This window comes from Helicoverpa zea, chromosome 29 (genome assembly GCF_022581195.2).
Source record: "Helicoverpa zea isolate HzStark_Cry1AcR chromosome 29, ilHelZeax1.1, whole genome shotgun sequence".
In the NCBI taxonomy this organism is placed as follows: domain Eukaryota; kingdom Metazoa; phylum Arthropoda; class Insecta; order Lepidoptera; family Noctuidae; genus Helicoverpa; species Helicoverpa zea.
In genome coordinates this window covers 2,086,146-2,188,079 of record NC_061480.1, presented here as the reverse complement: position 1 = coordinate 2,188,079, position 101,934 = coordinate 2,086,146, and the positions used below count along the sequence as shown (strand labels likewise).

At 39.2% G+C, this 101,934-nt stretch overlaps 4 protein-coding genes and 1 long non-coding RNA gene across 8 annotated transcripts; 2 read left to right on the top strand and 3 right to left on the bottom strand.

The window, feature by feature from the left end:
• Nucleotides 1-2,434: 2,434 nt before the first annotated feature.
• Nucleotides 2,435-34,565, bottom strand: LOC124644028 (eukaryotic translation initiation factor 4 gamma 3-like). 2 transcript variants are annotated; one of them, XM_047183203.1, is made up of 21 exons: nucleotides 34,410-34,565; nucleotides 32,677-32,919; nucleotides 31,945-32,245; nucleotides 31,004-31,137; nucleotides 30,001-30,151; nucleotides 29,459-29,631; nucleotides 27,082-27,285; nucleotides 26,358-26,504; nucleotides 24,145-24,229; nucleotides 23,188-23,410; nucleotides 22,432-22,558; nucleotides 20,621-20,794; nucleotides 17,111-17,267; nucleotides 11,984-12,058; nucleotides 11,273-11,507; nucleotides 9,897-10,083; nucleotides 9,063-9,239; nucleotides 8,020-8,181; nucleotides 5,758-5,986; nucleotides 4,504-4,605; nucleotides 2,435-3,913 (listed from the first exon to the last, which is right to left on the bottom strand). In XM_047183203.1, the coding sequence occupies exons 2-21, from the start codon at nucleotides 32,704-32,706 to the stop codon at nucleotides 3,834-3,836; spliced, it is 3,153 nt and encodes a 1,050-aa protein (XP_047039159.1). In that variant the 5' UTR covers nucleotides 32,707-32,919; nucleotides 34,410-34,565; the 3' UTR covers nucleotides 2,435-3,833. The 2 variants fall into 2 exon arrangements, with proteins under 2 accessions (XP_047039159.1, XP_047039160.1); XM_047183204.1 differs by having other exon boundaries at nucleotides 31,945-32,232.
• A 4,806-nt stretch (nucleotides 34,566-39,371) lies between these two features.
• LOC124644168 (major facilitator superfamily domain-containing protein 6) lies at nucleotides 39,372-62,206 on the bottom strand. Its single transcript, XM_047183421.1, has 10 exons — nucleotides 61,812-62,206; nucleotides 49,123-49,268; nucleotides 48,162-48,768; nucleotides 47,621-47,802; nucleotides 46,260-46,396; nucleotides 45,522-45,637; nucleotides 44,935-45,053; nucleotides 43,894-44,020; nucleotides 43,139-43,282; nucleotides 39,372-41,140 (listed from the first exon to the last, which is right to left on the bottom strand). The coding sequence occupies exons 1-10, from the start codon at nucleotides 61,873-61,875 to the stop codon at nucleotides 41,019-41,021; spliced, it is 1,764 nt and encodes a 587-aa protein (XP_047039377.1). The 5' UTR covers nucleotides 61,876-62,206; the 3' UTR covers nucleotides 39,372-41,018.
• Nucleotides 62,207-63,433: 1,227 nt separating this feature from the next.
• Nucleotides 63,434-81,637, top strand: LOC124643903 (zinc finger protein 260-like). The gene is made up of 12 exons (XM_047183029.1): nucleotides 63,434-63,451; nucleotides 64,912-65,023; nucleotides 66,206-66,325; nucleotides 66,820-67,018; nucleotides 67,770-67,882; nucleotides 68,417-68,544; nucleotides 69,911-70,046; nucleotides 71,038-71,171; nucleotides 78,566-78,698; nucleotides 79,183-79,296; nucleotides 80,828-80,958; nucleotides 81,400-81,637. The coding sequence occupies exons 1-12, from the start codon at nucleotides 63,434-63,436 to the stop codon at nucleotides 81,466-81,468; spliced, it is 1,407 nt and encodes a 468-aa protein (XP_047038985.1). The 3' UTR covers nucleotides 81,469-81,637.
• A 937-nt stretch (nucleotides 81,638-82,574) lies between these two features.
• Nucleotides 82,575-94,232, bottom strand: LOC124643973 (E3 ubiquitin-protein ligase RLIM-like). Of its 3 annotated transcripts, none has more exons than XM_047183116.1 (6): nucleotides 93,929-94,232; nucleotides 91,390-91,803; nucleotides 90,942-90,983; nucleotides 88,257-88,436; nucleotides 84,985-85,605; nucleotides 82,575-84,254 (listed from the first exon to the last, which is right to left on the bottom strand). In XM_047183116.1, the coding sequence occupies exons 1-4, from the start codon at nucleotides 94,114-94,116 to the stop codon at nucleotides 88,268-88,270; spliced, it is 813 nt and encodes a 270-aa protein (XP_047039072.1). In that variant the 5' UTR covers nucleotides 94,117-94,232; the 3' UTR covers nucleotides 82,575-84,254; nucleotides 84,985-85,605; nucleotides 88,257-88,267. The 3 variants fall into 3 exon arrangements, 2 of the variants coding, with proteins under 2 accessions (XP_047039072.1, XP_047039074.1); XM_047183118.1 differs by lacking the exon at nucleotides 93,929-94,232 and adding an exon at nucleotides 93,677-93,815; XR_006985992.1 differs by lacking the exons at nucleotides 82,575-84,254; nucleotides 90,942-90,983; nucleotides 91,390-91,803 and having other exon boundaries at nucleotides 85,024-85,605; nucleotides 93,929-94,219.
• A 452-nt stretch (nucleotides 94,233-94,684) lies between these two features.
• LOC124643975 lies at nucleotides 94,685-101,630 on the top strand. Its single transcript, XR_006985993.1, has 3 exons — nucleotides 94,685-94,954; nucleotides 98,207-98,361; nucleotides 99,843-101,630. It is a non-coding gene; the product is annotated as an uncharacterized LOC124643975 (long non-coding RNA).
• The last annotated feature ends 304 nt before the right edge of the window (nucleotides 101,631-101,934 follow it).

The window sequence follows — 101,934 nt, the reverse complement described above, 5'->3', positions numbered from 1 at the left end:
CCCTCGCCGCTGCTAACCCACAGCGGGAGGGGTCATTGGACACCCACAACGAATAAAATGCATTTTTGTTTCTAGTCACTTAATCCTCTTACTCCACGAGTAAAGGAATCAAGGTAAAAAACTTCTTCAAATCGTATTTCTGGTCGTCAGGTCAAGCAGCAAGCAGTAAGTCTAGTATCAGAGCAGAAGTTTTAAGTCTCATAAAAGCGCGGAATAAACCAAAAATTAAAAGACTGCGAATAATTAAGCGACTTTGCTCCATACAATTTTGTTGCACTAATATGCAAATATCCTTTTTCCTAAATGTCTCACGGGGTAATGCCCATAGTAAAAGTTACTCCTAATTGCAAGGGCTATCATTTGATACCAGTTTCATGCCTGGCCGCCGATAGCCCAGAAACGCCCATTGTCCTTTATCTATATTTATATAATATATCTTCGAATGGTACAAAGGTTTGTAGTTAGTCAAAGTAAAGTAAAAATCTGAAAACGGCCAAGTGTGAATCACTTTCGAAAATAACGAATGTGTAACTTTGATCCACGAACATAATATATGATAACATGTCATGTCAGTCAGTTGGTAAATCTAGTCCATTTAGTTAATCTAGTTCATTTCTTTGTAAGAAACATAGTGCATATTAAAAAATCTAAAAAATAGTATAAATGAGACATTTCTTTAACTAACTTCATCATAAGAAAAAAATAAAATAAACAACCTTACAAAAATAAATGAAATCCCACCCAAAACAAAAATGTGAAAGACTGCCAAGTTCGATAATATGGGAATGCTTCGCCTATAAAAGAAGTGAGATCTGAATAAGTACCAAGTTCCATACACATACCTCAGTTAAAAATAGTTACTTTTTAATGATGATTACTTGGCAAGTTTTAATAGAAAATTAAATACTTGATTCATTGCGTTTAGTAGGTTTATAACAAGGTGTATGAAAACTTGCCAAGTAACATCATTAAAAAGTAACTATTTTTAACTGAGGTATGTGTATGGAACTTGGTACTTATTCAGATCTCACTTCTTTTATAGGCGAAGCATTCCCGTATTATCGAACTTGGCAGTCTTTCACATTTTTGTTTTGGGTGGGATATTATTTACACTGCCGGTTTCAATTACATCTGTTGAAAGGTCATTTTCAAAATTAAAAATGATTAAAAACGATTTAAGACCAACCATTAGCGTAGCGTGGAGGGGAGGGCAAGGGGGGCAAATGCCCCGGACGGCACTATTTAGGGGGCGGCAAAATTAAACCATAATTACGTAATAAAAATATTTTTACTAAAAATAGATGAGTAGATTAGCAGCAAAATTTCAGAAAAGCCGCCCTCGACTCCTATTAATTTTGACTGGTTCACCCTTTGCATCCTCAAAAAATTTCGCGCTCGTAGCGCTCGCGGTTCCATGTCAGATATCACAATTTATCTTTGTTTAATTGCTGAGGCATTCAATTCCGAAAAATATTTTTTCACGCAAGTCCGTTAATAGCTTTTTGTTCACTTTGGCTTTGTATGATATGTTTAGTTTATGAAAACTCTAAGGAAAAAATCGCGCTCGCTTCGCTCGCGGCTTCATATACATTTGCACTTCATTTCTGTGCATATCTTACTTTTTGACTTTGCTTTGTTAATATACAGTGGTTTTTATTTGTTTTGTGTCCTTAGACTAAAAAATTGTTGCGCTCGCTTCGCTCGCGCTTCCTTACATATAAGCTGTCTCTAATGCGTAAACTTTTTCAACGCGAAACCCACCAAAAGCCATAAATAACATATTTACAGAAATTTAGCATTGTTATAGATATTTAAGTTCGTTAGTTTAAGTTGCCCATAATCTGTTCTAAGCACTTTGATATACATATGTTGGTACCTACCTATTAGTCACAATCTTTTAATACATAGGGGCCACTTGTGTAATGATTGCACTGCATTGATGCCCTAAGCAATTGCTTAGTTTGCTTATGGGCTAACCCAGGACTTCTCGGGTTACTCTAAGTCTTAGAGCATTTCAAGTAAATAAAAAGTTATGTGTAATGTATGTTATGTATTGCAATATTTATGTACCTATCCAAAAGTAGGTGGGTTTTCTGCAATCAGAGCGGTGCATGTACATATTTTTTTCTGTTGGACAAGTAAAATGGAAATGAATGGGCGGGGTTTCCGGACCCCTGGACCTCCCCCCTCTTATATTTTTTGTCAAACCCAGTACAATATGTAGTCGTAGGGCGGCATAATCAGATTAATCAGTTTTGCACGCGGGCGAACAAACAGCTAGCGGCGGGCCTGCCTCAACCCAGTTACCCGAACAACCCAATACCCCTTGGTAAGACTGGTTGTCAGACTTACTGGCTTCTGACTACCCGTAACGACTACCAAAGAATTTGCATTGCATATTAACGCCAGGAGGGAGGAACAAAGAAAAACTAAATTTTAACGAAAATATGGTTTATTTTATTTCCTTCACATATTTACATTTCTTTATACACCTAACTAATCTTATATTACAGCTTAAGACTAATAAAACGCATCAAAAAGCGCAAAAGTACTTCCCGTACCGGACAAAATATAATCTAAGATTTTTTCATGTCTGTTAGGTGCATAATAAAAGAAATATTACCTCGAGCCTGTTGAAAGATCATTAAGTAAATTAAAACTTACAAAAATATACATTAAAATCTTTTATCAAATTTAACTTGGGCCAAAAAAACGAAAAGTGGATAATTAAACCGAGCGACAACGCGAATAAAAATTTGTAGAAGGCTTAACGAAGCAATTTCATAAGTATTTTTACTTGTTATATAACATACAAAATAAGGTTATTTAACTGGTAACAGTAAACTATGTTAATAAAGATCAATCATTCTATTATTTTCCGTCATTGATTAAGTATTCCCTTTTTTTTCCGACGTCAAAAATCATCAAGTGACCCCTCCCGCTGTGGGTTAGCAGCGATGAGGGAGTGTCAGACTCTTACTGACTAAAAACCGTCGTGTTCCGTCATAGGCCTTTTATGTACCAGGGCCGCGGTATCTCTTTCGAACAACCCTTGAGTTTGAATAAACATAGTAAATGAAAAAAAAGTAATTAGTCCGCCTTTTAGATAAACCTAAAATAATGGACACGATTTTAATCTTTTCTCTCACAAACAAATAACAACGAAGATAGAACGTGATTGAATTTTGTGTTAGTCACTTCCAAGTACCAATTCTACATACACGTTACGTTTCGAGCCCCGACTCCCAATCTTCAATGCCTTATATCTTAGTGAATTTTTAATATAAAATAAAAAAATGCGTGTCCAATATTTTTTTAAACGGACTTTAAGCCAAAAGTGGCTATTTTATTAACTAAAGCAATAGTAATATATGTTTTAAGTAAATAATTGAACCCATAATCCATATAATGACAGGTAAGTTATCTTATAAACAGGAGTACATTTCTAAAGAGTGACTTTAATATACTCCATTAGAATAATCACTAAACTAAAGATAAACAAATCTTGATAAACCATTTTATTTCAAAACTCAGTTTAAAAATAAAATTGTATGTACATCCAATAAAAAACAATAACTTAATCAATTAAAATCTATACAAGTATATAAAAAGAAAATCATGTTAGTTACACTACTTATAACTCAAAAATGGCTGGACCGATTAAGCTGAATATTAGTTGTGACGTAGCTTAGAAGTTAGAGAAGTACATAGGATAGTTTTTGTCACCATCCGACTACGGGAAGCAGTAATATCGAGACACGGGTGAAACCGTGAGCGGAAGCTAGTATTATTATATAAAAAAATGGTTTATTTAGTATATATTGCTGGGGTTTTCAGTCATCGCCGCTCGAGTCTTCGCTGTCGGCTTCCTCGATGTTCGTGAAGAAGGATGTCAAAGCCTTTAGCATCACACCTGGAACACAATACGATATTAACGTCTCTACAATCCACGGAGGAAGGAAAGATAAGATAAAAAGTCATTTATGCAAAGTAAGTTGAAATTCAGCACTTTTTGAAGGTCAAATTTACAAAAGACAACCCCAAAACGCCCGCCCTTCACCACTTCCTGAGAAGGAGAATTGGCGCAACAAATTCCCCAGCAACATAAAAATAGCGGAGATGACATAAGAAAGGTAGGTCAGGCGCCTTCTAGCTCAAGCAACGCACGGTAGTGATCAGTTACTAGAACTAACGAGACGTTCGGGTTCCTTTTCAAATCAGAACCAATCTGTCAAAGATTGGTAATTTTATTTTGAAAATAATGGGTTTCTATAGAAGGGTGGAGCTCGTAGGAGCTAGTAACGATCCTCGACCCTCGTCCCCGCATGTTGTCGCGCTACTTTCTTAGGAGATTTTGCGTTATGATATCTCTGCTAGTCATTTTGTTCTCCATTTTACAACCATGAAAGGATGGGAATTATAAAGTATTCATGTGTTTCCTAAGGAAATTAAAATATTTATATAGGTCTTAGATGTCTTATTTAAATAAATAAAATGAAATACCTTTTCCTTCCGGTTCCTTCTCCGACTCTTCCCATGCGATAAACCCGTCTAATGATATAATATATTGTTCGTGAAGATATTGGAATATCTCTAATGTTAATCCTGAAACAAATAATAAATATTAGTACAGTATACTTGAGAGATTGGTTCGTTTCTATCTTTGTATATACTTTCCAAGTATATCTTGGACACCAATGACTGTGTTTCGGATGGCACGTTAAACTGTAGGTCCCGGCTGTCATTTGAACATCTTTGGCAGTCATTACGGTTAGTCAGAAGCCAGTAAGTCTGACACCAGTCTAACCAAGGGGTATCGGGTTTCCCGGGTAACTGGGTTGAGGAAGTCAGACAGGCAGTCGCTCCTTGTAAAACACTGGTACGCAGCTGAATACAGATAGCCTGGAAGCTGACCCCAACTTAGTTGGAAAAAGGCACGGGAAGTGATGACAGTACTATACTTTAGTAACATTTATGTACAATTTTTACCCAAAATTGACGTACCACAAAATTCAATCGTGTCGTATCTTCATTGCTATTCGTTTGTCAGAGAAAATTAAAAATAAGTGTCCATTATAATATGACCCTATTATAATATGGATTTTGAGTTTGAGTTCAGAAATAACTATTATTTTAAAGATAAAGATGAAAAGTCATTTATTCAAAGTAGGCTGAAAATCAGCACTTTTTGGTGAAGGTCAAATTTAGACCCCAAAAACCACTTCCTATATGTTTTTACTGGAACCAACTCCCCAGCAACACATGTCTGTTTGTATGATTAAAGAACCGTTAATTTACAAAATATTATATACAAAATTACAAAATATTATATACAAAATTACAAAATATTATACAGGAATGAATTTTAAGCAGTGCGCAAAAAAAAACTGGTGGTCCAGAATCGTTAACAGAACATATCTGCATCATCAGTAAAAAAAAATTTTTCATTCTTTTATCCGCCCTAAAATCAGCAAAATATGGATACCAACTATTCTTACGCGCGCCGAGCGGAGCTCCGTCAGTAAACCGGTTTCGCGTTGCCGCCGTGCATACTACGACGACTGTGACCGTACTGTCGGTTACAAAATAAACATCTTTCGATATCAATAACTTTTCTTTTTTGTACTAAAACACTAAAAAATAAAAATATACGTATCTATAAAACTTATTTAACTATAAGTTGACAAAGTTTGCGCACTGGATAAAATTCATTCCTGTATACAAAATTATAAAATATGTTTTATTGTTTTAACATACCTTGAGGATGTTCCAACCTATGTATCAGATGTTGTATACCGAACAGACAGCTAGCTTCCCTCGCCTGCTTGCTTTCACCAAACTCGTTGATAAGGCTCGCATACTTAGTCATGCGCTCCTGGTTAAACTGTGGGCCTTCGCCCTCGGGCCCGAAGAGGGCATACTCGCATATAGCTTGAATCAGGGCTCGGATAAACCAGTCCTCGTTGGCTGTGTTGCCGAATTTATCCTAGAAAAAAATAATAGTTAAAAACTTAAAACATGCTGGTCGTGTATTGTCATCAGAACTCAGAGCGTGTGCAACATTTCATCCTAATCGAAGACCGTAGTAAGGCAAATTAAGATTCCAAGATTTTCTTACGTACATAGTTACAAGTAGTGGTGTTCAAAGTTGCTATGCGGCAATAACTTGCTATATGCGAAATGCTATACATTTTTATCATGCTATTTTACTTGCTATATTTATAGCATGCATTGACATATACTCTAGCGATAGACAAGAACATCCATACAAATAATTTACCCGCTATGTCGTCTGTTGACATTTCGTTGACGTATTGTGACATGTAGTCATCCTTATTGATGTTAATTGCAGAAGTGTCGCTCGTATTTTGCCTACATTTTTCATTACTCAAAAAGTTTATATCTAAGTGAATTCAAAATCATGTAATATATCAAAAAGTTTATTTATATCTAATTGAATGCAAAATCATGTAATATATTAAAACCAGGAACTTATTTTTAGGGTTTTTAATATTAATTACGATGTTTTTTTTCTTAAGAGGGCTATCACAAATTTTCGCGAATTTAATTATTTTTTCTTGAAAGTAAGAACATACCATGACAAAGTGAAGTCTGTTTTCATTGATATTTTACCTACTGCTAGTTTTATGGCACATCTGTTTCTGCACGATTTTCTTAATCCATAATTCAAGATGGCGGGCGGGAACAAATTGATGCATATTTGTAAAATTGAATTGTAAATGAAAAGTATGATATACAAGCGTTGTAATAGCATGAACAGCGTGTAATTTTACTAACTTGACTCTCGAATAGTTTATATGTGTAAGTTTATACCTTGATATGTATTTTCTATTTTATAATTGTAGTTTCATAGACATCCATCTGACGCAGGTGTCAAAATCGCTCTGATTTGCCATTTTGGGCACTGCATAGTCTGCAGTGCAGTTCAGTGTGGTAAGCTTTTTGTTCGGAACGTTCTATCTAGTACGTAGTACATATATATCGATGATAGCATGCTATTTTATGCGTAGGTTCACTAGGTCAAAAAAAGCAAGCGCAGTGACTGTTTGCTGTAGTTACTTGCTAAGTTGCTATACAAGAAATTAAGAATATTACATCGCGTTTATGAATTCTTACGATAAAACGGAACAGTAAAAAACCAATGAACTTTCCTTCATACTTTTCAGTAGTTTTCAGGCTTAGGACTGTCTATAATTGATTTTACGCTATAAATTAATAATTTGTAAATATACATTTCAGACTTAAGTGTTTTTATGAAATAAACTGGGTATGTTATGAAAAGCGTATTTAAAAGTTCATTGATTGTATGTACAAAAATCAACTATTTAGCGCGAGCAACCGATAGCAAACGCAAGCATGCGACGACTGGCCGCCCCGCCGTGTCTGCTACTCTGCTAGTCTGCTCTTGCTGCGATTGCGATTCATGCATGATGCGAGTTGCGACGCGCGACGGACAGAGACAGAACGCGTGTGATATTTTACTTGTAAAGAGTTTTTTGTCTATTCTGACAGAAAATTTATGTAATGAAGGTTTTTCTTTTTTTTTTAATTCTTTTCCTAGCTGATGCCTACAAGATAGATGGCACATTATTACAAGGAACAGAGCTACATATCTTAGTAAAGTCATATAATTTTGAAGTTGTATTGTCATCAACAATTAATTAAAGAGAAAATAAGGACTCAAAGTAGGTCCAGTAACGTAGTAGGTATAACGCCATTAAGCGAATTCTTGAAAACTTAAAAAAAAAACCTCAAATTGTTACCGTCGTACCACCTTTTAAACATCTGTTGAAGACTTGTCTAAAAAAATCAGACTATGACGTTGAAATAAGGTCCGTTTTGCAGCCACATTTTTTTTAGAAAACTGTTCAACAGATGTTTAAATTTTTGTAGTAAGGCCATTAATGTCTATTTAGCTTATTTAAAAACAGAATTTGGTATTTTTTTTTATTATTTTGAGATTATTGTGAATTAGATACAGAAATATGTATAGCTTACCTGAATCCATCCTTTGATACACGGGCAGTCCTCATCAGATTTCATCAATTGAATGAGTTTGCTCTGAGTTTCGGCTGGGGATAAGATTTCCTTCGTGTCTTCGCTAACCTTGGAGTCTCCTTCCAAGAATTGGAACTTATTGTCTTCAAACCATGTCGACACCTGAAGTTAAAAATCCAGATAAATATCCTAACTAATATCCTACTAATATTATAAACGCGAAAGTTTGTATGTATGGATGTATGGATGTTTGTTACTCTTTCACGCAAAAACTACTGAATGGATTTTAATGAAACTTTACAATAATATAGCTTATACATCAGAATAAGACATAGGCTACAATTTGAAAACATATTGTTCGAAATACTAAACCTGCGCAGACGAAGTCGCGGGCACCAGCTAGTTATAAATATGTGAAAGTGACTGTTCCGGCTTCGACGTAACAGCGGGCCCGGGGGGGCCAACATCACCGCTGTGTCTGTCTGTTACGCTTTCACGTCTAAACCACTGAACTGATTTTAATAAAATTTGGTACAGAGATAGAGTCGACCTTGAGAAAGAACATAGGATAGTTTTTATCCCGGACTTTTTAAGAAATTCTCTTGGAAATGCGATTTAACCGAACTCTACGCGGACGAAGCCGCGGGCGGACGCTAACGTTAATATGTGTACTTTACATTCAAATATTATATAATTATAAATACATATTATATTATAACATCCAGAACCACGGCCAACACAAATAATGCTCAACACACAAATGTTGACCGTGCTGGGATCAAACCCGGTACTATCAGTTTGGCTGTCCGGCAAGGTGACTATTGCGAGAACGAGGTCGTCATCATAAATTATTATAATATTGAAAGTTACTTCTAAAATCCGAATAAAAGCTCGTAAACTACTGAACTGATTTAAAAAATTCTTTCACTGTTGTAAACCTACACTCTTCCCGAGTAACATAGGCTATATTTTATCCCGGTACGAGCAGTAGTTCCCACGGGACACGGGTGAAAGATTAGAGAAGAATATTTGAAGACACTTACAAGGTTTTCATCCATCCATTGCTTAACTTGGAGACCAGATTCTTGCCATTTACTGGTGACGAACGAAGGTCCCATACTTTCCTTCAAATCCCTTACAATGGCTTTCAAAAACAGATGTCCGTGGTTTGCTGAAATTATGCTTTCAGAGACCTTGAATAGCTGGCCAAATGTGATATGCTGGAAATAAATAATTTTATTAATATTATATTAAACTGTCTCAATCTTTCAAATGTCTTCAATAGATTTTCAATCTTATCACAATAGTGGAAGGTTAATGTTTGATTGATAAATTTTGACAGATTCGGGTAGGTTGACTTGACTGTAAATATTATTATTTTGCCTGGCCTTTTCCCAACCATTGTGGGGTAGGCTTCCAGTCTAACCGGATGCAGCTGAGTACCAGTGTGCCACAAGGAGCGACTGCCTATCTGACCTCCTCAACCCAGTTACCCGAGCAACCCACCTAATGCCCATAGAAAATACTGGTTGTCAGATTTTCTGGCTTCTGGCTGCTCTTAACGACTGCCAAAGATGTTCAAATGACAGGCAGAGCTCAGATAGGGCGATCGGTACTCAGCTACATCCAGTTAGTATGGCAGCCGACCCCAACATAGTTGGGGAATGGCATTGCAGATGATGATAGATTTATCACTATTTTTTTTTCCTATTTTATAATTACTGTTTAGTTTATTTAAGTTTTAATAGAATGCAACGATTGTAAATGATGTGGTCGCCTGTAATTGGGAGCGTACACTTGACCTAAACTAGGAAATGATATAACTTATGAAATTGTGTTGACTTCTGTTGGCAATCCTAAATAAATAAATCACTTACCTTATTTTCAATATGCGGTGCAATAATTTTTCCCAAATTATCGTATAACATAGGTATATCAATATACAGGTCTGGGGCGAATTCTAACACATCTTTGATGCCTGACACGAAATTGTCGGCAGATATTGTGTTCGATGTCACTAAGTTGAGTAGTGCCTTTGAGATGAGGCCGATTTCTTTAGCTGGTCTGAAATAAAGAAATAAGAAATAATGGCGTCCAAGGCCGATTTCGGCCACGGCGGCTGTTCTCATTTAAGGAGATCAGCCAGCTGCGCGGGACATATTATAGTGCACAAGCATTTGCTTGGACACAGGTGCACTCACTATTCCTTCACTCTCATAGCGCGATGGGACGGCAATCCGACACGACCGGAAAGAGATCAGGCGCAGGACCGACATTTACGTGCTCTCCGATGCACGGGTGTATCAATCACCAGCTTCCAGGCTCCGGGCTGCTTTGTGAAAGTCTTCTAAAACCCACAAAGCGATTTCGGCCCGACTCGGGAATCGAACCCGAGACCTCGTGCTTAGCAGCCGCACTTGCGACAGCTAGACCAACGAGGCAGCTAGCTAGAGCTAGCTAGCTGCCTCGTTGCTAGAGCTAGAGGCAGCAAATAGTAGGTACTAGCTGTTCCACGCGGTTTCACCCGCGTCCCGAGGGATTTAGGTACTTCATGTATTTTATTCTGTCTTGGTATATGGTGAGTAGTTTACATTGTCATCCCGTCATTGGTATAATATTCTAATTCGGGGGATTTATGCTGTCCTGGTACTCTACTTTTATAGTTCGGCTGCATTTTGTATGTCGGTTTCTAACTAATCCCACGAGTCCCGGGGAAACTTTTTTCCGTATCACTATACAATTTTTTTATTCCGTATACACGATAAAATGCTCGCTAGCAATAAAAAACATGAAGTAAATCTCTAGTATTACATATTAGTTAGTATAGATAAGTATACTCACCAAGTACCAGGACAGTAAAACTTAGATGAGCATACCAGGACAGCATAAAATACATAACGTAAATCCCTCGGAACGCGAGTAAAACCGCGTGAAACAGCTACAATATTATTACTGACTGTAGTTATTTTTATATGTCTCTACCAGACCTCGGGACTATAGAGTCCCGGATTTTTGGGAGGCGAACGTGGGGCCGAGGCCAACACGCTGAAGCCCTTTTGAGACAACTCTAATGAAATGGTGACACAAAACCGACGATTATCCCTGTATACACTATAGAAACGTACCCAAGGACAATCCCCGGTTCTGTGCTAAACTATTGTTAACTATGGATGAAAACTACTTGGGCTTATGTGATGGGATGCTAGTGGACTAGGAATGGGGAAACTACGTTACAGTTATTATTATTACTCACTTCTCCACAGCAATATTAAGTATCTCCCCGACCACAGCAGCATGATACTTCACGGGATACAATTCCTTCACATCGGCAGCCATCTCTTCATGGTCCGAGTTGATGATGCACTGGTCCAGCATGGACTTGACTGCCTTGCTCTTGTCTTCGGGGAGAGGTTCCTGGGTGATGGGGGCTGGAGCTGGTGGGGCAGCTCGGGTGGTTGAGTTCGAACGGCTGTTGCTTTCTGTTGTGTCTGGGTAGATAGATAGATATTCTATTAGGTATTTTTTTTACAAAAGTAAGTAATTTTTTAGTAAAGTACATAATAGGCAGTCTTATCGCTTATTCAAACTCCAAATACTTTAATCAAACTTGACTGCAAAACAGCACTTTTCGAAATTTTCGAAATTAACAAAAGACATCCCCCAAAACGCCCGCCTTTCACCACTTCCTATATGTTATTGCTGTTAAGAAGTGGCGCAACAAACTCCCCAGCAACACATGTCTGTCTGTAGGTAAGAAGAAGCTTTCGATATTATTTTTATAAATATATATGACGACTACAAGATTCTACTTATGATTACAAACAACTTTCCTAAAAAATATATTTTTTTCAATTCACAGAAAAAGCTGTCTAAAAATTCGGGTCTGCTAATTTGTACACTTAATTCTATGTAGGATAAAAATTTATAAGTAGTAATTGAGTCGAATATTAATTTGTGAACTTACTCATGTCTCTGGAGTTGAATGTAGACCTTTCTATCGACGCTCCCTTAGAATACTTAGGTGTCAAGTCCTTGTTTTCTGAAAGCCAAAAATACAATATTTCGAAAATTGTTATTGTAAGAAATATTGACAACAGTTTTATAAGAACCCAAGACCGCGGCTGTTCTCATATAAAGAGATCAGCCAGCTGCGCAGGACATATTATAGAGTACGAGCTGTATTTGCCAACATTAACAGCATTTCGACACCTTCATTACAAATTACAATTTGACAAAATGCTGACAATGTACTTACACAATCATCATTTGCCTAGGCTTTTCCATATTGGAGTTTGCGAAGCAGTGTTTATTTGCCGCATCCAGTTAGACTAGAAGCCGACCCCAACATAGTTGGGAAAAGACTAGGCAGATGATACTGAAAGACTGTCATTTATAGGACTGCATATTATCACTACATTTTTTTTTCTTATTCTTTATTGCACACTAAACAGTAAATACATACGGGATACAGACAGTTATGTACAACGGCGAGCTTAACCCAGAATTGGGTTCTCTTACAGCCAACCTTAAAGCGATAGAGATATTCGATAGAGGTAGGGTCAATTATATGTGCACAACAAATATGAAATACTAAACAAATATTAAATAACAATAAACTAAACATATGTATGTAGTAGAGCTACACAGTATATAAACATAATACATATAGAATATAATATATATGTAATATAATATAATATATATATATATATAAGAATAGAAATATCATCTTGATAAATAGTATTCCTTTACTCGTCTCTTAAATGCATCCAACGATTGGCTTTCGCGTATCGAGTGTGGAAGGGAATTCCACAGTCTCACAGCACGAACAGTGAACGATCCATCATAGCGGCTCGTAGTGTGGGAAGGGACACGAAGAAGGAGAGATGAGGAAGTGCGACAAGGTTTGCCTCTCGGAACAAGAAACTCAAAACGTTCCCGAAGATAACTTGGTGAGAAGGGATTATAGAGAAGAGAGAAAAGAAAAGAAAGTATGTGAGCATCTCGACGCCGCCGAATAGGCAGCCACTTCAGCCGACTCCGAAACTCCGACACGTGGTCGTACTTTCTGAGCCCGAAAATGAAGCGAATGCACAGATTCTGCAGACGTTCAAGCTTATCTAGAAGTTCCTCAGTCGCATCAAGGAAACAGACATCAGCATAATCTAAAAGAGGGAGAAGAAGCGACTGAGCAAGAGTAATTTTTGTTGGAAAAGGCAGGAACTTCTGGAGACGTTTGAGAGACTGAAACGTGCAAAATACTCTCCTGCTTACTTCTGCAATGTGCTTACCCCACGACAGATTGCAGTCCATTAGTACACCCAAGTTTCTGACTTGCGAAGAGTATGGTATCGTGACATTGTCGTACAAGAGTGACGGGGGAGAATGCAGCCTATTAAGAAAATATCTGCCACCAATAATGATGGCTTGAGATTTGGACGGGTTGACCAAAAGACCAAAGCTTTTAGCCCATTGACTTATGTTGACAAGATCATTATTGATGGCATCAATTGTCCTAGGAAGCTCCTCGAGATGACAATGTTGATAAAGCTGCAAATCGTCTGCATAGAGATGGTAATGTGAAGTAAGTGTCTTTGTGATGGCGTTAATAAAAACGGAGAAAAGTAGAGGAGAGAGAACGCCGCCTTGAGGAACACCCGCAGCAAGATCACACCACTCAGAGGAACCCTCGTCAGAGCGAACCGACTGCGAGCGACCTCGAAGATAGGAGCTGAACCACGCAGTTACAGACGGAGATATATTAAGAGAGGAGAGGATACCTAGGAGGATGTCAAAATCAACTGAGTTAAAAGCACTACTGAAATCTAGCAATACCAAAACTGTTAAGCGCCTGTTCTCCATAGCCAGCCGGATATCATCTGTGATTTTCACCAATGCAGATACCGTGCTATGGCCAGGACGGAAACCAGATTGGTACGGACTCAGCAGGCTATTAGAGGAAAGAAAGCGAGACAGTTGATTATTGACAACACTCTCAAGGACTTTGGAGAGGATTGGAAGAATGGATATTGGACGGAACTGGGAAACTGTGGAGGGATTGGGTATCTTGGGCAAAGGCAATACATGGGCTCGTTTCCATGCTGTGGGAAAGGAACTGGTAAATAAGGAGTAGTTAACAAGATGTAAAATTACAGGAATTAGTACATCAAGGATAGGAAGAAGCATTTGAAGATGAAGTCCATCATCTCCTACTGCCTTTGAGGAAATGGATAAAATGGAACGCTTTATATCTCCCTCGGTAGCTGGATGGAAGGAAAACGAAGTACAATTTGGCAAAGAAATGTTCGACAGATAATTGAGAGTGTACGATTTAACGTTGTCATCCAGCGTCACTGGTGACTTCGAAAAATGTGCGTTGATCGTATTAAGATCTATATCGGAGGCGCTATCATTAGCAGCCTTGCCGATTCCAAAAGACTTGAGGAATTGCCATACTTGTGCAGTGTTAAAGTTTTTAATGGAATTGTGAATATGGCGTCTCTTTGCATCTCTGCACAGACGACTGCAGCGATTCCGCAATCTCTTGTACGAAGTCCAGTTCTCCTCGCTGGGATCTCTTCTGAAACGACGCTTTGCCCTATCCCTCTTCGCCATCATCTGCTTAATATTTTCCGACAACCACGGGGCCGGAAGATGTCTCACTCTAACCTTTTTGAGAGGTGCATGTTTGTCGAAGAGATTCAACACTAAATTATTAAATGTAGAGACCATTGTGTCAACATCATTGCAGTCATAAACAGGAGACCAGTCAATAATGCCCGCATCTTCTCTCAAACGATCCATATCAATGTTCTTGAAACTGCGAAGGAAAAGAAATTTGGCTTTACATTTAGGTGGACGGATCTTATAAGATAAAAATAGAAGGTCATGATAAGAGAAAGAGGCAGGGAGTTGCCCATGAGTGGCTACTTTGCTAGGGTCGGATACTAGTATGAGATCTAGAAGAGAAGGATTGCAATGAGGGGCATGATGTGTAGCGTTAAGCTAAAGGATATGCATATTGACAGAAGAGACAAGAGAGCGGAGTTTACGGCTGCGCACATCATCCTTAAGCAAGCAAGTGTTGAAGTCTCCGAGGATAATAGTGTGCTCATATAAAGGTGTGAGATGTTCAAGCTTTGCCTCAAATGATGTGTAATAATCAATTGTACACATTGGATTATAGAACACCCCCAGCAATAGTTTGTTGTAATTAAAAGTAATTTCAATAAATAAATGTTCAGCAGATTTGGAATAATCACTCGGAGACTTATCAACAATTTTATATGGCATGTCACCACGGAGATAAATGGCTACCCCTCCGCCTCCCTTGCCAGTTCTATCATTACGCACCAGCTTGTAGCCGGGCAAGGAGTATTGAGTGGAAGGGAGTGCTGGTTTGAGAAATGATTCTGAGACAAGGATGGCATGGACAAGGCTGGAGTCAAAAGAGGTTAACAGGTCCGCATGATGAGCAGGAATGCTTTGGGCATTTATGTGGACCATATTAAAAAACTTACTATATGGTGAAAAGGTAGTAAAGAGCTGATCGCGAAGATGTACCGTGTCACTGAATGCACTAGCGAAACTCTCATCAGATGCACAAGACGACGAGCAAGAAATAAAACTATCATCACAATGATCAAACATGATATATAAATATATAAGAAAATATATAAATATTTGTATAAAAATATATAACAAACAAATAAGATACTAAAATATTCAATAACAGTTACCTGCTATCTCAAAATCTCGATGCACTCGCCAGTTAACTTAAAAGATCAAAAGACACAATCACATATCTACTTAATAAAATGTTTCCGAACGAGTCTCAAGTACAGGTTATGAAGTTATGTCAAAGTCAAACTAACACAACAATAACAAAATAACTGAGTGACCGACTTAGAAATAAAAAGAAAAAAGAAAACACATTACTAATTATTTTGCGTGCCGCTTCGGTTTCATCCCCGATGGAGTTTTGCCGGTTGTTGATCGTGTGCTCGGAACTGGTTCACTAGCCACGGTAGCAGTCGGAAATTGTACCACCAGTTGCTGCAATTCCGCCAAGCATTCAATCTTCCGCCGCGATTTATTTGGAAGCAGAATCACAATCTTGCCCTCCGATGTCCAGCACTCCTTAACCCCAAAATGCTTTCGAGCAGCAACGAACGTATCGTGTCTGGCTTTGGTTAGGAACTCTGAGACAACCAGCCCGGAGCCCTTCAGTGCTGTCTTGCTCCGCCACACTTCGCTGCGCAGGCTGTAGCTCTGGAACCGGATCAACAGAGGCCTTGTCTTGCCACCATCTGCTCCCAAACGATGACACGACGTAATATCCGAAGAAGAAACAGTGCCCAGCTTCATTTTATCAGTTAAAACTGTGACAGCCCTGGACACAGTATCCTCGTCCTTCTGCTCCGGAAGACCATGCAGAAGAAGAACCTGCCTTCGAGAAGCCATCTCATGTCGATCGAAGCCCAGTGTCAACAATTCAACCTGCATTTTAAGGGCACTCATCGTCTTCCAGACGAGACACTTAAACTCTGTGTAATCACGGGACAGGCTGGCAATACTCTTATGTGAGGCTTCAGTGCTGCCAACGTTCTTCAGCTCTTCCTCATAAGTCGCCATTCTCGCAGTGAAAGTGTTGGACAGTTCTTCCATGCAGCTTGTCAGTTTGGTGTAAAGGTCCATGTTGAAGTGAAGAGAAGTAGATGTGATTTTGAAATTCAATGTAGAACTGAGTGCATCTAAGGCTTGTGCAGTGTTTTAGTGCATTTGCACAATAAAATAACTGTTTTATATATTATTAAATAAAATAATACTGAGGAGCTATTTTTTGTTGTGCTGCTTATCTAACTACCCACACAAAAAAAAAAAAAAAAAAAAAACACATACATTGTATAAAACAAAGTCCCTATATCTCTATGTACGCTTAATTAATCTTCAAAACTTCGCAACCGATTTTGGCACACTGTCAGAGAGGCAGTAGCCCCTTGTAAACACTGGTACTCAGCTACATCCTGTTAGACTGGAAGCCGACCCCAACATAGTTGGGAAAGGCTCGGGGGATGATGATGTAACTGACCTCTAAGAGTAGCGGGATCAGCCTGCACGTTCTCCAGCACGCTGTACATGTTCTTGCTGATGCTGATCATGGAGTTGCTGCTGGGAGACGCACTCTTGGCGCCGGACCCGAAGTTCCACGCCGACATGTGGGGGGCTAGCTTTATGTTGGTTAAGTTCTGAAAGCAAAGACAAATATTGTTATTTCAAATCTTATTAAAAATCACAGAAGTTGCACAGATCTCATGGAGAAGAGACTGCAAGAAACTCCAATAAAACATTGATAGTGATGATATGAATGATAGAAAATATATACAATGTATAGTCGTTTTCAATACCTTTTAAAATGTTTTTTTTACATATCTGTCTAGCCTTTTCGCAACTATGTTGAGGTCAGCTTCTAGTCTACGTGCAGCTGAGTACTAGTGTTTTACAACGAGCGACTGCAAATCTGACTCCCTCAACCCAGTTACCCGGGCAACCCAATATCCCTTGGTAAGACTGGTTGTCAGACTTATTGGCTTCTGACTATCCGTAACAACTGCCAAGAATGTCAAATGATAGTAGTAGGTAACTGGGTTAAGGAGATCAGATAGGCAGTCGCTCCATGTGGCACACTGGTACTCAGCTGCATGCACTTACACTGCCGACCCCAACATAGTTGGGAAAAGACTAGGCAGATAATAACATACCTTTTGGCCAACAGCCTTCAGTTTATTAGTATCCACTGGATAGTTGGTAGTTCTGGGTGACTTCCACGCGGTGTCGTTGAAGGGAATATTAGGGTTCTTCCTTCGACTGTCACCAGGCTTGACATTATAGCATTGATATACAAAAACCCAAGATGCACAGTCTCGAATAAAACTAACGCTCTAAAGTGTCCCCGAACACTAATTCTGTCTCTTTCTATAGGGTTTTGGTATTGCAAGTTCAACTTTACGTGAATCGCTTAAAGTCGTTATTACAACGCACTGTAGTTAAAGCAATAAAATTTTACGACCGAAGTGGTCGGCTAGGACAAAGAAAATGAGCGCACAATTTTGTTGCACTCATTTTTGAGACGTTGAGTGTGCATCTTGGATTTTCTTTATATCAATGCATTGTTATTGTTACTGATACAGCCTTCTTATCGTCCCACTGCTGGGCTGCGGCCTCCTCTCACACGGAGAAGGATTGAGCATTAACCACGCTTGCTCAATGCGGGTTGCTGATTTCAGACTTTATAGTCCAGGTTTCCTCAAGATGTTTTCCTTCACCTTTTTATCAGCCATTGGTGTCCAAGATATACTTATCAATTCATTACAGTATATATTTTTACAGTAGATAGATAGATAGATATACTTTATTAGGTACACCAATTTTACAATTTTGATCTAAATCTAGTTAAGGTAGGTGACATAATGGGCGGTCTTATCGCTAAGAGCGATCTCTTCCAGACAACCTTAGGATGGATTGAGACGAGAAGGAAAAGATTATACGGTAGGCAGTTAGGCTAAGTGTACACTTGCTCCTGCAATTTGCGCACCTAAATATTATTACCATAAATACTTAAATTATTAACTAAATATATATACATACATATATGTTTATATATATATAAAATAATAACAATAAATACATATATACCTTTAAATAATGTCAATGCTAGATATATATACTTTTTATAAATATTATTCTACCGTTAGGAGGAAAGGTAGTGGCTTTTTAACATTCTCTTGAAAACGGCTAATGATTGAGCCTGTCTTATCGTAACGGGCAATGCGTTCCATAGCCGAACAGCCAGAACAGTAAAAGATTTGTCGAAGAAGCTAGTGGAATGCATCGCCATCTCCAGCCTCAAATTTTCTGATGACCTTAGATATTTTGTATGTGTGTCATAAAGGAACTTGAAACGTTCTTTAAGATAAGGGGGGTTAGTGGGATTAAACAAAATGTTGTATAGCAAAGACAGGATATGAGTATTCCGGCGAAGACGTATAGGAAGCCATTTGAGCTTTGAACGAAATTCAGAAATATGATCATATTTGCGCAGGCCAAATATGAATCTAATACAAACATTTTGAAGTCGCTCAAGTTTATCTAATTGTGCCTCTGTAAGATCCGGATAGCTGACATCTGCATAATCAAGGATGGGAAGCAGGAGGGATTGTGCGAGCGCAGTTTTGGTGGCAGTCGGGAGAAAGTTCCTCAGTCGTCTCAGGGACCGGACAGATGCAAACACCTTGCGACTAACCTCTTGTAGTTGAGGGCCCCAGGAAAGGTGTTTGTCAATAAGTACACCTAGGTTTTTGACTGTGTCCTTGACTGGAATGGTAGTGCCATTGAAATTGATGTGCGGGAGTTGTGACCAGCTAACTTTTTGTACCAACCTAGAACTGCCAATTACAATGGCTTGGGTTTTTGAAGGATTAACCTTAAGACCGTAAGCCTCACTCCAATCAGATATTACAGCCAAGTCACTATTGATGATGGCGATTGCATCTGCCAGATCCACTAAGGCGGCTTTCCTATAAATTTGTAGGTCATCAGCATAAGGGTGGTAGAGAGACTGAAGATTATTGGAAATTGAATTTATAAATATCGCGAAAAGTAAAGGAGATAAAACGCCACCCTGTGGCACGCCAACAGAAGTATAGCACCATGAAGAGCATTTGTCTTCTATGCATATACGTTGACGGCGTCCAGACAGGTAACTACGAAACCAGTCAATCACCGTTGGAGATATGTTAAGTGAGCCAAGTATGCCAAGCAGGATGTCAAAGTCGACGGTGTTAAATGCATTACTGAAATCTAGCAAGCAAAGGACCGTCAAATCTCCCGTATCCATGCTGCAGCGTATATCCTCAGTAATATTGACTAAGGCTGTAGTGGTGCTGTGACCAGGTCGGAAACTGGATTGGAACGGGTTCAGAAGACTGTTCTTGCAAAGAAAAGCATTAAGCTGATCATGTACAAGACGTTCTAGGACTTTAGAAAGGAAAGGTAAGATGGAAATGGGACGATATTCAGAGAAAGAGGTAGGATTGGATGTTTTGGGTAACGGGATGACTTTTGCATCTTTCCAGATGGATGGGAAAATACCATAGGACACAGAGTAATTAAGGATATGGGATAGGACTGGTAGGATTTCGTCAAGGATAGGAAGTATCATTTTCCGACTGACACAATCATCACCAACAGCGTTAGAGGAGATGGATAATATACTCTTCTTAACATCACAATCAGAGAATTGACTAAAAACAAATGCAGGATAGTCTGGAGTTGGTAATTTTGAAAGATAATCTAATGTGCGTGCTTTTTCGGTCCCACTACACGGAGACGACGATGTGAAGTGTTGATTAAGTAAATCAATATCTAAGTCTTTGGAAATTGTATCACGGCGTGATTTTCCAACTCCCATGGATTTTAGGAATTTCCAGACTTTTGCTGGATCTCCGTTTTCAACTGAATGATGTATATGTTGGCGTTGTGCATCTCTACACACCTTGTTGCAACGATTACGTACCGGAGTAGTTATGAAAGTTACACATACCTTTTGCCCAACAGCTTTAAGTTTATTAGTATCGACAGGGTAGTTGGTAGTCCTGGGTGACTTCCACGCGTTGTCGTTGAATGGGGCGTTAGGGTTCTTCCTGCGGCTGTCGGAGCGCTTGCCGCGGCCGCCGTCGTCGCGACGGAACCCGCCGCCGGGACTCGCGTTCATTAACTGGAAATGTGGGAATTAGTTTATTTAGATAAGACAGTAGACAGAATTTATATAGTTCGGCCATTCAGAGAATGCGTTCCTGACACGTCGCGATTGAACTGACGACGTAACTACATTCATTGATTATTGATATAATAATGTTGTTTTAATGCTCCTCAATTGTTAAAACGGTAAACAACCAGCAAAAATATTTTTATCGTAACTGCAACGCCATTGCAAAGTTACGTCGTCAGTTCAATCGCGACGTGTCAGGAACGCATTCTCTGAATGGCCGAACTATAATAACTTGTACTATATTAGACCAGGGTCGACATTTTCTTATATTTTGAAGAAAAAAAAAACATTACAGTGAAACCCATTACAAAAGGTATGGGTACCCAATATAATAAAAATGAAAGGAAAAATAAATAAATTATTATAGTATGAGGAGGGATGAATCTTTAAGAGTAAAAAAAGGTTTTTCATGATTTCCGGCTAAACTACACGTCCTATGGAAAAAAAATCGCAAAGATGTAGGTAATAAAAAGATCTACAACTTTTGTATTTTAAATTTTTGTCATATAACCTCAAAATTTTGGTGAAAAATTGAAATTACTAAGTTATTGGTTTTTTATTTTTATCTTTTTCAAGAAAAAAAAAACTTTGAAATTTGGCAAACACTTCAAATATACTCAAAATCAAAAGTCGTATATTCAAACTTGGCTGCAAAAAAGCACTTTTTGAACGTTTAAAACTTAAAAAAGACAGCCCCCAAAACACCCTTCACCACTTCCTATGTGTTTTTGCTGGGAAGAAGTGGCGCAACAAACTCCCCAGCAAAATATCATAAGAACAAACTAAGTTAACATATTACATTTAAATACCATATTGCAGTGGTTCTTAACCGGTGGTCCGCGGACCACTGGTGGTCCCTGGAGGCATTGCAAGTGGTCCGCGAAGCTTATCTTCGTGACGTTGCTATACGTTATCTAACTTAATTTTTATCGACTTATCTATGCGAGCGGGGGTTTTCGTATGGACGTATATCGGGTGTGTTGTACCTAGTCCCCCCATTCATGAAAATGTATGTTTGAGCTACATTTTACGTAATTTTGGTTTTGAGTCTTAAAAAATAATTAAAATATCGCGCTCGCCTCGCTCACGTATTCAGAAACTGTATGCCCTTATTGTTGCATTTGTCAACAAACAAAAAGTTAAGTACGTTTGGGCTAAATTTTACGTAATATTTGGTTGAAGTCCGATAAAAATTTCGCGCTCGCTTCGCTCGCGTATTCAGAAGCTATATGCCCTTATTTTTGCAATTGTCAATAAACAAAAAGTTAAGCACGTTTGGGCTAAATTTTACGTAATATTTGGTTGAAGTCCGTTGAAAATTTCGCGCTCGTTTCGCTCGCGCATTTGGAAACTACATAGGCAAGTTTTTCTTCATTTGCATTTGCTTACACAACTGCCGACATGCGTTTAGCTTTGACTAGAAGTGACCCAAAAATTCACTTTTTTATATAAATAATAAAGAAATGAGTGCTAATTTAGGTAAACCGATGAGGTGGTCCCCGGCAAGACAAACTTTAGTTAAAGTGGTCCCTCATGTCAAAAAGGTTAAGAACCACTGCCATATTGTATTATCATGAATTTACCTCTATATGCCGCTGCTGCTGTTCGGCCTCTTTCTGTATCTGATCCATGGTCTTCGGCTGCGAGTCGATCACGCTCTTCGCCACCCAGCGACGTTTCCTCAGCTCAATCACATCTTGTATCATAAACCTGGGTGGGAAAAATAACATTTATTACACATAGATCTATGTAAAAAGGAAAATGTATTTATAAAAAGTGATGTCCTCCTAGCCAGTTGTCGGTCACGGCGGCTGTTCTCATATAAGGAGATCAGCCAGCTGCGCAGGACATATTACAGTGCACGAGCATTTGCTTGGACACAGGTGCACTCACTATTCCTTCACTCTCATAGCGCGATTTGACGACAAGCCGACACCACCGGAGATCATTCCAGGTTGCTTTATAAATGTTTCTAAAACCCACTAAGCTATTTAAGCTCGACACGGGAACCGAACCCGAGACCTCAGTAATAGTAGTCGCGCTTGTGAAAGCTAGACCAACGAGGCAATAAATCAAAGTATTAAGAATCTCCCTATCCCTTGGTCACACTCATCATCCTGGAAGCCTTTTTCCCGGATGTAGCTGAGTACCAGTCCCTTGGTCACATTATCACGCGTAAATGGCTGGACCGATTAAGCTAAATTTAGAGGAGAGGTAGCTTGGACCCGGGAGGACATAGGATAGTTTTTGTCACCATCCGGCTACGGGAAGCAGTTATAAGCGGGTGGAACCGCGGGCGGAAGCTAGTTGATAAAAAATAAAAATAAAGAAAAACTTACCTCACCCTGCTGCTAATCTTATTACTCTTTTTATCAACAATTTCCTGCATTTTCTTAAACACATTGTCGAGTTGTCCCTTCACTTCATTCTCAACTTGTTCTCCGATGGTGGTGAGCAGTTTACAAAGACATTCCAGTTTCTCTTCCTCGACCTTATCTATGAGGTACTTCATACAATAGAGCATGATTTTGGATGTCAACATTTTTAGTTTGTAGAGTTCACCTGGAACAAATTAAATAGCAATGTTATTTTGTAGTAAATATGAATATTAATTTTGAGTTTTAGATTAAAAAAAAAAAATATGTTGGCTGAAGAAACTGATTTACTGAAACGGGCGATGCATGAGTAGCTCGACTATTTAATTTTATAATTAAGTTAACAAGAAAATTTACTAATCTATACTAATATTATAAAGCTGAAGAGTTTGTTTGTTTGTTTGAACGCGCTAATCTCAGGAACTACTGGTCCGATTTGAAAATTTCTTTCAGTGTTAGATAGCCCATTTATCGAGGAAGGCTATAGGCTACTTTTTATCCCGGTACGGGAAGTAGTTCCCACGGGATGCGGGTGAAACCGCTGGCAGAAGCTAGTTCAAAAGAAAGTTATGCAAAATCATCATGTCACACTCCTAGATCTAAGGGAGTTAACTCAAAAATCTAGTTTTTTGAGTTATGCGTACCATCAAATTCCTTAAACGAATACTCATCAACCAAAAACAGTGTAAAAAGTGATTTTTTGAGATCACCCTCTTTAGATCTGGGTGTGCGATTTATACAAATTCGCAGCTATCCAGTACGCACACAGACTAAAACAAAAATATGCTTTCGCTACTTTCGCGAATGCATAAAAAACAGACGACTTGAGAACTTATCCTTTTTTGAAAGTAGGTAAAAAAAAATACAATCAATCAAATTAAGAAAAAAATCTATTGATAAAAAGTAAGAAGGTGAACTTACCAATGAATCTGACATTGCCGACAGATCTCATCCTCACTCGCCTGTTCTCTTCATCGATCATCAGAGCTAGCTCCTTCTTCTTGGCCTGCAAACATTTATAAATAATATAATGATATTGTGATCATCATAATAAATAACGATTCAATTTAATCTGTATAAAATTGTAACTTATGTATATATAAAATTTTGTCTAATTCGTAATTTTGTACCAGAGATAAATGAATTTGTATTTATTTTATAAATATATGCTAATATAACAAGGAGTAATCATTGTTTTCTTTGTTTAATTCGACCCCAAGACTCTAAAACTAGTTTGAAAAATTCTGTTGGGGCGCTACACTCTTCCCGAGTAACATAGGCTATATTTTATCCCGGTACGGGCAGTAGTTCCCACGGGACGCGGGTGAAACCGCGGGAAAGAGTGAAGCTTTCCAACATTAAAAGACTTTTTCAATCTTCGAGGACAAACAAACAAATGTTTCTTTATATTATAGAAGTATAGACTAGTCAAAGTCAAATCATTTATTTCATTTAGGCCTTTACAAGCACTTATGAACGTAAAAAATTATAAATAGGTTTGATTCTAGTTGCCCATTCCAAAAGTAGCTTCCTTTGGAGAAGAACGGGCAAGAAACTCCATGCTGCCAACTGCTATGATTAAGGCGAGGAATTGGTCAACAATAATTCCATAACCGGCACGCGCATCTAAGGCGCCAAAAGGGGTCGGAGCGTCTGAGCGGGGCGAGGATAACAATACGCGCGCTAGCTTATAACTAAAAGTCGTAAGCGACAAAATGGTTTTGTAATTTTATTATTTAGAAATGATAATTTGATGAAAAATCCTTCTACAATTTTAAAGAGTATGTACATACTCAACTACTAAAAAAGTTAAGAGGCTTAAATCGGTCCCGTATGCCCATAATATGTGAATCTCTTTTTAAAAAGAGGTATGTTTGATATATTTTTCTCTGTTATGAAAGTTACCTAATCATGTTTCTACGTCTAACAAAATAAGGTTTATATCATGAACTTTCAGGTAACCAAGTTGTATTTTGATCCGTTTTGTATTTACTGAGAAAAATTGAAATCCTTGGCGCCAAAAATTCCAATTCGTCCTCTTAACGACTAGTAGGAACAACTTCGCGCATCTGAATATACAGGGTTATTGGTAACACACTAGCAACCTTGCAGGACTGTATTATTAACATCATAAACTACAACTTTTGTTCTATGACTTTTTATAAAACATAATACATTTGCCAAAAACAAGCCTACAAGATTTCATTGTTCTATCTAACACTTTTCAACTCTATTTTGTTGTCGAGATGAAATTTGCACGCCTCCACCATTTCTTCATCAACTAAGGGCCCGATCGAGACCAGTCGGGCGATTAGTCGACCTTAGAGTGTGTGAACGAGTCGAGATTATCACACATTACAATAAATTCGTTTGGTGGAGGGTTTGCATTTTTAGAAAGAATGCAAGATCTTTACGTACCCACGCCTCCCGCGCACTATTCTCGTAATTACCTAGTAATACTTTTGAATTGGTAACTCGCTACGCTACGATTTCCCGCCTTTTTACGAAAAGGTCAAATAAAAAAAAAAACAAAATATCTTCTTCACGTACTGTGTGCTGTGTGTGGACGACCACTATCCCTGATGGCATGCCGGAATTGCCCGTAATCTCGTAACCGCTGTGTGGCGGCTAGCATCTGTCTAGGTGTAGGGATGTTTGGGAATCGTATGGCGTATTGGCGACAGGCTTCCGAAACATTGCCATCACACCTAGCAAGCATTCGCACCATTTCCGTGTATTCGACATTTGAATATCGTTACGCCCCATACTGTAAAGATAATTACGTTCGCACTACCGAATTTCGCTGCAAGAACACGTATGACGCTCGTAAATAGGTCAAGTTCAAACGCTCCCCCCCGCCCCAGCCCCGCTCCCCTCCGCTGTCTTTTGTACTACTGTTTACCTAACTAGCGCTTTCTTTTGCTTCGCATAGACTTCGTAAATTTTAGAGCGTACACTTGAAATATTTTAATTTTTGTGTGAAAATTTTGATGAACTAAAATCTGAGAATTATTAAAAGTCGTAGAACAAAAGTTTAAGTTTATGATATTAGTGATATGGTCCTGAGAGGTTGTTAGTGTGTTACCTATAACCCTGTATATATATATTATATAGTTTAAACCATATTAACTTACAGGATCAGTACAAGCCGCTAGTTCACTTTCTAATTTTGCGATCTGCTCATCCACTTCGTGGGTCTCAAATTGTTTTTGACACTTAGTTATGATGAGAGCGCGGAAATTGACACACTGGTCTGGTGTACTCGGGTTATCCGCAGGCACCTGTAAAAAAACAATATTTTTAAAGTCATTTATTCAAAATAGGCAAAAAATCTGCACATTTTGAAGGTCAAATTTACAAAAGACAACCCCCAAAACGCCCGCCCTTCACCCTTTCTATGTGTTATTGCTGGGAAGAAGAAGTGGCGCAACGAACTCCCCAGCAACACATATCTATTAAAAGGTTAGAAGAACCTTTCAATACTATGAATATATACTAAATCAGAACATATCTGATTTAGTAAAAAGTCGTAGTCACCTAGTGGGTAAAGAACCAACCTCTCAAGTATAGGTAGTTAACTAGAAAATCTTACAACCAGTCTCACCAAGGGGTATCCAGGAACTGGATTGAGGAGGTCAGATAGGCAGTCGCTCCATGTAACACACTGGTATCTGGTTAGACTGGAAGCCAACCCCTAAATAGTTGGGAAAATACGCTGGAACGATTTTAGCGCGGATAAAACGTTTTTTTTAACTACTACTGCAGATATTTTCTCTTAATGATTCAGAACCACACATATTTTTTAGGACACTGATAGATATAAAAATAGTATTGGTCATAATAATACCACAGACTCACCTTCAACACTGACAACTTATTACACATAGCGGCATAAGCCTCAGAGAAGTTAGGCTCATCTATAGCCTTCTCGAACACCAGATCTATGACTCCTTCTAGCCGCTTCTGATTATTGATCTCCAAGGTTTTCACTCGCTCTAGAAGAGTGTCAAACTTCTGCGGAGTCAACTTGTTCAGTATGCCTCGGAATTTCTTGTAGAGCTCCTGTAATATTAAATTGTGGATATTAGAATATGAAAAAGAGTTATTTGGATACTGAGGTAGATTGCGGAGATACCATAAGAAAGATAGGTCAGGCGCCTTATTGCGGGCTGCGGGATTGTTCGCGCAAGTTACCGCGGCGCTGGTACATGGCGGGCTTAAGAAGGAACATGGCGGGTTTAGTCAGTACGAGTCTGACACTCCCTCACGCTACACCCACAGTGGGGGTCATAAAAAGTCTGTCAAAGATTGGTGTTGTCAAAGTGGTTCTAATGAAGGCGTATAGGGGTGGAGCTTGTAACGTTACTCGTCCAGGAAATTTGCGTTACGAAATCTCCGCTAGTCATTTTGTTCTCCATGGTAAATTCCGTTACATGGTATGGTTATGTCATGTAATGAAGAGTGATGACACATATGCAACAAACTGTGCTAAGTATGAATGTGGAAGAGGAAGACCTAAGAAAAGATGGATCGATTGCCTGAAAGACGACACGAATAAGAAGGAAGTGAGTGTGTGACAGGGAGGAATGGAAGCGGAAGACATAATGAGCCGACCACAAATAAATAAAATTGAGAACAGGGAAGGAGGAAGGGTAAATTCCGTTGCACTATGGAGGTAAAATATGAAAGAAAGAAAGAAAATACATTTATTCATGTGCGTGTGACACATGGACAACAAATGAATATATATGTTATGGACCATGTGATTAATTCGGGCATTATTAATAATGCCCGAGCATTATGAATAATGTCTAGCTTTATCGGGCCAAGTGATTAATAACTATCTTAACTTCATTATTTATCACATTGCACGGGCATTATTATATTGCTACATGACAGTTGGGCAATTTGATAATAAAGCAAAAAATTGAAGTTAGTGACGAAAACGTATCCCACGTAACGGTTGCCCGGGTAACTGGGTTGAGGAGGTCAGATAGGGCAGTCGCTCCTTGTAAAGCACTGGTACTCAGTTACATCCGGTTAGACTGGAAGCCGACCCCAACATAGTTTGGGAAAAAGGCTCGGAGGATGATGTGACGAAAACGTATCGCTGCAAAACCGACTCCACGTAGTCTTGTCTGTCCTACCCCTAGAGTGCAATTCAAAACCGCGTAAGTGTGGAGGGGCGAGGCGGCCTGCGAGCTGAGGCGCAGGTAGTTTTAACGCTCGCCGACGCGGCTGAGGCTGGCCGGCTGAGCCGGCCAGCAAGCTGAAGCTGCGGCGGTGAGCGTGAAAACCATCTGCGACGATAAGCTCGCATGGGACCGCCGGAGCCCCGCAGCACCGGAGCCGTGACAGAAGCCATGCTTGCTGCATGTTGCTTGCTTACATTTTAAACGTACTGAGTTAAAAAATTAGAAGCTAAATAAATAAATTTTATGATGTCATTTAATAGTATTTTAGAAGTTTACTGTTAGAACGCATGCTACAAATTTAGATGCTAAAAAATAACCATCATGCGGAGTTGTATTTAGAGCGGTTTACTTAGAAGATAACGAGTGGCTGAGATAGTATTATTTAGATGCTCGTTAATTGTGGCTGACTTAGTAATTTAGAAGGCAACATACATTATTCGGGGCGAATAATTATATTAAAAAGGAGCCTGTTTAATAAGCACCCTTTAAATATGACTTTCCTTAACTTTTAAATGCAAAAACTAGTGGATTTTTAAGGCAGAAGTCCTTCATAATTAATCCAAATCATGAGGCTGATTATTTAAGTGGTTTAATATTTAATTTATTTTAAATTAAATGGCAATAACAAGAAAAAAATGAATATAAATATGTTATTACTTTGCTTGTATTACTTTGCCCAAAAGGTCACGGGCAATATGTATAGTGCCCGGTCAATTTGATTATTTGAATAATTATTATCAAATTGCGCTCTCATATTGGGCATTTTTCATAATGACCGGGCATTATGTATACTGCTCAATTTATCACTTGGTCCATAACATATACATAAATTTGACATAAGATTAAAATAAAGAAGAAAAAAAAAACGATGTATATAAAATTAGATATAAAAATATAACAAAAAGCGAAGTACATAAAATCAGACTTAAAATAAAAACGAAGTACAAAAAGAGACACAACACGAGAAGAAGGTACACAAAGGGAAATATGTGTCACACCCACGTGAAACGGCCCTCGCTCAGCCTATCATCATATCTTACCTGAGTCCTAGCCTCTTCCTCATCAGCAGTCTCCTTGCGGAACCTGGTGGGTTTCCATGCGGAGTCCACCTCGTTCAGCTTGACTTCCTCTCTTAATGATAGGGAGACGCGAATCACTGGCTTGTGAGGACTGCTGACGCTTTGGCTTGGACCTAACTTGACGCTGCCTCGGCCTGAGTAGAGAAAAAAATACAATTATTTATAATTCTATAATGTCTGGTCGTCCTCCTAGCGTATTATCGCAGACGACCCTTACATGAGAACAGCCGTCGTCTGCGATAATACGCTAGGACTATATGTACAGGTAGTTTCCTATGACACAAATTCATTACTTTTATTGAACTGTTAAGACGCTCTATGCAGTATGTATGAAATGCAAGCTATGACGTCTTTGATTTTTCATGTCACACTGTATATTTAGCTTATATTCCGTCAAAACGATAAATGAAAGTGACATTATTTTTAAATGATTTATTTATTTATTTTATTTTTGACCTAGTCAACTACCCATAATCATTAAAATATAGAATGCTGAATATTACCAGTAGGTGCTTTTCTCGAATCCTTCTTAGCATCTCGAGGAGTGTTACCCCTGGAGCCCATACCAGGGCTCTTGGCAAACGAAGGGAACAGGGAATCATTGATCGGTCTCGAAATGGGCGTGAACGGCTGCGGGTCCTGCATAGGCGTGGTCTGAAAAATAAGTAAAGAACATTAAAACCTGTCATCATCATCAAAGTCGTTCCCCCATAGATTGGGGATTGTGACCATCATTTTAATATCGGGATAATTTCCTGCAGGTGCTCCTATCAGCAGCAGTGTATAGCTTCGTGCAGATGGAGTTGCAGATGAGATTGGGTTTGGTCACACCACCTTGCAGGAACACGGCCCCTTCGTCTTTTCCCCTCAACTTTACCCATTAGAATGTGTTTTTCCAGGGACTCTGGACCACTACGTGCTATATGCCCAAGGAATTTTAGCATGCGGGATCGTCAGATATCGTACAGACGCAAAGTGATTTTAAACCTGTTGTCTAGAACTAAAAACACTGATACACAGCTGCATCCGATTAGACTGGAAGCCGACCCCAACATAGGTGAAAAAGGCTCCGGTTATGATGAAGACATGGGGCCTAGTAGGTAAAGAAGCAACCTCTCAAATATGAGCATGTTCGATTCCAGGTCAGGCAAGTACCAATGCAACTTTACTAAGTTTGTATGTACTTTCTAAGTAAATATTGTACACTAATGACTGTGTTTCAGAGGGCACGATAAACTGTAGGCTGTCATTGAACATATGGGGCAGTCATTACAGACAGTCAGAATCCAGTAAGTGTGACAACCAGTCTCACCAAGTATGGGGTTGCTAATTACAGGGTTGAGGAGGTCAGAAAGGCAATCGCTCCTTGTGACACACTGGTACTCAGATGCATCCGGTTAGACTGGAAGCCGACCCCAACATAGTTGGGAAAAGGCTCAGCAGAGATGATGACTTTGATGCATACAGGATATCAAAAAACATAATTAAATAGAATTGTATAATTACCCTGATAAGATGGCAGTTTTCCAAAGTAGAAATATTGCTGGGCTTGTTCTTAGAAAGTGGATCATCCTTTATTTGCTTGAGTAAACTAATATCATAGTACTTCTTGCCTCCAGTATTGAGTGGTGACCATTGATCTGAAAATTATAGTTAATTTTAGTATACATAGATATAGTGAAAATAGCGATTTTCTGACGTCAATATCTCAAGACCTACAATAGGTATATTAATGAAATTTTGTATTTTAGATAAGGGGTCTCAACAGATACTAGAAATTTGATATGCGTAAATAAAATAGATTTTGAATTCGAAATTGGCCCGAAATGGTTCGTGTAATACAACCCACGGCCGGTGTGTGGCTTTTTTTTGCTCGAACTTGGCGGACACACTGCCGTGTGTCTAAATTAGGTAGATAATGGTTCTTTATAATGGAGGAAGGAAAGATAGCGGAGATGCCATAAGGCAGGTAGGTCAAGCGCCTTCTTGTAGCTCAAGGAACGTACGGTGAGCGTGATCAGTTACTAGTACTAACGAGACGTTCGAATCCTGGTCAAATCAAAGGCATATCAAAGATTGGCCTTGATTGATTGGTGATTTTATTTTGAAAATAATGGGCGGGTACTATAGGTGTGTGTAAGCGGAGCTAGTAACGTTCCTCGTCCCCCTCGCCCCGCATGTTGTCGCGCTACTTTCTTAGGAGATTTTGCGTTATGACATCTCCAATAGTCATTTCGTTCTCCATGGGTTAAGTTAATGACTAATATAACTGTACTCTGTGAATAATACTTTATTTTTACTTATTGTAATATTTTCATTATTATTGTACTAGATGTGTACACCTATAATAGGCACAGCAAACTAGAATGTTATAACAACTTATGTTTCTCACATATTTTTTGTTTGAGCTGCTGTTGGTATGCCAATAAATAAACAAGTTAACATACCTTCGCTATACTTGTATTTAGGCACGGAGGCAGCTGGTGCTGCCTCAGACTCCGCAGCATCTTCCGACACCGGGTTCGGTGCAGCCACTTCATCACCAGGCTGCATTTCCTCACTTTCTACATTAACTACATTATCAGTCTTATCTCCACCGTTTTCATACGACTCGGCTTCCTTAGCCATTTTGTCCGAAACTTTATTAGAATTCTTCAAAACTGTTTCATTTTGATTAATGTCTTCAATATCAGTCTCTGTTTTTGTGATTTCAGTTGTGTTCCCGTTGTCAGGATCTAATGGAGAAAACTAAAATATTGAGGATATAGATTCAATTATTTGTTTTCTTTGTAGTATGTCTTATACATAGTAGGCTGTTGTTTGAGTTAGAAGTCAGTAAGTCTGATAACCATTCTTAACAAGGGGTATTGCCCACACAAAGGTAGACTGGGAGAAAACCCCTAAGGTGTTAAGTCCGCCATTGTACAAAATGTGCAGAAAGTATTCAATAAAAAAATATTGGGTCAGGTAACTGGGTTGAGGTCAGACAGGCAGTCTTTCCTTGTACTCAGCTGCATTCAGTTAGACTGGAAGCCGACCCCAACTTAGTTAGGAAAAGGCTCAGAAGATGATGAATAAATCGAGGCTTGAATGCAGGATGCATATGCCTGAGAGTAGTAACAATCAAGAATTTAAAACCAAATATCTAATAAACCAATAAAATATTGAATAATACAAACCTGTGGTGCTATAACATTAATATCTTTCATTATTATTTCAGTTTGACTAGTGCACACTTGATATTTATTTATATTCTGAGTTAATAACTTGGGCTTCTTCACTTGATAGTTTTTTAACCCTTGGCCAGCCTTTAGGCAACCTTTTCAATGCTAGCAAATAGTATGGCAGTGGGCAGTAGTTTCTATTAAGAGTTCACTTGTTGTTGGTTCTGAGTTGTATGGTAAAACAGCAGGTTTCAGCGTCTAAAGAGAAAAAGTAATTTATTTATTTAATTCTGTATGTACACAGTTACACACAGAACACAGACAAGAAGAAATAAATAGTACAAAGAAAGGCACCGCTTATTTAATACTAGCTTCTGCCCGCGTCAAGTTTGGTCATATCACGTTTAGAAGAGAACTCTTCAAAAGTCCGGGATAAAAACTATCCTATGTTCTTTCTCAAGGTCAACTCTATCTCTGTACCAAATTTTATTAAAATCAGTTCAGTGGTTTAGACGTAAAAGCGTAACAGACAGACAGACAGAGTTACTTTCGCATTATTTTATAATATTAGTAGGGATGAAATATCTTCCAGCAGGCATGTTTTGCGAGAGTTGGAATAAAAAAGATCTACAGATAGACTATATAAAAATAAAAAGATATATGTAACCAACATATAATATTAATATATTCAAATGATTTATTTAAAGTAGGTTGAAAATCAGCACTTCTTGAAGGTCAAATTTAAAAAAGACAGCCCCTAAAACCCCTGCCCTTCACCACTTCCTATGTGTTATTGCTGGGAAGAAGAAGTGGTGGAATGAACTCCCCAGCAACACATGTCTGTCTGTATAGTTTGAAGGACAGGTCATATACAAAATATTAAAAACATTATTTTACAAAATTGTATACATACAATTGCTATATGGTTATTTGTTTCTTTGCTTGCACATATTTCTATCTACCTATCCTCCATATGAGTAGGTAGGCATTTGACTAAAGGTAAACTAGGTACTTATCTTAGTAGGTATGGCTATAAATATGGCTAAAAATGCAATAAATAACTATTATTTAATCAATTGAAACATTATTTTCAGCAGTAATTTATTTTTTTAATCTGTATTTGTGAAAAATTCCTATCAATACTGTTTATATGGCAGCATCTTCTAAACTATAAACTGAAATAATTGCTGTGAAAAATGAAATTGGATATGGATTAATTATATAATTCATACATTTTTGATAAGTAAATACTTGATTATAACTAGGTACCATATTTTATTTCGTTTGTATGAAGGTACACATACACAATTTATAGGTTGTCTGTCCCAGCCCAGGAAACTTGATATTTTAAAAAACTTATAGGTTGTTTTAAGATTTGGTCTCAAAGAACTTAATATTTTGCATAAATTGTACAGGTTTAAGAACATATGATCGTGTAATGACCAAAATCGTAGTTGTCAACCTCCTTTGACGAAACCATACTGTTATTTAGTAATCTGGTCGTAAATTACTATAATCGGGTATCACGGTCAAGTTTCGACAAGATTCGCCGAATAGACATAGGTTTTTACTTAGTAATCTAGTTTTTTCACACTACAGTTACGAACGGGGATAATATTGGCTCGATTCCATACGGGCTGTTAGTAATATTACTATCCTAGGTCTAAAAAACCCACATGGAAAACGGCTGAATTCAATGTCTACATGTGCGGTTAGGAACGGAGGAATGGCGAAATATAGGTACTTACTGCGACTCGCAACTCGCTTATTTCACTGTACACTGCACGTTTTTATTGTTCTGAGGGTTTTGAAAGTTTTAAGTAAGAGTTTTTGAATACGCGTGACGCACTCAATGAATGACCGATGACGTTCGGTCGCGGACTGGTTTTTGGCACTTGGCAGCTGGCAGCGGAAAAAGGTAGGGATGGACAGTTACGATAGGGATGCGGCTAATTTCGATGTTTACCGGTTTTTAGTAAGGAAACTAAACGCAACTTGAACTTCATAATGGAACATCTTATAATCGCTGTTTTTGGCCTTGTTCGAAAAGTCTAGTAATGAACTTTGATCGGTATTTTTAAAAGCAAGTTTATTTTAACTATTCATCACGGATGGATATAGAGACACTCAAATGACTACAAATTAAAAAGTTAGCTGTACAACAATGTTAACTAAAAGTTGTAGGTATCAGTGGCGAAGGGTGGTTTAATGAAATAGGGAAGCCGCAGCAAAAAAAAAAACTGGGGGGGGGGGGGAGTACTCAGGGATGGGGGGGAGAGGTAATGGAGGTAATTTCTCAGTCCACCTTTTAGCACTGACTGAGAGACTGATAGTTTGAACATGTTTTCTCGAGGAAATCGGCAGATTATTAATATCTATAAAACTTTATTATCTTTAGTTAGTTAGGTATATTAACTAGGTACTAGAATCTGAGAAAACTTGGCACTAGAAACAATACATTTTAAGTATTTAATTTACAACGGCCTGTTAGCCATTGATATTTATCGTAGGTATTTATCCGTCAGGACGTTAGTAATTTTAATATAGACGTAATATTGGTAGGTAATTCACCCGAGCGGCGTGCCCGAGTTTTACACGTTTTTATTCTCAAAACTTAACCTTGAAAAATAAGTTCCTTCCTAAAGTAAACAATCTGTCGGATCGGAAAACAGTCTAATGCGATAAATGCTATAGGTACATTAAAAAGAAACCTGATGCCAACTGTCTACGTATCAAAATACATCATTTCAACGTAGATATCTCTATTTTCACTAGATACACACACTGTAACACTGTACTGTACTTGTACTGAGTACCAGGTCACACAGTGCGATCGCGGGAATTAGTAGGGAGTAATGATACTGCCAACTATTTAATCAAAATTATATACTTGGTGAATTCATAAAAATAAATAAATTCCCAACTAGGGTCATTAAATCGCGGAGAATCTTAACACCGCGATTCAGGATTTGCATAAAAATGCACAACGCCATCTATGCTGACATAATGTAACTAAAACACACACACGAACTATGCTATTTCCAAATGATACACACACTAATAAATTCAATTAAGTAATACAAAGAACAAATTGTTAATGGTATTATCTAAAACAAAATAAGAACAATGAGAGTGAATTTGTCTGATTTGTTTGTTTACATAATTTGAGAAAGCGCTGTCACTCGCGCGTAGACAGATATAGCTACTCTACTCTTGACGCGTTCTTTCTCGTTCACTCGCGAGTTTTGATTGGTGGAAGCCGCTCCGTGAGCCGGCTTACCGCTCGCCCTTATTTTGCGAACATCGCGCGGCGCGGCGTGGATGACGTCACGCAAGCGTAGTTTTGTATGGAGGAGGAAGCCGCGGCTTATTTAGTAGGAGCAAAATGTTTCAAGTAATTTATAGACAATTTTTTTTACGGTGGTAGGCGTTTTGTTATACCTACATATTTAAATTGTGTGGTTTAAATGATTATATTAATTATACCTATACCTATATTATAACTTATACCTATGCTTCTTTCTTGAAATTCGAAAGGGAAGCCGATGGGAATCGGCTTATAAGGACGCCTCGCCACTGGTAGGTATGTAATCGTGTTTAAATATCCTTCAGTATTAGCTAGCCATGCGAAATTGGGGCGAATATAATCACCAAATATTTTATTATTCGCCATTATTCCATTGCATTTTTCAAACGCAATGGAATAATGGCGTCCTAGTCGATTGTCGGCCTCGGTGGCTGCGATGGGATATATTATAGTGCACTCACTATTCACTCACTCTCTCATAGCGCGATGGGATGGCAATCCGTCACAATCCGAGAGAGATCAGCCGCAAGATCGACATTTACGTGCTCTTCGATGCACGGGTGTATCAATTATCAACTTCCAGGCTTCGGGCTACTTCGTGAAAATTATAAAACCCACAATGCGATTTGGGCTCGACCCGGGAATCGAACCCGAGACTTCGTGCTTAGCAGCCGCGCTTGCGACAGCTAGACCAACGAAGCAGTACGAGGTAGTCAGTAGGTGGTACATAATATGTGCTAGGCATATGTAGGTACCTATTAGGTAAATTGTGAAATAAAACCAATTTTAAGTTTCATATTTTATTTTATTTAATTCCTAAAAAAAACATGGTCCAATTAAAACATACTTCCCTACGTATATTTTTTAACATTCAGTCAGCAAACTTTCAATAATATATTTTCCATATTATATAGTTACAGATATTTACAAAAAATATATAAAAAAAAACATTTCGTCTATGATCATTAAAAAACAGCTAAACAGTTTACGGTCATTCTCAATCTTCTAAATGTTGATTTGCTTTCTAGAAATATAATTTTGACATTAGTCCACGGACTAGCAAGTGCAGCGTAGGACGTCCACTAACAAGGTTGACAGACGAGCTTACAAAGATCGCCGTCGACGCTGGATGCAGGTCGCCTCCAACAGGTATCTGCGGAGATCTAAGGGGGAGGCCTATGTTCAGCAGTGGACGTCCTATGCCCGAGATGATGATGATGATGATTATTGTCAAATTCTTACCTCTAGTAAGTAAAATAAAAGATAGATAAAAAATTGGGAACGACCGTTAGGGTGCATATACACGGTGCATGTAGCTGGAGCAAGTTAACATGCGCAAGTAACAAGAGCACGCGGGTGGGTATATTACTTTGGTACATGCGCGAGTCGCTGGACCCGCACGTATTTAAAATGCATGCAACCTGGGGTACGACTCTACTAATTTTACTTAAGCGACATACGATTCACATCCGACTGAGATCCAATCACGACTCAATTACATTTGAAGCGTATGTGGCATTCCGCTATTTTTTTCTTTGAAATAAACGTTTTTATCCTTTTCTGTCATTCAATAATTAATTATTTTGTCTGCATATGATTAACGATTGCAATATGATTGTAGAGCAAATTATCGTATAGACCAAAATCACCAAAATAGCAGACCAATCGCAAACCTATCGAACGTCATTGGAATACGATTGGTCTTATATTAGTAGCAGAATGTCCGATATGGTTAAAACTGCTATTGCGATTCAATTTCTATTCAATTTGACATTATTAACTTTGCAGAATCGGGCCCCAGGTAACAAGACAACGCGGGTGGGTATATTGCTTTGGTACATGCGCGAGTCGCTGGATCCGCACGTTTTTAAAATGCATGTAACCTGCGCATGTGCCTCAATATGTGCAAGCTACTTGCACCGTGTATATGCACCTTTAGTATAAATTATTTAGGCTCAACACACACCAAAAGCGCGGCGAAGGGCAGCGAAGCGAAGCGCGGTTTGAGTGTCATTTGAATTTTTACTTTATTCCCATTACTATAATGTATATTTTCGCATGAGAAACTCGAACGAGTCGCGCGGATGCCCGCGGCGCCGCGGGACTTCCCGCGAATTCCATGAACGGAGTATATAATACGGAAAATATACATTATAGTAATGGGAATAAAGTAAAAATTCAAATGACACTCAAACCGCGCTTCGCTTCGCTGCACTTCGCCGCTCTTTTGGTGTGTGTTGAGCCTTAATGTGTGCTTGGTAACTTCACATACCGGGCCTCTTATGACAGTCACATATTTTAATTCAATACATTTAAAGAATCCTTATTGCTTTCAATAACCATTGAGCTCTTACAATATTACCTATTTTAAAGTTATATGTTGGCTCACCCGCTTTCGAGAAATAATTATTAAATAAATACTTGATACAATTGTTCGATCTTGACTTTATTTAAATATTTTATTCTGCTTTGTGTGATTATTATAGATTGACTAGTTTTGACATAGAAAATATACAGGGTTACTGGTAAGTAGACCGCATCCTTTCAGGAGGTGATAGTATAGGTGAATACGGACAAATTTGACCATGGCATACACTGGACAAAAGTTAACCTGTTTCAAGATAATCGAATTTCAATATCAGTCGTCTAGGTACACGTATAAATTTTTATTATTAGTCAAAAGTCTCGTTTTTGTGGATTTTTGTGTGTTTTTGGATAGAAGATGAATCACTACATAATAACAAACCATAAAACTGTACAAATCACAGAGGAAATTATAGCGAACAGCAATTACTTTTTTAGTAGCTATTTTCTCAAAAATATTACTCTTAATTTTTTTGTGCAGAATACTTAAAAAACATCTACATTTATCTAGCTATCCAAAAAAGCACAAAATACACAAAAATCCGCAAAAACGAGACTTTTAACTAATAATAAAAATTTATACGTGTACCTAGACGACTGATCTTGAAATTCGATTATCTTGAAACGGGTTAACTTTTGCCCAGTGTATCCCATGGTCAAATTTGTCCGTATTGACCTATACTATCACCTCATGAAAGGATGCGGTCTACTTACCAGTAACCCTGTATATTTGAATTACAAAATGCAGATTAAAATATTTTGACTTTGAGCCTCTACAAAAAGCAACTTGAAATAAAAACCCTGTATTTATATAATGCTAGCCGTTTTCCCGCGGTTTCACCCGCGTCCCGTGGGAACTACTGCCCGTACCGGGATAAAATATAGCCTATGTTACTCGGGAAGAGTGTAGCGCCCCAACAGTGGAAGAATTTTTCAAATCGTTTCAGTGGTTTTGGAGCCCTTAGGGTACAAACAAAAAAATGTTTCCTCTTTATAATATTAGTATAGATAAAATTGATATTTGGAATAATATATTGTATAATATTAATAATTTATTTATAAAAAAAAGCATTGGCAAATCATTCAGTCATTTCATTTCTATTTGATAATTCGAAAAACAAGATTATTTTACAAATGTTCAACTCAGTCAAAAAGGGTAATAAAATATTGGAAAATTATAACAAAAAATATACTTAAAACAACTACAACAACCATTCTGTCTTATATTGATAAAATTTCTTTTTTTTTTCAAACTTCATTTTGGAAATTATTGTTTCTCAAAATGGCACATTTATTGATATAGGTACTTATATACATACATAGATTACCTACGTTAAAATAAATAATATTTTTACGCCCAAAATAATGTTTCAAATCTTTTCAAAGCCAAGTTTCAACATAAAAGTCCGTTTTTTTTATTATTTTTTTGCCAGTGAACTAAGGCCTAAGATTTACCTAAATACAAATAGTAAATAGGTATTATGAGATGTATATTTAAAGCCAAGACACAACCAAAGCGAAACCAAAAGAGAAGTTTTTAAGCAACCAATAGAATGTCGCTATTGAAACGTCTCGACTCCGCCCACTCAGTATTATACATGCATCGTCTCGCACGTTGCAGTCGTTGGTACTTGAGATCTCTCTCCGGTGGTGTGGGCTTGTCGTCGCATCGCGTTATGAGAGTGAAGGAATAGTGAGTGCACCGCAGTCCAAGCTAATGTTCGTGCTCTATAATATGTTCTGCTCAGCTGGCTGATCTCCTTATAATTTATGAGACCGTGACCGACAATCGGTCTTGGACGGCATTAGTATCCCTGAACGGAGACAATCTATTGGTTCTCCGCTCCATTTTGGTCGAGTTTGGACATTAGGCCATCAATTAATAAACTATTTATTGGTAGATTTAGTTAGATACTAACTGCACCGTAATTAGGTATAGGATTTTCACTTATTTGAACAATCATATAATAGAATATAATCGTTTATTTTTGCCATAGTTAGTTTGTTCGTTTTCATTTCCTTCTTAAAAAACTGATACATTTGTATCACGAATGTCAAAATTATATCGATGTTATAGTCACGGGCTGTATAAAATCACAAAATAATAAGAAAAAAAGGTAGGTACTTCCAGTACTACTACTATTATTATGTAATAGAATGATTGTGAACATGTTACTTTTTAAAAAGAGTGTCTATGGAGTTTCTTGCCGGCTCTTCTCCATAAGATCAACTTTTTGGAACCGTGCAACTAGTGTGACGTTTTATAGGAGCCTTCAAAGGCCTATTTGAAATAAAAACATTTGACTTCGACTTTGACTAGGAACCGCGAAACACAATTATTCCCTAACAAAATCAAATCTACTAAATAAATATTTCATGAATTTCTACCATCATTTACATGATAAATCAAGAACTGAATTATTAAATGATAAAACAGTGAAAAAAGTACCCTTCATACATTAATATACATACAAAATAATCAATCAATAATATATTATTATCTACAACCCGTGCCGATAAAGAATGGGATTAGAAATCGCGACAGCTGTATTCAACTCTCGCTCCTGTGCTATAGTGTATGAGCGAGAGGTAAATACAGCTGTCGCGATTTCTAATCCCATTCTTTATTGGCACGGGTAGTACATATCTTCTACACACAAGTGGCGCCATCTCTTATCGCAATCCGTTACCTGTCAACTTTGTCGTCGCCGTTGAGTGGTACCGTCGTGTGATGATAGATGGCGCTACTGTGCTCTTGTAACATCTTCTCGCCCTCTTCTGGGATGCCTTCTGATAGTTCCTTGTCGGCTAAAAGAAGAAAGGCTTTTATTTGAGAGGGCAATAAAAAAAACTGTTTAATTGTAGACAAAAGTGCTGTCAACTCTTTTCAAGGTCAACATTTTTTTTCGAAAGCTAAGTATGCAAAAATAATGTTGGCCTATACAAAATTTTCATAAATAAGTCGAAAGTCAGTTGGAAGTGTCATAGCTGCAGCCAGAAAACTTTTTAGATGGGAAATCATCAAATGACCCCTCCCGCTGTATGTGCAACGTGAGGGAATGTTAGACTCTTACTGACTAAAACACACCATGACACCATGTTCCTTCCTGAGCCCTTTATGTAGGTACCAGCGCCGCGGTAATTCGCGCGAACAATCCCGCAGCCGGTCCTTATAACTAACGTATAAGATAAATTGCCTGCCGAGGCCGAGGGATTGTTCGCGCAAGTTACCGCGGCGTCCACCAACAAGGTGGACAGACGACCTTATAAAGGTCGCCGTCGACGCTGGATGCAGGTCGCCTCCAACAGGTATCTGTGGAGATCTAAGGGGGAGGCCTATGTTCAGCTGTGGACGTCCTATGCCTGAGATGATGATGATGAAAAGGAACATGGAGGGACAGGGTTTAGTCAGTAAGAGTCTGACACTCCCTCACGCTGCACCCACAACGGGAAAGGTCATTACATGATTTCCCAACCTAAAAAAAGATATACCGGCAATATAAACGTCAGTTTAACACTTGTGTAAAAAAATTACAGATTATGGCATTGAAATAAGGTCCATTGTGTTTTTTTAGACAAGTGTTCGACACATGTTTAAGTTTTTATAGTAAGACAGTAACTATTATATAATCTGTGGTAAGACCAATAAGATTTAATATGTATGCTAGTGTGATCATAGATGTAATATACTAAACAAGATTGCGCACGCTCAAAATATATACTTACGAAAATGAACTCTATTCCAACGCAATAAGGTACTAAATTGGTTGCATAATACACAGAGGCAAATCCGAGCCGAGAGGGATAGTTAGAACGGAGGCCGTTTGTCTCTTTCTAACACCTTGCCAGCATAAAAAAATGTTGTGATCGACAGTTTTGTCTTCCCAAAAAAACAATTGAATCACTTATATTTTTATCTTATTTTAACAATTGTAAGTCAACAAATTAATAAAAATCGCATTAATTTATTCGTATTTATTCTTAAAACATAAACAACATAAATTTTTATTTTGCTTTTTTTATTTTCTAGCGGTAACCCTGAACATTCTTGGCGCGTAATCAGCATTTACCGTCTTACCACAAAAACTTTTAAACGTCAGTTTATGCCTTGTCTAAAAAAATGTCAAATTATGACGTTGACATATGGTTCATTTTGCAGCCAAAATTTTATTAGACAAGTGTAAAACAGGGTTTAAAGTTTTTGTAGTAAGGCCCTTAAAGTTTTGTTTATATTTTTTGTATTAAATCAATTTAAACTATTAAAATGGTGAAAAACTGTTGCGTTTATACTTGTAAAAGTGAATCCTATGGTGGTTACAACATATCGTTCCACAGGTTAGCTAATAATAACATTTTCGTAAATCAAACAACTAGGGTGCCCATGAATTCTTGTAATGAGTCAAAATATGGGTGATGTATTTTAAAACTGTTGTACTATTGTTATAGCTTCCCAAAAAACGAAGAAAGGCGACATAAACGGCTCAGCAGTCTATATGTGAAGCAAAAATACAAAAAAAAACAGTCTTCACTTCGAATCTTCCTGCTTTTATACTGCTAATTCTCGCTAATTATTAAAAGCCTTTATTAGTATTTTAAGGTCACAAACTGCATAAGGTAAAATTTCAATACCAATCTGTGATTAATAATCTTAGCAAATTCGGATTTGTCTCACATAGCTTAATCTCATAGTCACCCTATTAGAAAGGGACAGACGGCCTCCGTACTAACTGTTTCACTCGGCTCGTTTTTTGGGTAAAAGTGCGCAGTCCTGTTTACTATTATTATGTCTATGAGTGTGATACAAACCTGCTTTCTCCCTGCTGACCAACACAAACAGGCCAGCATGTATGGCAGACGCTAATACCGCCACGCCGCCCAACACACGGAAGGCGCCGCGGCCTCCCGCCCAGCTGTACAACTGCCCGCCCACTAGCGAACCTATTGCGAAGCCTGTGGAAGAAACAATAATAGGTAATTTCGACCCAACTTCACCCAAATGTAATTAACTTCTCCCAAAGTTGACTGACTTCACAAATTCACCCATACGTATCTAACTTCACCCGTACGTAACTAACTTCACCCACGCGAACCTAACTTTATCCGCACGTAACCAACTTTACCCGCGCGTACCCAATTTCACCCACGGGTACCTAACTTCACCCACACGTAACTTACTTCACCCGCGCGTAACTAATTTCACCCCAACTTCACCCACACATAACCAACTTCACTCGCGTGTAACTAACTTCACCCGCGCGTAAATAACCGTACCCCAAGTTCACCCGTGAGTAACTAACTGTACCCCAATTTCACCCGCAGGTAACTAACTGTACCTCAACTTCAACTGCGCGGAACTAACTGAACCCCAACTTCACCCTCATCACACTAATTCCACCCGTATGTTACTAACTTCACCCACACGTTACTAACTTCACCCGCACGTAACTAACTTCACCCACACGAAACTAATTTCACCCACACATAACTAACTTCACCCACACATAACTAACTTCACCCACACATAACTAACTTCACCCACACGTAACTAACTTCATCCTTACCTAGTCCGTCATCCATCCCTGCCACGATCCCCTGCACGGTGGCGGAGTATCCCTCCGGCGCCACATGTGCCGCGTAGCCTACTATAGTAGCGTAGCATAGCGCGTATGTAGGACCTTGCATTATACCCTGAAGAACAAAATTATAGTTATATCGGCACGGATAATGAGCTCTCGGCGGAAGAGTGGGGATCGCTTTGCGCACTGTACACTTAAGGCAATAAACCAATAAATCACTTCTGCGCAGGTGAAGGTCAGGGCTCAATATCCTTGCCGATGATTATAATAGTTTACAAAATTAAAAACCACGCTAGTCATTTGTCATCTGAACGCAGAGCGTGTGCAAAATGTCATCCTAATCGAAGACCGGGAAGTGGGTCAAATTAAGATTCCAAGATTTTCTTACATACATAGTTTTACAAGTGAAGCTAATATAAGCGTGTTAATAAAAAGTTAATAATTATTGTCGCTCCGAAACTACTGAACAGATTTGATAAATTCTTTCACTGTTGGGGCGCTACACTCTTCCCGAGTAACATAGGCTATATTTTATCCCGGTACGGGCAGTAGTTCCCACGAGACGCGGGTGAAATCGCGGCCAGTCCTTAGTAAAATAGTTAACAATATCAGTTAAAAACCGGGTCACTATTAAATGGTGAAAATCACGAGAACTTCCATAAATATGTAGTCTATTGTTTTATTTATTTATTTTATTTATTTATCAATTTATGTACACAGTGAAAATATAAAAGAAGTAGACATGGCATAAAATAGTACAAAGGTACTGCTTATTTCTAAATCGAAATCTCTTCCTACAGACCCGTAGTAAGAGAGTTAGAATAAAGAGAAGTAGTGTTTTTTTATTATTTTCGGTATAAATTCAACAATATATCACTCATGAAAATTTTTACTGTCTAACTATCACAGTTCATCAGATATGGCCTGGTGACAGACGGACAATGGAGTATTACTAATAGGGTCCCGTTTACCCTTTAGATACGGAACCCTAAAAAAACAACCGTGTAAGGAACAAAATAAACTTACCTCAATAAACACAAGATGCCACGGGTTCTGTATAAACGATATGCAAACCATTCTAACGCCGTAGCAGAATAGTGACACCGTGAGCGTCGTGCCGTAGCCGAAACGTTTTATTATTTTACCTGAAAGTAGGATTACAAAATATAATAATATTTATTTTTAGAATTTAAATATAGATAGTTTATATAATTAATTAATTTTAATAAATATATTAATTTAGTCACATCCTACTGACACCATTGACTGTGTTTTGGATGGCACGTTAAACTGTAGGTCCCGGCTGTCATTGAACATCCTTGGCAATCGTTAGGGGTAGTCAGAAGCCAGTAAGTCTGACGCCAGTCTAACCAAGGGGTATTGGGTTGCTCGGGTAACTGGGTTGAGGAGGTCAGATAGGCAGTCGCTCCTTGTAAAACACTGGTACTCAGCAGCATTCGGTTAGACTGGAAGCCGACCCCAACATAGTTGGGAAAAGGCTCGGGAGATGATGATTGTTGCAAGGACAGGTGATTTTACCCGACTGCGTCGCATAAGTGAAAGTAATGTGTTTATTTAAGGCTATATAACTATTTCAAAGTAATGTTATTTACCAGAGAAGAAGAAAAACAGCAGTTCTCCGATGAAACTCTCGGCGGCTACGACAACGCCTTCTATTATTTTAATATTAGCCGTGTGTCCTGTTTTCTCTGCTAGCTCTTCTAAAAACCTAGAAATAAATTATTGTTAAATGTTAATAACGTTCTTCGCGCTTTTCGCAAAAACACATTTCGTCACCATCCGGCTACGGGACGCGGGTGAAACCGCGGGCGAAAGCTAGTAGTTTATAATAATTATATTAGCATAACATATAGGGTACTAGGGCATCCATTCCGGAATTCCGGAGTTTTCCGGATAGTTTTTCCGATATTTCAACTCCGGAATTGGGCTCAATTTATCGTATTTCGAGGGTACTTTTCATCCATTTGTGGAAAGTTTTCTCGCCTTGAACAGCTAGTATAACAACAATTTTTGGAGTTACAAATTACCACAAACTTGCTTTGAGGTTTGTAACACATTTTATATTTGAAGTAGCTGTTTTCCAGCAGTTTCACCCGCATCCTGACCGTATCGGGAATAGTATAGCTTCCCAACAGTGAACGAATTTTTCAAACAGTTTCGGAGCCCTTAGTGTACAACCCACATGTCTTCATGTAAAGATATCATTGTGTGTGTGTTGTGTGTGTGTGTGTGTGTGTTTTGTGTGTGTGTATGTGTTGAGTGTGTGTGTGTGTGTGTGCGTGTTTGTGTAAAACATAGATGTATAGAACAGTCATTTTTTTATTACTTACCAAAACATATAATAAATGATGAAGCTATCGAAGGTACCGGCGACCACCGCAAAGGAGATGAACACGATCACTTTAGGTATTCTGAGCACATCGCGCAACGCCTTGCCAGAGTCTTCCGGACTCGACAGCGATGGCAGCTGCCGGGAACAGAGAACATCATCATCTGCCTAGCCTTTACCCAAGTGGCTTCTAATTTAAGAGCATGAGCATGTGACACTGAACTTGGTGCCCCATGGTCTTTGTAAACAAGGGGTCTTTGCAATCAAGAGGTCTTTGTAATGAAGGGGTCTATGTAACCAAGGGGTCTTTGTAATCAAAGGGGTCTTTGTAATCAAGGGGTCTATGTAATCAAGGGGTCTTTGTAAACCAAAGGCCACCAAGGCGGGCGTGAAGTCCTTGCACTCCGAGGAGACGCTGTCCACCAGCCAGCCCGTACCCCGCCGGGCTCAGTACTCCATGCTCTATGTAACCCTGTATCCTGCAGCATGAGACTCACTCGCAGCGCGGTGCAGCTGTAGAGGTCTGCGGCGGTGGCGGCCGCGGCCACTGCGAAGGCGGGCGTGAAGTCCTTGCACTCCGCAGAGACGCTGTCCACCAGCCAGCCCGTACCCCGCCGGGCTCAGTACTCCATGCTCTATGTAACCCTGTATCCTGCAGCATGAGACTCACTCGCAGCGCGGTGCAGCTGTAGAGGTCTGCGGCGGTGGCGGCCGCGGCCACTGCGAAGGCGGGCGTGAAGTCCTTGCACTCCGAGGAGACGCTGTCCACCAGCCAGCCCGTACCCCGCCGGGCTCAGTACTCCATGCTCTATGTAACCCTGTATCCTGCAGCATGAGACTCACTCGCAGCGCGGTGCAGCTGTAGAGGTCTGCGGCGGTGGCGGCCGCGGCCACTGCGAAGGCGGGCGTGAAGTCCTTGCACTCCGAGGAGACGCTGTCCACCAGCCAGCCCGTACCCCGCCGGGCTCAGTACTCCATGCTCTATGTAACCCTGTATCCTGCAGCATGAGACTCACTCGCAGCGCGGTGCAGCTGTAGAGGTCTGCGGCGGTGGCGGCCGCGGCCACTGCGAAGGCGGGCGTGAAGTCCTTGCACTCCGAGGAGACGCTGTCCACCAGCCAGCCCGTACCCCGCCGGGCTCAGTACTCCATGCTCTATGTAACCCTGTATCCTGCAGCATGAGACTCACTCGCAGCGCGGTGCAGCTGTAGAGGTCTGCGGCGGTGGCGGCCGCGGCCACTGCGAAGGCGGGCGTGAAGTCCTTGCACTCCGAGGAGACGCTGTCCACCAGCCAGCCCGTACCCCGCCGGGCTCAGTACTCCATGCTCTATGTAACCCTGTATCCTGCAGCATGAGACTCACTCGCAGCGCGGTGCAGCTGTAGAGGTCTGCGGCGGTGGCGGCCGCGGCCACTGCGAAGGCGGGCGTGAAGTCCTTGCACTCCCCGGAGACGCTGTCCACCAGCCAGCCTCCCAGTAGCGCCGTCAGCCCGTAGCCAGCCGTGCCCCATGCTCGTTGGGCGCCGTATTTTGAGCCGCGGTCACCTGGAATTAAGGGTAATTTTTGCTGGATACCAATTTCAGGGGAGCCAGCCCTTCACAAAGGTTCACATAAATTCATATATATTAAATTCTGATACATCCTGTGTATACCACAAATAGGGGGGTAGTATGGAGTACATAGAGGGAATATATATATGTATAGGGGTACTTCAGGGAGAACATAGCGGGGTAAAGAGAGGTAGAATAAAGGAGAAGTACATAAGGTAAGCATGTAAAGGTGAGTATATAATGGAGAACATACGAGAGTACACAAGGGAAAACATAAGTGAGTTCAAAGAGGACTGCAAAATACTTATTTGATATTGCGAATAATCTGCCATAACATCAAATAAATAACTTACCAAGTACATCAAAGCACACAGCATCTCCAATACAGTTAGCGACATTGAACGCGACTGTACCAACACAAGTCAGTAACACGAACGCCCAAAACGTCGCTGTCATATAGAAACTCTCACTTTTCTTCTCGACAGTACCTGTCAGATTGTCATTCTTGCCAAAATCGGCTACAGTACTATCATTATTTAATTTCTCTACGCTTCTTTTAGAAATATTACCCTGTATTAAATATTCGTTCTCATAACATAATAAATTACAATCTTCTTTTGGTATACAAGTCACATCGCCATCTTGGATATGATCAAAATCCATAGACAATGTTGAGCACGATCTATTTGACACATCGTTGTCTATGTATACCGTGTTGACAAATGTCACATTTGACAGGTAGACGTCAAAGTTTCCCGCCACGCTGCAATTCCAGTGGCAGTTATATTTTTCTAGTACTGTATTGTTTGTGTAAGTTTTTAGGTATATTGTATCGTTTAGTTTGTAGACTGACTCGAGTAGTTTCGTATCTTTGGGCTCAGGCATTGGAAGAAACCATAGACAACAGTATGAGCTAGTCATTATGGTTATAAGCAGCATAAATACTAATTTTCTGTGGGCCTGAAAAGAAAGAAGAAACATTTTTCTGATTTCAAACATTGCGTTTATTGACGCTTCAACAATAGCTTTATCTAGGTCAGTTACAAATCTATGTGCGTATTATCAAATATGAAATGCTAAAGCAATTACTTGTTTAGAACTAACTTTTTGTCCCAGCTTAATAAGCCTTTAAAGCAATTGCCAGCTAAATCGACCACACGCAAAAATATTATTATTCAAGGAAAGCACGTCTCGTGTAACTGCTATGTACCTATTATTATTTATTTATGCCTATATTTCGGGCAACTCTTATATGTATAATAGATACCTAGATTTCAGAACATTTATAATCTAACTGAACAAAAATCTACTTACCGGCCAAAAATCCACGACATAACCGAACAGAGGCTTAGCAGCCGCCCACAGCAAGGGTAGCACTGCCGTCACCATTCCCATGACGCCGGGAGACACCCCCAGCTGTCGGCCGAACACATTGATTTGGGGGAGTATCGGGCCCAGTGCTGGAGGACAAAGAAAAAGATAATATGTATTTCTGTAGGTATAAAAAAAAATCCCTATATCCCTCAGTCACGGCATCACGCGCGAAAATTAGAGGGGAGGTAGTTTGGACCCGGGAGAAGGACATAGAATAGTTTTTGTCACCATCTGGCTACGGGCAGCAGTTATCTCAGTACGCAAGTAAGACCGCGGGTGGAAGCTAGTTTTTAAATAAAAATATAACAGTTGAATCATCTGCCTAGTCTTTGACTATGTGTTGGGGTCGGCTTCCAGTTTAACCTGCTGAGTACCAGTGTTTTAGAAGGAGCGACTGCCTATCTAACCTCCTGAAACACTTACCGGGATAGCCCAATACCACTATGTAAGACTGGTTGTCAAACTTTCTGGCTTCTACCCGTAACGACTGCCAAAGATATTCAAACGACAGCAAGGACCTACCAATTTAACGTGTCTTGCTCAGTGGAAACTCGTCATTTTAACCATCCAAGGGCCGCACGTACCGAGGGCAACATGATCGATCGACTCGTGTGGCTGTCACTTTAGCCACGAGCTCCTCCACTGAGATAGGTACACTCAATCATATTTTTCTGATTTAGTTACCAATCATTTTTATACACCCTAGCAAACTACACAAAACCAACTAAAGTACCTAATGAAAATTATATAAATCTGATCTTTATCATTTTCCCTTTAGGAAAAAACCGCATATATAAAACTGTAAACACAAACATGAATCATACATAAAATATATATCTTCATACACATGTCAACATTTTATCTATCAACATATACATGCAAATACATATATTATAAATAAATGCATACTCATTTTAATTGACAACTTTATACACTGCAACGTATGCAGTGCAGTCATCGCTGTATCGATAAAAATAGAACTGGCTGAGCCACAAAGAGTATTGTTTCTTATATTGATTTCACATCCATACTTATTTTGTATGTTTCCACCAGACCACGGAACTACAGAGTCCCGGATTTTTGCAAGGCGAACGTGGGGCTAGCAAGCGCAGCGTAGGACATCCACCAACAACGTGGACAGACGATCTTATAAAGGACGCCGGAAGACGCTGGATGCAGGTCGCCTCCAACAGGTATCTGTGGAGATCTAAGGGGGAGGCCTATGTTCAGCAGTGGACGTCCTATGGCTGAGATAATGATGAACGTGGGGCCGAAGCCAACACGCTGAAGCTCTTTTGAGACAACTTTAACGAAGTGGTGACACAAAACCTGTAAGCTGTGCCCTTGTACAATTTTTCCTATTATTTATTGTCGTTTGTGTTTTATGTGTACAAAATTGTTAAATAAATAAATAAATAAAACCGACGATTATCCCTGTTTACACAGTAGAAATTAAGCCAAGGATAATCCTCGGGACGTGGGAACTAAGGCACCTGCAGATAATCCCTACTAATACAGTCGACTCTTGTTAATTCAAACCTGCGATATTTCGAACCTCTCGTTAATTCAAAGTTATCACGAGTTCCCTACAAAATCTCTTTATATTTCGAACTAAATCAATACATTTTTATGCACTTGGTAATTCGAACGAAAAAAGCATTGCTATATAACAAAACGACGCGTTAATTCGAATTCTTAGTCGTCCAACACTCGAGAATTCAAAGTTGCAGAGAGAAAGAGGCGGAAAGATTGTAAGTCAGAGTCAGAGAGAAGTCTGAGTAGCAGCAATCATAATTTGAAGCAGTGTGACGGAGCTGTTTTGAAAGATTAATTAATTCACATTATGAATACATGTATGCACACAAATGTGTCTTTAAACTTTTGACATTGTTATAAAATAGTAGTTAACAAATAATAATTGATCAACACTTAACAATTCGAAGTTTTATTTATTTTCTCTCACAAATTTCGAACCATTTAATATTTCATAAACTCGATATATTTTAAGAGTCCCTCGACTCTCGAGTTTCGAATTAACGAGAGTCGACTGTATTATAAATGTGAAAGTAACTCTGTCTGTCTGTCTGTTACGCTTTCACGTCTAAACCACTGAACTGATTTTAGTAAAATTTGGTACAGAGATAGAGTTGACCTTGAGAAAGAACATAGGGTAGTTTTTATCCCGGACTTTTGAAGAATTCTCTTGGAAACGCGATATAACCGAGCTCTACGCGGGCGAAGCCGTGGGCGGAAGCTATTCAATATAAAATATACTATAAATATTAATCATATTTTTTTTGGTTTTACAAATAATCATATTAATTACTTTTACATTTCATAATTTCTTCTAGCATTAGTTTAGGTTTTACCGCAGCCCGGGTACATACAAGGCCTACGATGGAACACGACAGTTTTTAGTCAGTAAGAGTCTGACACTCCCTCACCGCTGCTAACCCACAGCGGGAAGGGGTCATTTGATGATTTTTGACGTCGTTAAAAAAAGGTAGGTTTAAAACGCATGTTTAATTGCAGAGACTTAGCAATTATCATTAATAGCTATTTGCACTGAGTTTTACAATTGTCTCATTAAACGAGCTTTATCAAACAAAGTTGGATACCTCTCATAACTGTTTAACGTCGCGCACTAACGTAGATTTGAGCAATTTAGCTGGCCAAAAGTCTTTTTTTTTTAAATAAAGGTTATCATCAAATTGTGGGTAAAATGGAAAGAGGATTACCCCAGCAATAAGAATTTACCACATCTACCTACCAAACATGCGATATGCGCTTGCACCAGGAGTTGGAACTTGACCTTAGTGCAAATTTTACGTTATACGTTTTTAGAGATCTCGGTAGACGGTATTAAAGAAAAATTATTTTTGTGCTATCTAATTGATATTAAGCAACTATTATGATGGATTCGAGTTGTGTAGGTAACAGTTATTATATTTTAATATATTTTAAGTGTGATCACTTAATTTTTTATAGTATTATTTCAATTTTAAAAGAGGGTGTGTAAGCAAAATATTTTTTTAGTAATTTTCTTGTTTAAACACAATTTTGTTATATTATCGCGTTCGACCGCGTAACATTTTTTTTAGTTTTAGATATTTGACATATTAAACTAGCTTACGACATATTTTTTGGCTGCGGATAGCTGCGGATGTCCGACTTACAGGCTTTTTAAGATTTGAAGCTCATACAAAAATAAAATACTTTTTTCTTTAAAATGTCACAAAGTGCATTTTTTTTTGTTTTGAGTACCTCTGGCGTAAAAATAGTGACCCTACGTTATATTTACAATAAAATACAATAGCAAGATCTGACTAATTTGGAAGAAAAACTAAATTACCTAGGAAACTAACTTTTGACCTATTAGGGTGACACACCTGATAATATAAGCAGTTTTAAACAAAGATTTGCATATTTTAAAATAGCTACGAAAGTAAAAAACTGAAACTGTAAAAAAAATCCTTAAAACTAATGAGAATTGGTTAAGCAGAACATTTGAACGCCCGACAAGTGTTGGAAATCGACCGGGGCGGCCATCTAAATCACTTAAAGATTGTAGTGAGAGGACTAAACGAAGGAAAACTAAAGAAATACGAAACTGAAGAAATGTGACCAACAAAAGAAAAAAACATCAAAACAAGATTATTTTGCCCTGAAACAATAAAATATGCTACTACCAGCTGAATCAAACACAGAGTCTGATATATCAGAGGCAGAAAGTGAGGAATAAAAAAATATTAATTTTTTTTTTACTACATTACATATTATTTTGAAATAGATATAATAAAAAATATCATAACTACTTTTAAAATGAAAATATATGATACTCTACATTAAAAAAAAAAATATTTACGGTTTTTTTCAATAAAACATGCTTATTATCAAAATACAATGCTTAAATAAAATAAATAATAAAATAATGATAAAATAAAGATAGAAAAAACGAAATACATTGTAAAATATTTTTGGCCGCCTAAATTGGTCAAATCTACGTATGTGCGTCGTAAAAATATACTGCATAACAGTTATTTTAATTGCGAAATAAACCACTCGTTCTACATCGCATCTACCTAGCCTTTTCCCAACTATGTTGGGGTCGGCTTGCAGTCTAACCGGATGCAGCTGAGTACCAGTGTGCCACAAGGGGCGACTGCCTACCTGACCTCCTCAACCCAATTATCTGGGCAACACACAATTTATAGGTCTACGTTTTTTCTTAGGATATCATCATCATCCTCCTGCCCTTTTCCCAATTTTACTTGTGGTCGGAGCATACTCTCTTCTATCTGCCGTCATCTCAAAAGTAACATTCTTTCTAACCATATCGACTTTCACACAATCCATCCTATATCCGTCCACGTTTCATCCATCCTCTTTTTCCACTATGGAGAACAGACTTCGTCTCATAGATAGAAGGATTAAGCGTTAATCACCACGTTTTCTCGCGAATTTTTTCTTGCGAATTGGGGATTTCAGTCTATACAATCCGGGTTTTCTCGAGATGTTTTCCTTCACCTTTAATCAATCATTAGTGTTCAATACACATTTAGAAAAGTTTTTTATTTTATTTATTTTAGCCTGAACTGTCCCACCGCTGAGCAAAGGCCTCCCAACTTCGTCTCCACACCTGTCGATCCTTTGATACCTCCCACCAATCAGGGTTGTAGGCGTCCAGGTCGTCGCGCCATCTTTTGCGGGGTCTACCTCGTCTGCGGTCGTACTTAGAAAAGTTACATTGGAAAATTCTTTAAACGAACCCACACACTCTCACACGAGAGGATGATACTTCAACTACTGCGCCGCCACAACTAGGGTACATGAAAAAATAAATCATGCAAATGAAATAATAAAACCGTTTATTCAAACTTGGCTGCAAAACAGCACTTTTTGAACGTCAGAAATTACAAAAGACAGCCCCCAAAACGGCCACCCTTCACCACTTCCTGTGTGTTATTGCTGGGAAGAAGTGGCGCAACAAACTCCCCAGCAACACATTTTTCGCAGTTAGGGAGCTCCCCACCTAGAAGCAAGCACACCCTTTGATGCGATCTCACGGACCCCTAACAGTACATGTACCACTAATTGGGAGCGAATGTTCCATAATTGCCTTAAGGGCATAGAAAATCAAAACATGGAGCAAGATATCTTGTCTTGTTTATCAAAATGAAAAAATAACTTTTTGTATAATAAACAGAGGCTCGAATTTCATGTAAGACATGATATGTATGTTTGTTTTTTGTGCAAAAGGCCTGAGGGTACACCTTTTTTTTTGAGGGCAAAGAACAAGGGTCTTCTTATGTGGCCCCATCCTTAATCCATAACGAAATCTTCTCCTTACTAATATTTATGGACTAGCTGTTTTCCCGCGGTTTCACCCGCATCCCGTGGGAACTACTGCCGGTACCGGGATAAAATATAGCCTATGCTACTCGAAAGAATGCAGCTTTCCAACAGTGAAAGAATTTATCAAGTTATCTAGCAGTAACTAAATTAGCAGTTTCGGAGCCTTTAGGGTACTAAAAACTATTAAAAAAAATGTATTCTTTATTGTATTAGGATAGATAGAGTATGGATAAAACGAATACCCTATAATTGCACCATTTAGCTATAACGATAACCAACCGTATACTTGCCGCGATATGTATCAGCGATTTGACAACTGAAAATAGTTCGGTTATCGTTATATGTAGTTAAATGGTGCAACACACCGTAAGAGATTTCCTTAACGCGGTGTCCTGCGTGAGCGACGAACGCGACGCGACGCGACGCTGCGAACGCGACGAACGCGATCAACTCAAAGGAATTCCCTACATGCGGCCTATGTGACAGTCTGCGGCGAGACGCGACGTAACGCGTACTTGTTTTGAGGGCGACCAGACGCGACACCGCGAACTATTCAGAAGCGTTGATTGTTGTGGGACAAAAAAAACATAAATATTAAAGAAATCGTTTATTAGTACAAACAAGTTGGAAGATTGTTGCTGTCTGTACTTTAAATATGAACTTTCAAGCAAAATTGTAACACAACTTCTCCATGATTTGAGAAGTAATGACCAAAATCACGTAGGACATCTGTCGCGTATAGCATCGCGTCGTGTTGCGTCGCGTCGCGTCGCGTTCGTCGCTCACGCAGGACACCGCGTAACAAAAACGTTTTATTTAATCCCCAGACAATAGCATTATATGGAGTAGTTGTCATAAGACATTAATTTACCTGTCTCAGATCTTTCATAATTGTTTGATAACATATTATTAAGATAAGCGGTTATTACCTGTGTTGATACTTTGATACGAAATATAATCTACAATTGTACAATATTTGTTACCTAATAAGTACCATAAATAAAGTTTTCCATCCAACTATAGTTCTCGTCAAATTAATCCTCTCCGAAGTCGGCAACAAACGGAGAGTTGCATCATTTAATTTTTAACCCCCGACGCAAAAACGACGGGGTGTTATAAGTTTGACGTGTCTGTGTGTGTGTGTGTGTGTGTGTGTGTGTGTGTGTGTGTGTGTGTGTCTGTGTGTATGTGGCATCGTAGCTCCCAAACGGATGATCCGATTGTAATGCGGTTTTTTTTGTTTAAAAGGTATGTCAGTCGGGAGTGTTCTTAGCTATGTTTGGTGGAAATCGGTTCAGGTCTTCAAGGTCATCAGCTCGTTTTGCAACACACTGAACACTGAACACTACGTAAACTAAATTTTGACGTGTCGGGGGACCGCTTTTTACCTTCATAAATACTTACATAAATCAAATAATACCTACCTAATTACAACATTCGTTTAAAAAAAAAACACGTATCTAAAGTAATGAATTAGAGCGGTCCCCCGACACGACAAAATTTAGTTTACGTAGTGTTAAAAGTAATTTTTTGCTTTTTATAGGGTTTGGCGTGTTTAACCTTTTGTCATAATTATTGCGTACTTTTTTTGGGTCGGGGGTTTTTTTAAATTTATAATTTTAAAGATAATCGAACCATATTCAGTTGGCCGTCAATGGGCGGCAAGAACTCCCAAGAATACCAATCTTTGACAGATTATTCTTGATTTGACAAGGAACCCGAACGCCTCGTTAGTTCTAGTAACTGGTCACGCCTGTACGTTGCTTAACCTACAAGAAGGCGCCTGACCTACTTATCTTATGACATTAGCACTATCTTTCTTACCTCCGGATTTAAAGCCGATCCCAAAAATATGGGGAAGAGGAACCACAGAGAATAATGATCATATAAACAATAGACAATAAAGACTTTCCTCTATTTACATAACAAGATAGGCAGTAATTACTATTTAAATAAGAATTATATATTCCAAGACGCTCTGTTGATTTATTCATTAAGATAGACATACATTTGATATGCCAAACTGGGTTAAAGAAACAGGTATAACAAGCCTGGTGATCAACTCTGCCTAGCCTATTACCAACTATATTGGGATCAGTCGCTTCTTGTAAAGCACTGGTACTCAGCTGAATCAGGTTAGACTGGAAGCCGACCCCAACGTGATTGGGAAAAAGGCTCGGAGGATGATGATTAGGATCAGCTTCCAGTCTATCTTTTTTTTTGATATGGCATCTCGCAGCTCAGCCTAGGAGGCAGTGTATTGCTTAACCAGACTTTCTCTGTGGATGCCTTGAATTTAAGACCAGGCCAGGGGCAAAAGCCACCTATGTGGTAGATAAACAGACATACAGACAAAAATTCTAAAAACTACATATTTGGGTTCAGAATCGATTATGGATCACCCTCCAAGTATTCTTTAAAAAAAATATTCAATGTACAGTTTTGACTTTCCTATCATTTTATTATATGTATAGATATAGATATAGATAGGCCTTTGCAGGCTCTTATGAAACGTCAAATTAATTGCACGGTTCCAAAAAGTTGGTCTCATGGAGAAGAGCCGGCAAGAAACTCCACAGACACTCTTTTATTATAAATGATCAATGCTCATGCCTTGTCCTTGTCAATGTTAGAATGAATAGATCTTTGCTCAGCGGTGGTTGATAAACATGACGATGGCTACCAGTCATCTGCCTAGCCTTTTCTAAAACTGTGTCGGGGTCCTTATACATGAAGATATATGAAAGACTAGCTTCCGCCAGCGGCTTCGCCCGCGTGGTGTGTTGATAAAAAGTAGCCTATGTGGTAACCTAGGGTGTCACCTATCTACATACTAAATTTGAACCAAATCGGCTCGGCCGTTTTTGCGTAAAAGAATAACAAACATACATCCATACATTCTCACAAACTTTCACATTTATAATATCACAAGTAGGAAGGATAGTAGGATAAACCTTTGGAGCCTTCAACAAATGAACGAAAAATGTATCCTCTTCTTTATATTATTAACTACTGGCCCGTCCTCGCTTTGCTTCAGTAACAGAGTTTTATTTTAGCTGATATTATTAGTATTTCTCTACTATATTATACTATGCTATATCTACTGTATTATATACATAAACCTTTCTCTTGAGACACTCTATCTGATAAAAAAAATGCATGAAAATCGGTTGCGTTGCATGAATATAGGGATATAGGGAGAAAAGAAAAACCGGCCAAGTACGAGTCGGACTCGCACACGAAGGGTTCCATTATTTAGAAAATGAGCAAAATAATCACGTTTGTTGTATGGGGCCCCCTAAAATATTTATTTTAATCTAGTTTTCAGTATTTGTTAAATGTAAAAAATGTAAAATGTCAACTCTCTAACTATCACGGTTCATAAGATACAGCCTGGTGACAGACGGACGGACGGAGGAGCGAAAACAATAGGGTCCCGTTTTACCATTTGGGTACGGAACCCTATAAAGCGACTTCGTTTTATATGTAGTGATATAGTTAGCTGTTGACTACGCATTTTCGGCTTCATTGACTATATACCTACATAATACATGAGTCATAGGGAACGCGAAACGCGCAAGGTATCCACGACACCTATTAGCTAATACATCAGTAAGTAGGATATTAATCTGCGAGGCCTTGACGCGCGGTCAGGTTCAAATAGGGTCGTATACTGTTTATCCTTAACACTTCTATCCCTGCTAATATTATAAAAGCGAAAGTAACTCTGTCTGTCTGTTACGCTTTCACGTCTAAACCACTGAACTGATTTTAATAAAATTTGGTACAGAGATAGAGTTGACCTTAAGAATGAACATAGGATAGTTTTTATCCCGGACTTTTGAAGAATTCTCTTGGAAACGCGATATAACCGAACTTGCGGGCGAAGCCGTGGGCGGAAGCTAGTAGCAGTAGTTATAAAACAAAGTCGCTTTCTCTGTCCCTATATCCCTAAGTATGCTTAAATCTTTACAACTAAGCTATCTACGGATTTTGATGCGGTTTTTTAATAGATAGAGTGATTGAAGAGGTTTATATTAATATGTACAATAACATCCATTAAATAGTGAGGATAGGTACTGCTATCCCGTGCGAAGCGGAAGCGGGTCGCTAGTACTTAATATAATAGAGAAGAAATTTTTTTTTGTTTGGGCTCCGAACCAATTTGAAAAATTCTGGCAGTAGTTCCCACGGGACGCGGGTAAAACCAAGGGCAACAGCTAGTAACTGATAAAGACTGGCGTCTATGCGGGCCGGGAATAGTGAATTCTATAAGGATACATACAATTTACTGAAGAGGTCTTTAAGACGCGATGTAACCCTGACATTTCATAGACACAAACGTTAACTGTCAGTCCCAATATCCTATCTATCCATTGTTTTGTAAACTAGAGATAGGGACATAGAGTCTGTGGTTCAGATGGCACGTTAAACTGTAGGTCCCGGCTGTCATTGAACATCCTTGAGAGTCGTTACGGGTAGTCGGAAGCCAGTAAGTCTGACACCAGTCTAACCAAGGGGTATTGGGTTGCCCGGGTAACTCGGTTGAGGAGGTCAGCTAGGCAATCGCTACCTGTACCTACTTAAAATACCTGTGTGTTTGTGGAGCTTGCCTTGTGACACCTGGGCAGGTACCAGGTGGGAAAGGTAACTAAAAATTAACCTGGGATCTTACTCTAGGAGTACTAGGACGCGGCTGACGCCACTGGCAAAAGCAAAATACCTGAAGTTTTTTTTTTATTAATATAAGATGGAAAGAGACAAGGAAACATCGTTTGGGCAATGTTTTTTACAACAAAAAAAAGAACTTGTTGAAACAAAAAAGTATCAGGTAGTAAAATTCTTTACCTTTTTAGTCCCTTTCGAGAGAATTAAATATTTATGGAGCTAATGCAGTCTTGTTTGAATTAATGGCCCAAGTATGATTATTTAGTGTATCTTTAGGGTGTGAGGGGACTGACATAGGTACGTAAAACTTGTGGGGTAAGCGCCTCATGCAAATACATTAAATATTCAGAAAACCTTAATCTATACTACATAATATTATAAAGCTGAAGAGTTTGTTTGTTTGAACGCGCTAATCTCAGGAACTACTGGTCCGATTTGAAAAATTCTTTCAGTGTTAGGTAGCCATTTATCGAGGAAGGCTATAGGCTACTTTTTATCCGGGTTCGCGCAGAGGTTTCCACGGGATGCGGGTGAAACAGCTGGCAGAAGCTAGTTCACAGTTCACACACAAAACTTAAATCACGTGTTTGAGATGACAGCCCTAATTGTGACAATTAGGGCTGCCATCTCAAATTTCGCCAAACCCGGACAAATATTCTGAAAACCCGGATATTTGGCTCAAATCGCATCTTTCCCCTATATTTTTTAAACTGGACCTTATTTTCATCCATTTATTTACTTGTACACAATAATGCCGAAAAATACTTAAAATTCAATGGGGTGCTTCTTTACATTAAAAGTGTCCGGGTTTTCCCTGGACATTTCTTGAAACCCCAAACTACCGCTAAACTACTACTAAATCTGGGTAACCCGGAAGGATGGCAGCCCTAGTCCCAAGGGACTACCTTCCTACTCTTGGATGACAAATAGCCTATTTTAAAGTCACTTTGCATTTGTAATATTATTTTAGTGAGGATTTAATTTTATACATTACCTAATCCTCTTTATTGTACTTACCAGATTAAAAAAAAATTAAAACAGCAATGTAAATTTTTAACTAAATTAACCAATTTTAAATATTCATAACATTTTAATTTTTCTTCTTTTGTCTAAAAATTAATTATTGTTCATTTGTTATATAATTTAACATAATATAATGTCAGGACAACTTTTCACACACGGTTAGCCCCATGCTAAGTTATTTAATTAACTTGTGTTATGGGTGCTAACACAACTGATAAACTACATATAGCTAGATACATAATATACATATTTATAAATACAAATTATAAAAGCTCGACTGATGAGTCAATTTGACTAATTTTGAAGAAGATAAATAATAATGAATATCATTGTACCAAAAATAATACAAAATTATCAAAAGAAGAGTATCTGAAAAACAATTAAATTCATTGTTCTTTTATTCATTCAAAAGACAAAGAAAACATTTGGAAAGATAACAACTTGGAAAGGTTGCTTTACTTCCAACGTTTAGCATTACTTATAGTCCTCCTCCACAAAGCCTTTTTCCCAACTATGTGGGGGTTGGCTTCCAGTCTAAGAGCATGCAGCTGAGTACCAGTGTGCCACAAGGAGCGACTGCCTATCTGACCTCTTCAACCTAGTTACCCATCACTTATACCATACATCTAAGCATTATTTGTAATGAATAATGTATACTATGGAAATCATGAATTTAGGATCTGTATTAATTAAGATGGAAATTCATTCATCTTTGTCAAAGAAATAATAATTTGATTAGCATGTTAAAATAATATATGTTAATACTTAATTTAAGACTCTATTTCCATTGCTTTTCAATTAAATTATTATGTTAAACAGACTTTTTTTATTCTGTATTTTTTTTATCACTAGACATTTTCTATGGGTTCAACTGCATCCCATGGGAACTACTGCCCGTAACGGGATAAAATATAGCCTATGTTACTCGGGGATAGTCTAGTTTCATAATGCTCCTGCTCCACCTGCGTTAGCGTTAACGTTAATGTCAATGGCCAACTACACGTTACTTATTGCATTAAAAATGCGTGTTGGCTACACTTAGGTACAATTCCGCAAAGAGTTAATCCCTCATGAAGTAACGCGTTAACACACATTAAAGAGGATAAACTCAGACACACAAAATAATTCTAAAAACTAAAGCTTTCTCATTTGACCATTCCATTATCGTGCTCGTAAAATGCAGTTACAACTTAAACAAAGTATCTACACTCGTCCTTGCATGCGTGCAATGAGATGGCATTAATGTAGCCAACATCACTTAGCGCTCTAAGCTGCGCACTAAAACCCTTTGATGTGTCCAAAAAACCGACACCCGAGTTATCGCTTAACGTTTAATGCTATTAATAATGCCATTAGTATAAATTGCCATTAAAACGTTGGCCACATCTGCGTAATGCCAAAATTTAACGCGTTAAGACGCAGGTGGAGCAGTAGCATAAGTGAGAGAATTTATCAAATAGGTCCAGCAATTTCAGAGCCTTTGAAACAAACAAAAAAATGATTCCTCTTTATTCTGTTAGTATAGAAGTCTTATTTTTGATATTCTGTAATTTTTTTTAATAAAATAAATTACAAAAACTTACCCGCGAAAAAGAAAAAAAAGTGCGCCTTTACAGGCAAAAGTCCTCTGTCTATTTTCAGCTTCATTTTTTTTTAAACACCAACGTCTCACATATACATACAGCCTACTTAAAAAAATATCGCGATATTATTTTTTCACTGCGAAAGGTCAATGAACGCTTATGGCATAATTTTTTGTTCACTATAACAAGTTTTAGAATATAATTAAACTACTTTCTCTGTCTTAAAACCGCTGTTAACAATCTAAATGGTATCATTATGAGCTCGGAGTAGGTAATGAGACGGGTAGATAATGATACTTGTAAATTTCGCAAGATAACAACCCAGACGCAGCTAAATCGAAGATTATTTACTGAATAAACACAACAGAACACTGGATAAACTTGCTTGTCATAATAAAACTGACGTTCGCAACTATTTACGATTATTGAAGGATTATTTTGGTGTTGCCTGTTAATGGTTACGAATTTCCCTTACCTTATGCATTCACGATTGCTTTTTTGTATCTTGATAATTTTAATAAAGTATTGTATTCTTTAATTATAATATAAGAAAATTAGAATTTAACAATCCGCAGCAGTAGCTTGTTTCAAAATATATTTATTCATTGTAAGATCAACTTTGTTTTATCACTAATGCATTGTAACAAAAAAAAGATAATAAACACAGCCTCTCAGACTTGCTCAGGCTAGGTACCAATGTTGAAAAAAATATTTAAGAACTTGGTTTCCGTAAGATATTTCACACTTGACGTGAAAAATTACGAGTAACAAATCTATTTTCAGAATTAAGTTCACTATTTACGGCTAATTTTAGACGCTGACAATACTGAAGCTGCCATGTGTCAGTTTGCGTTATCAAACGTCACTGTCAAATGTTATACGCCTGTCCTTTTCTAACAGACGGAAAATGTTAGCACCCGTCTCGCTTCAACATTTGACTAGTGATGTTCCTATTCCATTTTTAAAATCAGTAATTATAAGTTAAGTCTAGTAAATATTTAATTATTATTCATAAAACGTTATAGCTAAAAACTAAAGTGTTAAAATAATTATTATCGGGCCTTATAAATAAGATACCTCGAAAAATACATTATTTGCGTACCTTAAAAATCTGCTGTCGCAACAACTTGTACAAGTGTGCACGTCAAATTGTACTGTTTGATTCAGAGATAATTGCTGAAATTATTGTTGTGTGAAGGGAATGAGCATACTGAAAGTTGAGAAGAAAATAGCTATACTCCAACCTGACCAAAACAAAATAAATGGCAGCATTTAAAAATAAAAATACTTTTCAGGTAGACCTAGCAACCACTTTAAAATAGCCTTTTCGATTAGTTTTGCTTAAAGATTTTTAATTTCGTTCGTTCTTAAAACGAAACAAAAGAGCATTGGATATAAAAATAAATCAAATTTTATATAAAAGTTTTATTATTAATAATTACATAGAGTTAAAATATATCGATTCAAATTTAAATCGATCGACTTACAAACGACCCGCCAACACTCGCACATCACTAAAACGCGCGCTATTCAATTGTTCTATTCCCCATTTTCTTTCATTTGAAATAAATAACGAAGCATGGCCGGCCTCTTTAGTTTGTAAAATAAATAGAAAATATAAAATGGAGGACGAGGAGTTTGTAGGTTGCATCAGTTGCATGAACACGAACGATTTATGCGACCTATTTGCTTTGTACGCGGACAACAAGGAAACTTATGCGAAAATGTTTGAAAACTGTTTCGATATTAAGGTTATATCAAGCCTTTTTTACTAAAATAGTAGATAGATTTTACGTAAAAACTACATACTCTTAGATTTATTTAGACCTTATTTTGTTGTTGTTGGTTTTCATGTAGAAACTACACAATTAAATAAATATTAGAAATTTTTAGGTTTGTATTTTATTAGCATTATTTACGATATTCATGAATTCTCCAATTCGAATTTATAACGCAAGATAAGTAAAACAATTTAAGCTTCGATATACAGGGACTCTATTATTGTGACTTCGTTGTCCAACTTTCCGTCCGCCTGCCTCCAGGCTGTTGACATTTTCACACACGAAGTATGAGTTTGTTGAAAACTGGAATTAAACAAATATTTTAGGGTCAAATATGATACGGAACCCTTCGTGCACGAGTCCGACTTCGGTATTAAAATAAGGGGATAAAACCAAGTTTAGCCGCAAATAGTGAGTTACACTGTTACACCCAGGGGCATAATTCTACTAAGTTAATAATATCAAAATTGAATCGCAATAGCTGTTTTAACCATATCGGGCATTCTTCTACTAATAAAAGACCAATCGTATTCCAATGACATTCGATTGGTTTGCGATTGGTCTGCCGTTTGGTCTATACGGTAGTTTGCTCAACAATCATATTGCAATCGTAAATAATTTGCAGACAATATGATTCATTATTGAACCACAGAAACGGATAAAAACGTTTATTTAAAAGAAAAAATAGCGGAATGCCACATATGCTTCAATCGTAATTGAGTCGGGATTGGATCTCAGTCGGATGTGAATCGTATGTCGCTTGAGTAAAAATAGTACAATTGTGCCCCAGCTGTAACTGGTTAAACCTAGGTGTAGCCGCTTTAGGATAGTACCAATACTATCCTAAACCAATACTATTAGATAGTATAAACAATTTTTTAATCATTTTTATAATACTAGCTTCCGCCCGCGGTTCCGATATATCTGCTTCCCGTAGCCGGATGGTGAGAAAAACTATTCTTTGTCATGTCCCTGCGACCCTGCTCTAAGCTACCTCCCCTTTAAATAGCTTAAAAAACGGTTCAGACATTCAATTCACACGTGATGGCGTGACCAAGGGATATAGGAATTCATTTTTATATACTTACTTATTTAAAAAAAAAAAAGTATAGCCAGTAAGTCTGACACCAGTAGTCTAACCAAGGGGTATTGGATTACCCCGGTAACTGGGTTGAGGAGGTCAGATAGGCAGTCGCTCCTTGTGGCACACTGGTACTCAGCTACATCCGGTTAGACTGGAAGCCGACCCCAACATAGTTGGGAAAAAGGCTCGGAGGATGAAGATGATGAGTATAGATGTAGTTTTTTCATTGTTCTAGATACCGACGAACTTGAAATACATTTGTTCGGAATGTGTCGATCACCTCGAGAAGTCACTTTCCTTCAAGGGGCAGACTACCAAGAGCTTGGCTTTGCTACAAAATGTCAAAGGTATTTTTTTGAAAACTTTATGGAAAACTTACGTACTTAGTTACTGTAAAACTGTTGAAGTATTGTCGTTTTTGAATTACTCTCTCAAAATTAATTTTATTTTGAATTTACCTAGGGATTCATTCGATACTATAACTACGTGAAATAAAGTAAGAAAATATTTTTTATGTGTTGAGGATTTTGTGAAGAAAATAATCTTAGAGAGTACGCGTCATGTTAATATCACACATATAATTGAAGGACTTTAAAATCCGGAGACCGTTCTCAACCTTAGTATCGTGAAAGTCGCCCACACAATCTGGCGCCCTAAGTCCCTAACACATCTCTGGCTCTATAACACTAACACACCCGGCGCCCTATTATCACTAACACATTTGGCGACCTATGTCCCTAACGCAATCTGGCGCCCTATGGCACTAACACAATCTGGCGACCCGTGTCACCGATATTAGGTATACTATGTCTGACAGTTAAGTCGGCCATACACGCTACGGTCTACCGGAAAGGTCCACCTGTGCAGGTATGCCTGCGCAGGTAGACCGGAATGTGTGTGGGAATAGACCTGTGTAGTTTTTTGAACCTGCGCAGGCAACCGGCGCAAGATCGAAAATCGATTCTTTCGAGTGACACCGTACGGTGTACCTGTGCGTGTGTGCGTGTACTCCGGTCGCCTGCGCAGGTCGCGTCAGTTGTTTTCTAGTGTTTCTTTCAAACTGGCGTTTCATCTGGTTCAAATTTCAATTCACTTAATAAATTAACATGACTATATGTTTTTCTTTTCAATAACCAATGCTTACACCACTTTTTTCGCTTCTTTTTCGTATTATTCATCTTCAAAATTAAAGCAAGACCTAGCAATGCCAGCGTGTCATCGTCCACATTCGATGCCATCGCAAAAAGAACTGAAGACCGCTCCGATACACCGGAACGTCCCCATACACGCTACCAATGTTCGGTTGACCTGCGCGGGCATACCTGCACAGATTACCTCTCCGGTAGACCGTAGAGTGTATGGCCGGCATTAGTTATAGTATCAGGCTGCCCGGTAACTGGTTTAAGAGGTCAGATAGGCAACCGCTCCTTGTGGCACACTGGTACTCAGCTGCATCTGGTTAGACTGGAAGCCGACTCCAACATAGTTGGGAAAAGGCTAGGCAGATGATGAGTTAGTATTACTTTCAGATGAAGAATATTTAGATGAATCGATACTGGAAGAGGCGGAATGCGTCACAGGGGAAGATGGTAAGCCGATGGTGATCTTGAAGACTTCAGGCTCTGATGGTGATGATGATGAGATGGATGGTAAGTTTACTAATGTTTATTTGGTATTTTAATAATATAGATCAGTGATATGTACTCTGTTAAAGCTATCATAGTGTGGTTGCTGAAGTGGCTATTTTTCTTAAAGGAATTCTGGCCCATCCCCTAGAATTCTGTTTGTAAGTCTGTTTTAGTATATTCTTCTAGGTACTAAGTAATACCCCTGAATAGAAATCTATGTAAAGTAAATGTTTGTACTGATTTATGTACTTGTCTATGCCTTTCCATACGTACGTATTCTTTTATGCATATATGTATATGCGTACAGCATGATATACATACTGAAAAAGTATTTTCATTATAATTAATTAGTAGCTTCGCCTTGATTTGAATCCAATGGCAAATTTTCTTATAAAAGTCATCTTATACGCCATAGAAGACACTCCTTTAGCTTGGGTTATATTTTCTACCTGGATCAGGCTACAAAGACACTCAATATTCACCATTAACATTCTTCTCCATCTTCTTATGAACAGAAGATTTAGACGACGAACATGCAATCCAAGCTCTTGACGAAACCACCTGCATCTACTGTGACCTTCAACTGGCCACCGTGGAAGACGTCCACGACCACATCAGGACAGTGCACGAGCTGGAGCCGAGGACTGGCCTGCCTCTGCGAGAGTGCACTCTCTGCGGAGTAGCTTTGAGGGACCCTGCTGATCATCATAATAGGTAAGTCTCTCTAGGTTGAAGAGCTCAGAAAGTTGAGGGCTGCGGGATTGTCCGGGTGAGTTATCGCGGCGCTGGTACATAAAGGGCTCCAGAAGGAACATGATTGGTTTTAGCCAGTAAGAGTCTGACACTCCCTCACGCTGCACCCACAGCGGGAGGGGTCATCTGATGATTTCTCATACTTACATTTACACACTGTAGTACGGCTCATTCGCTTTGGTGAAATTAAAGCATTTTATATCTGATCTACTTTCTTTCTACATCTTGCTACTCTGGACAAAAGCAGAGACATAGTTGGATAAGTTATCATTTATAATATCATTTATAATTTATATCATTTATAAGTTACGCTAACTTGCCAGGGAAGCGTAACTTTAAGTAGCCACTTAAAGTTACGCTTCCCTGGCAAGTCTTTGAATATTTATCCTTGCTAACTTAACCATATTATCATCATTCCGTCCTCCTGCTCTTATCCCAACTTTTTTTTTTGTGGTCGGCGCAGCATGTTTTCTCCTTCCATACTCTTCTATCTGCCGTCATCTCACAAGTAACATTCTTTCTTACCATATCGACTTTCACACAACTTGACCTCGGCTGTAATTTTCAAAAATTTGACGAATTTTATTTATTTTTTTAGCATTTTTTCTCTTTTCACACTCGTTTCTCTGCCGTCTCAAGTAACTTTCTTTGAAGCCATATCCTCGACTTTACCGCTTGACTGTAATATGCTACAATTCGACTCCCTTTTCAGATGTCACGGCGTGAAATCCGAATCAGAAGGCAGGAAGTACCCGTGCCATTTCTGCGATAATATCTACGTGAGCAAGAAGGCTTGTTTCACCCATCTACGCATGAAACATGGATGTGAGTTTTGCTAAAATTTTCATATTTAATTCTGAATCTGCAAGCCTCGAGATAAGTTTTTTAAAAAACTATTTAAGACGCAGTTTAACTATAACGGTAACCAAACCATAACCAGCCGTGTACTTGCCGCGCATTGGTCAAAGCAATTTGACAACTGAAAATGGATGGGTGAACATATCATTATAGTTAGGTAAACGGTGGAACTCAACGTAAGAATAGCGGTTTCTCTGGGTTTCCCATGCGTGATCGAGAACTATTTCCCATACCATTTAGGCAGGTAATAAAGGCTATATTTATACGGGTGAGGGGACGCGGGTGAAATCGCTGGAAACAGCTACACTCCATTTGAGTCGGCAGGTAAGCACCCTTGATAGAACTTTTTCCACAAATGCATATTAAACATAATGATGGAATTTAATAAGTAACTGGTATTTTTGTATTTATGATTTTAAGCCCCGTTTTATTTTTGAACTAAGTGCCTTTTCATGGAAAATGTTGTAGTATAAAAGCTCCTACATCTGTGTATTGTTTCAGTAAAACTCTGCAACGAGCAAACTCCGAAATACGTGCCGCGAGAGCGCAAGAAGTGTCACATGTGTAACCGAGACTTCAGTCAGAAACAGATACTCAACAAACATCTGTGGAAGGCGCATGGCTTTGAGGTGAAATTACGGAATATATTTATATTAGCACAAAATCATTATAATACATACTATGTACACTAACTATCACTACATAGCTAGTATAAAACAAGGTTAGCATGTGCCTCGAGAACGCAAGAAGTGTCACATGTGTAACCGAGACTTCAGTCTGAAACAGATACTTAACAAACATCTGTGGAAGGCGCATGGCTTTGAGGTATTAACTGAATATAATACCATCATCGTCAACCCCCGAGTCTTTTCCCAACTATGTTGGGATCAACTTCGAGTCTAACCGGATGTAACTGAGTATCAGTGTGCTACAAGGAGCGACTGCCTATCTGACTTGCTCAACCCAGTTACCAGGGCAACCCAATACCCCTTGGTTATACTGGCGTCACACTTACTGGCTTCTGACTACCCGTAACGACTGCCAAGGATGTTCCTAAAACTCTGCATCGAACAAACTCCGAAATACGTGCCTCGAGAGCGCAAGAAGTGTCACATGTGTAACCGAGACTTCAGTCAGAAACAGATACTCAACAAACATCTGTGGAAGGCGCATGGCTTTGAGGTGAAATTACGGAATATACTTGTATTAGCACTTAGCAAAATCATTATAATACATATTATGTACACTTAGTAAGTTTGTATGTACTTTCTAAGTATGTCTTTTACTCCAATGACTGTGTTTCGGATGGCATGTTAAACTGTAGGTCCCGGCTGTCATTGAACATCCTTGACAGTCGTTACGGGTAGTCTAAAGCCAGTAAGTCTGACAACCAGTCTTACCAAGGTTGCCCTGGTAACTGGGTTGATGAGATCAGATAGGCAGTCGCTCCTTGTGGCACACTGGTACTCAGCTGCATCCGGTTAGACTGGAAGCCGACCCCAACATAGTGGGAAAAAGGGCTCGGACGGTGATGGATGAAATAAGGTTTCTTCTGTAGTAAACAGGCCTGTAATCGTTCGCACCAAATGACTTTGCAATTATGAAGTAAGCCATTTAAGTATATAGATCTTCTTAAGAAGTTATCTTATCAATATGAAGTCATTTGATGCGAACTGTAATTGTGCACTTTTTTGCAAAAAAAAAACACGTGTTGCTGGGGAGTTTGTTGCGCCACTTCTTCCCAGCAATAACACATAGGAACTAATAGGAAGTGGTGAAGGGTGGGCGTTTTGGGGGCTGTCTTTTGTAAATTTTTACGTTCAAAAAGTGCTGATTTGAAAAGAAGTGTGGATGAATGATTTTTTTTTCTTTTAATAAAATTATTAAATAATTAAATATGCTGAATAATGTGTGTAATTATTTTACATACTTTTCTTTTTTTGTAAATTACTTTCGGTTGCTCTTTTAAAGTTGCCCTTATATCTTAACTATCAGGTAGAAAAACGCAAAGCCTTCATCTGTCCACTATGCGACGAGCGCGTGAGCTACGGCTCCAACTTCAGCGCTCACCTGCTGCACGCGCACCGCGTACACGAACAGGTCGAGCAGCTCGAGTTCCATAATATGGACGGTAATATTATATTATACTTATCGGCACGAATCTTGAGCTCTGTCATCTGCGCAGAAGTGATTTATTAGCAAAGAACCAATCCCGTGTGACGGCTATGACGCGATGCACTGCGGGCCAATCACCGCTTCAGCCCGCCCCCGCACCTCACTTCATACCACAAAAGGAACCCAATAAATTACTTCTGCGCAGGTGAAGGTCAGAGCTTAAGATTCGTGCCGATAACTATATTACTTTAAAATTAACATGGCCCTAACAAATACTGAAAATAAAGATAAGATTTTTCGCTGTTTTCTTACACCACTAAGTGTTTTCCAAAGAGCACTTAAAAACCTTTTAGATTGTACTATACCTATTTTGACCCTGAAAAACAACCTTACGATACACATACTCGGCGACCCTACAACACACTTGACGAACCTTTAACAAACTCAGCAACCACACAACACACTCAGCCGCCCCAAATACAACACATTCAGCCGCCCCAAACACAACACGTTCAGCCGCCCCAAACACAACACATTCAGCCGCCCCAAAATCAATTTGGCGCCCCTCCACACACTCTGCAACCCCAAACACAACTCTGCGAACCGCATAACAATGGCGTCCACGGCCGATTTCGGCCACGGCTGTTCTCATTTAAGGAGATCAGCCAGCTGCGCAGGACATATTATAGTGCACGAGCATTTGCTTGGACACAGGTGCACTCACTATTCCTTCACTCTCATAACCCGATGGGACGGCAATCCGACACGACCGAAAAGAGATCAGGCGCAGGACCGACATTTACGTGCTCTCCGATGCACGGGTGTATCAATCACCAACTTCCAGACTACGGGCTGCTTTGTGAAAGTTTAAGAAAACCCACAAAGCGATTTCGGCCCGACCCGGGAATCGAACCCGAGACCTCTGGCACAGCAGCCGCGCTTGCGACAGCTAGATCAACGAGGCAAACACAACATATCAAGCTAGCAACCCACACTATGGTCCACAGATTTCATGATATTCAAGAGTGCGATACAAGAGGAGACTAAGTACCGTTTCAGGAAGACTACGGCGAGCAAGCAGACTATTGAAGGCGTTAGATCTCATTATATGTGCAGCCAGTCCGGCGTTTATGTTTATCAGGTTAGAAAATATATACTAATACTAACTTAATAATGACAAATTAATAATAATGACTTTGTATAGGTTAGTCCTGCTCGGAGGTTAGGTGCCTCGTGGTAAGTGGTGAGTGGGCCGGTGATGCTGGACCCACAGGGAGCGCGTGATCTGCGTTTAAAGTCCGCCGAGGTATCCTCACCCTTCTCAGCCGCTCATGTCCCTGTTGCCCTCTTGTTGCTTTTCAGTGACTGATTCCCGGGGGCCCAGTTAGTGAGTTGGCGAGTCTCCACCTGCCATTTTAACATGTATTTAATACATTGTCATCGGCAGGTGCCATAGTTCCCGTAGTTTCCCCATTCCTAGTCCATTAGCATCCCATCACAATAGCCCAAGTAGTTTTCATCCATAGTTAGCAATAGTTTAGCACAGAACCGGGGATTGTCCTTGGGTACATTTCTATAGTGTATACAGGGATAATCGTCGGTTTTGTGTCAACATTTCATTAAAGTTGTCTCAAAAGGGCTTCAGCGTGTTGGCTTCGGCCCCACGTTCGCCTCCCAAAAATCCGGGACTCTATAGTCCCGAGGTCTGGAAATGACTTTGTATTAATAATGACAAATTAATAATAATGACTTTGTATTAATAATGACAAATTAATAATAATGACTTTGTATTAATAATGACAAATTAATAATAATGACTTTGTATTAATAATGACAAATTAATAATGATGACTTTGTATTAATAATGACAAATTAATAATAATGACTTTGTATTAATAATGACAAATTAATAATAATGACTTTGTATGCCCCGCAGGGCATCTGAGGCGGATGACGGGGAGTAGCGACCCCGCGGGGCTATATATCCGAGTGCTCCAGGGAGAGTATACTGTCCCCCATCTCCGGCCTGCCGGAGTGAAGCATGACGGGGGATAGGTCTCCCGCCTCTTGGCTTGCCTTCATCGGCCGGTCAGAGTGGAGTCGCTAGAGCAAGGTTAGTCCTGCTCGGAGGGTAGGTGCCTCGTGGTAAGTGGCGAGTGGGCCGGTGATGCTGGACCCACAGGGAGCGCGTGATCTGCGTTTAAAGTCCGCCGAGGTATCCTCACCCTTCTCAGCCGCTCATGTCCCTGTTGCCCTCTTGTTGCTTTTCAGTGACTGATTCCCGGGGGCCCAGTAAGTGAGTTGGCGAGTCTCCACCTGCCATTTTAACATGTATTTAATACATTGTCATCGGCAGGTGCCATAGTTCCCGTAGTTTCCCCATTCCTAGTCCATTAGCATCCCATCACAATAGCCTAAGTAGTTTTCATCCATAGTTAGCAATAGTTTAGCACAGAACCGGGGATTGTCCTTGGGTACATTTCTATAGTTTATACAGGGATAATCGTCGGTTTTGTGTCACCATTTCATTAAAGTTGTCTCAAAAGGGCTTCAGCGTGTTGGCTTCGGCCCCACGTTCGCCTCCCAAAAATCCGGGACTCTATAGTCCCGAGGTCTGGAAAATGACTTTGTATTAATAATGACAAATTAATAATAATGACTTTGTATTAATAATGACAAATTAATAATGATGACTTTGTATTAATAATGGCAAATTAATAATAATGACTTTGTATTAATAATGACAAATTAATAATAATGACTTTAAATAAAACTAAACGCACGCTGTCACGCAACATTAATCATCTCCCATTATATGTAAAAAATATTAAATATAACTAAACTGGACGATTTTGGATAACATTTCATGGTTAATTATAAAGAAAAATCTATCATTTGTAAAAATAAACTACTACATTTATCTACTAGAATGAAGAATTATGAGAAAAAGGGCCCGAAAAAAAATGTGTCAAAATGTGACAACTGTCAACAACAACAATAACAATATTATGAACAAATAAAATGGAAATTAATGGAAAGAGATGATTACACGAGCAGCGTCTAGACGAAATGTACGCCCACCACCCCCGGAATCGTCGCTCAGCTCCGCCTCGCCGCCGCCGGACCCCGGACCACCAGTGATACCGGCGGCTGCAGCTGCGTCGAGCTCGAGTGACGAGTACTTCTCTCCGCCAACGTCGCCACCACCTGTGCGTCGGCAGGGGAGACGCCGGCCACCGACGGGCTTGGGATCGGGGGACCAACAGGTCCCTAGCAGGGTCCCCGCTACCGGTGGTTGTGTGCAGCGCATGAGATGGACTCAGAAAATGAACGAGAACGTCATGCGCGCATACTACGGGTCCACAGAGGGAGGAACTAACCTCACTGCGTACCGTGATAGGATGCTGTCTCTGTTTCAGGTACTAGAGCCAGCCGTCAACGTCTCCGCCCAACGACTGTCGGATCAGGTGCGGGTTATCCAGCGCAATCACAGACTGGACGACGCCGCACTTGATCGGCTGCGCTTAGAGATGCTGGGCAGCCCTATGGTCACCACCTCGTCACAGGCCGCGGTACCACCGCCACCTCCAGGCGAAATCACGCCGCGGTCCGATTTTGTTGAACGGGATGAGGATGATAGGGTTGAAACGGTAAGTACCCAGTGCAATGAACAGGTGAGGAGTGCTCTGGAGGATGCGATTCTGGAGTTTAGATACTCACCCGTCGAAAGCCGACCACGACTACCACGCTTGCCTATGCACAGACAAAATAGGGCGCTGGTGTGTGCTCTGGATTCGCTGTTGGAAAAATATTTTGAAAACAGCGAAGACCTCCTTGATACACACTCAATTATGTATTGCGCGGCTGTTGCTGCATGTCGTGTGGCTAATGTCAAATTCCCTGACAAGGATAGAGCCACACGACCAAAGTTAGCGGTACCAGCCTGGCAATGCAGGATTGAGCGTCGTATCGAGGGGGCCAGAGTACTCATTGGCAAACTATATTGCTTCAGGGAGGGTAATACCCGACCACGGGTGATGCGCTTTGTGAGGCGTGCATTTGTGGGGACTGGACTCAGTCCTCATGAATATATGTTACGTGTCACAGAGCGCATCGACTTCCTGAGGCAAAAAGTCTGTGCATGGGCGAGCCGTATTCGAAGGTATAAACGACGGGTAGAACGTTACACCCAGAATCGTATGTTCCAGAGTGACCAAAGGTGGGTATATAGAACTTGGGAGCAACCTGAGCAATGCGTGATGGACGGGAGCCGACCGGATGATGATGCCACAAACATGTTTTGGCGCAACCTCTGGTCGACGCTCGTCTGTCACGAGGAGGGTGACTGGACACGTGATGTTGAGCGAGAGTGTGAAAAAATACCAGAAATGGAAGAGGTTAATATTACCTCCTCCGACGTAGCCTATGCAGTCCGTCCGATGCAGAATTGGAAATCACCAGGGCCGGACGGACTGCACAATTTCTGGTTAAAGTGGCTGCAAAGTTCGCACCCCTGTTTAGCATCACAGTTTCAGTCATCCTTAGAAGCCGGGTCGCTCCCACAGTTTCTAACAACAGGGATTACCCACCTGCTCCATAAATCAGGTAGTACCGCGGAACCCAAAAATTATAGACCGATCACTTGTTTACCGACGGTCTATAAACTTCTTACATCTATTTTGAGATTAAAAATAAATCAACATATTGAAAAATATTCAATTATGTCAACTTCTCAAAATGGATGTAAGAAGGGGTCCCGTGCTACTAAGGAGCTGCTCCTCACTGATATGGTCATCAGCCAACAGGTTCGGCGATCCCGAAAGAATTTGTCGACATGTTGGATAGACTATAAGAAGGCCTACGACTCGGTCCCCCATACATGGCTTAAGAGGGTATTGGAGTTGTATAAAATAAACTCAACTCTACGCGCCTTTCTTGCGTCATGTATGGAGCAATGGAGAACGGTTCTTCACTATCCAGGATGTCGAGAAATTGAAGGGACCGGCGATCCTATTAAGATCGAGCGGGGAATTTTCCAGGGTGACAGTTTGAGTCCACTTTGGTTTTGCCTGGCCTTGAACCCTCTGAGCACATTGCTAGAGGGCTCGGGGTTGGGCTATCCTTTGCGGAGAGGGGGTCAGGTTATATCCCATTTGCTTTACATGGACGATCTGAAACTGTTTGCCACCACAGAATTGCAGCTGATGAAGCTACTGAAGGTCACTGAAACTTTCAGTAGTTGCATCAGGATGGAATTTGGTGTGGACAAATGTGCAGTCATGCATGTAAAGCGAGGGGGAATTGTGGAATCTGAGGGAGTACAACTCTCAGATTCTATAAACCTGAGATCACTCTCCGCAAACGATACATGTAAATACTTGGGTATGGCGGAGGGGTTAGGCATCAATGTGGCTGTCATGAAACAGTCATTACGGGAGCGTTTCTTTGGCCGCCTGAATAAGGTCCTGAAAAGTTCCTTATCGGGAGGCAACAAGGTTCGCGCCTTTAATGGTTGGGTCATGCCAGTCCTGATGTACTCTTTCGGCATACTCAAATGGACTCAAACTGAATTGAACGCCCTGGATAGGAAAGTCCGCACACTGCTGACCGCAGAACGAATGCATCACCCACGATCGTCAGTGATGAGACTGTACATCCCACGGAAATGTGGAGGCCGAGGCTTTTTAAATGCAAAGACGCTCCACAACCGCGAGGTGTGCAGTCTCAGAGAATATTTTCTCAAAAGCGACGTGGGTATGCACCGTGATATGGTGGCAGTGGACAGAGGACTCACCCCGCTGTCGTTGGCAAATGAGAACTGGCGCAAACCTGTCGTACTAACTACCCACGATCGCAGGGAGGTATGGCAGAGCAAACAGCTACACGGACGCTTCTTCGGGGCTCTTCATGGCCCCGATGTAGACTTCAAAGCGTCCGTATCTTGGCTACGCTTCGGTGACTTGTTTGGAGAAACCGAAGGGTTTGTATGTGCAATTATGGACGAAGTTATCCTTACGAATAACTACCGGAGATATATCGTGAAAGACGGGACGGTTGACATATGTCGGGCATGTCACCATCCGGGTGAGTCTATCAGACATATTATATCTGGTTGTTCTCGTTTGGCTAATGGTGAATATTTGCACAGACATAACCAAGTGGCCAAGATCATCCACCAGCAGCTTGCTCTGCAATACCACCTTGTAGACCTTGAGGTACCGTACTACAAGTATGCGCCCGACCCAGTTCTCGAAAAGGACCATATCACGTTGTACTGGGATCGATCTATCATCACTGACAGGACTATTGTAGCCAATAAGCCTGATATTGTGGTGATAGATCGATTAGCGTGCCGCGCGATGATAGTCGATGTCGCCGTTCCGCATGACGAGAACCTTGTGAAAGCTGAGAAAGAGAAACAAATAAAGTATCTCGACTTAGCGCACGAGGTTGTCGCCATGTGGAGTGTCGACACGGCTGTTGTTGTGCCGATTGTCGTTACGGCCAATGGTTTAATAGCCAAGAGCCTCGACGAACACCTCAGGAGGCTCTCGTTGGGCGGCTGGATCAAGGGACTGATTCAGAAGGCAGTACTCCTTGATACGGCACGTATTGTGAGGAGGTTTCTGTCTCTGGGACCCTAACCACCGGTACCTTGGACCCTGTGCCCGATATCGGTGGCAACCTATTTTTTATATTTTTAAATGTTTTATATTTTTATATTTAATATTTAAAAATGTAAATTATATGTTCTAAATAAATAAATGACCTAATGACTTTGTATTAATAATGACAAATTAATAATAATGACTTTGTATTAATAATGACAAATTAATAATAATAACTTTGTATTAATAATGACAAATTAATTATGTCAAATTAATAATAATGACTTTGTATTAATAATGACAAATTAATAATAATGACTTTGTATTAATAATGACAAATTAATAATAATGACTTTGTATTAATAATGACAAATTAAGAATGATGACATAAAATGTATGTATTTGTACACTTCAATGCAAGACATACCTCCCCACTCAGAGACAATTAATGGTTACTTAAGCCATTCCTTAGTGAAGGATTTGTACGACATTCCGTCACTAAGGAGTGACTTAAGTAATCATTAAATTTCTCTGAGTGGGGAGGATAGATGGGCTAATAATATAATATGTAGGTACTTCGAACCACCTTCTTAATGTGTTGGTGATGTTTACAAATCAAGATTTCATTTTTATATTCTTCATTTTTCATTTTCAACTTTTCCGTAAATTCTAGATTTCACCCGTTTCCCATGGGAAGTACTGCAAATACGAGTAGAGATAAATAGAATTTTAGGTTCTTTCTTCCCACGGGTTTAAGCTATATCCCCACTAAAAAAACAGCTATATCAATTCAGCCTTTCTTTTATTATAAGTACGTAGAAAAACTAACGCGACTTTATTTTATTTGTGACTAACCGTTTTCCCGTGGTTTAACCCTCGTCCCGTGGGCGCTACTGCCCGCACCGGGATAAAATATAGCCTATGTTACTCGCAGATAATATAGCTTTCTAATGGTGAAAGAATATTTAAAATCGGTCCAGTAGTTTTTGAGTTTATCCATTACAACCAAACAAACAAAGTTTTCCTCTTTATAATATAGTTTTTAGTATAGACTAGCCGTTTTCCCGCGGTTCTACCTGCGTCCCGCGGAAATTTCTTCCTATACCGGAATAAATAATGGAGAATGGAGCTGCATAATGTAGCTGCCTAAGGGTGCGTCCACATCTGGCGAATGCGCCGCGAATGCGCAGCACGCGAGCCGATCGCGAGCTGTCCGCGAGCTGCGCGCGTGCAGTCACTGCAATAGTTCGGTGCGTCTCTTTAGCGCAACTCACGCAAGGCTCGTATAGAGCGCGCGAGCGGCGCGCGATCTGCGCGCAATCAGTTCTCGCCCTTACAGTTCCGTATACTGGCTCAGTACTATCGAAGATGTCAGACGTTAGATGTCGACAGTACGGCGCTTAGGCCGCGCGCGAGCTGCGCGCGGGCGGTGCAGAAGCGGCGCACGAACAAAAATGCACGCGCGCAGCTCGCGGGCAGCGAGCAAACGGCTCGCGAGCTGCACATTCGCGGCACATTCGCCAGATGTGGACGCACCCTAACAGTGAAATATTATTTAACCGGCTCAGTATTTTCGGTACAAAGAAAGAAGCAAAAATTTCAATTTTATATTGGTATTAGGTACCGAAGACTTTTGATTTGGCTGTCTGTCGTCAACGACTTATTTCTTTCACTAGCTTCCGCCCGCGGCTTCGCCCGCGTCGAGTTCGGTTATATTGCATTTCAAAGAGAATTCTTCAAAAGTCCGGGATAAAAACTATCCTATGTTCTTTCTCACGGTCAACTCTATAGTTCAGTGGTTTAAACGTGAAAGCGTAACAGACAGACAGAGTTACTTTCGCATTTATAATATTAGTAGGGATAAAGGTTTTACATAGCTGTAAGTCTTCGATAGTATATTAAAACAGTAATATTCATTGCTTTCCAGGGCAAAGGCAAACGCCCAGCGCCCGAGCGTCAAATCTACAAGACTGGCAAAGCGTGCCCCGCGCATATGATAGTCACAGAAACTATGGACCGAGTTCTCGTCACCTTCTATAAAACTCATGTCGGACATGGACGTAAGTCATTATTATTTTCCTAGCCACTTTTACCCGACTTCCATCATCATCTCCCGAGCTTTTTTCCCAACTATGTTGGGTTCGGCTTCCAGTCTAACCGGATGCAGCTGAGTAGGTACTAGTGTTTTACAAGCGACTGCCTATGTGACCTCCTCAACCTAGTTACCCGAGCAAGCCTTAAGTCAATATACTCTTCAGGGTCCTGCCAGTTTCACCGCCGAACGATCGGTCCATGGATGGGTGACCATATTGGCACGACAAGTACCTCAATGCTTCGGAAGGCACGTGAAATTGGTGGGTCCCGGCTGTCATTTGAACATCTTTGGCAGTCGTTACAGGTAGTCAGAAGTGAAAGGGATATTGGGTTGCCCGGGTAACTGGGTTGAGGAGGTCAGATAGGTAGTCGCTCCTTGTGACACACTCATACCCAACATATTTGGGAAAAGGCTAGTCTTTGAAAACCACATAATTCTCTCAATTTCAGCTTGTCCATATTTTGAGCCGAGAGAATCTAAGAAAATCAAAACTGAATCGCACACCACGACTTCAATAGTCATTGACGAAGCTTTGAATTCTGAATTGGAACCGAAAGCCGAAGGTATTCCATCATCAGCATGATCATGTCTTCTTCTTCAGCAAAACACATAGGAAGTGGTAAAGGGCGGGCGTTTAGGGGGTTGTCTTTAGTTAACTTAACTTTCAAAAAGTGCAGATTTTCAGCCTACTTTAGATAAATGTCTTGTCTCTCATTAACTAACGTTAACTGTAAACTTACCGTTATGTAACATTGAGTTAACTTTATAGTAAGTAGGAACTCATAAGACATACCCTGTTAATTTAACGTTAATTAACATTAAATTCCCTTTATTTATTATTGCGTATGTCATTAACTCTTGTTAATTAACGCTCTTATAATTTAACGTGAATTAACGTTAAACATGTCATTAATTATCGTTAACCCTAAACATATCATTAATTAACATTAACTTCCATTAACACCATTCCATTAACCGGTGGGTGCATAGAACGTAAACATGCGGCGCGGAGCGTGCCTCGATGTATCGGGTGCAAGTTTCGCGTCAGCAGTTTTGTCGCCATCGCCGCTGTCACCGCCGAATGCTGAGTCGGCACAGTGCGCGCCTCGTGCGCCCCGCTGCCCCGCTCCCGTCCCTGCGGCTCCTCCGCGAGCCGCCGCGACACCGCTCGATCAGCTGCTCGTTTCTGCAGCGTCGACGGAACATCAAAATGTACGTCGAGACTACGCTAGCGTCACCGGTAGCAAAATTGACGAAGAAGCCCGTGCCCGTAAAGGGACCGAATCGGGCTGACGATGAGGGGTTCGTTACGGTGCAAAGGAGGAAACGCCGTCAGCGAACCAACAAGAATCGCTGCGGCACGGCCCCTATTGAGCCTAACATCAAAATTCGTGCCACCAAGCCGAACACCCCGGTGTACATCTCCCGCCTACACTACACCACTAAGGCGGAGGACATCGAGGAGTACGTGCGCCAGAAGTTGAAGTACGCCCCGAGAGTGCAGCTGCTGGAGTCGCGCCATAATGCCAATTTCAAGGCGTTTGTGGTGCGAGTGCCGACATGTTTCCTGCACCTCGTGTTGGACGAGAACTTCTGGCCACAGGACGTGGTGTTCCGTCGCTTCCGCGGACAAGTGCCACAGAACCGCACAGAGTGACAGTGCATAGTGAAGTGATACTAACATAGTTTTAAGTTGTATATACTAACAATTTTGTATAATCTAATATGTATGTTAGTCATTAAGGTATATATCTATGGGCCAATGCAGCCTGAAAATAAAGGTATTTGATTTGATTTAACAGTAGGTGACGTAGCCGACGAGTCGGCATGGATGTGCGATGCTTGCGGCATGGCGTTCTGTGATGCCGACAAGTTCTGTCTCGTTAACACTTAACATTCATCATCATCTCAGCCATAGGACGTCCACTGCTGAACATAGGCCTCCCCCTTAGATCTCCACAGATACCTGTTGGAGGCGACCTGCATCCAGCGTCGACGATGACCTTTATAAGGTCGTCTGTCCACGTTGTTGGTAGACAGACATTAATTAACATTAAATGTTAACATTAATTTAACATTAACTGTCATTAACAGTAGGTGATGTAGCCGAGGAGTCGGCGTGGATGTGCGATGCGTGTGGCATGGCGTTCTGTGATGCTGACAAGTTTAGAGACCATGTCGCCACACATGGCTTAGAGCTGTTTCCTTGCCAGTACTGTGATGATGTAAGTATACCATCCTTATTTTTATTATAAGGACAGTGGCCCGGGTAACTGGGTTGAGGAGGTCAGATAGGGCAGTCGCTCCTTGTAAAGCACTGGTACTCAGCTACATCCGTTTAGACTGAAAGCCCATCTCAACGTAATTGAAAAGGACAGACGGTTGATGAGACATTATACTCTAAAGCCCGACAAAGGAAGTTCCCACAAGATGCGGGTGATACCGCTGCTGGAAGTTAGCCTACTATATAGACACAAATATTAGGAGTTTTTAGTTTGTTTTTTTTTTTTTGTATCATAAAGGATTCAATTTGAAGTATTCTTTTACTATTATGCCATATTTTATCCGGGTACGAAACGCGGGAAAAACCAAGGACAACAGCAGGTATTTATTATATTGGAAAATGGCTATGCAGCTCATGAAATTGACGATGTAATTTTTTTCAGGATTTCCAAAATCTCGACGCTTGGACCCGACACGTTCGTTTGGAACATAACATGGGCAGCCTGTTTTAATGTTAACTTTTATAATATAATTACGGTTAACGAGAAATTTACCAAATATTTACCTTAAGACAATGTTTAGTTTACCAACTACAGAAGAAAATTAATTTAGTTTTTCAAACTTGTGAAATGAAGTGTCCGATTTTGTATGACTTTGTTCAATAAAATTATCATCAATTTATTTATTTTTCTTTGAATCCTACCTTTTAACATTTTAATAAAAAAACTATGCTATTAAACTTATCTATATACAACATGTAACTTAATTAACGCACATCCTGAAATTAGTTTGTTCAGAATCGTTTACTGAATCGATTTATATCATTTTTAATATAGGTAATTTTTTATCCCAAAAATAATTAAAACTACGGAAATTATTGTCATATTAACCCTGTACAGTCAAAACAAATTCAAATAGACCGTAACTCAAAGTAATAAGACTTCGTGTATTGTCGACTTTTTCCGTAGTTTCGTTATGTTGTGTCGAGTCGAGCGGCGCGCGGCGCGATATTTGCGTGCGTAGTAGTATGACCAAAAAGTTCTCCGAGAATTGGTATAACTAATTTAGTAAATAACTGCATATACATGTTAAATTAAAAATTCAGTGTGTGTATAATGATTATAACATAATATTCTAATTAGGGTGTTTGAGGGTGTGCGTTAATTACGTTGCATGTTGTATACAACTTAAAAATAATAATAATTACAAAATCGCATCAAAAAATTTCTCCTCATCGCTGCCCGGGAGTGGTAACCAAGAGGCTGGCAGCATTGCCACATTGGATGGCAATGCTTAATTTTTACCAAAATAAAAACCAGCCCTTGGGTCACTTGAAGTGTCAGCAAGTCGCAGATCTTTATAAAGCAGATGAGCACTTGGACCCCAGGGCCCGAGGGTTTCAACCCCAAACGGCTCAAAGGTATAGTTACCCACCAAGGTACTATGGCGCCGTTTGAGGTTCTCTGCAGCCGCAGCAGCGGAACCAGCACATCGGATAAAGGTCAGATAGGCAGTCGCTCCTTGTAAAACTATGGTACTCAGCTGCATCCAACTAGAAGCCAGTCACAATGTAGTTGGGAAAAGGCTAGGGAAATGATGGTGATAAAATAAAACAAAATTCCCATTATTCATTTTTATTGAGAATCTACGCAGTCTAAAGTCTACAATTTTAACACATATCATTATCACATTTAAATATTATTCAGGCAACACAGTCAATATTATGTCAAAAACAGGAAAATTATTGAAAAAATGATATTTTTTAAAGCAGTTAAGTATGTCATTCAATTTCTGAGTTAGTTTCTAGACGCTAAAAAACCATAATTATCGTAGTGTCTTGTGTGAACACCATATCTATTTGGACTTGTTAGAAAAGTCTTGTAAAGATTTGTGCTTCTACAATTTTTTAAATAAAATTAAAAAAAAAAACTGTGTTGCCAATGTCAAAATAAAACGTGGCTCAGCCGACGTTTTTCCACATTAATTAAATAAACAGTAGCATACAAAATCAAATACTTTTTTACATATTGTTATATTTTGCATTTTAATTAGGTACTCACTTATTTTCTATTTTGATATCTACAAAAATAATATTAAGAATATCAGTATTAAAAAAAATCTAACCTATGCAGTTAGATTTTTTTACAATTTTTCGAGGTTTTTTATTTATTTTTCCCTTTTTTAATTTTTCAGTACCCAATTTAAAATTAAAAAATATTAGAAGACATATTTTTTTAGTTTTACAGAACAGATTGGCAAAATTCTGAAAAATTTGAGTATGTAAGTTTCTGACTAGACAGTGAAACGATGATTCGAGATATTCTCAGAATTTCACCAATCATTTATCAAAACCACGGAGCAAGTAAAGATGAGCAGAGATGCCAAAGACAGGTAGTTCAGGCGCCTTCTTGTAGGTCAAAAAACGCTCAGTTACGAGTGAATCAACGAAGCATTCAGGTTTTTTGAAACATCTTGAAGATTTTTTGTTTTTACAAAAAATGGGCAAGATTAAAGCGGGCGTAGCTAGTAACGTTCCTCGTCCCGCATGTTGTCGCGCTACTTTCTTAAGAGATATTGTGTTATGACATCTCCGCTAGTCATTTTGTGCTCCATGATTTACAGATTTTACTAATGATTAATGAAAGCGATTCAATCGGCAAAATAAATGATTAACTCCAATATTCAAATCATTTCATAGTCAAAATACTCATTCCAAAATCGTAGCCAGATTTCTTAAACATTATTTGGAAAAAAAGAAAAATATGCATAAAAAGAAAAAAAAAAGTTTTGACATTTACCAATTTTAACGTTATACAAAAATAATAGACAGTATATGATAAGAAAAAAATAAGATTACAGAATTAGGAATATGTTTCAAGTTATTTCTGGCTACGAATTTTTCAAAAATATAATAGATTGTCCAAAATTTTTTCACAAGATGTCACAATTATTAATCAGATTCTTATTTATTTCTAATAAGAGGATTTAAGATAAAGGATATTCTCATTACTTATTCATTGCTCGAAATAACCAATTTCCTACCCATTTAGAAAACAGCTAGGCGGATAATCTTATGATATGACAGTTAATTCTTTTAGAAAATTCAAAGGCGTGTAATTATTGCTATAAAAAGGTAATTTTAAAGATACTTTACACAATATACGAGAAAAAAAAAGATTAATTATTTTGTAATTTTAAATCAAATCAAAATTGTAATCAATTCTTAGTACAATCTGACCATTTTAATACAGTCGACAGTCAATTCAGTCACCACAAAAAATGAACAGCTGTCAACTGAGTGCTTAGTGCGAGTTTTCGTGAATTTTTTTACGGACTCACATGAGAGCGCGTATACTAAGATTTGTATGGAACAAAAACAGCTCCACCTAGTGTCAAAAATTGGAACCTGTTTTTGTTCCATACAAACAGTGTTGCCAACAGTTGTAGAAGCTTACCACCAGAGTCAACTTTTAAAACCACCAGAAAACCACTAACAAAAATTTATCCCACACTTAAAATCACCAAATTCACCACTAAAAAAATATTGTTTATATTTTATTGTAACCTAAAACAATTTAATCATCCAAAGATGTAACTCGGCAACGATAGAAAATTAAAACAGACAAAGCATTACATCTGTTTAGCAATTCATCCGACCCGATCCGAATCCTTCACAAATTATAATCGGCGTAGTAGTTTCACAAATTGTTTAGTTACGCATTTGACCAATGAATGAGTACTTAATATAATTATATAGTAGTCGTTCACCTTTTTGTTTTGTAGATGCTTTTTTGACATTCCGTGAGACTTCAAATCTCCATAGTAACTCCTTAAAGTTGTACCACAAAACTTACATTTCGCTACTTGACCCGCAGTACTTTCAACATTTCGCCACTAAATAGGGGACTTAAACCACCAGTATTAGTGGAAAATCCACTAAGTTGGCAACACTGCATACAAATCTTAGTATACGCGCTCTCATGTGAGTCCGTAAAAAAATTCACGAAAACTCGCACTAAGCACTCTGAACCAGAAATCGGTATACCGATTCTTTTGTCCAGTTGACAGCTGTCAATTTTCAAGGGAAAATAGCATTTTTGTACTAACTGATAGAATTGACATCTGCACCAAAACACGACCAGAAAATACCACTATACACATGTGATATGACAGTTTTGATAATATTCAGAAACAACCTAAATTAATATAATAAGCAAATCAAAATAAAACACACTTGTCGAAAAAATTGAGCGAAAAAGTACTATTAGCCACATATACAAAGAAACACTAAAATAAAAAATTTACCTACATGCAAGAAACAATTTGAAATGTCATCTTACCCGCCAAAAATATTTTTGTGATCTAAAAATTGCAAACTAGCTATATTTTGAAAAAACCCACTTTTTAATATTTCTTATACATATATCTTTATAATTTTAATATTTTTGTAATTTAGCCAGCTAAACATCCTACCAATTTTTTAATTATTATTTTTTTTTTGTTTTACTAGTTGCTATATAAAAAAGGCATTATTATTATCCTATTAGTGAATTATTATTGTTTACATCCATTGTTGTTCGTAAATTAAAGATGGTTATAATTGGACAATCCTGGATTGTTGGTTTTAAGTCCAAACCAACAATATTTTGCTGAAAAAAAAAGAAAACATTTTTAGTAACGCATTTGTTATTAAAAGGTGAAGGAAAACATCTTGAGGAAACCTGGACTATAAAGTCTGAAATCACCAACCCGCATTGAGCAAGCGTGGTGATTAATGCTCAATCCTTCTCCGTGTGAGAGGAGGCCGCAGCCCAGCAGTGGGGCGATATAAAAAAGGCTGTAACATTTGTTATTAAACTATTTTTAGAAACTGTATCAGTTAGGGCATGCAATTTCGGTAAAACAAAAATTACCGGTAAAAATTCGATAATAAAAATATTTTTACCGGTAAACCGGTAAAACGGTAATTTTTGTATTTTTTTAATATGTGATATTATAAACAATAAGATTGGGCAAAAAATAAATAAAAATACAAGGTATAAGGTGGTAATCATTTTTTGTGACGTAGGCGGTAACAAAAAATCAGTACCATCAAAATGCAAGAGAAACGGCTGCGATGGTACGGACATGTAAAAAGGAGACCACCTGAATACATCGCCAATGTTATGTACTCCATCTCGATATCCCCGGTCAAAGGCGCAGAGGCAGGGTGAAACTGTGGTGGTTGAGTGTCATAATGAATGACATGAAAATCTACGAACTCGAAGAGGAAGATGTCCTGGACAGAGTGAAGTGGAAGAAGAAGATACGGAAAGCGGACCCCGTCACCAGACGGGATAAACGCTAAGAATTACCGTGAAAAAAAAAACATTTTTTTCATTATCCTTTTTCATGGTAAATCGTAGGCATTTTATGGACAAGGGTCGCGGTAACTCTTTCGAAAAATCCCGCAGCCCCCGCAGGCCTTGGCCCTGCTGGGCCCCGCTGTGTTTGCTGATATCTCCTTGAGGAGCGTGTGGAACAACGCGCGCCGCCGACACGGGTCTGTTGTCTATGCAGACGGAGGAACGATGAGCCACCCGAACTCACCGTCCACAGACCGACGCCTACGGTGGCCGAGAGTCGTCTCTCGACACTCGGCGCCCGTGGTGTCTTCCTGGTCCACTACAGCGGCTGGGGTGTGAACACGCAGTCACTCCGCCGTCTCATTCTCGAGCATGACTGCTACTACTACGCAGAAGGAGGCGACGGCTTTCCATTCACTCCGGACCATGGCTTGAACCAGGACCGGACGCGAGAGGTCGCCGCTGCCTATTGCCTCGACGACGACACGGCGGTACCCTTCCCAGGCAGTGCACACCTGAACTGTGTGCTCCACCGTGTCCTCAGAGCTTGCTCAGTAAGGTCATAGAGTAGGTAAAATAAGCATAAGCTACATTTTTACCTAATGTGAGCTGACAGCTATGAGGAAAATCAAAATAACCGAATGCATAAAATTTGTTTAGATATTATAAATTAAGATGAGAAAGAAGATTTCTATCTATCCTAGAGATAGTTAAGGAGCCACATAAGTTTACTTTCCTAAAAAACAGCAACTTTAACACTCCTACAACATGTAAAGTACCTACGCAATGTTACATTATGTTCATGTACAGTATGTGTATGGCTACATAATGAAGATTTGACGTTAAATGAACATTTGCTATATTTTATCAGAAAAACGTAAAAACCGGTAAATTACCGGTTACATAATATTTTTACCGGTAATTAAAAAATCGCGAAAATCGACGATTTACCGGTAAAACCGAAACCGGTTAACCGGTATTGCATGCCCTAGTATCAGTGCTTTGAAATTAAAAATATTATCTATCGAGTTAATTTAACATTTAAATAGTGACATAACCTTGATTGTACAAATGTGTCAAACCTAATCACATTAAATTAAATATGTTAATATACTGGTTAACATACGTTGATTAACACAAGAAAAAATAAAGAATGAATGTGCGAGAAATCGGTGGGTCCCGAGGGTTATTTCAATTTTCAATACTTTGGCAGTCGTTACGAGTAGTCAAAAACCAATAAGTCTGACAACCAGTCTTACTAGAGGGTATTGGGTTGGCCGGGTAACTGGGTTAAGGAGATCAGATAGGCAGTCGCTCCATGTGGCACAGTGGTACTCAGCTGCATCTGGTTAGACTGGAAGCCCACTCCTGTAGCTGGGCAGATGATATCTAAACTTACATATTAAAAAGCGAACTCTTTTTTTGTATCCTAAAGAACCGATTAGAAAAATTCTTTCACTGCTGGGGTGCTACACTCTTCCCGTGTAACATAGGCTATATTTTATCCCGGTACTCACGGCGGCGGTCCTCACGGGACGCCGGCAAACTGCTTTTGGAGTACATAGTTCAGGAAAAGGCTAGATATTAAAAAAACCGGCAAGTGCGAGTCGGACTCGCGCACGAAGGGCCCCAGAATATTTATTTAATCCTAGTTTTCAGTATTTGTTGTTTTATCGGCAACAAAATTACAGCTCTCCAACTATCTCGATTCGTGAGATACAGCCTGGTGACAGACGGAAGGACGGACGGACAGAGGAGCGAAAACAATAGGGTCTCGTTTTACCCTTTGGCTACGGAACGAGTGTCCATGGAGTTTCTTGCCGGTTCTTCTCCATGAGACCAACTCTTTGGAACCGTGCACCTAACTTTGACGTTTCGAAAGAGCTTTTATAGGCCTATTTGAAATAAAAAAAAATTGAGTTTGAGTTTGAACCCTAAAAAGACTAGACACTTACATATGGACCAATCATTCAGCCACTTTCCGGCAGTTAGGACAGGTCTGCTTCTCTTGCAGCCACGGCAGGATGCACTCGGAGTGGAAGTTGTGAGAGCAGGGTAGTGACATGACTTCCTGGTCTCGGAGCATCACTTCGAAACAGATGGAACATTCTTCCAGGGTCCAGGAGCGCTGGCGACTGGAATTTTGAGGAGAAAAGAGTTAATATAGACATCGGCACGAATCTTGAGCGCTGACCTTCACCTGCGCAGAAGTAATTTATTGGGTTCCTTTTGTGGTATGAAGTGAGGCGGGCGGGCGGGCTAAAGCGGTGATTGGCCCGCAGTGCATCGCGTCATAGCCGTCACTCGGGATTGGTTCTTTGCTAATAAATCACTTCTGCGCAGGTGTAAGTCAGAGCTCAAGATTCGTGCCGATAACTATATTATAGTAGAAACGTTGACTCCTTGTTTTCAGACTCAAGTGCTACATTTTTGTAAGTCAAAGAAGTGAGTCAAAGATTTGAAGTAATTACCCTTTTTGAACATAATCTTAAAACAAATTCTGATAAATTACTGAGGATAACTTTTTAATAATTCAGGCCTCAGAGCTTATGGTTCTCATTTTTCTCAACAAAACATTAGGTAATTAAACTTATTTTACACCCGAAAATCACATGCATAAAATACATTATGTACAGCTCTTGTCCAATCTCTTTGCCTGTCTGAATTTGTCTACAAGTGACTGTATGGTCAACAAAATGTAAGAATAAAACCCACTACGCATGCGTGACTTCAGAGCGGTAAAGTTAATTGACGAGAGGTGTAGGCATATGGTAAAAGGGTTACAATTTTATTTCATGCTAACCAAATGGAAAAAGTAGCTGAAAAAATCCTCATTTTCTAAAGTGCTTAAAACTAAAACCACCTTTTTATAAAAAAGTACCGGCTTTTGTACCACCTTTAAACCACCGTCCCGAACAAAATCAGTGGACTTATTGTGCATTTATTTGTCTTTCAACATATCCTAACTAATATTATAAATGTGAAAGTAACTCTGTCTGTCTGTCTGTCTGTCTTTTCTTCAGGCCTAAACTACTGAATCGATTTGTGTGAAATTTGGTACAGACATAGTTTGGAACTTGAGAAAGGACATAGGATAGTTTTTATTAAAAAAATATATATATAAATAAAAAATAAAATTTATTCCGGACATATAGCGCCATCTATTGGTCAAACCAAAAATATGCCGGAAGTCACTATATAATGCGAACGAAGTCGCGGGCAAAAGCTAGTAATTTATATTTTTAAATATTAGATTACAAAAAAAAATAAAAAAAACATTTAAAAATATAAAAAATAGATGGCCACCGATATCGGGCACAGGGTCCAAGGTACCGGTGGTTAGGGTCCCAGAGACAGAAACCTCCTCACAATACGCGCCGTATCAAGGAGTACTGCCTTCTGAATCAATCCCTTGATCCAGCCGCCCAACGAGAGCCTCCTGAGGTGTTGGTCGAGGCTCTTGGCTATTAGACCATTGGCCGTAATGACAATCGGCACAATAACAGCCGTGTCGACATCCCACATGGCGACAACCTCGTGCGCTAAGTCAAGATATTTTATTTGGACTTATTATTATTACTTATTACTGAAGCGGGTACTTCTTTAAACCACGTTATATATGGTTAGTCATAATTTCATAATAAGACAAACGCCTTATATTAACTTACTATCCTAAACTTATCAACGACACGGTGTTTAGGACTTTTGAAAATTTTGATTTGTTCAGCTACTTTTAATACTGACTGTAGATAATTAATTTTAGATTTTCTACTAACGACCACCGTTCAATTTTCAAACTTACTTCCATAACATTAAGCTATATTTTTCATTATATTCACCCTTAACGCATAGCTTACCATGCCTTCTATAGATACGCGCACACATATACAGATTCCAAATTAAGTCCAGTAGAGGACAGTTACACAACGTAATGTTAGTACTTAAAAAAAAATTAACCCTATGTTAATATTATCTCTGAAACAGGCAAACACTATGAACAATATCATCCTAAAATATTAGTTATAATAAAAAATACACATCTTAGGTGCATTTTGAATGCTACCTGCCGACCGCACTTGCAGCGACTACATGAAATCGGTCGATATCTGAGGGCGACTGCACGTGCTGCTGCCGCTTCGATCCAAAACGGTTTCATGTACATACAAACCAGTAGTGCAGCTGCGGCCGACTTCATGCAGTCGCGGCTTGTGCGGTCCGCAGTATTCAAAACTGGGACCTAGGTGTCTACAGACAGACACCGTCGTACGGTAGACCGCACATCAGTGGTAACTGTCATGCACCTTAACTCAATAGTAATAAGTACGATTTTCCTATAAAACTGTTACCACTGACATGAAGTTGACTGTACCACAAACACTTTAAAACGTCTGTTGAACACTTGTTTAAAAAATGACAGATTATGACGTTGAAATAATGTCCGTTTTGCATCGAAACTTATTTTAGACAAGTGTTTAACAGGTGTTTAAGTTTTTGTGGCAAGACTGTTATATTTTATAAACATATTTCAAAACCAGGCAAATACTATACTACTTACTTAAGTATTTTTTAGAAATGTTAGTACACAAACCATAAAATAACACATTAGTAGGTAATTAATATTTAATTTAAAATAATCTTACAAAGCCTGCTGTCTTAAAATATTCATTTGTTCATTTTCAGTCCTGTAATAAACAAAAAATACAAACTATGTAAATATTTTAATAAAATTAAAAATGTTACATACAAAAAAAAAATACCCTTCACCTTTTTATGAAATAAATACTATTCAATTTTGACGATCACAATTTTATTTTTTTATTAAATATACCATGAACTTAGCTCTCCTCATTTTTATATAGATTTTTTTTACAGTTTCTGCCAATTAATAGACTTTTTTACAAAAAAACTTAGACCAACTTCACAAAACACTGAAAGGAACAAGAAAAAACTTTTGAAATGGCTCTAGAGGTTGGTGTCTGTAAAACTGTGTTTATTTCGCCCTGACTCCTTATTTTTTTGAAGTCGGTTAAAAAAAAACTACACTAACAGTTCATGGTACATTAGCAAAAACGTTTTAAAAAAACTCACTTTTTTTTCTTATTGTCACTGACTAAATTAGCGACCCTACCCATGAAGCTAGCCATTGACGAGAAAGCGCCATCTCTTGGCATACCGAGCGAAGTAGCCGTCTCAACCCATTGCCCATTGCCCATCACCCCATGTCCTTCAGATTCCGCCGAGATGATAGTTGTTATAGCATTATGTAAAGACACCCATCTATATTCAAAATCATTGGGTAAGTCAGAATCAACCATCTCTGTATCGTCTGACTCTTCAGAAGAAGAAGGGTCATCATCACTCGATTCTTCTGACGACGTTTCCATGACAATAGAATATTCTGATGTGCTCAAGTGGAATTCTGACAGGCTGTTGTGTACGCTGGTGTCTGACGTCTCATTTTCTGATATTGTTGTGTACGAGTCGTCTGTATCCGGTGTTGAGCTGATGAAATGAAATGTTAATGGTGGAATGAATGATGAAGAAGGAATGATAGCGGAGATGCCATAAGGAAGGTAGGTCCCTTCTTGTAGCTCAAGCAACGTAAGGTAGGCGTGATCAGTTACTAGTACTAACGAGACGTTCAGGGGCCCAATTCTCCTAAGTTAATAATGTCAAAATTGAATTGCAATAGCAGTTTTAACCATATCGGGCATTCTGCTACTAATAAAAGACCAATCGTATTCCAACGATATTCGATTGGTCTGCCATTTTGGTGATTTTGGTCTATACGGTATTTTGCTCTACAATCATATTGCAATCGTAAATCATTTGCAGACAAAATAATTAATGACAGAAAAGGATAAAAACTTTTATTTAAAAGAAAAAATAGCGGAATGCCACATACGCTTCAATCGTAATTGAGTCGGGATTGGATCTCAGTCGGATGTGAATCGTATGTCGCTTGAGTAAAATTAGGAGAATCGGGCCCCAGGTTACTTGTCATGTCAAAACCGATCTGTCAAAGATTGGTGATATTATTTTGAAAATTATGAGCGGGTCCCATAGTAGCGTAAGGGTGGAGCTAGTAACGTTCCTCGTCACCCTCGCCCCGCATGTTGTTGCGCTACTTTCTTAGGAGATTTTGCGTTATGACATCTCGGCTAGTCATTTTGTTAAAACATTTATAATTTTTGTATCCAAATTAGTTTTACAAATGTTTTTTGTAAAAACAGAAATAATAAGCTGCTTTAAAGATACCATATAAAAGTGATAATGGATGAAATGACTAAAATTAATTTGCTACTTTTTTTCCAGGTGCAGGAAATTCTCCTAGAATATAAGTGAAACCATGGGGAATAGTCAGTATTCGATAATTTATCCTCATGATGAAACATTTTATTACAGTTTCAAATACTGAAAATACCTACTTCCTTTTGTTGGTAAAATGAAAATAAAACAATAGGTATTGTTCATAAGTACATATGACATGTATATGACATCTAGTTTCCGCCTGTGGTCACACCCACATTCTGAGGGCTCTATTTCTTGCATGTGGATAAAAAAACTAACACATATGTTATTCTGGTATATGTTTAAGAGATTTTTAATTTTACTGAGATGATGATGATGATGAAATGTTATCCTAGAGTATATTTTATCACTTTATTAGTGTGAACAAATATAATAATGATAGATTTTTTTTTTTGATAGGTAGGTACATCAAAATTCTCAAAAGACAAAAAAAAACTATGGGGATATCAGTAATTAGCTATTTTCCGTCAGTTTCACTGGGAACTACTGAACAAACACACAAAAATTCATCTTTATTATATTTATTTAGAACTACAGATTTATGAAATTATTTTAACCTTTCAAATGCAGTAGAAGGGAAAATAACAGAGAAGGAACAAAATAGATGATGTCACTGCTATTTAATTTTAATAATATTTCATTTTTGTACACTAATATAACAAAGATGAAACTTATTTTTGCTTGTCATGAAGGCTCCGAAACTACTGCACAGATTTTGAAAATTCTTTCACTGTTGGGGCGCTACACTCTTCCCGAGTAACATAGGCTATATTTTATCCCGGTACGGGCAGTAGTTCCGATGGGACATGGAGAAAACAGCCAGTTATCCATATATTGATAGACTAACTTAATAATTATGCTTTTAATTAATGTTAGGTACTATAACAAAACTTATTTTCAAAAAAATCACTATAAAGTAATCAACAACTATGTATTTTTAAACATTTTTATAGATAAAAAATAAGACAACCCACTGACCAAAAAAATCTTAAGTGATCACTAAATTACTTAAAATAGTTTTTTTTAGCTTTAAAACGCACATCTAAAGCATATTAAGGCATACCTGTCAGAAAAGGAGTCATCAATATCCATATTTACAATATTATTTCACAAGAACCACTTAAAAATAACTTTATTTTACACTTTTAAATTAGCAAAACCACGTTTTTTTAAACTTAACAGACATCTTAGAAACAGGACCGTTTGAAAATCGAAGGTAACATAAGAAAAAGTGAAAATGCGTATTCCCTACCTACATTGAGAAACCGTGCCAACTGTTCTGGCAAGCAAAAATGAGTCTTATGTTCATACTTACAAGGCTTGTTGTTGCTCACAATTCCAATCGCTGGTGGAACCTTGTGAATTCGGATTTTCTGGCCGTTTGCTGAAGAAGTAGTATAACGCTGCCCCAACCCCGACGCCGATAGCGGCGGCCGCAATACCGAGACCGCGGCTTGGGCATGTAGTCTTCCCCCTTTCTTCTTCGCGCACGCTCATACTCATTTTAAACACAAAACAAAAGACCTGCGTATTTGTTGTAATTGTAATAAAATACTATTTTCGTTTTATGTCAAGGGGCGCGTTCCGTTTCATAAATCGGGAGTCGCTGGATTGTAAAAGAATCTGTCATATCTGTCAACGTTAAGTTTCTGGTTTTATATATTTTCTTTTTGCTGTCAAACATGGAAGATTCACATTTTTTATGATTTTTTAGTCTTTCTTAATTAATGGTAATTAGTATATTTTTAAGTGGCATTAGCTGTAGTCAGATTTTTTGTTACAAATTAAAATAAAGCTCATGTCCAGTAATGCTCTCTAAATGTCATCCCGGAAGTTAATTGATCTGGAACGCGTTGCAACATTTCAATATACGCATTTTATGCGAACGAAAGGACTGTATTTTTTACTAATGACAGCATTCTTTAAGCTGGGAATTACTATAATCATTATCTAAATGATTTATAACTTAGCTTAGGTAATTATCATTAGGGTGTTGATAAGACGGACCCATATATTAATAAAATTGTTGTAATTTTTAGTGGTTGTGCATAAAGGATCTCACTCATTTTTGTGCAGAAGTCAACTTCAACATAACTTTTATATCTGGGGAATACCACGAATTTGGGGACTTAAAGTTAAGTAACGGGGCAAAAAATAAATACGTTTTATTTTAAATACAGTCTGGCAACAGCCGTCTTGATATAAACATTAGTTAGATTAGACACCAATCAGGTCAATGTGTCTGTAGAATCTCCTTGGTGACTGCGTTGTATATTAAAATTGAAAGTGCGTATTTTATAACAAGCGTGTTATTAAAATACCAACACAGTATTTCAACAATGTAAGTACCTTTTCATTGTTTGTTTTTATTAAAGTCGATACGTTCCGTGAATAATAAGAGTTTTATGCATTTTAATGATTAAAAGTATGTGTATTGACATGACATACTTATATACGTACTGGGGCCCGATTCTCCTAAGTTAATAATGTCAAAATCGAATAGAAATCGAATCGCAGTATGACCGCAATAGCAGTTTTAACCGTATCGGGCATTCTGCTACTAATAAAAGACCAATCGTATTCGATTGACATTTGATTGGTGTGCGATTGGTCTGCTATTTTGGTGATTTTGGTCTATACGGTAGTTTGCTGTACAATCATTTTGCAATCGTAAATAATTTGCAGACAAAATGATTCATTATTGAATGACAGAAAAGGATAAAAACGTTTATTTCAAAGAAAAAATAGCGGAATGCCACATACGCTTCAATCGTAATCGAGTCGGGATTGGATATCAGTCAAATCGAGTCGAACGTGAATCGTATGACGCTTAAGTAAAATTAGGAGAATCGGGCCCCAGGAAGGCTGGGATCTTATTCGGATGCGCAGAGATGTTTCGGCGGGATGCTAATGCTCGTTTTTAGGGTTCCGTAACCAAAGAGTAAAAGGGGTGCCTATAGCTAAGACTTTGCTGTCGTTCGTCTGTCTGTCCGTTTATCCGTGTCACCAAGCTGTATCTCAAGAACCATGATAGCTAGACAGCTGTTTTCATAGATTATGTATTTCTGTATATTTAGACAGACGGATCGCATTTCAACTGCAAATTGCAGTCTTCTTCTTCTTATCGAGTGAGCTGCAGGTTTAATCACCTAGCAAGCCCTGGGGCCCGATTCTCCTAATTTTACTTAAGCAACATACGATTCACGTTCGACTGAGATCCAATCCCGACTCGATTACGATCGAAACGTATGTGGCATTCCGCTATTTTTTCTTTGAAATAAACGTTTTTATCCTTTTCTGTCATTCAATAATGAATCATTTTGTCTGCAAATGATTAACTATTGCAATATGATTGTAGAACAAACTACCGTATAGACCAAAATCACCAAAATAGCAGACCAATCGCAAACCAATCGAATGTCGTTGGAATACGATTGGTCTTATATTAGTAGCAGAATGTCCGCTACTGCTATTGCAGTAAAGTTGCAAGTTAATAATAACTTAGCAGAATCGGGCCCCAGTTGACACGACTGTAATAGAACTGCTGAACTGCACTCCGATTGTTGAAACTGCTATTTGAGTTGAATTGCAGTTGATTTGCTTGTCTAGAGCTTGAGGGAGTACGAAAACAACGCGGGCTAGTTCGACTCACACTTGGCTGGTTTTTAGGGGTCCGTCCGTACACACAGAGTAAAACGGGACCCTATTGTTTTCGCTCCTCTGTCCGTCCGCCTGTCTCATAAACCTTGATAGTTAGAGAGCTGAAATTTTCACTTATGGTGAATTTTTGTTGCCGCTTTAACAACAAATACTGAAAACTAGAATTAAATAAATATTTTGGGGGGCTCCTATGCAACAAACGTGTTTTTTTTTGTCCGTTTTAAATAATGGTACGGAGCCTTCGTGCGCGATTCCGACTCACACTTGGCTGGTTTTTGTATAAAAATAAGAATGCTGTCCACATCATTGTCCACATACTTAGCTAGGATCACTAATAGTTACCTCAATTCCAATAAAAAAATATCGTCTTATATATATATATTGCTGCTTACTAAATTAAACAAAACGAGCAAATTTTAAATCTAAGGCTCAATTCACACCAAAAGCGCGGCGAAGGGCAGCGAAGCGCAGCGACCCGCTCGGTAGAGAACGCGCGTGGATTCCCGCGACTGCTCGAGAATTCGCTGGAATGCTCGAGAAGTCGCGGGACTGCGCGCGCCTTTTCGAGCCCGCCCGCGATGAATTCACGGGCCGCGGCTCTTCTAGCGCAGTTGACTTTCAACAAAACAAGAGGAAAGGAAGCGGCCGATGGCGGGATATTGCCATCGGCCGCTCGCTACTGCTAGAGCATTCTCGGGAGTTCCCGCGCAGTCGCACGACTCCGTTCATGGAATTCGCGGGAAGTCCCGCGGCGCCGCGGGCATCCGCGCGACTCGTTCGAGTTTCTCATGCGAAAATATACATTATAGTAATGGGAATAAAGTAAAAATTCAAATGACACTCAAACCGCGCTTCGCTTCGCTGCCCTTCGCCGCGCTTTTGGTGTGAATTGAGCCTAAAAAAAACATTGCCACATCCGAATTGAAAATCTCCTTATTTTAAATTAGACCTTTTCCCGCGGTTTCACCCGCGTCTAGAGGAAACTACTGCCCGTACCGGGATCAAGTATAGACTATGATACTCGGGAAGAGTGTAGCTTTACAATAGTGAAAGAATTTTTCAAATTGGTTCTGCAATTTCGGAGCCTTTAGGGTTCAAACAAACAAAAAAACGATTTTTATTATATTAGTACAGATGAACGTTTGAGTATTTCGAGTTAGGTACTTGTGAGATGACGGCAGATAGAAGAGTATGGAAGGAGAAAACATGCTGCGACGACCATGAATAAAATTAGGATAAGGGTAGAAAGATGATGATGTATAAGTCAAGATCTCCCGAATGATCTCCCGAGCTTTTTCCCAAGTATGTTGGGGTCGGCTACCAGTCTAACCGCATGCAGCTGGCAGCACCAGTATTTTACATGAAACGACTGCCTATCTGACCTCCTCAACCCAGTTTAACTTAAGTGTAATACTTCTTAATAAGACTGTTTGTCAGACTCCCAGGCTGGCTCGCTTCTTACAACCCGCAACGACTGCCAAAGAAGTTCAATGATAATCGGGACCTACAGTTTATCTTTTTCTTGTTTATCTTGCCGCCTGAAACAAGGTCATTGGTGACCAAGATATACTTTGAAAGTATATAAAGTCGCGGTAGGCTGTCGCTGAAAACCGCTGGGACTCTGTCTTGTTTCCGGGTCGCAGTATTATGCTGAGCGAGGGCCGTATTGTGCGCTTTAAGACACATATTTTCCCCTTCTATTATTATTTCTGTATAATTATGTCTAATTTTGAGTGTCTTTTATTGCGAAATAAAATTTATTTTCTTTCATTGCATCGGTAGTTGGTACTTTCCTGACCTGGAATCGAACACACGCTCATACTTGAGAGATTGGTTCTTTACCCAATAGGTTACCACGACGAAACAAACAAAAAATGCTCCTTATTGTATCAGTATAGATAAACGTTTGAGTAAGTGCATTTTTATTTTACAGATAATAAGCAATGGAAGTACTAATGAAAGGCATCGTGCTAGGAGCCGCGGCGTTGGTAGCAGCTGTCACCATAGCGTACGAGTGGTACCAGTACCATCAGGTGCCCAAAGCGTACACTACTTACGGACAGAGACGGCCTAAGAACGATTAGTATTGTAAGTTGAACTATCTTGATACGACTCTTTATTTAAAAACTCTATTTAAAAATAAAATGGGATTAGAAACCAATGAAAATACCTGCAATAATAACAATTGTGAAATCAGTTTAAGCCATTATTTTAAACCGTGTGGCAGAGCCAGACTCTTACCGTCGTACCACAAAATCTTTTAAGCGTCTGTTGAACACTTGTCTAAAAAAATGACAATTATGGCGTTGAAATAAGGTCCGTTTTGCAGCTACACTTTTTTTAGACAATTGTTCAACATATGTTTAAGTTTTTGTAGTAAGGTCTTAAAGGCCTATTAGTACCGTTGCCGCTAGTGGCCGCTGTGGGTGCAGCGTGAGAGAGCGCCAGACCGCCAGACTCTTAATGACTATAACCCACCATGTTCCTTCTTAAGCCCTTTGTGTACCAGGCTCACGGTAACTCTTGTTCTTGACCCACCCAGACTTACAGATCTGGTATACCTAGTTCTCGCAGTCTGCAACCTTTCGAGCTCAAAATACTTGAATGCGACCATACTTTCTGCGTAACGACTCGCGCGTACTTCTGTGACTACAAAAAGTTTGGCGAGAACTTTCACTTATCAAATATTTTAGTTTTGTATGTATTGTCCATTTGACCAGTTTTCGTAGTCATCATTCTCCGAGCCTTTTTCCCAGCTATGTTGGGGTCGGCTTCCAGTCTAACCGGATATAGCTGAGCACCAGTGTGCCACAAGGAGCGACTGCCTATCTGACCCCCTCAACCCAGTTACCCGAGCAACCCGATACTCCGTGGTTAGACTGGTGTCAGACTTACTAGCTTCTGACTACGCGTAACGACTGCCAAGGATGTTCAATGACAGCCGGGACCTACAGTTTAACGTGCCATCCGAAACAGTCATTGGTGTCTAAGGGTGCGTCCACATCTGGCGAATGCGCCGCGAATGCGCAGCACGCAAGCCGATCGCGAGCTGTCCGCGAGCTGCGCGCGTGCATTTTTGTTCGTGCGCCGCTTCTGCTTGGCCCGCGCGCAGCTCGCGCGCGACCTAAGCGCCGCACGCGAGCGGCGCGCAGGCGGCGCGCGACGTCTGCCATCTTCGATAGTACTGAGCCAATATACGGAACTGTAAGGGCGAGAACTGATTGCGCGCAGATCGCGCGCCGCTCGCGCGCTCTATACGAGCCTTGCGTGAGTTGCGCTAAAGAGGCGCACCGAACTATTGCAGTGACTGCACGCGCGCAGCTCGCGGACAGCTCGCGATCGGCTCGCGTGCTGCGCATTCGCGGCGCATTCGCCAGATGTGGACGCACCCTATGATATACTTAGAAAGTACATACAAACTTAGAAAACTTGCATTGGTACTTGCCTGACCTAGAATCGAACCCACGCTCTCATACTCGAGAGGTTGGTTCTTTGCCCACTAGGCTACCACGCCTTCTTCCAGTTTTCTTATTCATTGTTTGGTATTTATGTAATGCATTTTTTTACAGATGGAGCGAAGACAAAGGGACAATGCTATTAATTTATAAGTAGTTTTAAGGAAAATGTATTATTTGGTGCTTTTTGGAACCTTGTTAACCAGCATAACAATATTTTTAGGGGCTCAGTTAAGTATAGAGTAGTTTTAGAATTCGCAAAAATTGATGTAGGCAACATGAGGACTTAAGGCCTTTCGTATACAAGGCTACTAAAATCTTCGATATCTGATGAAATACATATATATCGGGTGTGTCGTAACTAATCACATGAAATCATATCACATATATACTTCATGATATTCTATAGCGAATTGTAAAAAAAAAATAACCTAGTCTATTCAGTGGTTTAGCCACAGGAGTCATTTTTCGTTTTCATAATTTACTACATCATTTGTAAGGCAGAGATACAGTTATTATAGCCTTAGTTTTTCACTATTTGTTTGTACTCCTGTTATAGTCCGTATCAAGGAGAAGTTTATACATATGATCATCTGCACGAATCTTGAGCTCTGATCTTCACATGCGCTGAAGTAATTTATTGGGTCCCTTTGGTGGTATGAAGTGAGGCGCGGGGCGCGTCATAGTCGTCACTCGGGATTGGTTCTTTGCTAATAAATCACTTCTGCGCAAGTGAAGGTCGGCGCTCAAGATTCGTGCCGATGATTCTAAACTGTTTGACATAAATTAAAGTTAAGGCTCTTGTTTTTGCGTAAAAAAAAGTTTTTCGGAATCCTGTGTCCCATTATTCTGTATTTTTTCTCTTAATCATAGCTTTGACTTGATTTTGAAAGTATTATTTTGCCAAAGAATCCGATGGTTAGTCAAAACGTTGAAGCCAAGCAAGGCGAAGAACTTTTCAATCTTAAGCAATTTTCGCTACCAATAAAGTAGTGAAATATTGTGGAAAAATTAAAATGAAAAACTCTTGAGAGCCTTTTACTAAGTTTGTGGCGGGCTTCCAGTCTAACTAAATGGAGATATTACAGTATGATTTAGTTAAACTACACAATCAGGCACAAATTAAGATATAGGTATTCTAAGTTAAGTTCTAAATTTTGGATCATCTTCATATCAACTTGTTACCGTCCACTAAATAGGCTTACCTACCCCAATAAGAGCTAACATTACCCCCCCGCGCCCTCCGAAGCACAGTCATTGGTGTCCAAGAAATACCTACTTAGAAAGTACATACAAACTTAGAACTGTTGCATTGGTACTTGCCTGAACTGAAACCCACTCTCATACTTGAGAGGTTGGTTCTTTACCCACTTGGCCACCATGACTTACTTGAACCATGACATTGATATTATTTGTATCGTGAATCTCAAATAAACAGGAAAACATACTTAATGTTTTAAGAAATATTGTATCTTTTTGACGTCTAAATAAGTACGTTTTGGATGTCGACTGCATGCAACTACCGACCGCACAAGCCGCGACTGCATGAAGTCGGCCGCAGCTGCACTACTGGTTTGTATGTACATGAAACCGTTTTGGATCGAAGCGGCAGCAGCACGTGCAGTCGCCCTCAGATATCGACGGATTTCATGCAGTCGCTGCAAGTGCGGTCGGTAGTTGCAGTCCGTAGCTAGCATTCAAAACGCATTTTTTTTATATAAATGAATGACTGTAGATAGTTTTAATCATTCATTTTCAAATAGCAGGGTTATTATTTTTGGCAAAGAAAAAAAATGCAAAAGTAGTTTAAGGTTAAATGCAATAAATAGATAATAATCTAAATTATTAAACGGCTTTAATGTATTATTGAAAGCAATAATGTAATAAAACTTATGAATTGTGTATTGTTTTTTATTATTTTATTATTAGTCAATAAAGATGTTGAATAAATAACAAAAAATAGTTTTATTTTTACACAAGACCGCGGATGCAATTTCTTCCACAGCTGGATTCTTCTTCTTTCGCGTCTATGACATGTCATATATTGAGACTACACTATATCAGTCCAATATGCCGCCACAGCGAGAGCACGGCCGGAGCACGCTCGCGAAACCCCAGGACCAGGATTCTCCTAATTTTACTTAGGCGACATACGATTCACGTTCGACTCGATTCGACTGAGATCCAATCCCGACTCGATTACGAT

Coding starts and splice junctions, on each gene's coding strand:
- LOC124644028 (XM_047183203.1), bottom strand. CDS start 32,706: ATGAAAGATATTAATGTTATAGCACCACAG. Junction 29,632..30,000: donor TTCGAGAAAAGCACCTACTG/GTAATATTCAGC, acceptor TTCTCTACTCAG/GCCGAGGCAGCGTCAAGTTA. Junction 9,240..9,896: donor CACCGCATATTGAAAATAAG/GTAAGTGATTTA, acceptor ATTTATTTCCAG/CATATCACATTTGGCCAGCT.
- LOC124644168 (XM_047183421.1), bottom strand. CDS start 61,875: ATGAAGCTGAAAATAGACAGAGGACTTTTGCCTGTAAAGGCGCACTTT. Junction 46,397..47,620: donor ACAGCTGCACCGCGCTGCGA/GTGAGTCTCATG, acceptor TGTTCCCGGCAG/CTGCCATCGCTGTCGAGTCC. Junction 45,054..45,521: donor GCTGTTTTTCTTCTTCTCTG/GTAAATAACATT, acceptor TCCTACTTTCAG/GTAAAATAATAAAACGTTTC.
- LOC124643903 (XM_047183029.1), top strand. Junction 68,545..69,910: donor GGAAGGCGCATGGCTTTGAG/GTGAAATTACGG, acceptor CTTAACTATCAG/GTAGAAAAACGCAAAGCCTT. Junction 79,297..80,827: donor ATTGGAACCGAAAGCCGAAG/GTATTCCATCAT, acceptor TGTCATTAACAG/TAGGTGATGTAGCCGAGGAG.
- LOC124643973 (XM_047183116.1), bottom strand. CDS start 94,116: ATGAGTATGAGCGTGCGCGAAGAAGAAAGGGGGAAGACTACATGCCCA. Junction 91,804..93,928: donor TGTGAGCAACAACAAGCCTT/GTAAGTATGAAC, acceptor TCATTTCATCAG/CTCAACACCGGATACAGACG. Junction 88,437..90,941: donor ATTTTAAGACAGCAGGCTTT/GTAAGATTATTT, acceptor TCAAAATTCCAG/TCGCCAGCGCTCCTGGACCC.